General features: G+C 41.0%; 1 protein-coding gene across 1 annotated transcript; it reads left to right on the top strand.

Annotated features, from left to right (window-relative positions):
* The first annotated feature begins 43,786 nt into the window (after positions 1-43,786).
* Positions 43,787-143,926, top strand: MINDY3 (MINDY lysine 48 deubiquitinase 3). Its single transcript, XM_073334111.1, has 15 exons — positions 43,787-44,116; positions 54,005-54,084; positions 56,727-56,784; positions 57,216-57,389; positions 61,855-61,906; positions 64,125-64,239; positions 69,154-69,227; positions 69,758-69,837; positions 80,761-80,831; positions 83,242-83,322; positions 128,116-128,188; positions 129,310-129,382; positions 136,116-136,203; positions 139,728-139,799; positions 142,860-143,926. The coding sequence occupies exons 1-15, from the start codon at positions 44,020-44,022 to the stop codon at positions 143,007-143,009; spliced, it is 1,338 nt and encodes a 445-aa protein (XP_073190212.1). The 5' UTR covers positions 43,787-44,019; the 3' UTR covers positions 143,010-143,926.
* Positions 143,927-144,179: the final 253 nt, after the last annotated feature.

Raw genomic sequence — 144,179 nt, 5'->3', positions numbered from 1 at the left:
TGAAAGCAGCTATCAAATCCCCCCTCATTCTTCTCTTCTGCAGGCTAAACAATCCCAGCTCCCTCAGCCTCTCCTCATAAGTCATGTGTTCTAGACCCCTAATCATTTTTGTTGCCTTCGCTGGACTCTCTCCAATTTATCCACATCCTTCTTGTAGTGTGGGGCCCAAAACTGGACACAGTACTCCAGATGAGGCCTCACCAATGTCGAATAGAGGGGAACGATCACATCCCTCGATCTGCTCGCTATGCCCCTACTTATACATCCCAAAATGCCATTGGCCTTCTTGGCAACAAGGGCACACTGCTGACTCATATCCAGCTTCTCGTCCACTGTCACCCCTAGGTCCTTTTCCGCAGAACTGCTGCCTAGCCATTCGGTCCCTAGTCTGTAGCGGTGCATTGGATTCTTCCGTCCTAAGTGCAGGACCCTGCACTTATCCTTATTGAACCTCATCAGATTTCTTTTGGCCCAATCCTCCAATTTGTCTAGGTCCTTCTGTATCCTATCCCTCCCCTCCAGCGTATCTACCACTCCTCCCAGTTTAGTATCATCCGCAAATTTGCTGAGAGTGCAATCCACACCATCCTCCAGATCATTTTTGAAGATATTGAACAAAACCGGCCCCAGGACCGACCCTTGGGGCACTCCACTTGATACCGGCTGCCAACTAGACATGGAGCCATTGATCACTACCCGTTGAGCCCGACAATCTAGCCAGCTTTCTACCCACCTTATAGTGCATTCATCCAGCCCATACTTCCTTAACTTGCTGACAAGAATACTGTGGGAGACCGTGTCAAAAGCTTTGCTAAAGTCAAGAAACAATACATCCACTGCTTTCCCTTCATCCACAGAACCAGTAATCTCATCATAAAAGGCGATTAGATTAGTCAGGCATGACCTTCCCTTGGTGAATCCATGCTGGCTGTTCCTGATCACTTTCCTCTCATGCAAGTGCTTCAGGATTGATTCTTTGAGGACCTGCTCCATGATTTTTCCAGGGACTGAGGTGAGGCTGACTGGCCTGTAGTTCCCAGGATCCTCCTTCTTCCCTTTTTTAAAGATTGGCACTACATTAGCCTTTTTCCAGTCATCCGGGACTTCCCCGGTTCGCCACGAGTTTTCAAAGATAATGGCCAATGGCTCTGCAATCACAGCCGCCAATTCCTTCAGCACTCTCGGATGCAACTCGTCCGGCCCCATGGACTTGTGCACGTCCAGCTTTTCTAAATAGTCCCTAACCACCTCCATCTCCACAGAGGGCTGGCCATCTCTTCCCCATTTTGTGATGCCCAGCGCAGCAGTCTGGGAGCTGACCTTGTTAGTGAAAACAGAGGCAAAAAAAGCATTGAGTACATTAGCTTTTTCCACATCCTCTGTCACTAGGTTGCCTCCCTCATTCAGTAAGGGGCCCACACATTCCTTGGCTTTCTTCTTGTTGCCAACATACCTGAAGAAACCCTTCTTGTTACTCTTGACATCTCTTGCTAGCTGCAGCTCCAGGTGCGATTTGGCCCTCCTGATATCATTCCTACATGCCCGAGCAATATTTTTATACTCTTCCCTGGTCATATGTCCAACCTTCCACTTCTTGTAAGCTTCTTTTTTATGTTTAAGATCCGCTAGGATTTCACCATTAAGCCAAGCTGGTCGCCTGCCATATTTACTATTCTTTCGACTCATTGGGATGGTTTGTCCCTGTAACCTCAACAGGGATTCCTTGAAATACAGCCAGCTCTCCTGGACTCCTTTCCCCTTCAAGTTAGTCCCAGGGGATCCTGGCCATCCATTCCCTGAGGGAGTCGAAGTCTGCTTTCCTGAAGTCCAGGGTCCATATCCTGCTGCTTACCTTTCTTCCTTGCGTCAGGATCCTGAACTCAACCAACTCATGGTCACTGCCTCCCAGATTCCCGTCCACTTTTGCTTCCCCCACTAATTCTACCCAGTTTGTGAGCAGCAGGTCAAGAAAAGCGCCCCCCCTAGTTGGCTCCTCTAGCACTTGCACCAGGAATTGTCCCCTACGCTTTCCAAAAACTTCCTAGATTGTCTATGCACCGCTGTATTGCTCTCCCAGCAGATATCAGGAAAATTAAAGTCACCCATGAGAATCAGGGCATGCGATCTAGTAGCTTCCGTGAACTGCCAGAAGAAAGCCTCATCTACCTCATCCCCCTGGTCCGGTGGTCTATAGCAGACTCCCACCACTACATCACTCTTGTTGCACACACTTCTAAACTTAATCCAGAGACACTCAGGTTTTTCTACAGTTTCGTACCGGAGCTCTGAGCAGTCATACTGCTCCCTTACATACAGTGCTACTCCCCCACCTTTTCTGCCCTGCCTGTCCTTCCTGAACAGTTTATAACCATCCATGACAGTACTCCAGTCATGTGAGTTATCCCACCAAGTCTCTGTTATTCCAATCACGTCATAGTTCCTTGACATCACCAGGACCTCCAGTTCTCCCTGCTTGTTTCCAAGGCTTTGTGCATTTGTATATAAGCACTTGAGATAACCTGTTGATCGCCCCTCATTGCCAGTATGAGGCAGGAGCCCTCCCCTCACAGACATTCCTGCCTGTGCTTCCTCCCGGTATCCCGCTTTCCCACTTACCTCAGGGCTTTGGTCTCCTTCCCCCAGTGAACCTAGTTTAAAGCCCTCCTCACTAGGTTAGCCAGCCTGCTGGCAAAGATGCTCTTCCCTCTCTTTGTAAGATGGAGCCCGTCTCTGCCCAGCACTCCTCCTTCATGGAACACCATCCCATGGTCAAAGAATCCAAAGCCTTCTCTCCGACACCACCTGCGTAGCCATTCGTTGACTTCCACGATTTGACGGTCCCTACCCAGGCCTTTTCCTTCCACGGTGAGGATGGTGAGGCCCCATCCTGCAGAGACTTGGACACGTATTTAACTTCATGCACTCTGAGCAGTTCCACTGACTCCAATGGCACTCCTCTTGTGTAAAGGTTAGAATGTAAGTCTGTGCAGGATAGGGCCCTACAGTCCAAAAGTCATCCATGATTCTGACAGGAAGCTACGCACTGCAGTAATTAGTAAATAATCTCTTCAATGCATTGTGCTGTCTGTAAAGGCCTATACTCTAAGAATTTAGGTGTATTCTTATCACTTAGCTAGTTATAGAGGCATAAAAGAAAGAATCAAAATCACTGCCTGCCGGTGTAAGAGCCTTCTCTTACTGTGACAGTCTGAGGCCCTGCGCTTAGGCTAAGATCTTTGGCTAAGCAGGAAAGGCAGCCATAAGCTGGGAAGCGAACAGTCACATCCTTACATTCCAAACTACTCACATTGAAAGAAGGTGCTATTGGGCTTTTAGGAATACAGTCCTGTCCTAGCACCTCCAGAGAAAGGGACGTGCCTAGAACATGTAAAAGGAATCTTAGTTTGATAGCATCCTGTCTGGCAAGAACTCACTTATCAATAGCTGGGATGTGAAATCCTCTGTATTGTTTTGTCATTATAGTTCCCACTTTGCTATTGTTTATTTGTGTGGTCTCTGTCTGGTTCTGTGATTGTTTCTGTCTGCTGTATAATTAATTTTGCTGGGTGTAAACTAATTAAGGTGGAAGGATATAATTGGTTACATAATCATGTTACAATATGTTAGGATAGGTTAGTTAAATTTCAGTAAAATGATTGGTTAAGGTATAGCTAAGCAGAACTCAAGTTTTACTATATAGTCTGCAGTCAATCAGGAAGTGAGTGGATGGGGGGAAATGGGAATAGGGAATTGGGGTGGGGAAATTGGAATAATGTTTTGCTAAGGTGGGGGGAATGGGAACAGGGACACAGGTAAGGCTCTGTTGTGTCAGAGCTGGGAAGGGGGACGCTAGGGAAGGAAACTGGAAGTTCACCCCAATAAACATTGAATTGTTTGCATCTTTGGACTTCGGGTAATGTTGCTCCCTGTTCATGTGAGAAGGACCAGGGAAGTAAGTGGGTGAAGGAATAAGCCCCCTAACAAGCCCCCTAACGTGTGCATTCAGGAACGTTTTTCATACGCTAAGGTATTTCTTTATTCCCCCAAATAATCAGCACATGCTTTCCTTGAATTCTCAATGAAAACAGTGGTCCAGATCCTCAGTTGGTGTAAACTGGCATAGCTCCATGGACCTCAATTGAACTGTACCAATTTACACCAGCTGAAGATCGGGTTCCAGTATGTATTGTATTGCATTTACTCACGCTACAAATTAGGCCATCTGCTCTCCTAGACACTCGTAACACTCAGAAAATGCCCTGGCTGAGGTGGTGAGCACTGTCCTCGGTGGAGAGGGAAAGAGAGAATTTACCAAGACAGACAGAGAAATGGAAACAAGACTTTTAAAAAAAAGTATTTGGGTACAGATTTTAAATGCTTTCCTTGCAGTGGCTGCTGCGGACTGCTTTCTGTCCATTGTAACCTCGTGTGGCTTGCCGGCTTACTCAATCTATTTTACACTGTAGTTTTGCCAAATTATGAGGGGTTTTTATTTCAGATTCTTTTGTGATTCTATAGTTCCAAAGCTGAGTCTTAACCTTTCAATCTGCTTATTAATACCCATGTCATGGCTCTTGTTGAGAAAAAGGTGTCACTGTCCTCAATCAGTGTCCTTTCATTAAGAACCATGCTTTCCTGACAAAGGATAACAAATGGACACTGTTGGTCCCTAATGTGCTTTTTGACTACAGAGCCTATACCATGTCTGTGAAGCAGTGGCAATTATTTGTCATTTTAATGTGACTTGGCAAGGAGATCCAAAACCATAGGACCATTACTCATCAATATGTATATTTTGTGCTTGCATTCATATTAGAATATCATTATTATTATCCTGACATTGTATGGGCTAGATAAAATTACCTCTTGTAAAAAATGTATTAAACTATGTTCAGCTATATTCATATAGCAAGGCAAAAGCAATTTAAAGACCTATAACATTTCTGGGTTGAATGCTGCAATTTATTATGATTAGTGGTGGAGCACCTTTACCTTTTGTACTAATACAGTTTATATCAATATTTCTCCACCACTAATTGGAAGTAGTGTAACCATATGTTACAACCACTATGAAAAGGTACACCAGAGTTTCATCCATTCTCTTCGTTCCTACAATGTTGTGACATCTAATATTTCTATCATTCTAAAGATTAAATTAGCATGTGATAAAAAGGCAATTTTTATTAATGTTGGAGCATTACAAAATGCCATGTATCTGTAGTCTTTCTTCTGTGCAAGAATTTCTGACCTGGGCTTGCGAGTAGTACTTGGGTTCAGGGGTGCTGAAGTTGCTCATTATTCTTCTCACTGATGCATTGTGCTTATTTAGCAGGATTTAGTTTAGAAATGTGTTAAATATAGCCATGGAGGAACAGCTATTGTTCTACTACTATGTAGAGAATTGTATGAAAAATGGATGGGGAAAACTTTCCATTTCTATTTTATACCCTTTCTTTTTCACCCTTTCTTATCACTCCCTGAAAAACAACCCTAGAAAGGGTGGCAATGTAGTCTAGGGGCTACAATTCTGGAAACGGAGTCAGGAGTAATGGATTCTATTCCTGACTCTGCTACAGGGGAAGTCTTCTTTACAAAGTTAATTCAAGTTACTTCTCTTCAGTTAGCCGAGCTCAAGTGAGAGCAGCCAAATGGCGAAATAACACTTGAGCTGCTGTAGCCACATTGGTATTGCAATGATTTGTCTATAATGCTAAACGTCCTGGGACACATCCCATGGTTCTTAGCACTACAGTAAGTTGAGCTATTCTCTGAATTCTTCCCAGTGAATTGTTGGAGAACTTAACTGTCCTTTCTGGACACATGATGTGAGTTGTGGGAAGCACACTGGAGGACTAGTAGCACTCTAGTCTGCACCCACATTATGGAGCGGGTTTCTTTGCAGCTGATGCATTGTGCTGACTTGAGTTTTAGCCTGTACCCACTCTCAGGCCAGCCAGCTCAAGGTAAAAGCCCCCCCCCCCAACTTGAGTGATGGGTTTGTGTGTGTGGATGGCACTCAAGTTACAACTCAAGTTAACTCTGCAGTGAAGCCAAACAGATTTACTGTGTGAGCTTGTGACCACTTAACTTCTCTGTGCCTCAGTTTCTAACTCAGTAAACTCAGGATAACACCCACTTTGTGATCCATAGACAAAAGGAGCTGTTCAAATGCAATGTATTATTATTAAGGTTAAGATTTTGTCATGGATATTTTTAGTAACAGTCACCGACAGGTCTCCGGCAATAAAGAAAAATTAACAGAAGTCTGTGACCTATTGGAGACTGTTACTAAAAATATCCATGACAAAATGGGGAGCTCAACTGTGGGGTCCCCCACCCACCCATGGTAGCCTGGAGTTGCAGAGTCCTCCCGATGCCTGCAGCAACTTGGAGCTTGGAACTCCAGGGGCCCCCACTACCTGTGGCAGCTGGGAGCTGCTCAGCAACCAAAATAATTAAAGCTCTGGAGGAACTGATGAGGAAAAATTCAAAAGGACTACATATATCTGAGCAACATGCAGAGAGATTTGGACGTGCTGAGCATTGCTTGGTGCTCTGTATCTGCCTACAGTGTACCCACTGAGATGCACTTATAACACCCCATTGAGCTTGGGTTGCCATTCTTTGGCAGGAAGAAGGGTGTAAGAGAGAACTTTACGTATTGAGGTGTAAACAGACTCACTGTCACCTGAAACGCATCTGGAGATCATCTTCAAAGAGGGAAGAATGGTATAATAATAGACACACAAGACAAATTACCCTTCTCTCCTCCAATCCTCTCTGCTCACAGCAGCAATGACACCTGAAGACACATTGAATGTGGGGAGTGGTCCTGGCCTGGAGGCTTCCAACCAATAAACACAGTAAAGAGTATGTGGTAAGAAAACCCTTTGCTGGCTAATTGGGTATTCATTTGCTTTTTATCTTTTTATTTTTCTTTGTAACCAGTTCTGACTTTTATGCTCATTGCTTGTAATCACTTAAAATCATAGAATATCAGGGACCTTAGAAGATCATCTAGTCCAACCCCCTTGCTCAAAGCAGGACAAATCCCCAATTTTTGCCCCAGATCCCTAAATGGCCCCCTCAAGGATTGAACTCACAACCCTGGGTTTAGCAGGCCAATGCTCAAACCACTGAGCTATCCCTCCCCCCAAAATCTAATCTATCTGTCTATATTTTTGTTTTATTGTTTTACCTAAACCAGTGTGTTTGGTTTGAAGTGTTTGAGAACCTCCACCTGAGATAACAGGATTTATGCATATCATTTTCCATTGATAAAATGGTGACCTTTCTATGAACTTGCATTGTCCAGGAAGGTGCTGGGCAGTAAAAGACACATATTTCTGGGGATAAGTCGGTGACTGGGAGATTGCTGGTGTCACCTGTATATTAATTCATGAATGACTGGCCAAAGTATTCATGTAATTCATCTGGGAGTGATTTTACATGTTAGAGGCTGTGTGAGAGCAGGACCAGGATTGGTTGCTGTTACAGTGAAGCCGTGTAAAAGGCACACTAGGTTGGAGATTTGAGGGGACACAGCTGTCCATCTCTCTAGATTGTACCCTGGATAATGTTACAGATGTATAAAACAATACCTCTATAAGTCAGCTGCAAAAGAACTGAATGTGAAATGCTCATACAGATTCAAACTGATGTGATGAGATGAGACTTCTGCTTTTATGTTAAACTCTGCTCATTTATTGTTAACTTACCCCAATCGCCAAATAATAACAACTCTGTTTGCCTGTTTTGTCTCTTACATCCAGCCTGACACCTAAATTTTCAGCTCTCTGGTACAAAGGATGTCTTCTTTACTTGTTTAGTGGGACTCTGATCTTTGATTAGGGTTTCTAGGCACTACCGTAAAAGAAATAAAATGTACTATTATTATTTTGCAGTGGCATGAAAAGCTTTTTACAGCTGCAGATGATTCCATTTAAGATCATTTCTCTGTCTGGGTTTTTTTTCAAGTTGCAGTGTAAATATTTATATCTTTGGAGGTCAATGACTGGCAAAATAGAAATGGAATTTGCCACACCTGTAAAACTCAAGTACATACTGCTGCATTGAGAACATCTTCAAACTTGCTAGCCAAAGTACATTCACTGTCCTTGACCTCCACATTCCCTTAGGGAAGAGAGAGAGAATTCTGTTTTTAGCTTTTCTAAACAGCAGCAAAGTCTAATCAAACTCACTGTTACTTTATGTTATAGTGTGTGTGTTGCCTTATGATAAGGTCCGCTGTCCACTGGGAGCTTAATTTAAATCGAGGATATTTCCTATAGAATTTCTGATGGTGCTGAAATCTCAGCTCCAGCGGAAGTCCATGTCAAATAATTTTTAGCTGATCTGTGGTCCTCCAGATCTGCAAAGAAACGCAGTCACATTTCAATCTGAACAGCCTGATATTATATTATACCTTTTCAGTTGCAAAGTGATACAAGTCAACTTACTTGCCAGAATGGGAAATTTTCCAACCATAATAGGAAAGATTTTTTTAAATGGTCCTAGTATCTATTTAAACAGAGATATTGTTTATTGCATAAGAATGATCTTTATGTGCTTTCCATTGTGTAAAAAGGAGGGGGGAAAGCCCTACAGTTCTTTTGTCAGCAAAACTCCCAGTGTTTGCTCCCATTTACTTGCATCAGGACAAGTTTGGGCCTGATTTCAACACACAATTTTCTGGAGGTCTCTTAAATTATTTAGAGATGCCAGGGAGATTGCCAAAGACTGGCTGCTGGTGGTGATTATGACCAAGGATACCTTGTTTTCTCCCTGGTGGAAATCAAATAATTACAATCCACTCCACTGTTACTCTGCTATTATAATAGTTGCTTGTTGAGCTTCCCTCTTCAGTTCCAGATACTGTATTTTTAATTAATCTTACAGACTTCTAGACTGTCATCAAGGACATGAAGTTGAGTTCTAACCGGTTTGGAACCCTGTTTCCTGATGAGGAAACATCCAAACGATAGGCTTTCAATTTTCTATATTTTATTAACTAACTAAAAATTAAGCAAAACTATACAATTAGCTGGTTGACTAAATCTTATCAAATAAACCAACAGTCCCTTATAAACTCTATGTAATAATCTGAGAAGGCAGCAGTCTTGTTTAGCTATCAGCCTCAAGTCTCAATGCTAACCCTATATTTAGGTTCAGGGCCAAACAGCTGATAGAGGGAGGGTCAAATCACTTCTAGGTTGAAGCCAATGTTGAGACTACAGCTCTGATGCTAAGAAAGGTAACCTGTCCAAACTGCTGGTGACAGTGAAGCTCTTCTCTCCAAACATAGGGTTACAATGAAACCTTTCATTACAGCTCTAGATGATGGGGCTTCTTACACTTCATATTGAAATGACAAAGTTAAGTGAAAATAATAGGATCTCCAATCTCAGGATCAAACGTACAACTCCTAACCCATCAGATACATGCATATGATGCTTTAGACAGCAAGTTTGTTTAACCTATGGCTGTCTTATGTATTTGGGAAACAATTCTATAGGTTTCAGAGTGGTAGCCATGTTAGTCTGTATCAGCAAAAACAACGAGGAGTCCTTGTGGCACCTTAGAGACAAACAAATTTGTTTGGGCACAAGCTTTCGTGGGCTAGAACCCACTTCATCAGATGCATGGAGTGAAAAATACAGTAGGCAGGTATAAATATACAGCACATGAAAAGATGGGAGTTGCCTTACCAAGTGGGGGGGTCAGTGCTAACGAGGCCAGTTCAATCAGGGTGGATGTGGCCCATTCTCAACTCATTTTTTCATGTGCTGTATATTTATACCTGCCTACTTTATTTTTCACTCCATGCATCTGATGAAGTGGGTTATAGCCCACGAAAGCTTATGCCCAAATAAATTTGTTAATTCTATAGGTGCCATACTAAGATAAATTCTGTGGATTTTAGCCAAACACGGACGTGCATGCTCTCACTACCAGCCATCTGTTAAATGTTAAAAATAAGTGCAAGAATGCTGAGGTAGAGGTATCCCTGTACTAACAGAGATTGGAAAACAAAACCCTAAAGGTTGACACTTATGCAGGATAGTTATTGTGATGCTTGTGGCTTCATTCAGCTTCAGGAAGCTGGTATGTCGTTGAAAAGATAAGCCAGTGATTGGCTCTGATGTTTAACACATATTGGTTCTGTTTAACATTGCAGATTTGCTAAGTGGCTAAAGGTTACTTCCTTATAGATATCAAAGTAGAGACACATGTTGTTGGATTCCTATACCTCAGTGGCCAAGCAGGAGGGTACAGGAAGCATAGGCTTCTTTGTCAGGCATGCTGGCATTGCATAGCCAGAGACCAGCAGCCAAGGGCCATAGGAGCAGCCACTGCAGGCAAAGAAGCCAGAAGCAAGCTTCTTCCTTTCAGTTTTTGAAGATAGGAGCTTGGTTAGTTCCTCCCCTTTGGAATGCCTCTCGTGATCTTCTTGTGAAATCAGAATGGGGCTCTCCTCTTCTGAGGTCACTGGCATCACCAACTGGGGTCCGATTAGGTCACCTTTATGCAAATGAAGAACTTCGCCATCCTGGTAACTTTGGGCTCAGAAATTCCATGGATCCAACAATATACCCAATCAGCAGTTCCATAAGTATTTGGAGACATTTGCGGTCATGGATCACTTTTCCGGCATTATTCCAACCCCCTAAAAAGTCCAGATTCAAAAATAATATTAAAAATGCACAGCTAGCAAAAAGCTGGAATTGAAATCTTAAGAAAACCCCAATCTGACATTCACTCAGCTATGCCCAGAAAGGGACAGTGCCTGTTTTAGAGACGTAGGCTTATAATTTCCCCTTTATATTTGGGTACTCAGCAGCTCAACTTTGAACAGTATCTTTTGACACACACAATCTGGGAGAAAGGTTAAGACTTAAATTCAGTCACAGTAAAAAATATTTTCCTCCTGATATCACAATTTTGGGGTTCAGTTTTTATATGCAGTCCTATCTGCCTCACAGTGATAAAAGTGCCAGATCCTAAGCAGCTGATAGGGGTTAGATAGGGGTTAGATGCTAGAGTTGATAGGGATTTCAATTTTAATTTTAGAGATCAACCACTGAGTAAGGGCTGTAGTACTAGACCTAGAGGTAAGCAGCATATTTGTACTAAACTGCAAAATACAGGCAACTCAAGGGCTTTTGCATTTTATTAACTGCAATCAATACAGAACCTTTTCTAAGAAAACCCTTTCACTAAGGCATGCAAATGTTTTCAATCGGAAATAGGTCATTTTCCACTCAATTTTTCAAGCCAAAATTAGGTCATTTTAAAAGCGAGGAGGTCCATTCTTTAAGAAAAGATGCGTCTTACTTTTTCAAACATGCAAACATTCATATTTTTGGTGAAAAAAGATGAATCGAAATAACAAAGTGCAATCTGAAGGCATAAAAGCACAAAACCCAAACTGTAAATTTAACCTGCTGCCTCAGTGTACACCTCTCTGTTTAGTAGTATTAAATCAGTTTCTTAGAACTGGAGAATTCCTTTCATTAGCTCTCCTGTTTAATTGGGCAGGTGGATTAGCTATGGTGGACTGATCTAGCGGACAGCATGCAAGAACAACTTCTACTGAAGTAAGTGAAAGGGTTGTTTGTCTTACTGTAGTCAGTATTCCACATCATCTTTTCAATTCCCATTTAAAAACAATTGGTGAAATCTGGGCTCCACTGAAGTCAACAGGAGTTTGGCCATTGATTTCAATGGAGCCAGCACTTCTGAAATATCTAAATTTGTTGAACTGTTTAAATTGTGTGCTGGAAATAAAGAACTAGGAATGCAAGCATTAGTGAAATCTACCCCCAGTTTAGATTGTTTAATTAGACAAGTGTGGACTACTTCTCACTTTTTCTGTAAATAAGATCAAGATATAAACTGTTTAACACAAATCACTGAAATACATTTCAGACTTTGAAAGATGAAGGGGTGTAAACACTTCTATGAAAAAAATCTCTAACTATGACAAATTTACACATGCAAAGTCATAGTTGAAATTATTTTCAGGAATATTTTGTGCAGTTGAGGATAAAGTTTCTTTAAAAGGAATTGTCAATACTTTCTAAAATAGACCATAAAAATAACATAGACCTCCTTTTGATCCTCATGAGTATACTTTATTTGTCCTTGAAAAAATATACCCAATGTACCTTTCAAAATGATTTATTATGTGTTATTGTTACAGTGTTCAATATTGTTCAATACTGAACTATTGTACTGATTACCACTCTCCCACTCTGCTTTAGTTCTATCATGTGCTTTTATTTACCTCCTGAGGCAAAAACATTTTAATTGGTTTAGTGAAGCTTGAACTCTCTTTTGTCAATGACAGGTTTCATCAAAATGGAATTAACCCAGGAGCTGTATGTATTCTCCAAGTGTTGAAAAACAATTATTTGTTTTGGGGTTTTAAGGTTTAAAACTGAACTTTTGTAGTGTAGATTACTTAACAATCACTTAAATAACAAACAAAGAAACAAACAAACAATCTCTCTCTTTTTTTAATTTGGAGAATGCTTCTCCTAAATATAACTGGGCTAATTTATTTGTGGTTTAACTTCATTGAAGACAAATACATTTGGCAAACAGAGCATACAAATTCATACTGCAATGTGTACCAAAATTCCAGAATGCAATGCAAAATGATTTATAGTTTTGAAACTTATAAAAGGAATAAATAATTTATGCATTTTCTCCTAGTTTAATGGGTTGGGTTCTTTCCAAATTATCATTACACAAAACGTACAGAGCACTGTGATCTGATATGCAATAGTGTACTATTAATTACAATGGTAAAAACTCTTCTCACACAAAAAATTATCCTTTTAAAAGGCATCTGGTTTTCATAAGGGCTTATTTCTCAGGACTCAAGTGATTTATGAACAATAGAAACTGTCTCCAGTCCTCCTATATGATTAAAATTGTTTGGGTAGGCCTGTATGATACCTGCAGGTCCTCTTTGTGAATCTGAACTTTAGAAAAAGAAGTACAAAACAGCAAGACCTAATTCCAAAGTATGTGTATTATTGTAACATATATTTTAAATATAACATTAAAACAAGGAATTTATTCATGATCCTTATTATTCAGGTGTTTCCAACTGTGATCGTAAACCTTTTACACTGGGACCAGGTGAATATTAAAGTGTGTTAAAAAAACAAATAGAAGGTAACATTCAAACACAAAACCTACAAGGGAAGGCAACAATCTGGGTGTTGGGGAGAACAGGATTTACAGTCCCAACCTGAGGGCAGGTCAGGGGGTGGCATAGCAGCACTATTGCACTCTCTGTTTGCTCCACAGAGTCTGCAGCGCCTTCCTCAGTCCAATCCAAGCTTCCCACCTCCTCACCAGTTTAAAGTGATCCAGTGAGCAGCCCTTCTTCATCAGACAAGAGAGAGACTGCCAATATCTGTCTGAGACACCATTTGCAAATGATCTATAAAACCCCATGTGCACTATTTAAAAGTTCCCAGTCCTCAAATATGTTTTGCAATTGGTTCTTGAAAACCATTTCACTATACAGTGTTTTGTTGGCAGGTGCTGGGCTATGTAAATAAGAAAAAACATCTTTAAAATGGCTATTGTAAACCATTTAAACCTTAGGCTTTGGGCTTAACCTGACTCATAACTATTTATTATTTGTATTTGGCACATGTCCTACCATCCAGTGTTAAATACAGGAGAGGAAGATATTTTACTTATTAATGAGAACCATACTGGCAAGTAAGAGCTAATGAAATGTCTATTGGAAATGTTTAAAAATAAAAGCAGTAGCGTTTTAGTTGAAAAATGCTCAAAAACACACATGCACGTGGCTGGAAAGAATCCAGATGCAGGGAAAAGGGCCAGGTTTGCTCACACCCATTTCTGAGCTATAGCCTAGTGTGCTGGAATACACCTCTGTGGTCACACCCTACATGCTAGTGTAATAATCTTTGCACAAGGTATGCCTTCTAAGGCATCATTTGAAAACTCATAATTTGCTGGTCAGTATTGTCTGATTAAAATATGTGTGGCAACATTGAATGTGAAGTTATAATATGTTATGATGTTATTAACACGTTCCAAACCCCACAACCCTGCCCAAGTAGAAGTCAGGAAACAGCTCTGTCCCAAACAAAGGAATGTGTGCTTGCCTTAATTTGCATTTAAGTAGTAAACAGAGTCATCAAGCAGGAAGGGAAAACAAAAGAAGCTTCATCAGGTGGAAAAAACCAGTAGGGTATATCTTTCCACATACACGCTTTGTCTCATGGTTCTCAGCAGGAAATGTTTTTCAAGAGGGAGACTAAAACTATACAAAAGAGGAGCAAACACCCCAAAGTACCCCTGTCTTGCTCCCTGCCCACCTCATTCTCTGCACCTGAGAAGGCAAAAGGAAACAGCTGTTGGACTCTGGGGGAGGGGTACTGACTTGAAAGTTTAGTTAGTAATCTGCTGGAGCATGTGGTGAGAAACTTTGCTTGAATCTAATATAGTTTGTTAAGTTAAGCACTAGAAAGCATTTTATCTTTATTTTTCTTGTAGCTATGTCTGACTTTTATGCCTCATTATTTGTACTCATTTAAAATGTACATTATTATCTTTGTAGTAAATAAACTTGTTTTATCTAATCCAGTATGTTTAAATTGAAGTGTCTAGATAACTCCATTTTAGGTAATAAAGAGAGTATATTATTCCCTTAAAGGAATAATGGACTTAATATATTTGTATTTATATATGTTCTATCCAGGAGAAGACATGGAGGTACAGGACATACATTTCTGGGGGGAAATCCAGGACTGGGAGTGTGTTGTGGTCACCCTGCAGGATAACTGATGCTTGTGAGAATCAGGGTGTGACGGGCAGACTGCAGTTACACAAACACCTCTGGGAGTGACCTGCATGCTCATGGCTATCTGTGAGTAGTCCAGTTTGGAGGCTACAGCAGCAAGGCATTGCAAGGCATCCTACATTATAGGGCAAGGGTGACCCAGCCCTCCCCGCCCCCCATGCCCTCCACTGGTCTGGATTGTACCCAAGTGTGTCACACCTATGTACATCATTTCTAAATTAGATGATGATTCCAGTTTACTACTGGCCTGCTCCTGTTTCCATCAAAGTCAAAAATTTACATCAGACTCTAATTCTGTTTGGAAGTCTAGAACATTTGTTTGTAACTGGGATGATGTCAGAACTTAAGCATGTGCTTCGGTCCATCTTTCTTCAGCAAAGCATGTAAGCCTGTGTTTATGTCCCACCAAAGTCAATGGAACTTAAGCATATTAAACTTAAGCATGTTCTTAAGTGCTTTATTGAATAGAGATGGAATCATGCATGTGCTCTGCTGAATTGGGGCCTTAGAACCTAAATCAAAAATGAAGCTCAAAATAGAAAACTGTGCAAAAGAAAAAATCAATTTATTTCATGACATCTGTAACCTTTGATGCTACAGGCTAAATTTCAGTACTTTTATTGCCAAGTAACCTCCTTTCTTTAATGCCTCAAACAGATTCTACCCCAACCCTAAGTCTCTTATTATAGATAGGCACCACGATTCCTTATAAAAATAATAGCTTGCTTTGATTTCATACCACACAAAAGTGGAAGTGGAAACCAATTTAGATGTTATGATTTAAATATCTATCTAATCTAATCTATCTGTCTATATATATATTATATAAAATATTCATTTCTTGATTTATTTTTTTGAAATGGTATACTATTTCTGAAATTCTTTTCTCCTTTCTTTCTATTTGTTTATTCATTGCAATAAATTCTTATCCTTTCTCTTTTCTTAGTTTACAAGGTAAAAATTTTACTTAATGCCTTATCTTATGGGCAAAATAAATGGAAGTTGATGGAGTATATTACTGTGATTTATAGATCTTCACTCGGGACTATGCTTGTGAGTGTAGTCCCCTTGCGAGACTATAATGTTTTTTATAACTATCATTTCTTTCTGAATAAAATTATATGAAAAAAAAAATATATAACCTCGAAAAAGAGAACTCCCCAAACGGCAAAACAAGAAAGTTAAAATGCTTCTCTGCTATCTATGGAGGCAATAATCCTGTCTGGAATCAGACTTTAACATGGAGGATACATACTGAAATTTCTGTCTCAGGGCTTGCCTTCACTGTAGTGTTAGCTCAAACTATAACTCGAGTGTTCCCCCTAACGAGGCTCCTGTCCACACATACACATCTCTATTTCAAATTGAAGTGAAGTGGTGCTTTAAACTTGAGCTAGCTAGCCTGTCAGGGAGTATGGGTTGGATCTCAAGTGCTGCTGACACGCTAGCTAGTAGTAATGCAGTGGGGATGAAGCTACAAGCTTGAGTTAGCACCACTCATCAGCTGCTACCCCACTTACTCTGTGCTGCTGTTCAAATCCTGTGGTGTAGCTCCCGTGTTGTTTCATGGGGTGGTCACTCTCATTTGAGCTAGGCTAGTTCAAGTAGAATAACTCAAACTAAATGCTGCAAAGAAGACAAACTCTCAAAAAACCCTGACACCAAACTTTCTTCAGTAATGGGAATAATTAGATACCAGAGACAGCTGAATGTAGGGTAATATGCTTAGTAGTATAGGAAGACAGTCTAGGCACCAATAACAGGATTGACATAAGTTCTAAATATTGCCCCAGCAAGGCCAAACATTAAATGAGAATGATTGACATAATCCGTAACTTTTTCACACACTGGCCTACAGACATATGCGTCAGTTGAATGATTCTGCTTAGATTGTCCAAATGAGATAAGGGGCTTGAGATTAACATATAGTCGGAGTGACCCAAGAGCAGTGAGACAACAGGAAGGATTCCACATTTATCTGTATTGGAAGGTACAAAAGAGAATAAGGGTCAAAAGAAATGTCCAGCAGATAATGAGGAGGAAGAGAGGTGAACATGAGGAAGGAGCTGAACAAAACATTTTCTTATTTTGAGAGACCAGGTATTGTCCATGTGCTGACAAGTCTGTGTTCTGAGAGACTATCTAGAGCTGGTCAGAGAAACGTCAATGGAACCATATTCCACTGGAATATGCAGTTCTCTCAAAATCAAAACACTGCACAGAACTGGGTCAATTTTGCCAGAATTTCATTTAGAAAAAAAACAAACAAACAGTGGGGAGTGGGGTGGGGGGAGAGTTCCAATGATGTCAGAACATCCTATTTTGATATTTTTGGAATGAAATGTTTTGATTTTTTATTTTGAAATGACTTTTCATTTTGAATTTTACTTGTATTCTAAGTCAAAATCAAAACAAAACATTTCAAATTTGTGAAACTGTCTTGAATGGCCTGAAACAAACCATTTTTTTTTTAAATTTTCCTTCACAGAGAATTTCAAAATTTTCAGTTTTCACTCTGATATGGAACGAAGTCAAATTTCAAAATCTCAAAATTCTTCATGAACTGGAACTTCCATTCTCTGCACAGCTCTGATAATATCCATTTCCTCTCAGTCTCCTCCATTTCTCTAGATGCCATGACCTTTATATTGTAGGCTTTGAGGGCCAGATTCTCTGACCTGCTCTTTCCCTTTTGTACAGCTTCAGAAGTGCAAAGGGGGCAGTATTTAGACCTAGATGTCTCCTGCTGGGGATACTCACAGCACATGGCAGTCCCTAGCTGGGGAAGAGTTGGCTCCTACACTCCCCCTCCCCACAACCTGCAATGCAGGAGATGTGTTGATGGCAAGAAGAGGGCATGTCAAGAGTGAGCGGGAGTTGCTGGAGCACACTGCACTCTGTCCGTACTCAGCTAGCAAATAGTCTCTTGGGGATTGTTGCCAGGTAGTGCAAATTTGAGCAGTCCCCAGGGCAGAGATCTGGGAAGCCGTAACCAGTTCCTTGATGGATGCTACTGTCTGCTGAGCACAGCAGAGAATCTGGCCCTGAGTATTTATTCCCACGCACATGCCCTGTTTTTTGGGGGGAGGGCAGGGGAGCGCATGTTCCAAAAGATGCTACACAGTGCAGACATATTGCTGAACTGCAAAGGAGACTCAAAAGATTAATTTGTTTTGTCAGTATGTCATTTATGTAGCTACTACAAACACAGCACCTTAAAGATGCAAAACTTAGGGTGAATATTATAACTAATTACAATAAGAAGGATCAGGCTTGTATGATGCAGTAAACCTGGTATGTCCAAAATTTATAAACAGATATTCTTTTTATAGCACTACATGAGGAAGGAGCTATGGAGAGAGCATGCATAAGTGAGTGATATTGTAACACAAAATCATGCCCACAAGCAGCTATTGGCAGGCACTTGTTTTACCCCTACAACTAGCCTTGTTCAGAATGAAATTGTGTAGTGGGGAGAGAGGAAAGAAGGAGGATGTCACTGGAAGCTGAATTTCTTATAGATTTTGCGGCCCAACAGTGAACCGACCCTAGGCACTTTGTAAAAGGCTGATGCCACTGAAAGTATGTTAATGGAAATCAGGGCGACACCCTCGTCTCTGTTTTTGTTAGAGTTAAGGGTTAAGAGGGAGAGATAGATGGAGTTTGAAATTCATCCCTAAACTCCCCATTCTATACTAAGTGTTGTAGAATACTATTCTAGGATGCATAGGTCAAAATGCAATACAATCTCTGATGCAGTTCACTGCCACTCAGTCTCATACTATTCAATAGAAGGTATTTCAGCTCCAGCTATTTCCAGTCACCCAACGGAGTGTCTGAATGTCAGGCTCTTTCTCATCTGGTCTCCAAAGGACAGCTATCTCGGGGAAAGATTGCCATAATGTCTGAGGTTTGTCTTTTCACTCTTTTTCTTTTAGAATAGTGTTTGCAGTGGTAGCTCTGTAGTTACAGTTGAATAGATGCTTTCCTTATTAGCCTCAGTTTCCAGGTGCTTCAACAGTTCTGAAAAAAAATTACCCTTTGGGCTGAAATTTCTCATGCTTGCTCTCAAACCAATGATGATTTCATTTGGAATGTCTGGTAAAACTCTGCTTGGTTGTGACACATGGTGTTTCACATTGGAAGATCACTTTGATTCTTTAAAATAGTTGAAATGTTTCAATAAATTCTTTTCACCTTTTAATAATTAATAATAGAATAGTAGAAACTGGTTGGGGGACAGACTTTTATCCTGATTAAGAGTGAAGTATTCTGGAATTTGCTTTTATACAGTGTCCTTTATTTGAAGATGTCAGAATGTTTTTCAAACATCAATTAAGCCTCATAAAACACCAGAGTTCAGTGAAAGCGAGATGTCTGTGGATCATTTCACCCATAGGTGAAATGTACTTGCCAGTAGGGTGGAACCTGATAGTTATTTAATAGCAACACAATAACACAACAACAATGAGCAGCAGTCTGGAACAGGAGGTGAAGAGCAACATATTCAGTTGAAACTTCAGGAGAAATGCAGGTAGACTATTTTTCCATACAATGGAATTTTACACAAGACCCCTAGTTGTATTAAAAGAGCCATATGATTTTTTTATATAAATTTTCAGAGAAATGAACTTGCATTTGTGTGTCTAATTGGCAGAGTATTACTGTCCTTACTCACACAGTCAGAGTAATTGTGATGGCTGTGACTACATGTCTAAATCAGACATAAAATTGCATGCAGTTTTTGAAAGTTTCTGCCTGAATGATCACAAGTGATTAGCTTTGTCTCATTTGAAAGATGGATTTGGCAATAGAAAACACACTGGATACAAATGAGGAAACTGTAGTTTCAGGAGTCTGGGTATCCTTAGTGCTAAACTCTATTATATTGTCTTTAAAGCAAGGTATGCTGTATATTGGATACTGAATAAGGTTGGTGATATTAGAGTTACGGAAGAAAAGGAAAGAAGTTAATCACATACAGAAAATATTGAAACTAATATTCTAATTTCTTTATAAAATGCCAATATGTGTGTATTGCACTTTACAAAATACATAGCTTAGAGAGGTCCCTGCCCATAAGAAATGTACAATCTACATAGATTGTAGATAGACAGATACAATACAGACAACTAAAAGAAGAGGCATGACAATAGAAACTAACAGAATTATAGTCAATAGGTATAGAAAACTAGGCAAAAACATGAGCTAGTTGACTCATTTGAAAGAGAAGTTGTTCCATGCATAGTGGGCATCATGAGAAAAAGTCTAGGAGTCTAGTGGAAAATGGTATAGGGTACTAAGCAGTTAGGTCTGGGCAGAGCTTAGGGCCAGAGAGTAGATAAAGGAGCAATATAAGTAGGATAGCAATGTTCAGGTTGTAAATTGAAGTGTGTCCCCCTTTCATTGCAGTTCCAAGGTGTAAGCAGTGTCAGGATGAGCTCCACCCTGACATCTGGTGGTGAGGTGTGGCAAGTTGTGGAAAAGAACTTCAGGGGCCGATCTCATTTGCATAGGCACACCCACCACGCCTAGAATGAGACCATAGCTGCCCAAATGGTCACTTTGGCTGCTGTGGGATCCCCAGTGTCTCTGTTATTGGGGCAAGAAGAATAAATTGTTATTACCCTGATTATGGGAACTGTGCTTGGAACTGCACGTGGCCTTTTGTTATGATGGAGGGATTCACCATCAACTAAGTAGCACTCGCTAGGCAAGGGTCATGGGTTCCAAAACTGTGTGAATGGAGAGAGGCTGGGGACAAGTATTAATACTTCGTGGCATGGGCCCCTTGGTGAGGGCCTTACATGCTAATTGCACTTCCTCCTCTCTCCACTGTGGAATATCAGAGCTAATTTTGATTTCATTAGAAGTCTAGTTATAGGCTGCTGAGCTCACTTTGGGCTGACAGTACACCAGCACTGGGGCTCCCCTATTATAAGCTGAATTCACCTAAGAGCTGAAATCACTGAGTGTTGTGTTAAGTAGTGGGGGAGCCTGAAGATATATTGTGGAGCAGTTCGATGCGGTGCAGTGTGTGGATGGCAGGAGCTGCTTGTGGGCCGTGGAGCTGAGCGAAGGAGTTCGCGGGGCGGCTGGCGGAGCGGAGCAGAGCGCAGCTGAGCGAAGGAGTTCGTGGGGCGGCTGGCGGAGCGGAGCGCAGCTGAGCGAAGGAGTTTGTGGGGCGGCTGGCGGAGCGGAGCGCCACTATGGAGCTATGGGGCAGTCAGCTTCAGATCACGTAAGGTGCCTCTTACCCCTGTCCCATTTCCACCCAGGTTGGGAGGTAAAGCTCCGCAGATAAACTTTCGAACTCTGGGGCTGCCCTGACCAGGGACAGAGACTTTTGGGGCATTGGACTTTTGGGACTTTGGGTGATTTGGGGTTGCTGGACTCAAGAACCAAAGGGAAAAGGGCATGCCCCAATTTGCCTGGGGTGGGTTTTTTTGCTCATGGGTTGTGTTATGAATCCGGTTGGTGGTGTTTCCCCAACATAATGCCACGTTGTTTCTCTCTGTTATTAAAAGACTTTTGCTACACTCAGACTATGTGCTTGCGAGAGGGGAAGTATTGCCTCTTGGAGGCGCCCAGCGGGGGTGGTATATATTTGTCCCAGGTCACTGGGTGGGGGCTCGAGCCGGTTTGCATTGTGTTATTGGAATGGAACCCCTAGATATTGAACCCGGCCCTTGTTGCTGCCAACTCTGACGGGCAGAAGGGTTACAGTATCCTCCCCTGAAAAGCTTTTTCCCAAGAATACCTGATGCTCTGTGAAGGCCAGTGTATTTCAAATGGCAGGAGAGCAGTGGGGAGAAAGAAAATCTCTTTCAGAAGCATTTTCATGAGGCCCATGGCTATGCCATCTCTGGCAGGGATGATTTTTCTGTATTCAAAGCCGTGAACTCTATTGAAGGACACCATCACACTCCTTTTGGTCTGATGGCAGAATTTTAACAATGTTCCCCTCAAGAGACCCCTCTCCAGTACATCCTGTGAGGGGCCCCACTAACAAGGCCTGATGATAGTCTTTGGCCTGGTCTACACTACAAGTTTGTCAGATTTAGCAGCATTAAATCGAATTAACCCTGCACCTGTCCACACAACAAAGCCATTTTTTTCAACATAAAGGGCTCTTAAAACTGCTTTCTGTACTCTTCCCCAATGAGGGGATTAGCGCTGAAATCGACATCGCCATTTTGAATTAGGATTAGTGTGGACGCAATTCGAAGGTATTGGGTTCCGGGAGCTATCCCACAGTGCACCATTGTGACCGCTCTGGACAGCACTCTGAACTTGGATGCACTGGCCAGGTGTACAGGAAAAGCCCCGGGAACTTTTGAATCTCATTTCCTGTTTGGCCAGGCGAGCTCTCAGCACAGGTAACCATGCAGTCCCAGAATCGAAAAAGAGCTCCAGCATGGACCGAACGGGAGGTACTGGATCTGATCACTGTATGGGGAGAGGAATCCGTGCTATCACAACTACGTTCCAAAAGACAAAATGCCAAAACATTTCAAAAAATCTCAGAGGCCATGAGGGACAGAGGCTACAGCAGAGATGCAACACAGTGCCCCGTGAAACTTAAGGAGCTCAGACAAGCATACCAGAAACCCAAAGAATCAAACGGACGCTCCGGGACAGAGCCCCAGACATGCCGCTTCTACGCTGAGCTGCATAGAAGCTGCCGCCAGTACCCCACCCCTGTCCATGGACTCCGATGATGGGGTACTCTCCACCATGGCTGAGGACTTTGCAGATGGGGAAGATGAGGAGGAGGAGGACGAGCTTGAGGAGAGCACACAGCACACTGTTCTCCCCAACAGCCAGGATCTTTTTATTGCCCTGACTGAAATACCCTCCCAACCCAACCAAGCCAGAGAAGGGACCTGTGGTGAGCGTAACTTTTTAAATATAATACATGTTATAAAAGCAAGTGTTTTTTAATGATTAAGTAGCCCTGAGGACTTGGGATGCATTCGTGGCCAATACTGCTCCTGGAAAACTCTGTTAATGTGTCTGGGGATGGAGCGGAAATCCTCCAGGGACATCTCCATGAAGCTCTCCTGGAGGGACTCTAAAAGCCTTTGCAGAAGGTTTCTGGGGAGAGCAGCCTTATTCCATCCTCCATGGTAGGACACTACCACGCCATGCTAGTAGCAAGTAATCTGCTATCATTGCATGACAAAACCTGGCAGCGTATGGTCCCAGTGTTTGCTGGCATTCAAGCAACATCCGTTCTTTATCTCTCTGTGTTATCCTCAGGAGAGTGATATCGCTCACAGTAACCTGGCTGAAATAGGGGAATTTAATTAAGGGGACATTCAGAGGTGGCCATTCCTACTAGGCTGTTTGCCTGTGGCTGAAAAGAAATCCTCCCTGCAGTTAGCCACGCGGTGGCAGGGGGGCATTGGCGCTGAGCTGTTCGCGTTTGGCTAGCAGGGATCTTCCCTGATACCAGCCATGCGGTGGGGTGAGGGGTAAAGTGATCATCCCAGAGAATTGGATGCAGGGGGGTTAGTTTGGTTTCTGCTGCTGCGCGTTAACGGGCTTTGCTTGGTATGGGAAAGGAGGGGGCTGCTGTTATGAAGGTTGCAGAAGCCAAAGGACTATGGCCGCCTGCAAGCCGAATCCTGTTGCCCAGCTCTGCATATGTGATCTCTAACACCAAAGCCGCAGGCACTCAATATAAGATGCAAAATGCGACCTTGTACCAAAATCACATGTGCTATGTAATCGTTCACCGTGAAAGAGTATAGCCATTGTTCTGTAAAATGTATCTTTTTAAATACTTCACTCCCTTTTTTTCCTCCAGCAGCTGCAAATGTTTCAAGCCTCCCTCCTCCGTCCCAAAGGCTATCTCAGATAAGGCGGTAAAAAAATGCACGCATGATGAAGTGTTCTCTGAGCTCATGCAGTCATCTGGCACTGACAGAGCTCAGCAGAATGTGTGGAGGGACACAATAGCAGAGTACAGGAAAGCGGCTGATGAACGTGAGGAGAGGTGGCGGCAGGAAGATCAGAGGAGGCAGGATGCAACACTGAGGCTACTGCAGGATCAAAAGGACATGCTCCAGCATCTGGCGGACGTTCATAAATGACAGCAGGATCACAGACTGCCACTGCAGCCCTTGTTTAACAACCCTCCCTCCTTCCCAAGTTCCATAGCCTCTTCACCCAAAAGCCCAAGAACACGGGGTGGGGTGGGGGAAGCTCCGGGCACCCAACCACTCAACCCCAGTGGACAGCTCAAGCAACAGAAGGCTGTCATTCAACAAGTTTTGAAGTGGCTTTTTCCTTCCCTCCTACCCTCCTCCCACACCCCACCTGGGCTACCTTGTGAGTTATCTCCCTATTTTTATAATCAATTAATGAAGAATACATGTTTTTTAAATGATAGTGACTTTATTTCCTTTGCAAGCAAGCTGTGATCGAAGGGGGGGAGGGAAGGTGGCTTAGATGGAACTTAGAAGCAATGAAGGGGATGGGTTTTCATCAAGGAGAAACAAACAGAAGTGTCACACAGTACCCTGGCCAGTCATGAAACTGGTTTTCAAAGCTTCTCTGATGTGCAGCACTTCCTGCTGTGCTCTTCTAACCACTCTGGTGTCTGGCTGCATGTATTCAGTGGCCAGGTGATTTGCTTCAACCTCCCACCCCACCATAAACATCTCCCCCTTACTCTCACAGAGATTGTGGAGCAGACAGCAAGCAGCAATAACAATGGGAATATTGGTTTCGCTGAGGTCTGAGCGAGTCAGTAAACTGCTCCAGCGACCCTTTAAACGTCCAAATGCACATTCTACCACCATTCTGCATTTGCTCAGCCTATAGTTGAACAGCTCCTTACTACTTTCCAGGGTGCCTGTGTACGGCTTCATAAGCCAGGGCATTAAGGGGTTGGCTGGGTCCCCAAGGATAGCTATAGGCATTTCAACATCCCCAACAGTTATTTTCTGGTCTGGGAAGTAAATCCCTTCCTGAAGCTGTTTAAACAGACCAGGGTTCCTGAAGACGAGAGTGTCATGAACCTTTCCCGGCCATCCCACGTTGATGTTGGTGAAATGTCCCTTGTGATCCACCAGTGCTTGCAGCACCATTGAAAAGTACCCCTTGCGGTTTATGTACTGGCTGCCCTGGTGGTCCGGTCCCAAGATAGGGATATGCGTTCCGTCTATAGCCCCACCACAGTTAGGGAATCCCATTGCAGCAAAGCCATCTGGTATGACCTGCACATTTCTCAGAGTCACTACCTTTGATAACAGCAGCTCAATGACTGTGTTGGCTACTTGTATCCCAGCAACCCCCACAGTAGATTTGCCCACTCCAAATTGATTACCGACTGACCGGTAGCTGTCTGGCGTTGCAAGCTTCCACAGGGCTATTGCCATTTGCTCCAACCCCTCAGACAGAGACAAACACCTACAAGATCTCTATCAAGCATTCTTACAACTACAATACCCACCTGCTGAAGTGAAGAAACAAATTGACAGAGCCAGAAAAGTACCCAGAAGTCACCTACTACAGTGCAGGCCCAACAAAGATAATAACAGAACACCACTAGCCATCACCTTCAGCCCCCAACTAAAACCTCTCCAGCGCATCATCAAGGATCTACAACCTATCCTGAAGGACGACCCATCACTCTCACAAATCTTGGGAGACAGGCCAGTCCTTGCCTTCAGACAGCTCCCCAACCTGAAGGAAATACTCACCAGCAACCACATACCACACAACAGAACCACTATCCCAGGAACCTATCCTTGCAACAAAGCCCGTTGCCAACTGTGTCCACATATCTATTCAGGGGACACCATCATAGGGCCTAATCACATCAGCCACACTATCAGAGGCTTGTTCACCTGCACATCTACCAATGTGATATATGCCACCATGTGCCAGCAATGCCCCTCTGCCATGTACGTTGGTCAAACTGGACAGTCTCTATGTAAAAGAATAAATGGACACAAATCAGACATCAAGAATTATAACATTCAAAAACCAGTCAGAGAACACTTCAATCTCTTTGGTCACTCAATTACAGACCTAAAAGTTGCAATTCTTCAACAAAAAAACTTCAAAAACAGACTTCAACGAGAGACTGCTGAATTGGAATAAATTTGCAAACTGGATACAATTAACTTAGGCTTGAATAAAGACTGGTAGTGGATGGGTCATTACACAAAGTAAAACTATTTCCCCATGTTTATTCCCTCCCACCCCATTGTTCCTCAGATGTTGTTGTCAACTGCTGGAAATGGCCCACCTTGATTATCACTACAAAAAGTTCACCCCCCCACCCCGCGCTCCTGCTGGTAATAGCTCACCTTACCTGATCATTCTTGTTACAGTGTGTATGGTAACACCCATTGTTTCATGTTCTCTGTGTATATAAATCTCCCCACTGTATTTTCCACTGAATGCATCCAATGAAGTGAGCTGTAGCTCACGAAAGCTTATGCTCAAATAAATTTGTTAGTCTCTAAGGTGCCACAAGTACTCCTTTTCTTTTTGCGAATACAGACTAACATGGCTGCTACTCTGAAACTTGCTTGTGAACTGTGAGGGCTGCTCTCAGCTTGGTATTCTTGCAGTTCAGGGCAGGGGAAAGTAAGTCACAAAGTTCCATGAAAGTGCCCTTACACATGCAAAAGTTTCAGAGCCACTGGGAATCGTCCCAAACCCGCAACATTATGAGGTCCCACCACTCTCTGCTTGTTTCCCAGGCCCAGAATCGGCATTCTACTGCATGAGCCTGCCCCAGTAACACCATGATCTCCAAATTGCCGGGGACCGCAGTTTTCGAGAAATCTGTGTTCATGTCCTCATCACTGCGCTGCCGTCGCCTCCTCGCCTGGTTTTTCAGGTGCTGGTTCTGCATAAACTGCACGATAATGCGCGAGGTGCTTACAATGGTCATAACTGCTGCAGTGAGCTGAACGGGCTCCATGCTTGCTGTGCTATGGTGCCTGCTTGGGAAATCCAGGGAAAAGGGAGTGAAATGATTGTCTGCCATTGCTTTCACGAAGGGAGGGAGGGTTGACTGACGACATTTACCCATAACTCCCCGTGACAAATTTTTGGCCCCATCAGGCATTGGAAGCTCAGCCCAATATTCCAATGGGCAGCAGGGACTGCGGGAACTGTGGAATAGTTACCCACAGTGCACCGCTCGAAATGTCGACGCTTGCCACGGTCCTGTGGATGGATGCACACCGCCGAATTAACGTGCTTAGTGAGGATGCATGCACTCAACTTTATACAATCTGTTCCCAAAAATCGACTTCTGTAAAATTGGAGTACTTTCGTAGTGCAGACATGGCCTTTGACTTAGTCTATGCTATCAAGTTTTGCCGGCATAGAATCATAGAATCATAGAATATCAGGGTTGGAAGGGACCCCAGAAGGTCATCTAGTCCAACCCCCTGCTCAAAGCAGGACCAATTCCCAGTTAAATCATCCCAGCCAGGGCTTTGTCAAGCCTGACCTTAAAAACCTCTAAGGAAGGAGATTCTACCACCTCCCTAGGTAACGCATTCCAGTGTTTCACCACCCTCTTAGTGAAAAAGTTTTTCCTAATATCCAATCTAAACCTCCCCCACTGCAACTTTAGACCATTACTCCTCGTTCTGTCATCTGCTACCATTGAAAACAGTCTAGAGCCATCCTCTTTGGAACCCCCTTTCAGGTAGTTGAAAGCAGCTATCAAATCCCCCCTCATTCTTCTCTTCTGCAGGCTAAACAATCCCAGCTCCCTCAGCCTCTCCTCATAACTCATGTGTTCCAGTCCCCTAATCATTTTTGTTGCCCTTCGCTGGACTCTCTCCAATTTATCCACATCCTTCTTGAAGTGTGGGGCCCAAAACTGGACACAGTACTCCAGATGAGGCCTCACCAATGTCGAATAGAGGGGAACGATCACGTCCCTCGATCTGCTCGCTATGCCCCTACTTATACATCCCAAAATGCCATTGGCCTTCTTGGCAACAAGGGCACACTGCTGACTCATATCCAGCTTCTCGTCCACTGTCACCCCTAGGTCCTTTTCTGCAGAACTGCTGCCTAGCCATTCGGTCCCTAGTCTGTAGCTGTGCATTGGGTTCTTCCGTCCTAAGTGCAGGACCCTGCACTTATCCTTATTGAACCTCATCAGATTCCTTTTGGCCCAATCTTCCAATTGGTCTAGGTCCTTCTGTATCCTATCCCTCCCCTCCAGTGTATCTACCACTCCTCCCAGTTTAGTATCATCCGCAAATTTGCTGAGAGTGCAATCCACACCATCCTCCAGATCATTTATGAAGATATTGAATAAAACCGGCCCCAGGACCGACCCTTGGGGCACTCCACTTGATACCGGCTGCCAACTAGACATGGAGCCATTGATCACTACCCGTTGAGCCCGACAATTTAGCCAGCTTTCTACCCACCTTATAGTGCATTCATCCAGCCCATACTTCCTTAACTTGCTGACAAGAATACTGTGGGAGACCGTGTCAAAAGCTTTGCTAAAGTCAAGAAACAATACATCCACTGCTTTCCCTTCATCCACAGAACCAGTAATCTCATCATAAAAGGCGATTAGATTAGTCAGGCATGACCTTCCCTTGGTGAATCCATGCTGGCTGTTCCTGATCACTTTCCTCTCATGCAAGTGCTTCAGGATTGATTCTTTGAGGACCTGCTCCATGATTTTTCCAGGGACTGAGGTGAGGCTGACTGGCCTGTAGTTCCCAGGATCTTCCTTCTTCCCTTTTTTAAAGATTGGCACTACATTAGCCTTTTTCCAGTCATCCGGGACTTCCCCGGTTCGCCACGAGTTTTCAAAGATAATGGCCAGTGGCTCTGCAATCACAGCCGCCAATTCCTTCAGCACTCTCGGATGCAACTCGTCCGGCCCCATGGACTTGTGCACGTTCAGCTTTTCTAAATAGTCCCTAACCGCCTCTATCTCCACAGAGGGCTGGCCATCTCTTCCGCATTTTGTGATGCCCAGCGCAGCAGTCTGGGAGCTGACCTTGTTAGTGAAAACAGAGGCAAAAAAAGCATTGAGTACATTAGCTTTTTCCACATCCTCTGTCACTAGGTTGCCTCCCTCATTCAGTAAGGGGCCCACACATTCCTTGGCTTTCTTCTTGTTGCCAACATACCTGAAGAAACCCTTCTTGTTACTCTTGACATCTCTGGCTAGCTGCAGCTCCAGGTGCGATTTGGCCCTCCTGATAACATTCCTACATGCCCGAGCAATATTTTTATACTCTTCCCTGGTCATATGTCCAACCTTCCACTTCTTGTAAGCTTCTTTTTTATGTTTAAGATCCGCTAGGATTTCACCATTAAGCCAAGTTGGTCGCCTGCCATATTTACTATTCTTTCGACTCATCGGGATGGTTTGTCCCTGTAACCTCAACAGGGATTCCTTGAAATACAGCCAGCTCTCCTGGACTCCTTTCCCCTTCAAGTTAGTCCCCCAGGGGATCCTGGCCATCCGTTCCCTGAGGGAGTCGAAGTCTGCTTTCCTGAAGTCCAGGGTCCGTATCCTGCTGCTTACCTTTGTTCCCTGCGTCAGGATCCTGAACTCAACCAACTCATGGTCACTGCCTCCCAGATTCCCATCCACTTTTGCTTCCCCCACTAATTCTACTCGGTTTGTAAGCAGCAGGTCAAGAAAAGCACCCCCCCTAGTTGGCTCCTCTAGCACTTGCGCCAGGAAATTGTCCCCTACGCTTTCCAAAAACTTCCTGGATTGTCTATGCACCGCTGTATTGCTCTCCCAGCAGATATCAGGAAAATTAAAGTCACCCATGAGAATCAGGGCATGCGATCTAGTAGCTTCCGTGAGCTGCCGGAAGAAAGCCTCATCCACCTCATCCCCCTGGTCCGGTGGTCTATAGCAGACTCCCACCACTACATCACTCTTGTTGCACACACTTCTAAACTTAATCCAGAGACACTCAGGTTTTTCTGCAGTTTCATACCGGAGCTCTGAGCAGTCATACTGCTCCCTTACATACAGTGCTACTCCCCCACCTTTTCTGCCCTGCCTGTCCTTCCTGAACAGTTTATAACCATCCATGACAGTACTCCAGTCATGTGAGTTATCCCACCAAGTCTCTGTTATTCCGATCACGTCATAGTTCCTTGACATCACCAGGACCTCCAGTTCTCCCTGCTTGTTTCCAAGGCTTTGTGCATTTGTATATAAGCACTTGAGATAACCTGTTGATCGCCCCTCATTGCCAGTATGAGGCAGGAGCCCTCCCCTCACAGACATTCCTGCCTGTGCTTCCTCCCGGTATCCCGCTTTCCCACTTACCTCAGGATAGCATAGTTATGTTGGTTAGGAGTATGAAAAAATCACACACACCCAGCCAACATAGCTATGTCAGCAAAACCCCTGGTGGAGATGCATTGATGCCAACAAAAGAGCACTTTTGTTGGCTTAGCTAATGTCATTGGGGTGGTGGGGTAGCTATGCTGGCAGAAGAACTCCTTATCTTATCTCTGGGACTCCTTATTTTATCTTAACTATCACAATGCAACCTAGGAATAAAGGTGACTCCCTGTCTAGTCAGGGCTTTATAGATCATAACCAGAACCTTGATGCCCACAAGCAGACAGGTAGCTAATGCAGAGCACAGGAGGGAAGGAGGTTTTTATGGGGTTTTTTAAAGAAAGAAAACTAAAGACAAAAAAAACCAAAAAGTATAACGTTATAGTTGGGGAATTTAAAAGTACCAAAGTGAGGACATTCAAAGCCACTGTAGCGCAGTCACATTTTCCATGCAGTGCTACGTATATTGAAGGATAAAACTTATCAGCATATATGCAAACAGTATATGCAAAGAAACAAAGTCACAGCTGCTGTGGGAAGTCAGAACTTTGAAATTCTTTAATTTGTACATTTCAAATCAGATGCTTAGATGCTATAAATTGACGTAGCTTCCCGATCCTTAATTTCTTAGCCACCAGATTGTGTTAAGAGAGACTTTTGCCCTGAACTAAATTAAATAGTATTGTTAAGGACACCTATACTAAGAACTACAACTCCCTCTACTGGGCAGAAAATTCTGACATGAAGAGGAAAAAATTCAGCTAATTTGGATGATCTGAAGTTACTGCTAATTGCACTGTTTTCAAAATGTCAAGTTTTAAGGTGAGACAGGCAAAATTACTGTCATATAAACTATGATAATGCATCTTCATAAAATACTGTGAGTGAGTTTATTTTTCTTGTGGGGTGATGATAGTCCCCTTGGTAATTCAGCTCAGGATGGATAAAGATCAAAATGTTCTGACTGAAAAATGTCCAAAACTGAACCTTTTTTGCTTGGCAGTCCCTTAGCTATCATCTCCATCTCCACAACAGGTTCTCACTTTATGATTCCTTTTCCCAATGTTGCACAGAGGCTTCCTGTGAACCCACTCTAACTGGCTCATCATAATTAGGGCCCTACCAAATTCATGGTCCATTTTGGTCAATTTCACAGTCATGGGATTTTTAAAATAATAAATTTCATGATTTCAGCTATTTAAATCTGAAATTTCACAGTGTTGTAATTGTAGGGGTCCTGACCCAAAAATGAGTTGTGGGGGGATCGCAAGGTTATTGTGGGAGGGGATTATGGTACTGTTACCCTTACTTCTGTGCTGCTGCTGACGGCAGCGCTGCCTTCAGAGCTGGGCAGCTGGAGAACAGCGGCTGCTGGCCGGGAGCCCAGCTCTAAAGGCAGAACCACCGCCAGCAGCAGCACAGGAGTAAGGATGGCATGGTATAGTATTGCCACCCTTATTTCTGAGCTGATGCCTGCAGAGCTGGGCCCTCAGTCAGCAGCTTAAAACAAAAAAACTTCAAATCCAGACTCCAGCGAGAAACTGCTGAATTGGAATTCATTTGCAAATTGGATACTATTAATTTAGGCTTAAATAGAGACTGGGAGTGGCTAAGTCATTATGCAAGGTAGCCTGTTTCCTCTTGTTTTTTCCTACCCCCCCCCCCAGATGTTCTGGTTTAACTTGGATTTAAACTTGGAGAGTGGTCAGTTTGGATGAGCTATTACCAGCAGGAGAGTGAGTTTGTGTGTGTATGGGGGTGGGGGGATGCGAGAAAACCTGGATTTGTGCAGGAAATAGCCCAACTTGATTATCATGCACATTGTGTAAAGAGTTGTCACTTTGGATGGGCTATCACCAGCAGGAGAGTGAATTTGTGTGGGGGGGTGGAGGGTGAGAAAACCTGGATTTGTGCTGGAAATGGCCCAACCTGATGATCACTTTAGATAAGCTATTACCAGCAGGACAGTGGGGTGGGAGGAGGTATTGTTTCATATTCTCTGTGTATATATAAAGTCTGCTGCAGTTTCCACGGTATGCATCCGATGAAGTGAGCTGTAGCTCACGAAAGCTCATGCTCAAATAAATTGGTTAGTCTCTAAGGTGCCACAAGTACTCCTTTTCTTAAAGTTATAGGCTCCTGAGTCCTGGCTATTCATGCCTGCTTTTTTTCCCCTTTTGCAGACTTCCCACTCCTCTTGATCTTTCTGACAAACGCCTCCAACAGGCTCCCCAAAAACCTCCAAGGTCCTGTAGCACTTCACATGGCCTCCCTGCAATGTTCCCACAACTTGTCCTCCCTCCCTATAAGTGCCCCCAAATGATCTCAGGCCCCTGTAATACTCCCTCTATGATTTTCACACATTCCTATGACACATCCTCAATAAGTTCCCATGTTCTCCTACCTGTCCTCTAGACTTCTAGATCCCACAAAAAGAAGGGAAAGTAAAACTTTGATTACAAAAATATTCACTTCTCACTTAGCTTCAGAAGAAAACAGTACCAGAACCCCAAGAAATTTTTAATGAGTTAAACTATATTTCAGGAAGTCTCTGGTTCTATTTGTATAGTGAAGCAACAGTAATCTTGGGAGAAACCTGCTGAACATCAGTTATCACTTAGATATTCAACTTCATGCTACATAGACATTCATTTTAAAATTAAAATCAAATAAAATACTCTATATAGTACTAGTAACATTAAGATACATAGAACTGGAAGATCCATAATTCATTTCTTACAAGAGAATTTGGCATGATTGATTGTTCTTTTTATTTTTTCTTCACTGCAGAGTTACTACAGGTAATTGGTGCAATTTGCTGAAGAGTATTGCATGCACATGAAGTTATTAGTTGATTCAACGTCTCCTAGAGCTAAAACTTTGTTTAAGCCACCTGTAGTCAAAGAAGCTGAACACACAATATTAATAGTATTGCTCATACATGCATTTAATTCTTGACATTCTTAACAATCAAAATCTTTACTTTTTTGGCAGTTATATTGCCAGTTTCTTTCTCTTACCATTCACAAGAATTGCAGTCCATAACCCAGAGCAATATGCCACAGGTCACATCCGGAGTAACCATGTGAATGTATAATAAAAACTGACTCTACAATATAATTTTATTTTATGACTTTAAAACTAGATGAAGTAGCACTAAGAAACAAACCATAAGCAATCAAGGAACTGAAAACTCCATGCTTGATAACTGAAAAAAAAATGTATAAGGAAGTTTGTCCAATTTCTTGTTTTCAGTGTGATATGTTTTGCCCTTTCTAGCTAGACAATTTGTATCATTCCCTCTGGTAATCCTCAGCATACCTGCTAGATTTTCATGTAACTGCTACTGTACAAATAGGGATATTAATTCTTGTCAATGTTTCCGCAAATGATAAAACTATAGCTCGGTAGGAATCAATTTCAATCAGTGGTGCTGTAGTTTAAACGAAACCAATGTTGTGAAAATATGCAAAAAAAGGTGGCATTCCTGCTTGGTTTGAAATTAAAATTATTAACTTTAATAGAAACTGAGCTATGAATCATATGTCAACATTTAGTAGTACTTCCCCCCCTCTGTGAGAAGGATGACTACCACTAATGCTAATAGCCAATATACACATGCATCAAGGGAAATCAATAGGTTGTTTTATCTCCTTGATAGGTAACACAATTATAATTAAACTGCTGGTGTATGGCTAATTTTATACTATTTCCTATATTAAAAACAATTATTTTCACAAAAAAAGATTGCCTGTTGTGCTTTTTTGGTTTCCGCTAGACCAGCAGTTATCAAATCGTGATACACGTATAATGGTGCAATCCAGTGAAAAATTAGTGGATTTATCAATGTAAGAATCCATTGTAATTACACTGATTAAAATTATGAAGGTGATACTTCAGGTACTTTTTAGGTTTTAGATATGGTACACTAAGTTTTCAAGTGTGAGAATTGCTGATCTATGTGTAGCACAAAAAAATCTTTGCCATTATATTGAGCACTCTTATCTTGTTTTTCTTCCAGCTTCCAAAAGCGCAATCCATCTAGAAAGAGCTTGTCGTTTACCTGAAATACTATTTTTTCTTAAATGTACATTACTTAAATTTAAGAGGATGGAGAGATAAGGTCTATCTTGCAGCCAGGGAACCAAGAGAAGTGATCCGATAATTACTTGCAGTCCAAAAGAGAATTGGGATCCAAAAAATGGGAGTTGACAGCCCTCAGCAGTTCACAGGACTGGGCCATTAGATAATGCAAGCACTTTTCAGGATTAGGCTTTTAATTAGTCAGAAAAAGCAAAGGGAAAAGGGGGGAAGAGGAAAGGAGAATGAACAAGGGCACTTGTACACATTCAGAAAGTATAAATTGTTTATATTTTTCATCCATTTCTTGTTTGCTGTGAGGTAAATTTTGGTTTTTAAATGATCAGAGGTGAATGCAGGAATATAAAGTAGTACAGAGAGGTTAATGGGGGAAAAGCAGACTGAACAAAGCGAGTTTGAAGTAGAGATTTGAAGGGGGAGAGTGGTTGTTTCTGTGTCCTTCTAAGAAAACAAAACAGAATTAAAAAGCAATTAACTGTATCTTACTGGCAAAGAAAAAATAAGTTGAATAGAATTTTGTGTATTCAATAGAAAGGAAAATAGAAAAATTGTGTGTATTGAAAAGCAGTAGGTACATTGTAAATTAACAAGGCAAACAGCCACATGATGGCAGCATAGAATAAAAAAATGGGAAAGAGCTCCTATGCATTTAATATAAAAAACAGGCAAAAACAACTCAGATTATCACTATAAAGATCCATCCTTTGTTAAGAAGACTAAATGTGCACGTTAATTTGGAGATATTCAAGCAATGCTGCAGAGTAACAAAATGGCATTTATTTCCACACGTAACTGTCCTCTTCTTAAATTATATTTTCCATGCTGAGTCACACCTTTTACACAGAGCAGAGGTCAGATTCATACTATATACAGGAATGTTCTACTTGTGTGAAGCAGTACACAGTTATCATTATAACATGCAGATCAGTTGGCATATTAAAATTAAGTGAATTATTAGCTTCCCCACTGGACTTCAGAAGTGCCAATCAGTATTCAAACAGGAAAAATAAAAGTACTGGTACATTCTTAACTCCAAAACAGAGTAATAGATCCCTACTCACCTCTTAATCCCTTTGTCCACCAAGTCCAACCTCACCCCCTCCAGTAAATGTGCATGCACGCACCCCCCCCCCACTCCTCCATCTAAGTTGTAAATGTCAATGAACAACCAAGACATCATTCACTTAGCATATATTTGAATTCTTTGAACTTGGTATCAACTTTATTGCCCCACTCTATTAAAGGCAACAATACATTTTCTGAGTATCTTGACCTGTATTGCATAAAGTGGCATAAATCTTCTCAAATGCATGTGTCATTTTAGCCCCGTGTGACTATGCAAACACATAACCAAGTGTGCACACAGTCCCATAACATTTATGATGGCACTGGAATTTGTGAGTGCACACTTTTTAAGATATGAATCAGTAATCCTTAGGCAGGCTAACTCAAATTACTTAGACAGCCAAGGCCTCACCTCTTTTATTTTGTATTCTGTGCTGCTGTTAATACAACCTACTATACTGATTGCCTTTTTTCATTGTTGTTACTGATACTGTGCACTGGCCTGATGATGTTTCCACAATAATTCCCTGATGCTTTCCCTGGCCAGTGTACTGGTTGATTGTTCTATTTGGCACATATTCCCTAGATTGGTTTCTTGCTCCCAGACTAATTATTTTGTATTTGTCTACATTGAACTCTATTTGCCATATACCGGCTTCTAGCTCAGCATTCCATGCACTAAATCAGACAAACTGGGGAGCGCTCCTGTGATCATCCTTCTCTCACCCTTATGTCCAGCTTGAAACATTTCCCTCTATGCCTACTCTTTGCCCCTTCCTCCACGAACTGTTTTTAATCCTACAGTCTGTTATATTTGTTATTCCATGACCATAGGCACTTGAAAATTGTAAGGAAAGTGCATTACAATTGCAGGGAATTAACCATTTTGTGTAACATTGTAAAGCACCTTATACACTATGCATCATTGATTCAAAATGGAAAAAAATTGCAGAACAAGAAGGAAAAGACGAATTATTGTAAGAAATATGGGGTCTGATTCTGTTCTTATACTGATCTTACAACAGTTTAATTCCATTAAGCTCCCTGGAGTTACTCCTGATTTACGTTAGTATAAGCGCAAAATTAGGCCAATACTTTCAAGACGCACAATGCCATTGCAGACAGGGAATAAGCTTCAGTTAAGCACCTTATGCAGTTATTCTGCGTAGAAAGACACTGATGAAATATCTTATTAATGTACCCAAACCAGTATCAGAAGTCAATGGGAATGTGGAAATGGCACTGTACTGGAAAACTCTGACACTTCTTACTATAGCAGAAAGAAGTACAACAGTGCCACGTGCTGTTCAATCCTCAGTACTTGCACCCAAAAGAGATTAACAATTCCAGCAAGCGGCTGCTGTACTGGTATCTGCTGAACCAGAATATTGGCAGGCTTGCAAAAGACACATAGGCTAAGCACACTTAGACTATCAATAAAACATTCAGAAGTAGTACTGGGTGATGACAAATTAGACAAGTAAAATATTACAACCCCATTTTTTCTGTCATCTATAAGCAGAACTTTCATTAAAGTTTCTGTGGTAGGTCCACCCACAGAATGGTTAGAAAACTAGTCCCTTTAGTTTTAGCTTTTACAGAAGGAAGACAGCGTTATCAGAACAGTTTTGTTAGTGATGATGATTATTACCTAGGAATATAAATGATTTAGATTAACAGACTATAAAGACAGAAGATAGCATTATCTTCTACATGACACAGGCCATTGGTTTTCCCTGAATTAATTCTTGTTTGACGTAGAACATTTATTGAAAAAAAAATCTGTCTTGATTAAAAAATTTCCAGTGATGGAGACTCAACCACAAAACTAGTTTAAAACTAGATAGTTCTATTCTTTAATAAAATCAATCAGCATATTGGTATATTTAGACAATTAAAAAACGTGTCTCAGACAGAAGAGACACCGTTATTAATTTCAATAAAATCCATGTAGGTCTTTTCCTTTTCATGCACCCATAATAGTACAAAAATGGGTGCTTCCCAGCAAAAGAGTAGTTCTGGAAATATTTTCAACAGTTTATATGAATAACCTAAGAAAGACCAAAATATTTCACTAACAGTCCCTAAAATATCTGCTGCACAGACAGGTTAAGAAGCATTCCACTTTGAAATTCTGGTGCTTGAGCCCTTTAAGGTTCTAGTAGTTAGGAAGGCTTTTTGAAATTTTCCGATCAGCTAATACAGTATATATAGAGTATTCTCAAGATTATTAGAGTGTTAACTTTTTCCTTATTTCGCAATTAGTTTTCTGGTATTTGCAGGTCTAAAATTCGTAACATTCTTCGTTTCCTACTTTGTATTAACTGCTGCGTAGCTGCACCTCCTGTACCTTCAACCAAGCTTTGTGCATTCTTTGTGGGCATACTTGGATCAATACCACTTTTTTATTCCATCACAGATCCTTGTAATAGTGGACTGAAAATTGTTGGAGAGAACCCTCTCTTTAGAAGTATAGCTATCATGAAAGACTGCTTTTCTGAGTCACAACATTATCCCCAAATTAAAGCGATTGCTCCACAATTTCTGTGGAATGGTAGGTTTCTGACAAAGGGTCTGTGACAGGGTCTAGGCCCTGCTGTCTTCCAGCAAGCAGAGAGTCCACTCCCTGCTTACCCTTCACAGAGATATATAGCATAAACAAGGCATGGCTGGGGACTAAAGGTCTGATCCAAAGTCCACTGAAGCCAACAGGAGTTTTTTCATTGATTTCAGTGGGCTTTTGATCAGGCCTTAAAGCCCTAAGGCAGAGGTCCCCAAACTTTTAAGAGTTGTGCCCCCTTGCCCCTATCTGCGCCCCCCCCCGCCCCTCTTCAGAGCCAGGGCTCAGGGATGGACAGGGATAAGGGTGCCAAGGCTGCAGCTACAGCTGGGGTCGGTCTGGGTCTTGGAATGGGGCCACGGCCAGGAGCTGAGACAGGGGGTGGGAGCGGAGCCACAGCTGGGCTGTGGTGGGGGCCAGCAGCTGGGGCCGTGACCAGGTACAGCTCCACTCCCAGCCTTGGCCCCAGGCTCAACTCCGGGCCAGGAACGGAGCTGCTGCCAGTGGCCGAGGCGGGGCAAGGCATGGGGCCAGGAATGTGGCTGGGGGTGGTACAGAAGCAGATCTGAGAGCGGCGAAGGGCTGGATGGCGCTCCCTCCACAGCCCCCATGGGGGCTAGCCTGGGCCTCGCCACGCCCCCCAGATGTTCCTGTACCTCTGCCCTAAGGGAAGATGGAAACACTATAAGAACCATAGAAACGTAAGGCTGGAAGGGACCTTGAAAGGTCATCCAGTCCAGCCTCAAAGCCATACTGGTTAAAAAACTGACCTGGTTTAGAGGAGAAGTGAAGGCAGCTATAAAAAAATAATATATAACAAATGGAAGAAAGAGGTGTTGATAGTCATGAATATAAATCAAAAGTTAAGAACTGTAGAAAATTGATGAGGGAAACAAGGGACACAAAGAAATATGGCCAAAAGAGGTAAAGCTAATAAGAAGGTGTTTTAAAAGTATATTAGGAACAAAAAGAATCCTAACAATGGTATTGATATACTACTAGACGGAAATGGAAGAATTATCTATAATAATGCAGAATAGGCAAAAGTATTTAATAAATATTTCTGTTCTGTCGTTGGGTGAAAAAACAGATGATGTAGTGCTATTATATAATAATGACACCCTTTCCATTCCACTAGTATCTCTAGATGATGTTAAGCAGCAGCTATTAAAGTTAGGTAATTTTAAATCAGCAGGTCCAGAAAACTTGCATTGAAAAGAGATGGCTGGACCATAAATGTTCATTTTCAGTAAATTTTGAAACACTGGGGAAGTTCCAGATTACCAGAAGAAAGCTAATGTTGTGCCAATACTTTAAAAGGGTCAGTGGGAATGATCCAGATAATTATAGACCTGTTAGCCTCTCATTGATACCAGACAAAATAATGGAGTGGTTGATATGGGATTTTATTAATAAAGAATTCAAGGAGAGTAATATAATTAATGTCAATTAACATGGGTTTATGGAAAATAGATTCTGTGAAAGTAACCTATCTTTTCTTGATAAGATTCCAAATTTAGTTGATAAAAATAATAGTGTTGATGTCTTTACTTGGACTTGTGTAAGGCATTTGACTTGGTACCACACAACATTTAGATTAAAAAACTAGAACAGTACAAGATTAATATGGCACACATTAAATGGATTAAAAACTGGCTAACTGGTCTCAAAATGTCATTGTAAATGGAGAATCAGCATCATAAAGCAAGTTTGTTTCTAGTGGGGTCCTGCATCAGGTCATGGCCTTATTCTATTTAAGAGTTTTTTCAATAATAGGGAACAAAACATCATACCATCCCGGATAAAGTTGCTAAATGACTCAAAGATTGGGTGAGTGGTAAATAATGAAGAGGACATGTTTGCGATACCTTGTGACTAGATGTAAATGTTAAAAAAACTTTCCTAGCCACAGCTTTTATTTGATCCTGCAAAAGCATCTTGGGCTCTACCAGCAAATTACACACTCAGATAACAAATGGTGGGTACATTCCCTCAGACAGTGGTTGGTATACTATAATCTGTACCTTATCACTGGTTGCTTCCTTCAACCAAGTATCATTATGTCAGTTTTGGGTGAATTGCGTCTCAACCAGTTTACTCGCAGTCTTGCCCCAATCTCATCCACACATTGGGAAAGACGGTCATCTTCACTCTTTGGAAAACTATTCCAGAATAAATCCAGATGGGGACACTCTTAATCTGGAATAAGAGTGCCTTGTTCCAAATTATCAGAGGGATAGCCGTGTTAGTCTGGATCTGTAAAAGTGGCAAAGAGTCCTGTGGCACCTTACAGACTAACAGACGTATTGGAGCATAAGCTTTCGTGGGTGAATACCCACTTCGTTGGATGCATGTAGTGGAAATTTCCAGAGGCAGGTATAAGTATGTAAGCAAGAATCAGGCTAGGGATAACGAGGTTAGTTCAATCAGGGAGGATGGGGCCCTCTTCTAGCAGTTGAGGTATGAACACCAAGGGAGGAGAAACTGCTTTTGTAGTTGGCTAGCCATTCCCAGTCTTTGTTTAATCCTGAGCTGATGGTGTCAAATTTGCAAATGAATTGAAGCTCAGCAGTTTCTCTTTGAAGTCTGGTCCTGAAGTTTTTTTGCTGCAGAATAGCTACCTTTAAATCTACTATTGTGTGTCCAGGGAGATTGAAGTGTTCTCCTACAGGTTTTTGTATATTGCCATTCCTAATATGTGATTTGTGTCCATTTATCCTTTTATGTAGGGACTGTCCAGTTTGGCTGATGTACATAGCAGAAGGGCATTGCTGGTACATGATGGCGTATATTACATTGGTGGACGTTAATTACCGTCAGCTCAGGATTAAACATAGACTGTGAACGGCTAGCCAACTACAAAAGCAGTTTCCCCTTCCTTGGTGTTCATACCTCAACTGCTAGAAGAGGGCCCCATCCTCCCTGATTGAACTAACCTCGTTATCCCTAGCCTGATTCTTGCTTGCATACTTATACCTGCCTCTGGAAATTTCCACTACATGCATCCGACGAAGTGGGTATTCACCCATGAAAGCTTATGCTCCAATACGTCTGTTAGTCTATAAGGTGCCACAGGACTCTTTGCTGTCTTGTTCCAAATTAGTTTACTCCACTTTGAAAGTGCCTCAAGATAAACCAGAAAAAGGCACTCTTATTGTGGAATAATAGTGTTCACACAGGGAAGTATTCCAGAATACTCTGCTTTAAATTCACACCCTATCTTACTCTGGAATAACTTTTGAATGTACACAAACCCTAAGAGAAAGCAATGGGCAGCCTTTTATCTTTCTCCATCCACAGCTGCCCAACTCCTCCCATGCTCTTTCCCATAATCCCTCCAAGACAGGTCTCCAAGTCGAGGCCATGTCTGCTTTTCACTTTTATCATACCACAGTTAGCACTGAAGCCCAATTATCACAATTGGAACTGCTGTATTAACTATAGCACTGCTGATTATTTTAGTAGAAATGTCCCGCTTTTGGGGGGTGAGGTGTGGGACAAGCAAGGGCAGATTACCATCTCTTCCCTCCTTTGGCCCCAGACAGCCAGAGTACATAGACTAGTAGGCCACAAGTCGCCACAGCAACACGACCTGCATCAATAGCTCTGTGATATGGAAGCTGCTCCTACTCATCTCTGGGGTTGTTAACCAAGCCCTTTTCAAGGCATACTGTCTCCCAATCACGGCTCTTCTGCGCTGGCAGGATCCCTCTGCTCCGATGGTTGGGGAGTAAGTCCTGCCTCCTAAGGCCTGGGCAGGGACCTGGGTACCGGGAGGAACAAGGCCCCAGCCTGTCCAGTAACTACTGTTTTTATTATTATTGTAGTGTCTAGGATCCCCAGTCATGGACTAGGACACTAGGTGCTATACAAACTCAGAAAAGACAGCACCTGCCCCAAACAGATAACAAGCTAAGATAACAAGTGTAGAGAGTTGTCACTTTGGATGGGCTATTACCAGCAGGAGAGTGAGTTTGTGTGTGGGGGGCTGGAGGGTGAGAAAACCTGGATTTGTGCTGGAAATGGCCCAACTTGATGATCACTTTAGATAAGCTATTACCAGCAGGACAGTGGGGTGGGAGGAGGTATTGTTTCATGATCTCTGTGCGTATATAAAGTCTGCTGCAGTTTCCACGGTATGCATCCGATGAAATGAGCTGTAGCTCACGAAAGCTCATGCTCAAATAAATTGGTTAGTCTCTAAGGTGCCACAAGTACTCCTTTTCTTTTTGCGAATACAGACTAACACAGCTGTTACTCTGAAAGCTAAGTATGAGACAATTTAAGTATGAGACAATGGATGGATACAGACAGATAGGGGAGTACAAGGAAATCGAGCAATATTATTCAGCAAGCTAGGCTGTGGTCTCAGTATACCACAAGCCATATCGTTGTCAAATTTTTCAGAAGCATCACAGCAAAGGATAATTTTAAGAAGGGGTTTAAAGGAGGATTATGAGTTAGTTTTGTGGACACTTATGGGGAACTCCTTCCAAGTGTGAGGGGCAATATAGTAGGTGTTTGTTTGAAATTTAACAAGTGAGCAATGGAGGTGGCAGGAACTGACTTTTTGACACTAAATGAAAGATATCAGGTCTGTGAAGGGCCTTGAACATGAAGACAAATAGCTTGTTTGACATGATACAGAAGAGGGAGCCCATGAAAGGATGCAAAGAGTGGGGTGACGTGGCCAAAGTGACAAGCTAGGACAACGATCTTTGCAACGGCATTCAGAATGGACGTGGGGTGGGGGTCAATATTGTTTTTGTCAAGGCCAAAGAGAAAGATGTTGCAGTAACCAAGGCAAGAGGTGATGAGAGCCTGGCAAACTTTTAGCAGTGTGGATGCATAGGAAAGGCTGTCATGTGTAGCCGTGTTAGTCTGTATCCACAAAAACGAGGCATCCGGTGGCACCTTAAAGACTAACTGATTTATTTGGGCATACGCTTTCGTGGGTAAAAAACCCACTTCTTCAGATGCATCCATCCTGCCAGGTACTCAAGTCCACAGCGTGGACATCATCTCTGACTTGACCCTCTCTCTAGGTCCTCATATCCAGGCTAGGTCTAAATCTTGCAGATGCTTTCTGCATAGCATCTGTTGAGATACAGCCTTTCCGATGTGGGTAAAAAACCCACTTCTTCAGATAGACATAGCCTGGATATGAGGACCTGGAGAGAGGGTCAACTCAAAGATAATGCCCACGCTGTGGACTTGAGCGCCCGGCAGGATGGTGGTGGACTCTACAGTGATCAATGGAGGAGGCAAGATGTTTTGTTTTTGTTTTTTTTGGGTGGTGGTGGTGGGGTAGATGAAGAACGCTGTTCCAGACGCATCGATCTTGAGCTGGTAGCTAGACATCCACAAGGAGCTCTCAAAGAGACAGGCTGAGGAGGCAGGTCTGGCACACACAGGTAGACCTGTGAAGAATCTGTGGTGAAGATTACCCAGGGAAGGGGTAGAGGCAGGGTGATGCCCGTGCTGGGCAAGTGGCCCCACAAGGGGTTATGCCTGGGCTGCCTCAGGCTGGCCAGGAGAGGGGCTCTGCCCCGGGACCTAGATCCGCTGCATCACAACCCCTTCCTCGGCCCACAGGCGCGGGGAAGGGTTTTAGGTGTATCTTCAGCTTCGCCGGGGCCCTCGGACTACAGACTCCGCACCAGCAGCCCCGCCCCGCCCCGCCCCGCCCGCGGGGAACGAGGCGCCGCGTGGCCGAACACAACACTCCCAACGGCTGCTCCCAGCCTCGCGCTCTCGCAGCCTGCGGCACCCAGGGCGCGAGCTGGGGCCACCGCCCAGCGAGAGACAAAACCCACGGAAGGGCTGTGACTGGGCAGCGTCACGGGGTGAGCGGCGCTTCCCCTTCCGGCTCACCAGGGAGAGGAACCGGAAGCTTCTTGTGGAGGCGAGTCCGCTGAGTGAAACCTAGCAGAGCCGGCTCCTCACCCCTCCTGTGTGAGCGGCCGTTTGCTGGACCCTTCCCCCGGTCCCGGCAGCCGCTTCTGCTCCGGCCCCTTCCTATGTTCAGGGAAAGCGGGTTGGTAGCAGCCCCGTCTCGTTCTAGCGCCAGGAGCTGCCGCCTCCGCCCGGCCCGAGAGCCGCCGCCCCGTCATGTCTGAGCTGAGCCAGGAGCTCGTCCACCTGGTGTGGGGCAAAAAAGCCGGGCCCGGCGGGCTCGCTGATACCATCTTCTGCCGCTGGGCGCAAGGTACCTGCCCCTCTCCCCACGCTCTGCCCTGATTCCTCCGCCCCCATCATTTCCCCCTCTCTGCCTCTTACTCTTCTCTCACCTCCCCCTCTTCCTCCTCGCTACCCTTCACTTTGCCCCTCCCCACTCCTTGCCTCTCTCAGCTGCCCCTTACTCTCCTGTGCCCCTCCTCTTCTCCCCCCCCCGTGCCTTCCTCTTCTTCCCCACCCTCTCGCTCCACATTCTTCTTCTCCTTATTCATTTGCCCCTTCCTGCCCTCCTCCCCACCCCCTGCACTTTACTTCTCCTTGCTCTCTTCTCCTGTGCCTCACTTACCTCCTTGCTCTGTGTACCCCTTCTGTCAAGTCCACGCCCTCACTTGCCTTCTCCTCCTCCTATCAGGAACTTGTCTCCTTCTGAATGAGTTCTTTTCTCTTTAGTCTTCTGTCCCTGATTTACTTCTTCCCAATTCAGCCTCCTGGTTAGTTTTACCCAAAGCTAAATCTTCCCTTTATCAACTCTCTATTTTATCTTTTGTTGTCTTGTCAGTACCAGTCCATGGGGTTTTGTTGCTCCTAAAAGGGGGGGGGGATAAATTGGGAAACAGCATGCTTGGGGGTACCCATGAAACCAATATATACAGTAATGGTATTTATGTTGCTACTAGATCATTTGTGGCCTATGAATACATGATGAAGCAATTTCACAGCTAAAATATTTTTTGTGTTGTCTGGCAATCTCTCTTTAAGATACTGAAAGGGAATTAGAAGAGAAATGGAGGAAATTTACCTACCAAACTACATCCATACAGCAGTATATAAACGTTTTACATGGTCTAGGCTTTTGTTTCCACAATCAATTTTCCAGTGTTTGATGTTTATTCTTATGTGACTACAGAGAAGCACTGGGATCATAAGTAGTCTTACCGAAACTGGGTACGGACTCGGACCCAATCTTGTGTAGACTTTTGCACTAGCTCAGTTTCAAACTCTTATGCGAACAGGGCTGGATTAACTCTCCTGTGGGCCCAGGGCTATTAGATTTTGTGAGGCCCTGTATACAAGTCTCTTTCCTAATTTTAAAACAAAATGATCACAATTATGGCATTGAGGCTATTAACACTACTAAACTTGCCTTTTAATTAACATAAAGCCATTCTGTGATTTCATTTCATTCTTAAAACATGTAGAATATAGTTAAGTTAATTCAGAATAGCCTACTTCTTACCTTATAACATCTATTATATTAGTTTTGGGGCCTTGTCTACACTATGAAATTAGGTCGAATTTATAGAAGTTGGTTTTGTAGAAAGCATTTTTATACAGTCGATTGTGTGTGTCCCCACACAAATGCTCCGAGTGCATGTAGTCGGCGGAGTGTGTCCACAGTACCGAGACAACCATCGACTGCTGGAGCGTTGCACTGTGGGTAGCTATCCCACAGTTCCCACAGTCTCCACTGCCCATTTGAATTCTGGGTAGAAATCCCAATGCCTGATGGGGCTAAAACATTGTCGTGGGTGGTTCTGGGTACATATCGTCAGGCCCCCCTTCCTTCCCTCCGTTATAGCAATGTCAGACAATCGTTTCGCGCCTTTTTTCCTGGGTTACCCGTGCAGACGGCAAGCATGGAGCCCGCTCAGCTCACCGTCACCATATGTCTCCTGGGTGCTGGCAGACGAGGTACTGCATTGCTACACAGCAGCAGTTTATTGCCTTTTGGCAGCAGACAGTGCAGTATGACTGGTAGCCGTCATCAGCCTAGTCCAGGGTGCTTTTTTAACTGACCTCAATGAGGTCGGGGTGCCTGGGAAAACATGGGAGTGACTCAGCCAGGTCATTTCCCTTTTAAGTTTCGTCTCATGGCGATTCAGTCCTACCGGCAGCCAGCAGAAGACAAGGGCCAGCAGTCGTACTGCACCGTCTTCTGCCGAGCACCCAGGAGATGACAATGGCTAGCGTTCGTAGTGCACAGTCTGCTGCCAGCAAGATGTATAAAGATAGATGAAGTGGATCAAAACAAGAAATAGACCAGATTTATTTTGTATTCATTTTCTCCTCCCTTCCTCCGTGAAATCAATGGCCAGCTAAATGCAGTTTTGAGTTCTAGCCTTGAGGGGGCCATTCTGTTTCTCGCAAAGCTACCCCCTTCGTTGATTTTAATTCTCTGTAAGCCATGTTGTCAGTTGCTCCTCCCTCCACCAGAGCAACGGCAAACAATCGTTTGCACCCTTTTCCCTGGATTGCCCGATCAGGAGCAGACGCCATAGCACAGCAAGCATGGAGCCTGTTCACCTCACCACAGCAGTTATGACCATTGTAAACACCTCGCGCATTATCGTGCAGTGTATGCAGAACCAGCACCTGAAAAACCAGGCAAGGAGGCGACGGCAGCATGCCGATGAGGACATGAACACACTTTTCTCTAAAACCACGTTCCTCCGCAATTTGGAGATCATGGTGTTAATGGGGCAGACTCATGCCATGGAACGCCGATTCTGGGCCTGGGAAACAAGCAGAGAGTGGTGGGACTGCATAGTGTTGCAGGTCTGATGATTCCCAGTGGCTCCGAAACTTTCACATGCGTAAGGGCACTTTCATGGAACTTTGTGACTTGCTTTCCCCTGCCCTGAAGCGCAAGAATACCAAGTTGAGAGCAGCCCTCACAGTTCACAAGAGAGTGGCAATAGCCCTGTGGAAGCTTGCAACACCAGACAGCTACCAGTCAGTCGGTAATCAATTTGGAGTGGGCAAATCTACTGTGGGGGTTGCTGTGATGCAAGTAGCCAATGCAATCATTGAGCTGCTGCTATCAAAGGTAGTGACTCTGAGAAATGTGCAGATCATAGTAGATGGCTTTGCTGCAATGGGATTCCCTAATTGTGGTGGGGCTATAGATGGAACACATATCCCTATCTTGGGACCGGACCACCAGGGCAGCCAGTACATAAACCGCAAGGGGTACTTTTCAATGGTGCTGCAAGCACTAGTGGATCACAAGGGACATTTCACCAACATCAATGTGGGATGGCCGGGAAAGGTTCATGACACTCTCGTCTTCAGGAACCCTGGTCTGTTTAAACAGCTTCAGGAAGGGATTTACTTCCCAGACCAGAAAATAAGTGTTGGGGGTGTTGAAATGCCTATAGTTATCCTTGGGGACCCAGCCAACCCCTTAATGCCCTGGCTCATGAAGCCATACACAGGCACCCTGGACGGTAGTAAGGAGCTGTTCAACTATAGGCTGAGCAAATGCAGAATGGTGGTAGTGTGTGCATTTGGACGTTTAAAGGGTCGCTGGCGCAGTTTACTGACTCGCTCAGACCTCAGCGAAACCAATATTCCCATTGTTATTGCTGCTTGCTGTCTGCTCCACAATCTCTGTGAGAGTAAGGGGGAGATGTTTATGGTGGGGTGGGAGGTTGAAGCAAATCACCTGGCCACTGAATACATGCAGCCAGACACCAGAGTGGTTAGGAGAGCACAGCAGGAAGTACTGCACATCAGAGAAGCTTTGAAAACCAGTTTCATGACTGGCCAGGGTACTGTGTGACACTTCTGTTTGTTTCTCCTTGATGAAAAGCCGCCCCCTTTGTTGCCTCTAATTTCCTCTAAGCCACCCTCCCTCCTCCCTTCGATCACAGCTTGCTTGCAAAGGAAATAAAGTCACTATCGTTTAAAAAGCATGTATTCTTTATTAATTGATTATAAAAATAGGGAGATACCTTGTGAGTTAGGCCGGGTGGGGTGTGGTAGGAGGGAAGGAAAAGGCCACTTGTTGAATGCCAGCCTTCCTTTGCTTGGGCTGTCCACTGGGTTGGAGTGGTTGGGTGCCCAGAGCCTCCCACCCCGCATTCTTGGGCTTTTGGGTGAAGAGGCTGTGGAACTTGGGGAGGAGGGAGGGTGGTTAAATAGGGGCTGCAACGGGAGTCTGTGATCCTGCTGCCGTTCATGAACCTCTACCAGATGCCGGAGCATGTCTGTTTGATCCCGCAGTAGCCCCAGCGTTTCCTCATGCCTCCTCAGATCTTACTGCCACCACCTGTCCTCACGTTCATCTGCCACCATCCTGTACTCTGCTATTGTGTCCCTCCACACAGCTCTGTCAGTGCCAGACGACTGCATGAGCTCAGGAACATGTCATCGCGCGTGCGTTTTTTTCGCTGCCTTATCTGAGATCGCCTATGGGACGGAGGAGGGAGGCTTGAAACATTTGCAGCTGCTGGAGGGAAAAAAAGGGGAGTGAAGTATTTTAAAAAGATACATTTTACAGAACAATGGCTATACTCTTTTACGGTGAACAACGCTATCCACATTACATACCAAAATCTCATGTGCTACAAAGTTGCATTTTGCATCTTATATTGAGTGCCTGCGGCTTTGGTGTTAGAGATCACACACGCAGGGCCGGGCAACAGAATTCGGCTTGCAGGCGGCCATAGTCCTTTGGCTTCTGCAACCTTCATAACAGCAGCCCCCTCCTTTCCCATACCAAGCAAAGCCCGTTAACACGCAGCAGCAGAAACCAAACTAAACCCCCTGCATCCAATTCTCTGGGATGATCACTTTACCCCTCACCACACCGCATGGCTGGTATCAGGGAAGATCCCTGCTAGCCAAACGCGAACAGCTCAGCGCCAATGCCCCCCTGCCACCGCATGGCTAACTGCAGGGAGGATTTCTTTTCAGCTGCAGGCAAACAGCCTAGTAGGAATGGCCACCTCTGAATGTCCCCTTAATTAAATTCCCCTATTTCAGCCAGGTTACCGTGAACAATATCACTCTCCTGAGGATAACACAGAGAGATAAAGAACGGATGTTGCTTGAATGCCAGCAAACACTGGGACCATACGCTGCCAGGTTTTGTCATGCATTGATAGCAGATTACTTGCTACTAGCATGGTGTGGTAGTGTCCTACCATGGAGGATGGAATAAGGTTGCTCTCCCCAGAAACCTTCTGCAAAGGCTTTTAGAGACCCTCCAGGAGAGCTTCATGGAGATGTCCCTGGAGGATTTCCGCTCCATCCCCAGACACGTTAACAGAGTTTTCCAGGAGCAGTATTGGCCACGAATGCATCCCAAGTCCTCATCTTGGGGATGCGTTTGTGGTTACTTAAGGGCTACTTAATCATTAAAAAACACTTGCTTTTATAACATGTATTATATTTAAAAAGTTACACTCACCAGAGGTCCCTTCTCTGGCTTGGTTGGGTTGGGAGGGTATTTCAGTCAGGGCGATGAAAAGATCCTGGCTGTCGGGGAGAACAGTGTGCTGTGTGCTCTCCACAAGCTCGTCGTCGTCGTCCTCCTCTTCCCCATCCGCAAAATCCTCAGCCATGGCGGAGAGTACCCCATCATTGGAGTCCACGGACGGGTGGGGTACTGGCGGCAGCTTCTATGCAGCTCGGCGTAGAAGCGGCATGTCTGGGGCTCTGTCCCGGAGCGTCCGTTTGATTCTTTGGGTTTCTGGTATGCTTGTCTGAGCTCCTTAAGTTTCACGGGGTACTGTGTTGCATCCCTGCTGTAGCCTCTGTCCCTCATGGCCTCTGAGATTTTTTGAAATGTTTTGGCATTTTGTCTTTTGGAACGTAGTTGTGATCGCTGTATGGGGAGAGGAATCCGTGCTATCAGATCCAGTACCTCCCGTTCGGTCCATGCTGGAGCTCTTTTTCGATTCTGGGACTGCATGGTTACCTGTGCTGAGAGCTCGCCTGGCCAAACAGGAAATGAGATTCAAAAGTTCCCGGGGCTTTTCCTGTACACCTGGCCAGTGCATCTGAGTTCAGAGTGCTGTCCAGAGCGGTCACAATAGTGCACTGTGGGATAGCTCCTGGAGCCCAATACCTTCGAATTGTGTCCACACTAACCCTGATTCGAAATGGCAATGTCAATTTCAGTGCTAATCCCCTCGTTGGGGAGGAGTACAGAAATCGGTTTTAAGAGCCCTTTATGTTGAAAAAATGGCTTTGTTGTGTGGACGGGTGCAGGGTTAATTCGATTTAACGCTGCTAAATCCCACATAAACTCGTAGTGTAGACCAGTCCTGGGAGGGAGTTTGGGTGCAGGAGAGGGCTCCAGAAAAATATGTATAGTGGTGGCAGTGCGCGGAGCCGCCTCCCACATCTCTCCCACCAGGAGCCGCAGAGGTGTGCCAGCAGCCAGCCATTTCCGGGATTGGCATGGGGCCACGGTATGAAGGGAGCCTCCCTGAGCCCTGCTGTGCCCCGCGGGCCCCCCTTAGCCCGGGACCCTGGGCTGCAGGCTCTAAAGCCCCTTCTTTAATCAGGTAGACTTAATTGGGTCTAAACATCTGTACAGGACTGAAAGAAAAGGAGTACTTGTGGCACCTTAGAGACTAACCAATTTATTTGAGCATGAGCTTTCATGAGCTACAGCTCACTTCATCAGATGTTTACCGTGGAAACTGCAGCAGACTTTATATACACACAGAAATCATGAAACAATACCTCCTCCCACCCCACTGTCCTGCTGGTAATAGCTTATCTAAAGTGATCAACAGGTGGGCCATTTCCAGCACAAATCCAGGTTTTCTCACCCTCCACCCCCCCACACAAATTCACTCTCCTGCTGGTGCTAGCCCATCCAAAGTGACAACTCTTTACATAATCAAGTCGGGCTATTTCCTGCATAGATCAAGGTTTTCTCACATCCCCCCCACCCCCATACACACACAAACTCACTCTCCTGCTGGTAATAGCTCATCTAATAGCTCATCTGATGATAAGCTATTACCAGCAGGACAGTGGGGTGGGAGGAGGTATTGTTTCATGATTTCTGTGTGTATATAAAGTCTGCTGCAGTTTCCACGGTAAACATCTGATGAAGTGAGCTGTAGCTCACGAAAGCTCATGCTCAAATAAATTGGTTAGTCTCTAAGGTGCCACAAGTACTCCTTTTCTTTTTGCGAATACAGACTAACACGGCTGTTCCTCTGAAACCTGTACAGGACTGGTGCTTCTTCATAGGAAAACAAGTAACGATAACCATGGAATCTGAGATCTATAGTATATTAAATAAGATTCTCTATACAAAATTATTAACAAGAACTTGCACAAAATCTGCATCTTATCTGGGAACTAAAATTGTAATGTTGGACCCAGATATTTATTTGGTGAAAATAATGAATAAGGAATGAGAAGAAGTTGAAACATTTATTTGGCTTGATGACTGATATGACAAAGAGAAATGCTAATCTCACAAATAGGCAGATTTACAGGAATGTGCTCATAAATTTGGGGGGGGTGCATGTATAGAACTGAATTTTGAAAAGCATCAGACAGCTAAATCAGCAGGAGTATAGAATAATTTTTCACTACTAAAAGGAGGGGTTTTGATGAGGGTGGTGGTATTAGACTGAGCAGAATCCAGATATAAAAGACTCAAAGGAGAGAACTCGGAAGAATGGAATTTTGCTGCTCTAAAGGAATTGAATTGTAGTTAAATAGATCTGAGTGTTTTTTTCAGATAACTGGAAACAAAGGGAAATGATTAATGAGGAATGGAATTGGATTGGGAGGATGGTCATAGAACTAGGTGAGGAAAGGTGGGAAAGCGTTGGTGATTCTGCACCACTGCACACACGCATAATGTGCTGTGTATATTTTTAATTTTTTGCACAGAAAACACTTTCTGCTTGAAAGTGCTGCATTTCTGCCTTTTGCCCACCAAAGGGTGTTGTGGCAATAGAGCAGAGCAGCAGCTTCTGGAAAGCTTGGGAAATCAAAGAGCCTGCCTTCTTCACAGTGCTTGTTTGGCCAGGTCAGGAGACAGCAGCATGGGCTGCGGGGGGATCACAGACTGGCTCATAAGGGCTAGTGAGGGAGGACAGTGGAAGTGGAGGTGCAGGGCCACAGCAGGGAGGGGGGGTGCAAGGCTGTATGGGGGAAAGGGGTGGTTGAGTAGGGGCACAGAGACATATGGGACCAGGGGAGGGGGTGCAGGGACACATGGATCCAGGGGCAGATGTGCCTGACTGAATGAGAGAGTCTAGGGGTCAGTCAGGGTCTGCATGGGGGAAGCTCCCTAACAATTCTGCCCCCCTGCCCCCCCCCACCAAAAACAAACAAAAACAAAACAAAACTGTTCCATACTTTTCCCACCCAAACCCAACAACCCTCCCAAAGTTCACACCTAGGCTCCTTTCCAGAAATTACTTCCCTCTTGCTCAGCTCCTCCGTTACCCCAACTCCCCCAAACCTTTGCATTGCTTCTGAGGGGTGCAGGAAATAAGATTTCGGTATTGTAATAATTCATTTAAACTACTCAGAGTTCTGTATTAATATACCTAGTAAGGAATCTATTTGTATCAAAACATTTTCTGAATCTTTTTTGTTGTCTGTATTGTTAGACATACTTGGTGACAGGTATTTTGAAATAAATTACCAAAAATAATTGAAACTGGTGTGAATATATTGTGTTGTTTTGACAAATGTGCAGAATTTTAAAATATTGTGTGCAAAATTTGTGGTGGTGGTGGTGGTGGTTGTTGTCGCCGAATTCTCCTAGGAGTTAAATAACTTTCATGTCATTACATGTACAGTATTGATTCAGTATCGGTTCACCATGATGCTGTTAACACTCAAGATTGCCAGCAAGGCAATAATAATAATTAATAATAACAACAACAACAACAACAGAACTAAATGGCAGCAATGGCTTTAATTAAAATGATATAATTGTACTCTACCAACTTAAATAAACATTTGCCAAATATTCCTTTAGTATAGTATGTCGTCTTAGGGCAGACCAAACTAGTTTGTGCAAATCTGACCTGACATTTTTAGGTCACACGGTTGACAAATGGTATAATAGTAAACAAAAAAGATTCAAACTCTCTAGCAAACCCCTGAAGAATGTAAAACAAATGCAAGGTTTCTTGTGTATGGTGGGATGATACCCCATACTTTTTTTTTTCGTTGCAATTACTGAATCATCAACGCAACTGAATACTACCCTGTACTTTTGAGCACATTGCAATAGTTCTTTTTTTATTTTATTTTATTTTTTAAAGTTAAAGGAAAATTTTAGTCTATATTGGCTCAACCAGGTCAGAAGCTATCTCAGATTGTACATATGAATGCTAGTAGGCTATGGGGTGTTCCTAGCTCATAGCATTGGTGACAATCTATATCATCAGTCTCATTTACACCAGATGAATGAAATGACACCAATGAAACATTTGGCAGCAGGACAGAGTAATAGAGATTTTGGGTCAAATTAAGGGAGTCGAAGTAGGTATAACTTGCGTATACTGGCTCTTGGTATATAAATTATATCAATGTAGACTCAGATCATCTTGAACTAACACCCAGTTACTAACATGTCAGTTACACACTATTATACATCCACCTCTGGGTTTGGCTGACAGACTAAGTAAGATGTGATTTTAATTTCTAGTGAAGGAAGGGTCTAATTTACACAGTGAAGGGTGTCACAAATTACATACTTTTAGACTGGCCTATAAATTTAGTCCATTGTCTAAAAGATTATTAGCTGAATATGGTTCGGTGCTTGGAATACGCTAGTCCACCCTAATTTAAATGGTAGAGTGTTGGAAGTCACATTCTGATGAGACATCTTTATTATGTTCGCTGCTTTACATGTTACTATGTTAAAACTCTAGGGACTAGCCCTTTTTGGCCATGTGTCATTGCTGATATAGGTAATATTGTGGAATGTAATCTGTCCCCTTGTACTCCATACATTTTTTTATTTTCATGTGTCATAAATTAGACTTGATTGCTCTGTAAAAATGGTGTTTTCTGGTCTACAAAACTAACTTGATCTTGATGAATAAGGTGAGTGGAGTGGCATTGCTGTCAAGGAGAATATATGTAATACGTGTGCATGTTTAAGTACATCATTAACCATGGTCTTTTTCATTGTCAGGGTTTGTATATAGTGAATCTGAATCCACTGCATTAGAACAATTTGAAGGTGGCCCTTGTGCGGTGATTGCACCCGTTCAGGTAATGTGCACTGGTTACAGAAATGGTTCAAACTTAACAGGCACAACATTTCACCAGCTTTTACATAATTTATATGGTACCATAGCTGAATTAAAAAAACAAAAACAAAAAACAAAAACAAGCCAAAGATAGAGAGGGATCTCCAGCCAGTTGAATTTACAACATCTGATAACTACAACACATGAAACAACAGTCTAGGACAGGGGTGGGCAAACTTTTTGGCATGAGTGCCACATCGGGGTTCCAAAACTATGGAGGGCTGGGTAGGGAAGGCTGTGCCTCACCAAACAGCCTGGCCCCCACCCCCTATCTGTCTCCTCCCACTTCCCGCCCCCTGACTGCCCCCCTTAGAACCATCCAACCCCCACCGCCCCACTCCTTGTCCCCTGACTGCACCCTCCTGGGGTCGCACGCCCCTAACTGCCCCCCCCGGGCCCGTACTCCCCATCCAACCACCCCTGCTCCCTGTCCCTGACTGCTCCAACCCCTATCCTCATCCCTGCCTCCGATGGGCCCCCCAGGACTCCCACACCTATCCAGTCCCCCTGTCCCTTGACTGCCCCCTGGGATCCTCTGCCCCTTATCCATCATCCCTGCTTCCCGACCCCTTACCATGCCGCTCAGAGCACCATGACTGGCAGCTGTGCTGCCCAGTTGGACCCAGCCACGCCGCTGTCCTGCCTGGCAGGAGCTCGCAGTCCCACCACCCAGAGCGCGGGCGGCATGGGGAGCTGAAGCTGTGGGGGAGGGGAAAAAGTAGGGGAGGGGCCCAGGGCTAGCCTCCCCGGCTGGGAGCTCAAGGGCCGGGCAGGACAGTCCTGCAGGGCGTAGTTTGTCCACTTCTGGTCTAGGAACAAGAAGGGTCAAAAATAGTCTATCAACATAGAGACTTTGCAAAAGTGGTGATTTCCTTCTGGCAAGTAAGAGAGACGAAATTCAAGCGTAGGTAGCTTAAAAGAAGGTATTGAGCAGAGGCTGAGCGGGATAAAAGAGAGCAATTAATGTAGCAAGTGAAAAGAGAGCACAGATGAGGATGTAAGCAAGACTGCTATGAAATTGAAATTTCATAATCCTTTTTACCTCCAGTTCACCAATGCTTTTCTTAAAAGTATTGCTTTCACCACGGCAGTCACAGGCACCACTGCAATAGGTAATTCTGCTCAAAAAATGTAGAGCGTTGGAGTTTCAAGTGCTTACTGAATAAACAAGTGGAAATAATAAACTTTCATATTCCCAAATTATTGGGTCTCAAATCTGTGAAGTCAATATAATTAAGACATTAAAATTGATTATTGCCATTCTTGGGACTTTTATACTGGAAACGTTATATGAATTGCAGTACTCTTGATTGCCTGTGATGATGGTTTTCAAACTTTCATAGTGTGGGTTACATGTTAGTATTTTGTAGCCAATCCCAATGTGAATTAACATACCTGTGATAATTTAAGCAATTGTTTAAATGGCAAAGTAGTAATAGGAAAGTATTTAGTCTATTTTTTTTAGCTCTTTCTAATGTAGCTTCCATTGCAGTCTGTGGTCCACAGTTTGGGAGCCACGGGTCCATGACACAGGAATTATAATACAATTAAGTCCTCCTAATTTGGGAGAAAAGAACACAGGTCAGTCAGCTGCCTATAAATCTAAATAAATGGAAGGGGTGTACCAATGGTTCGAAATCTGTGAGACTGTTCTCATGTCAGTGTATATAGGCTCAATCCCCTTGTCCCTGAATTTGTGTTTAAAAAAAATGTATGGGTGAGTTAAATGGGTTTCAGTTGGGGAAGCTGGAAGGAAGGGATCAAACATGAGGAGTAAGGAGAGAACCTGGAGTAGCTGCTGCTAGCACTGGATGGCTAAAGAGCCCCAATAGGAGAATCTCTAGGGTAAGTGAGCCTGATGCAAGGAAAGGGAGACTATGGGAGTGCTGTAACACTCTGAAATACTATATGGTATGAATATTAATTAGAGCAGGAGCATATAAATCTATATTTACTTTTGCTTTGTAAGTGGCAAAAAGAACATTTTGCATATTTGCTTTTGAAGTTGGTAGTTTTGATATTTGATTTTTTTTTTCTTATCACAAGGATTTATAGAAAAACCTAGCAGATATGTAGAACTGCAATATGTTTTCAGACTGATATGGGGAAACATTGCCCAGGCACCCTTTTAAAGAAAAAAATGTAGCTTGCAAGCTGCTGAGCTGGTTAATTGCTGAAAATGTTAAGTTTGGTCTCTGCATGGAAGGAGGTTAGGGTAGTTTTCTATATAACTTAGGATGTAGAATTATGATATGGTGGTGTACCTTCACTTAAGCAAGAGTCCCATTGGGTAGTAGTCCTTAGTTCGGTATACAGTTTGGCATACAGGTGTGCACTCTGGTAGGCAGTATAGGTATACTTCACACTTGAGGTTTGTACTTAAAACTAGAGAAACTTATTCTGAAGTCACTGATGTAATAGGATTGAGTAGGGAAACCAGAGAACAAATGAAGTTCTGGTATGCTTTCATAGTTTGATCTCAAACATCTGACATTTCAACTGTATATTAATGCTGTCTTTTTAATATAAATATAATGTGAAATGTAGAATTGAATTGATTACTTCCTCTTGTAGTCTAATGCTTGTTGCTTTAATTACATAAAGGCATTCCTTTTGAAGAAGCTCTTCACCTGTGAGAAGTCTGCTTGGAGAGAGTGTCAAGGTAATTAGGATCTGTTTTCATATTTTTTATTGTAGTAATTTGCATTACAAAGGGGTTAAATATTTGTACATTTGCCTGTTAACTGTGCTGCCATGCTATCTTCATAGTGGGGGAAAAACTATACTTATACTTCACGTGGCACTAGTTTGTTAATTTTCATACTTTGATGCCAGTCTGCAATATTATTGATCACATTGGTGGACATCACTGATTGAAACATTCATCTTGGATTAGTTTAAATTCTTATAAATGAAACTGAAAGTGAGGAACACAAATCTTATTGAGATGTATCTTTGGAGGGCTGGTTTTAAATTTCTGTGCTTTAAGACAACTGCCAACGTTAATAAGTGGGTGCATACATCCAGTGCTAATAGCATACTTAAGACAGTGATAAATAGTAATTGAATTCATGCAGGATTCTGATCTTTCAGAGGAAGAACAGAAGAACCTCCTTTGTCATACGTTATGTGACATTTTAGAGATGGCTTGCTCTGATAATTCTGAATCCTACTCTTTGGCAACATGGATAAGAGGAAAAACAACTGAAGAGACTGCTAGTATTTCTGAGAGTCCGGTCGAGTCAAGTCATCAAGAGGAACAACCCTGTAAGATGTATTTCTCTCTAAATTTATTGTGTTAACTCCTGAGCAATAGTTCATTCTTTTAGAGGACCCTAAAAAAAAGGGGGTGGGATGGAAAAAGCTCTCCTGCCAACATAGTGTTGTCTAAACTGGCGCTTAGGTCAATGTAACTTACATCACTCAAGGGGGTGATTTTTTTACTCCCTGAGCGATGTAAGTTATATCGCATTAAAAGCTAGTGTAGACATAGCCTTAGTCTTAAAAGACATATGGTGTGAGGAAGGGTGCACCATCAAGGTAATAGTCATACATTATTTATTCCAGTTTTTGTTGCACATGCATGTACTTGTTTTTTGTAGGCAATATTGCAAGAGAGAGCTTTTAAGAACAGATAAGTCAGGTGACAGTATTGAATACAGTTTGGATCATAAGCTCGTTTTGGTAAGGGTTGTCTTTATTAGCTTCTACTAAGTGCCTCGGATGCTTTTGAATGCTCAGATAATAGTAGTTAAACATACTTGTTCCTAGAAGCTGCTTAATCAACAAAGTTCAACCTCACCATTTAGTGGTTATTAGAAAGATTATAAGTCTATCAGACAGGATCACTTATGAAATTTCTGCCCATTTTTGTCAACAAACATGTTTTTCCACTTAAGACGTAATGTTCATAAAGTTGTATTGGCAACTTATTTCTAGGGATTGGTAAATTCTTTCTTTGAAAGATTATTGTACCCAGGGCATAGTAATATCTGAGTAAAATATTTTCTGTATGGTTTCCGGTTTGTCATGAACATCTTCTTTGTGCTGTGAAATTTCTCTTGTAAGAGATTGGAGCAGATTCTGGTTGCCACAAGGCTTTTCCAAACTTACTCTCCTTGTTAAAAGAAAAGGAGGACTTGTGGCACCTTAGAGACTAACCAATTTATTAGAGCAGCTCTAATAAATTGGTTAGTCTCTAAGGTGCCACAAGTCCTCCTTTTCTTTTTGCGAATACAGACTAACACGGCTGTTACTCTGAAACCTCTCCTTGTTAAAATACTGACCTGTACTGAGGACGATGGAAACATGGAAAGTGGGCTTGCTCGCCACAAAAAGTCCTCTCCTTTCCCCTGCAGCAAGCTTGATAAAAGCAGGCCGGCCACTTAGGTTTCTCTTCACTGCACTGTCAACTCAGGCTCAAGTTTTGCCCCAACCACAACCTGTCCTTACACACAAATCTCTAGCTCAAGTTCAGTGGTACTTTAAGCTCCACCGAGCTAGTCCATAAAGGAGGGTGGTTTGGAGCTGAGTGCTGCTAAAGCTGGAGCTAGTAATGGAGAGGGGATGCAGCAATTCCACTTACAACTAATCAGCTGGTGATCCAATCATTCTCGTTCAAAATGTTCAGTAGTGTGGTCACTCTCACTACAGCTAGGCTAGTTGGAACATATGAGCTAACTGTTGTAGTGAACTAATCTGTCCCAATGTATTCCTATATATAATTTATATATATATATAAAAATATAATTTATTTATTTATTTATTTTTTTATGTTGCTGTACCAGTTTGGAAGTTGTGGTTGATTTTGTCCTTTATAAATGGAATGTGATTTCACATCCCAGCACTAGTCAAAATTTCCCTCTGTTATGAAGAACAGGAATCTTTAATGGCGAACCTCTCTCTCCACTCTTAGGCGCTGAACAGCTCATCTCTTACTTGTACTCTGGAATTTAAGAAGTATTTTGATTTTTACTTCCCTCCTGGTCTCAAGATTTTTTTTCTCCTGTCCTCATTTTCTCCTATTTTAGCTATAGCGGGCTTCCCAGTCCTTATCTGGCCAGACTGTGGACAAAGAGATGGGTTCCAAGGAACTGATGGCAGTGGAAAGTTTCACCACTGGCAGGGTTAAGACATAAATTGAAATTTTCTGCCTTTGCTGCTTTCACCAAATGAACGTTCAAACTTTGCCTTTTCATTTTTCAAGACTTTCGATGTTGCAGAGGACAGGATGGTTTCACAGATGGCAGTCAGCTTGACAGACAGGCTGCTGCTTTTGGGAGTCTAATTACATACTTCCAATGGAATAAAAACTGAAGTATATTCATAATGTTGTAAACATTTCTACTTCTGGCTTAATACATTAATACTATAAAATAATTCCAAATATTGTAAATATATAGTATTTTTTTTAAACTCAGGTTTTCTCTAATCACCTTTTTTCTTATATGGATTTTTTGTATTTCATCTGTTCTTTCCTCTCCTCTTTTTCTCACAACTAAATGTTGTTTCAGTGTGATCTCATCTGAGTTATGCGTGTCTCCACTATTTTTTTAGCACTACCTCTTCTCTTCCAGGCCTCTCATCTGTTATCTGCCTGTTTCCTGCTTTTGTTCCAAATGTTAAGTTTCTGCTATTCCACTCCAAGTATTGCAGAGTGAAATGGTCTAAAATACTATTCTTAGAACTGCCAACAAAGTGGACGCACATATAGAATGGTCACATTTGTTGAATCTGTTTTTGTGGTGTACACTAATGACTTGTTGAGTTTTCACTTTATTATAATAGTGCAAGCTCTCTGGTTCAAATGTTGATTTGTATATTTATTCTCTCTAACTTTTTTCTTTTCCTTTTTTTGGTTTTTAAAAAACTTAGTCTCTTTAGCTACAATAGCAGTTATGACGACTTCTTTAAAGTTACAATAATTTTCGTTATGAACTACTGTTCATGTGTTTTCCAAAATATGTTTTTGTGCAGGAATGTAACATGCATGATTTCTGCCCCCCCACCCCAATTTTTTTTTGACTATGTAAAGCTTTTTAGCCATTAAGTTGGAAGGATTAAATGATCATTTTCCTTTTTAAAAAAATATTCTGGGCAAGTCACTTTTTATGGGGATATCTATCTTGGTATGTGAGTGGTCCACTGACTAGAGAAAAAAGCTTGTACGTCATAAAACAAATAGCTCTGAATTTTTTTACTTATATTAAAAAGGAAATCTATTAAGACAAGGATCCACAGATAACTTAGCCATTTCAGGATTGATTTTAAGGTTCCAACTATTATCCGTCCACATTGCACATTTGTAGTATCTTCTGTTCTAGTTCAAGTATTTGACTTCATACTTCTTCAAAATGATATAGTAGGACATGAGACTTACGAAAAGGTCACATTCTTCTTATAAATATAACTTGCAATTCTTGACTACTTGTGATTTTTAAAACCATTAATATGTAGGTGACAGTGTTGAGGATACTGAAATCATGGTCCGCAAACTCCTGTAGTTCATAAATCTGACACTAGTCATTGCAAAAGTCACCTCTTGACTAGAGAGAGAGAAGCATACTGTGTATTGCAGGCAAACTAAAAAGACCCTTCAAAATAAGAATTTGATATTCAATTAAGCTATTCCTCTACAGATAAATGAGATACTTTGAGGAATGCTTAATGCTTTGTGAACCTTCATACTGGATTAGTAGTGTTGCTTATGACAGTTACACATGTAACTGATACAAGGCTCAATCATGCATCCATTGAAGCAAATGGAAGCACTGCTACTGACTTCTGTGCCTTCAGGATCAAATAGATATTCAGTTTTAATTGAAAGTGGAAGCATCTGTTATATCTATTATACACAAGGAATAAGATAAAACATTTAGGAATATTGGTGGAGTCAAAGCCTGTTAATGATGCTGCTTTTTGAGCGTCTCTTGTAATTTTAAATACTTGTTTTACACATTTTACAGGTATCAAAATAGATTTTAGAACCTACTTATTTAAAAGCAAGTGAAAGTTAAGAAAAGCTCATTTCATCTCCGTTTCAAAAGCTTTTACGAGGGACCAAAGGTCTACACTGAACCTGGGACGACACTGCATGCTGTATTTTTTTTTTTTTTTTTTTCCCCTCTAGCTGTAGATATATTTGAGGAATGTCTGAGGCTAGTTAGTTTAGAGCTATGAAATCTTGTTGCAGGAACAGTGTGCCTAAAACTGTCTGGAACCATTTTAATTTGTTTACAAAACTTAAACATTTGAAAAAAAAGTACAGCTTTCTTACATTGACACTGCTCTAAAACTATTCAAATAATTATGCTTGCTTTCCTCTAGAAAATAATACTTGCAGTTGACTTGCAAAATTATTTGTAGCATGCTTCTGCTTGGTGACTAACCATCATCATCACTTTTGCAAAATCAACAGTTTATATTTTCACAAAATTTCAAGACTACAAACTAGGGGCTCTTGATTTTTTTTGGTTTTGTTTTTTTAAAATTTAAGATACTTTTCTGTAATCTTAATAGTGGTGTATTCACTGATTTGTATGGTGAAGGACCCATATTGTTACAGTGAAGTAGATTACATCATGTAGATACAAAAATTGAAAATAAAATTGAAAATTTCCAAAGGAGGGGAAATTAAAAATATAACTGAAGCTTGAAAGTATACTAGCTTGCTGTGTGTATCTTGTGTCATTTTTTGCCATGTGTAGTGCTGAAAAGTGTCTCTTGTGTATAGCTGCCTTGGCTGCCGAAGAGCTTGGCTTTGAGCGATTTCATGCATTAATTCAGTAAGTAACATGTTGAAACATTTAAAATGCACTATTTTACAGTCTCACTAATATTCAAAATCAGATATATGGCAAAGTGTTGTAAGGGTAGGTCAAATTTGGAGTTTAAAACTTTGTTTTTATCTGTGTATTTATAATTCAAAAAGGAAGTAATAATTTGTTCCAGATTTTATCTAAAATATCTGATTAGCACATGATTATGGGCATCTCTTTGCAGTTAATTAAAAAGCATATTTAATAAATGTTGATTAAAAAGGATATGAATAATTCAATTTGTTGTGATATGGTCTTCACAGATTATGATGATTTTTAAAAAATGCTTGTTTGACTTGTACTGCAAGAAACAGTTTGCCTCACCTGATATCTTTCCATAACTTAGACAGGCCAGGAAATTTTTAAAAGAAATGTTTTGTCTTATATATAAATATAAAATTTGTAGTGACCTTTAGATTATTATATTAGTGACTTTTATTTTATCCAAAATATTCTTAAACTTCTATTACTGTTCTTGTTTTGTTCCTTACATTTTATTCCTGTAAAAGATATAACTTTTTATTTATTTATCTATCTTCAGAGACACATTCAACAGCATTTCATCCTTCAACCCGGCGTTTAGACAAAAACTAGAAAGGATAGGGGTAGAGCTAAAATAGAGGAACATGTATATCTATTTTAGCTTTAGCACTGTCCTTTCTAGTTTTTGTCTAAATGCCGGGTTGAAGGATGAAATGCTGTTGAATGTGTCTCTGAAGATAGATAAATAAATAAAAAGTTATATCTTTTACAGGAATAAAATGTAAGGAACAAAACAAGAACAGTAATAGAAGTTTAAGAATATTTTGGATAAAATAAAAGTCACTAATGTAATAATCTAAAGGTCACTACAAGTTTTTATCACCTTCAAGAGTGCTTACAATAGTCTATGCCAAGAAGTTTTTAAAACATCCTTTTGTGTGATGGAGGAGAGAGGAGGAAAAAATATAACATGTTGCCCGACCTCATAATCAACTCTTGTCTCTTCCTTGGTCCTATCCTAGGTCCCCAGATGTTTACCTAACACATTTTCTCACAAAACACCCCACTGGGAGTGGACATCCTTTCCCATGCCCTGTTGACCAAGTTGATTTGGTGGGTTAGGTTTCTGAACTTTCTGTGCCTCCTGTACCTCTTTTTCAAGGTTGCAGGATGCCTTTTGTTACCAGGAATGGCTTGGGTGAACCTTCCCCTCACAAGCAAATTTGCACCATTGCAATATACATTTCTTAACAATAAATAAGATTTATTAAAAACAGAAAATAGTGGAGTAAAAACAATGGCTTGTTTAGTATATTTAGATTTACACTTAGCCTAACCTCTAATGTATGTTATGCTTTCTCAGCTTAAGTGACAGAAAAGAAACCATGCATATGTGTTAAAAGAAATCTATGATTGTGATTCCATGCTGTCCCAAGAGAAAGCAATCACCTCCCTTATCTGCATTCAGAAATTTCTTCTACCTCTGACTTTCATTTAAGATCTGCCTGCACGTCCAGATATGCCTCCCATCATTTAGATTAGCCACCTTATTCTCCATACCAGTTTTTCCCATTACACTCACTCACACACAAGTTGAGGACTTTTTGCTTCGCTAAGGCTTTGTCTAAGAGGTGGCCCACTGAGGATATGACCTTTTAACAGCAGCCTTTCAAAGGCTTAATGATTCCTCTGAGGCTTCATTCTAAAGACCAGCTTGCCCCTCAAAGAAAGTGGTTTATAATTGTTCATTGAAGGGAAATAGTTTCACCTGGTTGGGTAGAGTTTTTCTTTAGATATAACTCTTCCCCTCTCCCTTCCTTTCATTATTAATTACTGTACCGACAGACCTATTCAGTCCACTGCAACTTCAGATTTGAAAAACTTACTAATTATTTATTCTAGCCACTTTGCACTATTTCAAGTGTACATAATTTATACTAAAATATTTGCATATCAGTAAAAATATAATACTGTAACCAGCTTCTCTAAAGAAACCATTTATTTGCTCTTCTGATAAGTAAATACTAATAGTTATGTCGCAGGTGTATTAACTGCAGAGATTGCTGTGTAACTGTCTGTGTGCAGTAACACGGATGTTACTCCTTTTACTTAAACAACTTAAATTTAGTACCTAATATCCTTTTTACTTTTTACACTATTCTAATGCTACATCTAAATTATTTCTCCTTTTTTCTGTCTTCAGCAAGCAATCATTCCAAAGCTTTCCAGAACTAAAGGATGCACTATGGGATCAGTATTCAGTGTGGACAAATAAATTTGGAGTATTGCTCTTTCTGTATTCTGTGATATTGACAAAGGTTTGTTTTTAAAAGAAAAGATTTGATTATTACCCCTTTTACTTAAAGATAAGCAGCAGGCTCAGAATTTAAAATTTGAGTTAATTCCAGATTTATAGGTAGGATGGGCTCCTCATTAATGTTGTAGTGGGGCATCCAGCACAGAAATAAACTTGTAAATTATTTTTAAGAAAATTCCTTTCTGAACGTCACAAGGTATTTTACAGGGGAGTAGGTGGAAAAGAATCTTTTTATAGAGTTAAAATGTATTTCTGTGTTGACTGCCATCCCATTCCTGCCTGTTTAGTAGGGACATTAGTCCCATAAATCTGTAGCTCCATTTTCATTTTAGTCTTCAGTTCAGCTGGTAGCAGTAAAATCCTGAGGAAGGGGGAAAGTCAGAGGATCTCCTTGCAGCGTTCCCCCACTGATTAACTGTGAGTGTAGTGATTGTTCCTTATCGCATAGACTTTAAGGTCAGAAGTGACCATCATAATCATCTAGTCTGCCCTCCTGCACATTGCAGGCCACAGAACCTCACTCATCCACTCCTATAATAGACCCTAACCTCTGGCTGAGTAAAGTCCTCAAATCATGGTTAAAAGACTTCAAGTTACAGAGAATTCACCATGTACACTAGTTTAAACCTGCAAGTGACCCATGCCCCATGATGCAGAGAAAGCTGAGAAAACCCCAGAGTCTCTGCTATATTTAGGGTCAGTTAAACCTTGAGCAGAGCATGTGGGCAAGACTTACTAACCAGACACCTGGGAAAGAATTCTCTGTAGTAACTCAGAACCATCCCCATCTAGTGTTCCATCAGCAACCATTGGTGATATTTACTGCTAGCAGTCGCAGATTAGCTACATGCCATTGTAGGCAGTCTCATCATACCACCCCTTCCATAAACTTACCCAGCCAGTTATGTTTTTTTGTCCGTCCCTCCTCCCCACAACTCCTCTTGGCAGGCTGTTCCAGAACTTCACTCCTCTGATGGTTAGAAACCTTTGCCTGATTTCAAGCCTAGACTTGTTAATGGCCTGTTTGTCTATTTGTTCTTCTGTCCACATCAGCACTTAACTTCTCTCCCTCCTGGTATTTATTTAATTTAAGTTATCCCCTAGTGATGTATAGAGAGCAATCACATCTCCCCTCAGCCTTATTTTGGTTAGGCTAAACAAGCCAATCTCTTTGAATCTCCTCTCATAAGGTAAGTTTTTCATTCCTCACATCATCCTAGGAGCTCGTCTCTGCACGTGTTCCAGTATAGTTTAATCTTTCTTAAACATGGAGACCAGAATTGTGCCCAGTATTCCAGATGAGGTCTCACCAATGCCTTGTGTAACAGTACTAACACTTCCCTCTCTCTGCTGGAAATACTGTGCCTTATGAATGCGAGGACTGCATTAGCCTTTTTTTCACAGCTGCATCCCATTGGCAGCTCATAGTCATCCTGTGATCAACGAATACGTCCTAGTCTTTCTCCTCCTCTGTTGCTTCCAACTAACATGTCCCCAGCTTATAGCAAAAATTCTTGTTAGTCCCTAAATGCATGATTTTGCACTATTAAATTTCATTCCATTTCTTCTATTCCAGTTTATAAGGTCATCCAGATCTTGTCTGGTGGTCCTCCATATTGGCAATACCTCCCAACGTTGTGTCAGCCACAAATTGTAGTAGCCCGCACACCCTTTTTTTGCCAATGTCAATAACAAAAATGTTAAATAACATTGGTGCCAAGACTAATCCCTGAAGTACTCCCTCCACGAGTAACCTCCCTCCAGCCTTAGATTTCACCTTTTTAGTATGGCCTGTTATAGTCTCTCCTTTAATCGGTTCCTTATCCATCTTGCAATTCTCATATTAATCCCCATCTTCGCTAATTTAATTAATAATTTCCCATGTGGAACTGTATGAAATGCTTTATTGAAATTCAGGTAGATTAGATCTCTACTGCATTTTCTTGACTAAAGAAATCAGTTACCTTCTCAATTAAAATTAAGTTGGTCTGGCACAATATACCTTTTGTAAAACCATGTTATATTTTATCCCAATTGTTAACCTCTAGGTCCTTAACTACTTTCTCTTTCAAAATTTGTTCTAAGACCTTGCGTGCAATTGAAGTCAAACTAACAAGCCTTTAGTTTTCAAGATTACTTTTTTCCCCCTTTGTTAAAAATAGGAACTGTATTAGCAAATCTCCAGTCATAGGGTACGACCCCCAAGTTTACAGAGGCATTAAAAAGCCTTGCTAGTGGTTTTACAATTTCATGTGCCAGTTCCTTTAATATTCTTGGATGGAGATTACCTGGGCCACTTTTAGTCCCATTAAGCTGTTTGTGTCTGACTTCACCTTGGATGTGGTCATTTCTACATCCATATCCTAATTCCCATTATTCAACCTGTCACTACCCCAAGCTCTTCATTAGCCTTATTAAAAACTGAGGCAAAGTATTTGTTTAGATGTTGGGCCATGCCTAAATAATCTAACCTCCACCCATCCTCAGTGCTTAGTGATCCCACTTTTTTTTCTTGTTTTCTTATTTATATGGCTATAGAACCTTTTACTGTTGGTTTTAATTCCCTTTGCAAGGTTCAACTCTGCTTGGCCTTTGGAAGTTCTCATTTTATCCCTACGCTTTCTGACCTCCAACAGGTAGCTTCCCTTGCTGATCCCTCCCTTCTTCCATTCCTTGTAGGCTGTCTGCTTTCTCTTAATCACCTGCTTAAGATGCTTTCTCATCCAGCTTAGTCTGCAGCCCTTCCTTATGAATTTTTTCCCCTTGCTTGGGATGCAGGCTTCAAATAGTTTCTAAAACTTTGACTAAAAGTAATTCCAAGCCTCTTCCACATTCAGATTTTTGAGTTCTTCAGTCTAGTTCACTTTCCTAACTAATTTCCCTTAATTTTTTTTAAGTTAACCATTTTGAAATCAAGGACCCTAGTTGCAGATCTATTTTTATATATCCTTCCATTAGTTATATTGAATTAGCTCATGGTCACTTGAACTAAGGTTGTCCACTGTAACCACCTCTTTTATTTGGTCCTCGCTATGTATCAATATTAGGGCTGTCCATTAATTGCAGTTAACTCATGCGATTTAACTCAAAAAATTAATTGTGAGTAATCGCAGTATTAATTGCACTGTTAAACAATAGAATACCAATTTAAATTTATTTAATATTTTGGATGTTCTTCTACATTTTCATATATATGGTATTCTGTGTTGTAATTGAAATCAAAATATATATTTTTGATTACAAATATTTGCACTGTAAAAATGATAAAAGAAATAGTAGTTTTCAATTCACCTCATACAAATACTGTAGTACAATCTTTGTCGTGAAAGCGCAACTTACAAATGTAGAATTTTTTTGTTACATATCTTCACTCAAAAACAAAACAATGTAGACCCTCAGTGCCTACAAGTCCACTCAGTCCTACTTCTTGTTCAGCCAATCGCTAAGACAAACAAGTTTGTTTACATTTATAGGAGATAATGCTGTCCTCTTCTTATTAACAATGTCACCAGAAAGTGAGAACAGGCATTTTGCATGGCACTTTTGTAGCTGACATTGCAGTGTATTTATGTGCCAGATCTGGTAAACATTTGTATGGATCTTCGTGCTTCAGCCACCATTCCAGAGGACACGCTTCCATGCTGATGACACTCATTAAAAAAAATATGTTAATTACATTTGTGACATAATTCTCCCCCCAAGGAATTCAATGTCCCCTGCTCTGTTTTACCCACATTCTGCCATATTTCATGTTATAGCAGTCTTGGATGATGTCCCAGCACATGTTGTTCATTTTAAGAACATTTTCACTGCAGATTTGACAAACCGCAAAGAAGGTACCAATGTGAAATTTCTAAAAATAGCTACGGCACTTGACCCAAGGTTTAAAAGTCTGAAGTGCCTTCCAAAATCTGAGAGGGACGGGGTGGGGAGCATGCTTTCAGAAGTCTTAAAAGAGCAACACTCAGATGCAGAAACTACGGAACCTGAACCACCAAAAAAGAAAATCTGCTGGTGGCATCTGACTCAGAGGATGAAAATGAACGTGTGTTGGTCTGCACTGCTTTGGATTATCAAACAGAACCCGTCATCAGCATGGACGCATGTTCCCTCGAATGGCATGAAAGGACATATGAATCTTTAGCTCATCTGGCATGTAAATATCTTGTGACACCAGCTACAACAGTGCCATGAGACTGCCTGTTCTCACTTTCAGGTAACATTGTAAACAAGAACCGGGCAGCATTATCTCTTGTTTGTCTGAGACATTGGCTTAACAAGAAGTAGGCCTGAGTAGACTTGTAGGCTCTAAAGTTTTACAATGTTTTATTTTTGAATGCAGGGTTTTTTACATAATTCTACATTTCTAGGTTCAACTTTCATGATAAAGAGATTACACTACGGTACTTGTATTAGTATTTTTCAGTTCACCTATTTCTTTTTCTTTACAGTGCAAATACTTGTAATCAAAAATAAATTAAGCACTGTATACTTTGTATTCTGTTTTGTAATTGAAATAAATATTTTTGAAAATGTAGAGAAACCCAAAAATATTTAAATAAATGGTATTCTATTATTATTTAACAGTGTGATTAATTACAATTAATTTTTTTAATCGCTTGACAGCCCAGGTCAATTTCAAATCTGTGGAATGAGTCATGGGGCTTCCAAGACACCAGCACAATCCATGTGGAGGCCCTGAGCTTTTGCCCTGGCTCTTAAACATCAGCATACATAGCCCTTATTGTCTCTTCTGTCAGGTATGCCACTCTGCTGCGAGGCTGCTAGGGCAGTCAACCTTGATGTTTTATTGTCTGATTGTTTTGTTTTATATCTGCTAGCTTTAAGCTTGTCTTCATTCCTTAACAGCATTTTTTTATAAATACTCCAGTGAGGGCTTCTGCTTTTTCTCTAGGGTATCGAAAACATAAAAAATGAAATTGAAGATTCCACAGAGCCATTGATAGATCCTGTTTATGGCCATGGCAGGTAAGTTATAAATAGTCATTTTAGTGAGATGTGTTTGCAACCTTTTTATATTTCACCAGAATAGCCAGATTATTCAATGGTCTCTGTAGAATGGACTAACACTTTCCCGTGTTTCTACAAGTGCTTATTCTTTTAGAAATAGTTGCTGAGCATTATTAGTCTGAAAAGAATTCAGTTGCTATTCTACAGTAAATAAAAGCAACAACTATTGCAGTAACTTTCTACTTGAATTTTTGGAACCCCTTTGTTCACACAGTTCGCTGCAATTTGGAACAAACCCTTTTAATACTGAACTTCCAGAGGAAGTATTCAGTCTCTTAAGATGGAGATAAATTGGCAATCTTGTGTTAAAAATGTTAGTTTTAAACTGTTTTGGGTGTCACTGAGATATATATTTAAACTGAATTCAAAGTGTTCAGACAGCAAATGCTTGCTAAGATATGAGTTTTCTCCTTTGTTCAGGAATAATTAGATTTGCAGAAATAAATTGCATGTCACTTTTTAATAGGCTATATCTTTCCATTACATAGCCAAAGCTTAATTAACCTCTTGTTGACGGGGCATGCAGTTTCTAATGTGTGGGACGGAGACAGAGAATGCTCAGGAATGAGTAAGTTACTTCCAATTTATAATTTTATCTGTTTTTACACAGCATAACTGTTCAGTGTTAGAAACTTGAGTTGTGCAGTGTTCCTGGCTCACTAGGTGAGATGCTATTTCACTGTCCTTAGGTTCAGTGTAGGCATCAAGGGAAAGTAATATTTAATCCTCCCTAGAATCTTTGAGGCTGGTATTGATTAATCCTCAAAATCCTTGTGAGGCTGGTGTTTAATCAGCCAATATTTATACAGCACTCAGAGATGAAAGGCTATACCTTTATAATTTTTTAAAAAATCACTTGTCTAACTCTCTTCAATTATATTTTCTATGATACATCTCTGCACCCAACTATTCCTGGGGAAGAAAATATCATCTAAAGTCCTAAGTGTATAGGAGGAAGTAAAGGGAGTGCTTGCATGTATCCCAAAACTCTTCAGATTATGTGGGGTGGATAGTTGCTTGTAATTGTGTAGTAAACATATTTTGATTGGTTACATTCCACAGCCTTAGTAAAGAAAGCGGAGTTACAGCATTGGGAAAACAACTATGCTTTTCCCTTCTACCTCGCTATCTTTGTCCTCTCTCCTTCTTGCAGTACACCTTTTTTTTCCCCTCCTTTGGTCTGTTCACTGTCTTCCTCTGCTATCTCATCACATTTCTTCTTTAGTCAGTCTCCTCAGGGTTGGCAACCGTAAAGTGGTAGCTTCCTCATGTAGAAGGCCTGCAGAAGTTAAATACAAGGACTTTGTATGGTCGAACGTGACTTTTTTTGAAGTTGACTCCATAGGTATTTTCCTACTGTGATTACTAGCCAGTTGCCTAGCAGCAGCTACCAGTGAGAGAGCTGGACAGGGTGCTCCACGTATAGCTGATATCCAATGCCTTTTGGACATCCTATGCATTTGCACAGTAGTTGAGGAATACTGGTTATTTCAACAGTTCTATTTACCGGTTGCATGTGTTTGTTGCCTGACCCTTTTAATAGGTTAATAATCATTGTGATGATTGACAATTGATATGACTGTGATAAGGTTCTTCTCCCAAAATCAGGCTACACAGAACTAATACCAGTGAGTCCAATATCTTGTTGGGAGCCTCAGGATGAATGGCAAGGACATTCACACTGAGAGCAAATTAAAACCTTAGAGACCTTTATTAAAATAACGAATAAAGCCGGAAAAGATTCAAGCCACATAAAAAGGTAGAGATAATACAGTATCAGGGTATCTGTGGTGGTATTCTTTGCATAAGCTCTTAAATTTGCATACACACACCCTTCTTTGAGGACCTGGTGGTAAGAGACAAAGGATCAGCCCTGTCTCTGGCATGACAATGAGTCCAATGATCCAGGTTCCTGAATGAGTTGAAGGCTCAAATGGGGAAAAGCAGAAAAGCCTAGAAGAAAGAACTAATGCCACATGGTGGGTTGCTCTGTTATAGGGCCTAAGCTAATATCCAACCCAGTATGGCTAAATCTAACTTCCTTACCCACATAGTGTTAAGGTGTGCTTATTCTATAGGTTAACATATATTGATATGTGTTAATACCATTTTAGCTCATTGTCATACCCATCACTTCTTGCTGAAGCAGAGTTGCAGCTGTTACTTCCAAGTTCCTTGCAGTTACCATTTACTGTTAAGTTCCAACTTCTGCCATTGAGCAAGCTTTCCTCAGTTCCCAAAATCTGAAGGTAACCATTAGGCCATTTATCTATGCCAAAGGTTACAGGCCTCCTTAACTACGCTTATGTTAACTTGTTTAAGCTAATGTCTTACAGGATACAGACCCGTAGATTCCTTACAGGAATCTTTATATAATAAAGGCAAGCCAGCCCTGTGGGCTACACGTGGTGAGATTAATCAGTGGAAGGACTACCTAAGATATGATAAATTAAATATTGAAAGCACATACTGTTTAAATTAGATACTTGCATTAGCTTCTGAATAAAAGTGCACATTTACGTTTTGCAGACATTTTAATGATCTCCGGTTCAGTTGTTTGGTATAATTTTTAAAAGGAGCTGCCTGGCCACAGACTGCTACTACTATATTTTAAAATTTGTAACCCCAGAGTACACATTAAAGGCAAGACCAAAGTACATTTTTTTTATCTCTAGAAATAATGTCTCTTGTACCAGAATTATCTACTCACAGGTCTTAAGTATGTAAGATGAAGCAGATGCAAACAATGCACATGTTAAATTTATTCCAGTCGACTGATTATCTGTCTCTTCAGCCTCTCAAATATCAGAGAAACTTAAACTTCATAGCATTTCTAATGCTCAGCTCTTCTGAACTCTTCCATTGATTCTGCCTCCTGTATTTATGTTCTAACATATCGTTGAGCCTGGATAATAAAAGCTATCCACTGCTCCTAAATTTTTTTTGTATGCAATACTGTCAAGGTGTGCTTCTTTTAAAGATTCAAAAACCTAAGGTGGTTGTGTTCTGATGTTGTTTAATATTAGTTTATTGTACACATTTACTGTGTATAAAATCAGACAAAATAAATATCTTAATAGTTGATATAATTGTGATTTGGTTTCTGATAACCTGTTTTTGACACCTGGTATCTTGATTAGTTTCAGTGGGAACAGGCGGAGGTCCTAAATCTTAACACTAGAGATTCGTTATTTTAATCAAATTCATGCTTTTGCTTGGTTATTGAAAAAGATCAAATAACAATATTCAAAACTGTTCTGCAGATGGTATACAGTACTGACTTGTGAAATTCCATAAGCATCCACGTGCCATATGGGAATATTAAGTAATTGTTTTCCTGCCCATCTCTCGCCAGTTCAGATTGCCCTTTGTTTTAAAATTGTTTGAACCAGTTCCACTTTACCTCTTTGACTTCCTATCCGCTTACTTCCCACGCTTGCTCTGTTCCTCAATTCTTCTCTCTTCCATCCTATATTCCTGCACAGTTGGAAGATGCCTTTCAGTTGTGAGTACTAAGTTTCAGATTCACAGAGTAGTTACAAAATAAACTATCTTAACTTGCTTGATTTCTTTATGAAGCATTTTAGTGGTAGACTTTACCAGTTTTCATACTGGTTCCTTTTTGTTGACTCAAATGCTGTGATATAGAAAGTAGTAATTCTTCGAGTGCTGTTCCTGTGGGTGCTCCACTTTAGGTGTTGGTGCGTCCCGGCACCACTGATGGGAGACTTTTGGTAGCAGTGCCTGGTTGGGATGCATGTGCGCAGTAGCCTCCTTGTACCATTGGCGCTTGTGCGACCCAACCCCCTCAGTTCCTTCTGAACCATCCTGGGCTGCAGACGGAGCTCCAACAGCGGTGTCTTAAAACGACTGAAATAAAACAATTTAGATAGCAATTAGAGTTTAGTTGGTTATAGTCAGTGTAGAAATAGTCTTGAACTTCAGTTTAAAACTATTTCGACTTCCAAAAAAAAAACCTCTTGAGAGATCCCTCTCCTTTATTTCTGTTTAATTAGAAAATTAGATAAAGATAGTGCCAGGCTCTCCTGGATTCAAAAGATGCACTTTTTGCAAGGATGCGATGCCTGTCTCAGCCAGCCACTCGCAGTGCGTCCGTTGCTTAGGGGAAGCGCACATTCCCCACAAATGCGCCCACTGCAACAACCTCAAAGCCAGAGCAAGGAGAGACAGGGATCTTAAGACTAAAAATTATCCTGACAGAAAAATCCCTTACTTCTCCATCGGATGCTAGAAAGCCCCCAGGAAGGTACTCTCCAGGCACCTCCTCCCTGGATAGAGCAAGTACCCTTTCCTCCAAAAAAATAGAGGAAAAGAGAAGCATCACCAATGTAGAGATAACTGTTAAACAGAAAATGGTCTCCAGCGAGATCACTACCCTCAGTGCCGATGGCCAGCAGGGTGATCATGTTCAATGCTCCGGGCACCTCTGGCACCGCCTGCACCGGGAGTATGAATGGTAAAGGCAAGGAGTCGAGTGGCAGGCATAAGACAGCCTCCTCCTCCACGGCACCTGCCACTCCCAGGAAGGACATGGTGCCCACAGAACTGAAAAAGACAATGCCACCCCCAAGACGTAAACTGCCAACATCTGCACTGACCAAAGCCCCTCACTAGAGAGCGGCACCGATGCAGGTGCCTAAACGTATCTACTCGGCACCGACGACCTCTGCTCCACACATGCCGATGACCTCCACACCAGGATCTCTGATTCTCTGCACCAATGGCTCCCCAATGCTGCTGACATCGAAAAACCAGGACTCGATGTCCGTGCCACACTTCTCAAGCAATGAGGACGACATGGAGGAGGGAGTATTTTACTGCGGACACTCTTCCCCTTCTGGTACTGAACCCCAGCCATCCCACACAGGTACCAGGGACCATCCTCACAGAGACATACCCCCATGACTGGCTAACCAATGGATGTGCCCACCCTTTCCATTCCCGATGCAATGGGCACACTGGGACCCATGGTCGGCATACAGATCACAGTTACAAAGAATTCACACATCTAAAAGAAAGCAGATACGACCCCCTACGGAGATGGCCACAGAACCCTCGGAGGCACCTGAGGACACAATAAAGGAGTTGGAAGACACCACACAGGACCTCTCATCAGAACATAACTCCTCTTCATCACTAGATGAGTCTCTTTCCCCTGCTCCCTCCCTTCCCCCCACCCACAGTAGCAGATGACTCAAAACAATTCCAAGAATTGTTTAGAAGGGTGGCACAGACCCAAAACATCACACACGAAGAGGTAACTGAAAATCAACACCAACTATTAAAGATTCTACATCCAGCATTCACAACAAAAATAGCAGTACTGGTGAATGACGCATTGATGGAACCCGCGGAAACGATATGGCAAACGCCAGCCACCATACCACCTATGAACAAAATAACTGACAGAAAATATTATGTCCTCAACAAAGGCATGGACTTTTTATTCTCCTACCCACAACCAAATTAATTGGTGGTGGACGCCATAAATCAGGGGGATAAATTTAAGAACACACCTCAAGACAAAGACGCCAAGAGATTAGATCTTTTTGGCCAAAAAGTATACTCGTCTGTAAGACTCTGCACGGCAAACTGTACCACCCTATTGGTGAAGTACAACCACGTCAGCTGCCAGAAACTCAACGAGTTCCTACCAAATATTCCGGAGGAAAAGAAAGAAGCAGTTCCAAGCCCTCTTGACAGAGGGACAACTAGCAGCCCGAACAGCACTACAAGCTTCCCTTGATACAGCACACACAGCAACCCATACAACAGCTACTGCCATAGTCATGAGGAGAGCCTCCTGGCTACAAGCCTCAGGAATCCCATGGGAACTGCAAACCGAAGTAAAGGATCTCCCATTTGACCCTGGCAGTAGTAGCAGTATACTTATGCAGACAGGGAATTGTGATATTCCCATGCTTGGATGACTGCCTGTTAAAGGGTTGCACTCGAACAGAAGCAACTAACTTTACACAGAGAACTATAATGCTCTTCCATACTCTTGGCCTACAGATAAATGAGAAGAAATTGACGCTACTTCCGGTGCAACTTCTAGAATTCATTGGAGCTTACATACTCAATACAAGAAAAAGCTTCCCTACCAACGTCCAGATTTTACACAATGACCCGTCTCATATCTATGATCACAAGCAGTTAGACGATCTCTGCACACATCTGCCTGCAACTATTATGACACATGGTTGCCTCTACTTTTGTAGTCAGACAGCGCATGTGTAGTCATGTATCTCTCCAGGGGTGGCTAAGCATGGTATACATACCAGGCAGATATAACCTAAACAAAATCCTATCGCTACCCCTGAAAGTCACACAGTCCCTACAAGGGTGGACAATCCTGAGCAATTGTCCAACAAGTCCCTGCATCCATCCTAATCACCACAGAGTCCTCACTGATAGGATGGGGTGCACACTACAACCCCCACAAAATCCAAGGGAAATGGTCTCCCGAGTCAATATTACACATCAGTCTACTTGAACTACGAGCAGTTCAAAATGTATGCAAACATTTCCTACCGATGATGAGAAACAAATTGGTAAGAATAATAACAGACAACATAGCCTTTTATGTTCTACATAAGCAGACTGGGAGGAGCGCATTCTCATTCCCTATGCACAGAAGCCATGAAACTATGGAACTAGTGCCTTACCCACAATATTACTATTGCTGTGTCTTGCCTCCCAGAACAACAGAACACGATGGCAGACACATTGAGCAGACTGTTTTCCCAGGAATACGAATGGGAGCTGAACAACAAAGTAGCACAACACACATTCCACGTGTCCCACAGTGGGGACTACCAGTCATAGACCTGTTTGCAACAACACAAACGGCAAATGCCGAAGCTTTTGCTCACGAGCAGGACTAGGACCACACACTCTCTAGAAGATGCCTTCCTCATCCAATGGAATGCTTCCCTTCTGTATGCATTCCCACCAATCCAGCTATTATCCAAAGTAATACCCAAGATACAGACCAATGGAGCCAGGATCATACTGATTGCCCCAACATGGTTCCCACACCTGAACCACCTAACATGGTGCCCACCGTACAATTTTCCCATTCAACGGGATCTCCTGTCTCAGGACGAGGGTCTAATCTTTCATCTGAATCTACCAAAACTCCACCTGATGGCCTAGCTCTTTGATGGCTCCAATGCAACAAACTAGCCTGTTCAGAAGAGGTTAAAAATGTATTCCTAAACAGCAGGAAAATCACCACACGCACTACTTACCTGCATAAATGGAAGAGGTTCACTTGGTGGTGTCATGACAAACACATACCTGCACTTACAACACCAATCCATGAGATCCTGGAGTACTTGCTATACTTGAAACACTCAGGGCTGTCCATTAGTTCACTCAAGGTACACCTCGCAGCCATAACCACCTTCTGCCATAAGAATGACTGTTTCCACAGCCTTCATGCATCCAATTACAAAGCGCTTTCTTGCAGGAATTCAGAACATGTACCCTGAAGTCTGCAACCCTACAACAGCATGGGATCTAGACTCAGTCCTCAGAGGACTAACCAGAGCCACCTTCTAACCCCTTGCTACCTGTTCACTACTACACCTATCAATGAAGGTAGCATTCCTAATTACGATCACCTCAGCACATAGAGTGGGTGTGATCGGGACCCTCATGGCCCATCTGCCTTACACTATATTCTTTGTCTTTAAAGTGACTATGCAACCACACCCTAAATTAGTACCAAAGGTACCCTCGTCATTCCATATCAGTCAACTTACACATCTCTCTGCGTTCTGCCTAAAGCCACATGGGTCTACCCAGGAATCTGTTCTCCACACACTAGATGTTAGAAGACACTAGCATTCTACCTAGAGAGAACAAAACCTTTCCGTAAGTCACTGAGACTCTTCATCGCCACCACAACTGGATGAACGAAAGGCATTGCCATTTCGAAACAGACTATCAAAATGGATTTTGACTTACATCCACCTGTGTTATCAGCAACAAAAGATAGAACACCCAACAGGGGATCAGAGCCCATTCAACAAGAGCAGTTTCTACTTCGTCTGCTTTTCTACATAATGTCCCAATCAAAGAAATATGCCAGGCTGCCACTTGGGCTTCAATATACATGTTCACAAACAACTGTGCAATAACAAAAAGCTCTGAGAATGATGCAATACTCAGCCTTATGGTATTATCATCAACTGTGCAACGTACTCCGGAACCCAACTTTCCATAACTGGGTACTGTTCTACAGTCACCTAAAGTGGAGCACCCACAGGGACAGCACTCTAAGAAGAGAAGCTTACTCACCTTGTGCAGTAACTGAGATTCTTCAAGATGTGTGTTCCTGTGAGTGCTCCACTATCCACCCTCCTCCCCTCTATGGCATTCGCTATATGAGCTTCGTGATAGAGAAGGAATTGAGGGGGTCGGGATGCATGAGCGCCAATGGTACCACAAGGCGGCTACTGCGCATGCACGTCCCGACCAGGCACTGCTACCAAAAGTCTCCAATCAGCAGTGCCAGGACGCACCAACACCTAAAGTGGAGCACCCACAAGGGGACACATCTTGAAGAACCTCAGTTAGCGCACAAGGTGGGTAACCTTCTTTTTCATCTGAATGAAACAGCTCTAAACAGAGAATACATTTTATTCATATATACAATTTTGTGCCTTGTCAAAAACAATCTGTGTAATGTCAGAATTTCTGCATTATTTCATATCAACACAAGGTGGCATTTAAGTTACATTAAGCTTGAAGTAGTATCACTAGGTATAATACAGTAAAGGCCAGAAAAAAGTGCTCTTATATAAAGGCACTAAAAACTAGTTACCCAATAAAGTAATTGCAAAAATTCTTTTAGAAAAGGACTAATTTTCTGACAAGAAGCCCCAGACAGCATAGCAGGTTATGAGAAAGCCCTCAACTATCACAGGATCTCTTCTGTTTCCTGTCTGACATAATGTCTCAAAATAATAGGCAGTTCTCTGTCCTGCACTGGACCTTTCACTCAATGCTGGTTTCAGACATTCACTTTATAAAATCAGCTTCTTTAGATACTATATTGAAGCTGGAAGGGAAAGAATCTCTGCCTGAAAAATGTAGTTACCCTTAATCACTCACTAGTAGAGAAGCAAGATACTATACTATATTGCATTTGAAAAAGCCCTCATCTGATGGACTGTTTTAAGACTGATCTCAGTGTAAATTAGATTTTTTTTCACAAAGGGAATTTGATACATGGTATTAACTGGGATTACTATATTGATATGACCTTTTGATAGGCTAGATATTCACCTCTGTTTGTTTTAAGGTCTAATTAAGCTAAAATTACTTGATGGAAGCGCTCTAGCTCTAAACAGAGGCTACACACCTTCTATTAGATTGTGAATTGGACTTGCCACTTTACCTTCTTCCCAAGGAAAGTGTGATTCTGCTCAGTATATTGCCATATATAGCAATGAGGCTGTAAGTGAAGAAGTATGTTGTCTGAACTCCAAAATGTACCAATGCATGAGCAACTTCTTTCCTGTCTGGCTGAATGACAGCCTGGAAAGAATTTTAACAGCCTGTGGTCCAAAGGTACCTCCAAAATAAAGGTTAATCAGGAAGATCCTTTAGTGATGAGCTTTTGATTCTACAAGGTGTAGAATCTTCAGAATACATTTCTTGGGCAGCTCGGAGCAAAGAAGTCTGTCTGTGGGCAACATTGGGAAAGGGAGATCATGCATAATAACCAGATTATATAAATGAAACACACATCATGCCAAACTTACCCAATATCTTCTTTTTGACTTATTGGAATGGATAGATAAAGGAAATGCATGGAAAAACTAACTTCTTTCATGCAATTCCTGTAGTAAATTTACTGCACAGGTGTTGAATTCAAGTTCTTGAAAATGCATTGCACATGCTGTCCCAAGTAAATAAGAGAGCATACAGTGCTGTCACAAAATGCAGGATTGAGTCTAATTGAAACATGAGAGAGAAAATGAACTTTTTTTTCATTCAGAATATTTCCCAGTGTTATCCCAGAACTTGGCCCGTAGGTAAATGCATCAGTTTGTAATCATGAGTTACTATTACTAACAAATATATATTTAAGAGCTACAGTTTCCCAAAATCAAAGTAGCTTCAGTGTAATTCTCTGAAAAGTGACTTTGGATAAATGTCTACACAGCAGTTAAAAACTGGCCGCTGACTCAGCCTTGTGGGGCTGTAAAATTGTAGTGCAGATGTATGGGCTAGACGGGAGCCTGGGCTTTGAGACCCTCTCCCCTTGCAGGGTTCCAGAGTTTAGGCTCCAACCTGACCCCAAATGCATACACCACAATTTTAGAGCCTTGCAGCCTGAGCCTCCCGAGCCCAAGCCAGCTGAATCAGTTCAGCTGCGGCTGTTTGTTTTCTGTGTAGATGTTACCTTAAAGACTTTACCAAAGAGATCTGCTCACTGTATGTTCAGACGTATGCTTGCTTTAGTGTCACAAATGTTTATTGCTTTTGTTCATTTTAGAGTGAAAGCTGGATTCTACTCCTTTTGATCAATAAATTTGTCTACTAAATTTTAATCAGATAGACCTGTGTAAACCTAAGGATGCTGTATTTTTGGCTGCAGAATATTTATAACTGGTAGTTAGTGAGTAGAAAAGAACTCCGCTTGACTTTCAGATCCAAGAGAATGTCCAACTCAGGCAAATAGTTTCCTATTTGTAAATTTTGCACATGTAGTGTGGTTCATTGAGACAATAAACATGGGAGTCCAGAGCCATTTTTAGTCCTTTTCAGAGTTGAACTACATTTCTAAAGATGCTGAAGTCCAAGTTTTAGTTCTACGTAGATTATACTTTTCAAAGATTCATCGGCTTCAAAGTATTTTTCATTCTTATTGTGAGGCTTTCTTTAAAAATGGTACTAATCAGCTGAAGTAGTGCTGATACTTGAGTGCTGGTACTGGTGGTTGCTCGCAGTGAAGTTCTCCAGAGAAAAATGAAATGATGAGAAATAGACATTTATTAATAAAACATTTCAAAACCAGTTGATTTTGCATTGTCCACAGTGTCAATATGATTAAAGAAAAGTATGGAAAGTTTTGCTCGTTTCATTTTCTAAAATGGCAGTTTCAGGATGTAGGGTTTTTTTTTCTTTTTCTAAAGCATACTAGAATACTTCACAAGAATTTGCTTTAGCGTTGTAAATCTAAACATTTTTTTAAAAGGACTGTCAATAGCAGACTTCTAGTAAAATGAATTATTCATTTTACTTGTATTCATTTATGGAATAAACAATTTGGAATTTGGCTAAAGTCATCCTGGAATTTTTTTTTTTTTTTAAAGCTTCCAGTTGACCTGACCTCATTGCTTTTTCAACGCTTGTTTAAGTTGTATGTCTTTGTAAAATAAGGTATCTTATGCCACATCATTTTTGAAAAAATAGAAAATTTATCCAATAAAATGTTTTTGTTTTTAAACAGAATTACTTGGTATACGTAAGCAGGCAACTGTAGGTTTTTTGACATTAATGGAATCTCTAAGATACTGTAAGGTAAGCTGCCTTTTTCCCCCATAATTTTTAAAATGATATTTCTCGTGCGAGTTGCTCCTTAGCAGTATTCCACTAAGGCATCATCCTCTTCTGAAAATATTGCATGTAGGCACTTCATCCTAAACTGTTGAAGAGTACAGTCTAAGAGTTATTAGGTTTGTAGTATTTCTAGCCTCAAAATGAAACCAAGGCTAAAAGTCTGTAATAAAATACATGTCTAACAATAAAGAGAGCGTTAAATACATGTCTTGTGATGAGTAAACATTAAGAATGAATAGTTTATTCTCCATTAATAGAATAACTAATTTATGTATGTTTTGCCCTTTTCTCAGCCAAAAGAATGTTTAAATGTGAGATTCCAACCTTGCTCAAAAATACCATGCATTTTATGAAGTCTTGAATGCTTTAGTTTGTACCAGAATTAAAAAAATAAAAAAGTAGATACTAGCTACCCCATTTGTTAAATTAAAAAAAATCCATACCTTCAGTCATATGGAAAGTAAAGACAAAAATGTAATAGCTAAAATGTGTAACTTTGTCAGGTGTAGCATTTTTAGTAGTGATTTATTTTAAAGCTACACTGGAGTGGTTCATTATTCGTGCATTGGTAGAAAGCTCTTAGATTTGCTTTTTTAGAAATTTGCTTTGCAGCAAATTTAATTTAAGTAGAAGCTGGCACTGTTTTATATTTAAAGTTAAATCCAAGGTGACTTATGACTTTGTGTATGGTAAATTTCTTGTTCCAGTCTATGCTGTGACTTCTAGATTTTTTTTTTTAATTACTTGGATATTTACTTACTATGTCTTTATGCCAAAATATTGACATCAAAGGGCTGGATACTTACTTCATGTTTGCGTCACTGCGTATATCAAAATCTACTTAAATGCAAACTCTGGCTGTTTTGATATGTGGTGATGCAGAATAGAAGTCTTCAACACTAAGATTTTATTTAAGGGGCATTAGTATGCTTTTCACTACACTTGTAATATTTTGGATGCTTTGTTAATGTTTTCTGTCTATTTAGCATGCACTCTTATTATGGTAACATTTGTCAAAGGCTGGCGTGTTTTCATACTACATTGAATCCTTTTGTTTTGATTAATGCTGTATAGAGGATTATGTAGAATTTGCATATATTTAAAAGAATATTGACTACAAACCATGAACGTCTCTTCAAAGTTTAATCACTCAAATAAAAATAGATTAAAAAGATGCAGTGGTAGACTAAGGTAAGCATAACTGCACCCCACATATTGCATGTGGTGGTATGATGCCTTAAACTCATTAATACCCCCTTGGCTTTGTACGGAGAGCTTTCACTTCTGAAGTGAGGGACCGTTATGTTAGGTTGGCTTAATGAGGATGAAGAAATGCACCTGATTGATCTGTTTTGTTTTTTGTCAGGTAACATAAATGAATTTATAATCACAGGATCCATAGCCCAGTGCATAAACCAAATGGACTTCTACCTTAAGGGCCTGAATATACAAACAAACACAAGAGTACAGTTACTTGCATGAACATGTGAAGGATTAGGCTCGAAGATTGTAAGATGAGATATTGCTGCCTTCTCCGACTGACACTTTCCCTTATTGAAATCTCCCGATGTGCCAGTAGCAGCTATATTGTTTTCCAAATTACACAGAGGAGTTTTAACATCCTGAGTATCCGATACTACTTTTTCCTGGACAGTTTGGAGTAGGGTGTTTGAGCAGTACAATCTCTGGAGGTGAAACTGCCACATCTATTAAATTGGGCCAAATTATGTGATATGTGACACATTCTTTCAGGGGACAAGGTTTAAAAACTTATTAAATATGCCACCTAAAATGTAGACTTATGATGTCTACAAACAAACTACTTTTGCATTAATCAAATTAAACACCTAACCCTTTCTTGTCATTTAATCCACCTTTTTCCAAACAAGTTGGTAATTGTAGCTTTTTTAAAAAAAATAAATAAAAAAAATAGTCCTGCTAAATAGGATCTTTTCAATATAAATAAACAGCATTCATGTTGTAAGGCGCTCTATTCAGTTGCTTTAACCCCCAAATCCCTCCTCCCTCTTTTTCCTACAAGCATAAACAGTGACTTAGGCCTCAGAGTTACAGTATACCACCAGCTCTTGACTTTGGTGGTGATTGAAGGCACTTGGCACTTCACAGTATTGGGCCTAGTGCCATTTAGTTTCCGCTGATGGTTGGATTTACATGGCTAAATCGCAGATCACCAATTATTAAATAGGGGATATGGTAATCAAAAACAGATTTAGTAAAGTTTTTAAATACTACCTTCAAATTGTGACTGAATATTAATTTTTAATATTACAAATTTTGGGGGTGGGGGAGGGTATTGGGGCTTCACTATAGCTGTAAGCTAGTTTATTTGTTTTTACTGCATCTCTTCTAGGTTGGCTCCTACTTGAAATCTCCAAAGTTCCCTATTTGGATACTTGGCAGTGAAACACATCTCACGGTCTTTTTTGCCAAGGTATGATCGCTTTGTTTTTTGTTATACAACTCCAGGCAGATAAATACCATACAAGTTCAGATCTTGCTACAGTGTGATTTTCAGCTGCCTTTAATACAAAAACTGAATCATTGAACATTTAAAATAAGTTTAACAGTTTCAGTGATATCTTTAAAGTGTCTTTAAGCTTAAGCTTGCATTTTAAAAAAAGAGGTTGTTTCAGCTACTAATATATTTTAGGCTTTTCAGTACTATAGATGTTACGTCTGAGATCTTAAATTGCTGCTGTTGTGGGAAGGATTGTTTGTTTGAATAAAATGTATGGGGTCTTTTTGCAACTCCATCTGTTTGAGAATGCTTTTACCCATTTTTAAACCATATGAGCTACAGAAATCTGTACTGTAAGCTCAAGGATACATACTAAATGTTTAGAATTAGTACATCAGGAAACACTTTAACTTTTAGGATTTAAGTTTTAACTACAAACCATTACACTTAAAGTATAAAACATTTGAGTTAACCGTTCCTAATGAACTCGTAAATCGTATGTTGAATTTTCTCTTGACACGTTGTGTTTCCATAGTTGTGGTGGAGACATTGTCCCTTGTAAGTTTAACTTTTTACCTCCTTCTCTGAAAAAATGCTTTCTGCATAAGTGAATCTTTGATTTTAGGAAATGGCTTTTAATTTGTGGAAAGCTTTTTTGCAGTTTTGCCCATTCCTAATTCAACATTTTACAGTGAAGTCTTCTTTTAGATCGTAATTCTGAAACAAAGGGCAAAGTTTAAGTGCGGAATTCTTTAGCTATTAAAAATGGTCTCTGTATTATAGTTTCCGGGAGACTTCTGCCTGCTCTCTGTTCAATCTTTGTGTTCAAATCCTCCTAAAAACTCAATTGTGATATGAAGCCTGCATGAAATGAAGGGCAGAATAGCTAACTTGTCAATAAATAAGAAGCTGGTTTATCAAGATATGTAGAAATGCCATTCTAACCAGTTAAATGATCTTTTTGCCATTTTGCCTTTGGTCTCCCTCTTTATCTGCTCCCTATTTGACCCTCACTTGTCATTACACAAGTGATTTTTGTGAGCGTAGAAACAGGGACTCTTTGCTTGTATGAGGAGTCTCATGTTGTTGGGCATTCAGAAAAGTACTACTTCTGTTAAAATGCCATAAATTTTCCTAAATTAGAATAATAAAAACAGGACTGGAAGGGACCTCAGTAGGTCATCTACTCCAGTCCCCTGCACTGAGGCAGAACTAAGTATTATCTAGACCAGGGGTTCTCAAACTTCATTTCACTGCGACCCCCTTCTGACAACAAAAAATTATTACATGACCCCAGGAGGGAGGACTGAAGCCTGAGCCCACCCTGAGTCCCACTGCCCCGGGTGGGGGCGAGACAGAGCCAAAGCCTGAGACCCACTGTCCCAGGTGGAGAAGGCGTCAAAGCCAAAGCCCAAAATCTTCAGCCAGGGGCCCTGTAACCTGAGCCCCATGGCCCTGGGCAGTGGGGCTCCGGCTTTGGCCCCGAGCCCCTGGAAGTCTAAACTAGCCCTGGCAACCCCATTAAAATGGGGTTGCAACCCACAGTTTGAGAACCACTGATCTAGACCATCCCTGAAAGGTGTTTGTCTAACCCGGTGGTTCCCAAACTTGTTCCGCCGCTTGCGCTGGGAAAGCCCCTGGCGGGCCGGGCCGGTTTGTTTACCTGCCGTGTCCGCAGGTTCGGCCGATCGCTGCTCCTAGTGGCCGTGGTTCGCTGCCCCAGGTCAATGGGAGCTGCTGGAAGTGGCGGCCAGTAGGTCCCTCGGCCCGCGCTGCTTCCAGCAGCTCCCATTGGCCTAGAGCAGCAAACCGTGGCCACTGGGAGCCATGTTTGGCCGAACCTGCGGATACGGCAGGTAAACAAACTGGTCTGGCCCAGCCCGCCGGGGCTTTCCCTGCACAAGCGATGGAACAAGTTTGGGAACCACTGGTCTAACCTGTTCTTAAAAACCTCCAATGATAGAGATTCTACAACCTCTCTAGGTAATGTTTCAGTGCTTAACTACCCTTGTAGTTAAGAAGTTTTTCCTAATGTCTAATCTAAATCTCCCATGCAGCAATTTAAGCCCATGACTACTTGTCCTGCCCCCATTTTCTCGTCTCCAAACCCAATTTTTCAATCTTCCCTCATAGTTTCTAGACCTTTAATCATTTTTGTTGCTCTTCTCTGGATTTTCTCCAATTTTCGCATCTTTCCTGAAGTGTGGTGCCCAGAACCGGACATAGTACTCTAGCTGAGGGCGTTATCAGAGCTGAGTAGAATGGAAGAATTACTTCTGGTGTCTTGCTCAAACACTCCTGCTAATACAAAAAAGAAAACATCATTCTGGAATGTAACAGTATTACATCGTTGACCCATATTTAGTTTGTGATCTGCTGTAACACTCTTCTGTAAAGCCTGTTCTGCAGTACTCCCTCCAAAGTAGTCCTTTCCCATTTTGTATTGGTGCATTGATTATTCTTTCCTAAGTGTAATACTTTGCATTTCTCCTTACTGAATTTTATCTTGTGTAATTCAGACCATTTCTCCAGTTTGTCAAGATCATTTTGAATTTTAATCCTGGCCTCCAGAGTGCTTGCATCTTCTCCCAGTTTGGTATCTCACACTGACTTGAAGTGTACTCTCCAGGCCATTATCCAAATAATTTATGAAGATATTGAATAGAACCAAACTCAGGATAGATACCTGTTGGATCTCACTCACTATACCCTTCCAGCTCAATTATGAGCCATTGATAACTACTTTGAGTGTGGCTTTCCAGGCAGTTGTACACCCAACTTATAGTAGGTTTGTCTGCTATATTTCTCTAGTTTATGAGAAGGCCATGTGAAAAAGTATCCAAAGCCTTACTAAAGTCGAGATATATGACCTCTGCTCCTTCCCCTATCCACAAGGCTTGTTTCCCTGTCAAAGAAGAGTCTGTTGGTTTCACATGATTCGTCTTGACAAATCCATGTTGACTGTTGCCTATCACCTTATTGTCTTCTAGGTGCTTGCAAATTGATCTTTTGATTATTTGCTCCATTATCTTCCTGGGTACTGAAGTTAAGCTAGCTGGTCTATAATTCCCTCGGTTGTCCTTATTTCCCTTCTTATAGATACTATATTTGCCCTTTTCCAGTACCTTTCCTCAGGTATCTCTCCCATCCTCCACAAGTTCTCAAAGATGATTGCTAATGGCTCAGAGATCTCTTCAGTCAGTTCCTTCAGGCCCTGCTGACTTGAAGACATCTAACTTGTCTGAGTAATTCTTAACATGTTGTTTTCCTATTTGAGCTTCAGATTCTACCCATTTTACACTGTTCTTCTGTTAGTTGTCTGATCACTGCTAACTTTTCTGGTGAAAACTGCAACCAAAGGCATTTAACACTTTGGGCATTGCTGCGTTTTCTGTTTTTTCTTCCTCATTGAGTAATGGGCTTACCATGTCCCTTGTCTTCCTCTTGCTTCCCTTGTATTTGTAAAATGCTTTCTTGTTAGCCATTATGTCCCTAGCTATTTTAATCTCATTTTGTGCCTTGGCCTTTCTGATTTTGTCCCTGTATGCTTATGGTGTTTTTTATATTCATCCTTTGTCATTTGGCCTAATTTTCACTTCTTGTATGACACTTTTTTCGAGTTTCAGGTGATTGAAAATCTCTTGGTTAAGCCAGGGTGGCCTGTTACCATACTTTCTCCTTTCAGGAGTGTCCCTGTGGGTGTTCCACTTTAGGTGTCTTGACACCCTGTGCTTGTAATCAGAGATTTGTGGTAGCCGTGCCCAGTTGGGCCACGCACACGCCGTAACTGTCTTGTGCTGCACCAAGTGGTTACATAGCAGTGCACAACTAACCGTCCCCCAGTTCCTTCTCTACCACCTTTTGGCTTGAGTCAGAGCGATCAGCAGCACCCTCTCTTACTTCAGATAATTTTTATAGTAGATAATTCATAGTGATAGTGTTAGCTTAGTTGTAGTTAGCTTCCCTATCCACTTGCCCTACTCTAATTTGTTTAATTTAATAAAAAATATATATATTTTTTTCCTTCTACCTCCCCTGTTTCTCTGGCAGGCATACAGCTTTAGCCTCAAACAGGGTTTACCCCTGTTTTTTCCTCTAAGAAACCAACACTCTCAGGCATGCCTGACTTGCAGACTCTCCATACCAGTTTCTGACAGCCATGCTCAGTGTGTCTGCTGCCTCAGCGAGACACACTTTACTCAAAAGTGCCCACACTGCAGAAAGCTGACAGCCAGGACAAGAAAAACCAGGGATCTTCAACCAGAGATGGAGAAATCTCTCAGGCCAGCTTCCAACCCCAAGTCCAGGCCACCCCCTGGTCAACAGTTGTCAGCAGCAGCAGCCTCTGACATGGGCTCTCCTCCAACAACAGCTGTCAAGGAGCCTACTCATAGAAAGGCTACAAAAAAGTTGTACTGGAGCAGATTTTTCAGTAGGAGATAGCTTTCTTTTGGGCTCAACGATACGATCCAAAGCCGCTGGTCCCCAGCGTAGTCCAACCTGCACATAAACTTACTGGAGCTAAGGGCAGTCCGAAATGCATGCAACTACTTTCTCCCTCTAATCAAGAACAGCGCCATCAAGATCCTCATAGACAATATAGCAGGCAAATTTTATATAAACTGCCAAGGGGGAGCACGATGATACTCCATATGTATGGAGGCAATTCCCCTTTGGAATTGGTGCATCACCAACAACATAAAGATATCAGCATCCTATCTGCCGGGATGTCAGAATTCAACAGTGGATCTACTAAGCAGGGATTTTTCACAAACCCAAAAATGGAAGATGGATCCTGGAATTTTCAAATCTATATTCATACTATGGGAATTCCCCCATCATAGATCTATTTGCAACAGCTCAGAATGTCAGACGCCCACAATATTGCTCCAGAGCAGGCTTGGGACACTTAGGCGACGCTCTCCTCATAAAATGGGAGGCGCCACTGATGTATCCATTTCCTCCAACTCCGCTCCTAAGCAGAGTCATTCACAAGATGAGGCAGGACAAGTCTAGGGTCATTCTCATTGCGCCCACATGGCCCAGACAAACATGGTTCTCATACCTACCAAAACTGCCTTGAACCCTTCCCTTAGTACCTCACCTTATCACAAGATGCAGGACCTGTCTGTCACTCCAGCCTTGGAGTACTCCACTTCAAGGCCTGGTTTCTCCATGGCTGACTGGGGTCAAGAGGGCCTGTTCTGAGGAAGTAAAAGATATATTATTGAATAGTCAGAGACTAAGCACAAGAAAGACATCTATCCATAAATGGAAGCGATTCTGTACCTGGTGCCAAGATAAACACATCTTAGCACAGTTGTCCCTCCTATGGAGGAACCTCAACTGTTTATTAGGACTTAAAATATCAGGGCAATCCACAAGCTCAATCAGAGTACACTTGGCTGCTATTACCTCCTTCCATGACAAGGTGGATGGGGTCACTATATTTGCTCACCTGGCAATTAAACGCTTCCTTTAAGGCATTGAAAACACTTATCCCACACTACACCCCTGGGGGTCCTCAACCTTGTTCTACGCGGACTCATGGGAAAACCATTTGAACCCGTTACAACTTGTTCATTGTTGCATTTATTGATGAAGGTGGCCTTCCTCAGTGCCATCATGTCCTCAAGATGAGTGGGAGATTAAGTGCCCTAATGGCACACTTACCTTATGCAACATTCTTTAAAGATAAAGTAATCCTGCAATTGCTTCCTAAATTCATACCCAAGGTTGCCTCCCCCTTCCATTTAAATCAACCTATTTACTTACCTGTATGTTTTCCGAAGCCACATATGGACGGGAGGGAGGCCTCACTCACATGTTCGTTGTTCATAGAGCATTAGTTTTCTACTTTGAAAGGAAAAAAATCATTTAGAAAATCACCTAGACTATTTGTTTCCATAACAGAATGCTCGATGGGTCAAACCATCTCAAAACAGACTATCCAAATGGATATCTGGATGTATCCATTTGTGCTAGCAAAACACCAATCTATAACCTCCACCAGGAATTCACATGCGCTCCACAAGAGCACTGGCAGCATCTGTGACCTATCACTGACCTTTGCAGAGCAGCTACCTGAGCATCAGTCCATACTTTCACTAAACATTGTGCGTTAGAAAAACAGTCCGCATCAAATGATCACTTTGGAGTTACGGTGTTATCCACAGTCAATAGACCAACTACGAAGCCCCTCCCCTCCACTAAGGGGCACTGCTCAACAGTCACCTCAAGTGGAGCATCCAAGGTGACACTTGAAAAAGAAGGTTACTCACCTTGTGCAGTAACTGAGGTTCTTCGAGATGGTTGTCCTTGTGGGTGCTCCACCACCCTACCTCCTCCCCTCTACTTTGGAGTTTCAGGTCAATTCTCTGAGGTTGAGAAGGAACAGGGGGTTGGTTGGCTGCACACTGCTATGTAACCACTTGGTGCAGTGCGAGATGGCTACAACACATGCGCGGCCCAATCAGGCACTTCTACCACAAATCTCCGATTACAAGCGCAGGGCATCATGTCCCGGTGGGTGCTTCACTTTAGGAGTCAACCACCTCAAAGAACCTCAGTTTCTGCACAAGGTGAGTAACTTCTCTTCTATCTTTCCTATACATTGGTATAGTTTTCTCTGGTTCCCCTAATAATATCTCTCTAAAAAACTGCCAGGTCTCTTGAAACTTTTTTCCTTTGACTTGTTTCCCACAGGATTTTACTTACCAATTCATTCAGTTTGCTTAAGTCTGCCTTCTTAAAGTCCTTTGGCTTAATTCTGCTGTTTTCAATCCTACTGTTCCTTAGAATCATGAACTCATCATTTCATGATCAGTTTCACTGAAACTGCTTTGCACCTTCAGATTCTAACTAGTTTCCACATGTTTGTCAGGATCAAATCCAGAATAGCCTTTTCTTTAGTTGCTTTCTCCACCTTCTGTAATTAAAAGCTGTCTCCAGTGCATTCCAAGAACTGGTTGGATAATCTGTGCCCTGCTGTTTTATTTTCCCAACAGATGTCTGGGTAATTGAAGTCCCCGGTCACCACCAAGTCCTGTATTTTGAATGATTTTGTTAGTTGTTTAAAAAAAGTCTCATTCACCTCTTCTTCCTAGTTAAGTTGTCTATAGTAGACCTCCTACCATGGCATCATTCCTGTTTTTTACCCCTTTCAACACATCTGCCTCCCACTTCTGTCTCAACCTCAGTGCAAGTTTATAAATCTTTGCTATATGAGGCAACTCCTCCTCCCTTTTTTCCCTGTTGACCTTCCATAGCAAATGTAGGTGTTATACTTATTCTAAAAATATATGTGTAGGATTCTCACTCATGAGGTCTGTTGCTAGCCCTTGTGATTTCATCATAATGTAATTTTGGCCCCTGCTGGAGCCATTCCTATGTTGAGACTAGACACTTCAGCTTTCATGTGAATTTCAGCCCCGCCAGTGGTAAAACAACTGATTGCCTTCCCCCACTTTTCTGTTTCCTGAGGAGAAAGCAGCCAGTCAAGAAGCAAGCAGTCCCTCTATTTCCCCTGCCCATGACTGAGATGAGTTTATGGTGCGGGGGAGCAGGACCAGGTTGGCTCTAGACCTTCCTGCCCTCACCACTCCTGTGACAAATGAGTCTGCTTCTCTGGGCTCCTTCCCTTCCCGCCCCCTTCATCCCTGTAACACTTGGTGTGGAAAAGGGAAAAGGTGGTGAAGACCCCCTGGATTGGGAGTGGGTTGGGTAATGAAGGATAAGGGTGTTCTCAGCTTCAAGGATTCATTCCTGTTGTCATACTCCTTGGAGAAGGAGATGAGAACCCTGCTGTAGCTGCTCCCTAGGCTTAAGGGGGTGAAGGTGATGATCCCCTGGAGCTGCAGGAGGAGCAGAGTTTCACTTTGTGGCATAGGGCAGACTTGATGTGGGGGTGGAGGGTGCATGATTAATTGATGAGCTTTAAGATAGGCAGATGTGAGCACAGAAGGAGACATAACTATTTTGGAGTTCGGGGAGAAGCTTTACTCCATCAGGCAGCCAGTGAGAGCATCTGCAGTGGGGACCAAAATCACATTATTCTATAAATTTGGCAGAGCTGGCACCGTTTACTGCTGCATGCACACTGGGGGTTGACACGGGAGTTAAATCAAGATAGACCAAACCCAAACATCTCCTAAACAAACCAAAAAAACCCCCATGATTTTTTGGGAGGTCTGATGGATGACTTTTGAACTCTGGGGTTTAGCAGTACTGGGGTCTTGACTCCTTGGTATGAGACTGGGAAAACTTGAGTAGCTCTTAAGGTTTTTTGACTCTTGAAACCACAAGCAGAAGAGTAGTGTGATCCAAGTCCCTATGCACATTTATGAAGAGCCTTGAAAGTAAGAAAAAGAATCTTGAACCTGAAGCAGTAGAAAAAGGAGTCATTGGAAGGATTTATAGACCAGGAAGATGGGAACAGAACCATAGGCAAAAACGACTATCACAGTTTCATTTTGTATTGGCTGAAGTGGGTAATATATGGATGTCTAGGAGGCTGGAAAGGAGGATCTAGGGTCTAGATGAGAGGGACAGAAGGAAAAGATCTGGTGAAAGTGTTAGGATTAAGATGCTGAGTGGATATGAGAGAAGAGACAAAAATTGGCTGATTCTTGAAATCCTAGGCCTGAGTGACAAACAAGTATGTTGAGCACTGGCAGAGAATCATGGGAGTTTTGGAGAAAGATCATGAGGAGGTTTAGCTGTTAGCAGAAGTTCTGATTACTACCAAGTTTGAATTGGATCAGACTGCTGGGGCACTTGCTGCCTCTTGCAAACTTTACAGGTCCCCTGTTTGGATCAGAAGTAGACATGGCTTCATGAGGGATCACTGTCTAGGTATATGAAGAGGAAATACAGTCTCTAGCATTCTTAAGAATCAAGATTTACAAACTTCAACACAGAGGTCATTAAACTGAACAGGTACTGCATATTTTATTAAACAATCTTTGTGGCATTTGCAGTTAGAGAATCAAGTCAGCATGGTGAAAACATTTCTAACTGGTTTCAGAAATCAAAAACAAAGCTGTTGTGAATATGTGTGTTTTCTAAGGTTGCTAACTAACCTTATCACAATGTGCACACTCTAAGTATAAATGTCTACGGTCATTGTTCATGGTTGGGTGATGTAGACCGGGATTCTCAACCTTTTTCTTTGAGGCCCCCCATAACATGCTGTAGAAACTCCAGGGCCCACCAGGGAGGTGGGCCTTGGGGCTCCACAGGGCTGGGGAGCTCAGGATGCTGGGGCTTCAGTCCTGCCAGGGCTCGGGGTGTCAGCCCTGTGGGGGGAGCCATAGAGCCCTGGTTGAAAACTGTTGATGTAGACCATGAAAATGTAACTGTATATACCCTCAGGAGAATAAGCAAATTATTTCTTTTTGCAAAAAGATTTCTTATCCATCTGTTTTCTTTTGAAGATGGATTTTAGCTGTTACATTTAAAGATCCACCTTCCTGGAAGTCCAGACCTGACTGAAGAGGTGTGTTACATATTGCCACATGGAACACATTAACACTGAATGGCGCTGGATACAACGCAGCACTTGTCAAAGAACTCGCCCATTTCGAGATCAAAATCGCTGACATCACAGGACCATCTGTCACAAAGTGATTAAGTTACTGTGGAAGGATCAACCTTTCTCCACTCCAGCGGTCAACACTGAATTCAGGGTGTGGCGCTTTGTTAGAGGTGGTCTGACCACTCTAAGCACACACAACCCCATCTCTCCTCACTTACTCTATGCTTGTCTCCAACATCGTCATAGACACTTATCAGTCATTATGGCCTTCATACAATCAGAAGATCAATTACCTGCGGAAAAGGATGCATTCTGCCACCAGCTGGCAGCAAAGCCAGTCAACTCTGCTAGTGCTAGGAGACTTCAGTGCTGTGACTGGCTGCAAATTAAATGGGTATGAAACTGTGCCAGCTCCCTTCAGTTCAGGTTCCCCAAATAACAATACCATCCACCTTTTGACATTGTGTGCCCATGAGGGCTTGTCTATCACGGGTTTCTGGTTTAGGTACCTTAACCATCACTGGCCTTGGTTTTCAAACAATGGATGTACAATGAAGGAAATTAATCACATCCTCATCAGAAACCACTCCATAGGGAAATCTCCCTAGATTTTTGGTGGCACAGAAGCACCAGCAAACTCAGACCATAGACTAGTTGTGCAGCTCACTGCGTTTTCCAACTCCTCACAAGCCAGGTGTCCACCAACAGTACAATATCCAGCATCTATCCAAGGATCCTGTTGAAGCAGCGAAATACACAAGGCCATCGAGGATGTAACCTCAGTACCCTATCAGATGATGTGGAGATCACCTGGAATTGGTTTACATAATGCTATATTACATGCCAAGGCTGGAAAAATTGGCAGATGCTTGCGCAAGAAACCTTGGCTTTCTGAAGAGGCCTCTGATATATTAGCAAAGAAGATGGGAGCATGCAAGCAAGATGATGTCCAAGAAAGTAAAAGATCGAAAGGCATTTTCTGGGCCACAGCCACATATGACCATGAGATCTACATCAACTACCTGGCTGATGAAGCAGAGGACAGCTTAAAGTACAACAATCTGCCTCCTGCTTGCAGAGCCGTTGCACATAGCTGGCAGCCATAAATAGCCTTCTGACATACCCATCCCAAAACCAGATGGCTCTCCCTGCTCATTGATGGACAAGGCCCTGGACAGAGGGAAAACACATTATGAAAGTGTGCTGACCCACACACCTGCTCACAACTGTCCAGAGCTATGTGATCTAGCAAACAGTGTGGCTGCAGACTTGGGACAAACGCTAATACTCCATAACCTGAAGTAGGCTATCCAAAAGTTATGGAATAGATGTGCTACTGGACCTGATGATATTCCATACAAGCTGTTCAAAGATGCCTTGGAATCAGTGCGCATCGCCTGCATCGGCTGCTTTTAATTTGTGGGCATGAGCCAAAATACCAGCAGAATGGAAAGACGGCATTACGGTGTCCATGTACGAAGGAAAAATCTTGCACCGAATGTAGCAACTGCAGGCTGATCTCATTGTTATCAGTTCCTGGAAAGGTTTTTGCTCATGTTCTGCTTGGTAGGATGCAGATGCTCCTTAACAAATATTATCCACAGCAATCTGATTTCATTGATGATAAGCAGTCGACAGTGAAGCTGTCCTTACCCTTTGGCTTCTTGCTGAGCTGCACTGAGAATTTAACCACACACTTCCTGTGGCATATAGCAACATCAAAGTGGTATTTGAATCAGTCTACAGGTTAGCACTTTGTCTCATGCAGAGCCGACTTTGTGCACATCTGGAATGCCATCTTCACACCAGTACCAACACAAGAGTTTGCATTGGTATATTGTGTTTCTACACAACTTCAGGTGTGTGGCAGGGATGCATTCTCACCTCAGCATTATTTTGTCAAGGTATCAGCTAGATATTAGGGTTTGCGACTCCACGTGTCCGAATCCAGGTTGCACAAGAAGTGTTCACTGACCAAGATTATGCCAACGACACTAACCTGTTTATGGAGAGGTTATAGAATTTCAGCCCTGCCAACCAGGGTCTCCAGAGTCTGCCCACGCTATCAGGTTGAACATCTCATGGCAGAAGTCAATGTCCAGAACCTTGTTGCTGGGCCACCAGAACCCCAGTGCAGATTGGCTCAGGTATGGGTTCAGGTACCATGGACTATTGACAAATTCATCTATCTACTCTGCAAGCAGAGTTCAAACAGCCTCAGCAAATTAGACATTCTTTGAGAAATAGTTCTCACCGCCTCCTGTGCTAAGTTCATGTCTTCACATTGAGACAAAATTTAGGACCTATCAAACCTGTGTGCTTCCTGTATTGCTAATAGGCATCAGAAACCTGGACACACTCTTACAGGCAGACTTGGCAGCTAGAAACGTTCCATGTCTGCTGTCAGCACCAAATCCAGTGCATAAAATGGGTTGATTTTGTGCAGAATGTCGTCATCTCAGAGATCTGACTGTCCTCCTGTCACTCATTATGGTCAAAAGTGGTGTTGCATGCATTTCAGCTTTGTTGCCAGGATGGACAAAACACACCCCAATACATACTTCTCAAACTCTCCACTGATGCTTGAAGAGGTGCATGCATTGTCCCTACCTGGTGCCACCTGTGGGGCTGCCTCAGATTTGTTGATTTGATGGATTGAGCCAGATCTGGGGATTTCACTACCCTGCTATGATACCATCAACTATGATCACTCTGGTTGGCACAAAAGTCCTCAGTAGACTGTGTTGATTTGATGACTTGAAGTGGTTAATTACAAATGAAATGAATTACATTCATTTACTTTGGGGGATGGGAGAGTATTACTTTGATTAAATCACTTGTCATGCATGTGTGCAAGTTCAAGATGCCTTTAAAGACTAAGCTTTTTGGTTTTCAACTTGGATTCCCTCTCCAAAGCTGTACATCTTAGTACAGTCACACTTAGCTAGAATAGAGATGGAATATCGCTTTTACTGTATCTTCCCACAGGCTTTCCAAGCCCAGATGAAAGTCTTGTAAATCAAGAGTCAAAATAGCCCAGATTTTTTTTCCACAGCTGTTCCCATTTGATCTTCACAGGAACAAAGTTCATTCTAAAAATTCTAATTAAAACTCTTGCTCCAGTTTGTATTTCACAAGGCCCTTTCCAAAATAAACAAACAAATAAAACACCCTTTATAGATGAAACAAGATAATTTCCCATGAGCTGCTAAACAGTCAAGTAAATATAATTAAGAGGCACTTCAGAAATTTGCCAAAGTTATAGGAAAAATGTAATTAAGTGTTTGCTGAAATGTAACCTACTATTTAATCATTTGCTTGAGAGGTTTCTTAAACATTTTTAGTCTATTTAAAATGTGGCTGGAAAAGTGATTACAATTTTTTTTTTTCAGTATGGGTGCTGTCTTCAAATTATATTCTCTACTTAACTGTTGTCATTACAAGGTCTATACAAGTGTGAATCAAAAATATGTTCTGAATTTTCTAAAGCAACAAAATAGTCATTTTCAATTTGAGTTTTTAGTGGTGATATATGAAGGAGAGCATAGTTTAATTTCAGATCAGTTAGCAGTATAGCCAGTTAAAAATACATCTTCTGACTTGTGAAATGGGCAAATCTGATATTGAAGTACATTGAGAATAAATAATGGAACGCCACAATGTAATTTATGGTCTTCTCTGACTAGAACTAAAAGATTAATTGGCACATTCTGTTCTCATTTTATGGTTTGGTGTAATTTTTAAGTTCAATAGGTTGTAGTAATAAGAAATATGTAAAACTACTTTGTCATGAAAAATTTAGCCATCATATAAAATGGAATATTTGAATAAAAATCATTGATGCCAAATTTTTAATGGAAGTTTCTGCACATTTGTAAGCAAAGCAGTATTGAATATTTATATTAATCTTTGGATTTACTACATTGGACTCATTCATAAGTCATATCTCATTCTGTGCAAAAGACATCAGAAGTAGTCAGTTGTCTTAGTAATTAATTTTAATGTAAATTTAATAAGACAACTGAGGTTTTTTTGGCAGAGAATGAGGTAAGATGATTTATGAATGAGTCCAATGTAATTTGAAGTATTTGGCGTGGCCCTCTTTTAGTGGGTGAACAGCATACAATACCTCTATATACCTGACATCTGAGATGTTGAGTTATAAAAACAAACATTTCAGCATTCTCACTTTTTTTTGTAGAATACACAGAATGGCTTGCAAGTACTGAACACATCAAATGCACTGCTAAATATACCTTTCTTACTTGTAAGTCACTGTGTACAGTATATTAGCCTACCACATAGAAGAGAAGGCCGTGAACATCATTGTATCATTCTGTATCCTTTTTTAGGTGTCAAACCAATGTTGGTTCCAGCCATGTTTGGTACAATAGAAGATATTGGGCCTGACTCATCACATGACGGGTAGATATTTTGCTTTTCAAAGTTGAAAGAATAGACATCCCAGTTGACTGAAAATTGATGGTTCTAGCTTAAAATTGATATCTATAGAAACCCAGCACACAAATGTAAATCAATTGTTTCTGCAAATTTGTGCCCCACAAGTGGAAAAGCAAAGCCACTCTTCTGCAAGGGTCCTTTCCCCAATGGTATGTCTGAGTCTTGATTATCAGTGTGGTACTTTCAGTTTAAGTGCTATGGACTTGTGGGTCTTTCTGAATATTTTACAAAACTCCATCTCGTTACTCTAACTACCATTTCAGTTTTTCTCTGTGCATGACTAAGAAAAATGGTATTTTAAAGAAAAATCTGATTTTTTTTAAATTTGACTTTGAGGGTTCATTTAGCATTCTGTTTTTAATACTTTTTTTTTTTTGTGGTTCTCCTTAGCTCTGTTAATGGCTTTCTCCACTCCTAAAAGCTTTCTTGTGCATAGGGATAAAATGATTTTTTTTTAAAGGCAAAATGAAAACTCAGTCTTTGAAAGCCACTTTGATGACTGTCTTCAGAGATGCAAATCTAAAATGGCAGCTAAGATCTCATGGGAGACTACAAAATCCTTTAGCTCAACTGTTGCCTGCTTCAGTTTCATTGTAGCCTATAGGTATTAGCTAGGCAAGGCATACATATAAATTAAAGGAGTAACACAATGAGTTTACAATCCTCAAGACCTACTGTACATAGCTTAGCTAAGCTAATCAAGGCATAAGGCCAAAGCCTTAGTGTAAGCAGCTAACCAGGAGTAACCATAGATCATAACATATCACAAGATAGGATGCTGTAATGACTAAACTGCTCACAGGTAAATACAAGATGCTAGTTTATACCAGCTTGGGATATTTTAAGTTAGGAACATCAGCAGATGTCCAACCACAAGAATAACATAGTAACTAATTGACATATAAGCTAATAAACTTTAAGTAAACAGATTAGTTTCCTATGGGATGGAAGGACACTCCAGCATTCGTAGGGTGAGCAAATAAAATTGAGAAAAGGGGATGAAACACCTACAGAATATTCATTAGGCATAATGATGTTAATGTAAGACATTATAAAAGCTGTATCCCAGTCTGTGTACCTTGGGAGAAGCCAGGGTGTCAATCACTGGTGATGGTGATGTGGAAGATGACGATTGATGAGATAATCAGTATAATTCATATACAATCAATAGATTATGCCAACATGATGTCACTGTAATCCGGTTAATCTTCAGTATTTTTTTTCTATACTTGAGATTAGCCTCCATCTGTGGGCAGCAGCTAGCATCACTGCAAACCCCCCCACAAGAAAAGGTACAAAAGCCATGACTTGCACCAGTTGAGTTTACCTAATTTCAGTGCACAAATGCAGCAACACTGATTGCAGATTACTGTATACCAAGCATAGATAAGGCCTTAGTTCTTGTAAATATTAATCTAGTTTTAAGTGAGTGGAAGGCAAGGAAGTTTTAAGAAGACAATGTAACAATCACATCTTTACCTTCTAAATTTGAGCAATGCAACATTCCATCTTTCAGAGATAGGCAGGTCTAAATGAATGTCCTCGTACTTGTGAAAAGATAAGAGGGAGAAAAGAGAAGCTGTGTTAATCTGTTTCAATGAAAAGGCTATCTCAGCAACCATTGCTAATCTTTTCTCTATTTATCATGCATCGTCTTTCAACAAGCTTTTGAAGTCTGTAGTCTGTAAACTTCATCTAGACTGAGAGTACTCATGCTGCTATATGTATAGTGATTGGTTGTGTTCGTTAGATTATTTCAAATTAGCAAAAACACATTTTAGAAGAGTAAGAATTATTCAAACATTCCCTCTCTTTTCAAGAGATTTTAGAAGTATGTCACTGTACTCCAAAATACTGTTTTTAATAAATACTGTTTTTAATATTTGCTTTATATTTAATATAATATTTAATATTTTAATATTTTAATATTTTAATATTATTATTTTAATATTTAATAATTAATAAATATTTAATATTTGCTTTATATTTAATATAAAGTAAAATGCATACACTATGGGTTCTCAAACTGTCCTAGTGTGGGGGACACCCCTTCCATTCCCAATCGCATACACCACCTCCCCTCTTATTTGCGATCCCTATGGCCACAGCAGTTGTTTACATGATAGTGTTATTAGGAGGCTTTTTACCAGTCTCTTAAAGTTATTTAACAGTTGGAAATGAAGAGAACCAACACAGTGTGACCCGCTAACTCTGCCTGGACTACTTTGAAAACTGATGGCACAACCTCTCTTTGTCTTTTCATTTAGAAAATGAGTGTTGGCTAATGAGTCTCAGTTGGAAAGTGCTGACTATCAGTAGAAGGTTGTCCGAGATTATTTTTCTTTTTTTGATTATAAAATGAAATGGGACACCTCCATCAAAGATGTCTTCACTCCACTTAGCTGCAAGTCATAAATGTAGTGTATAGTTCCAAAAATAAAAGCCTTTGGAATATAATTACTGAATGTCCATGAGTAATAATTTGAAGTGAGAATTTATTGGTTTTCAGAATAAAAAGCGTTAATCTTTAGGGTCTGTCTACACCGCAATAAAAAACGCGGTTGCACCAAGTTTCAGAGCCTAGGTCAGCAGACTTGGGCTTATGGAGTTCAGGCTGCAGGGCTAAAAATTGCAGTGCAAACATTTGGGCTTGGGCTAGAACCCAGGCTCAGTAACCCTCCAACCTGTTGCAAGTGTCTGAGTCCAAACTCCAGTCTGAGCCTGAATATCTACACTGCAATTTTTAGCACCACAGACCAAGCCCTGCAAGCCGAAGTAAGCTGACTCAGGCCAGCTGTGGCTATGCTGCAGGTCTTTTTTTTTGCAGTGTAAACATGCCCTTATGACCACTTACTGTGCCTGTGAACTTTTTCAAATGTCTGTGTACAGTTCTGATATATTTTATATCTAGCCTATTGCCTTACTTTGTCCTTTCTTTTCTTGATCTTTCCTTCTGGCAAAGGAGGGCAGTAGACTTTTTCCTGAGCAGGTCAATGTTTCTCCTTGGTTAGCTGTAGGACATAGTGTGAGGTGACATTCCTTGTTCCGAGACTGCCCTCTCTGAGGCTAAGCCTGCTATATCTGCATTACTCAAACATTTCTGGACTAGAAGCAAGAGAATAAGCTCAGAAAACTAGCTTTGACCCCCAACATGGCAGTATACAATTCAGTGGAAAATCTTTTTTAAAAATCGTAACAAAGGTAGGTTTGGGCTGAAACTTTATGCCATGCTCTGTCCCAAATCCTCTCCTAGTTATAAACTCCTAAACATGTATCCAATGGAAATGCAGAAACACTATGGACATTAGTGCAATTATATGCATAGCAAGAACCTGACAGAAATCAATTTGTCTTTTGGCTGTTGTTTGATCATGAAAACCGTAATGCATGTGACAGCTGTTAAATCCACAGAAACATTAGCAAAAACCTGTATACAGCATCCAATTTCATCCTTTACAAGTGCAGTGACTAATACCCTTGGAAATCCATTTCAGACTCTTTTGAAGTGGTGGGAAATGAGTTTTACATTCCCTTCGTTGTCCCCTTTCATGGTGATAGGGACGTTCATGTGTATAGAATAACACCTTTGACCTCTTCTGATTAAGCAGTTTCACTTTCAGGTGAGGGCACATGAGGGAACACATTGAAAGCCTGAGCTTTTTTTAAAAATTGTAAAGAAAACAGTCTTTAGTGCTGCAGGAAGCTCTTAACCCTCCCTGGGTAAATTGGCAGTGTACGCAGTGGTGTCTGTTACTGAGACCAGATTGGTATTGATGCCTTACATGGCAGATGCCTTTATTTCTTCCTTCCGAGTAACATTAGAAGTCACATTTAATCAAACACCTGGATAACATTTTTGTGTGCCTGCATATCTAAGATTATATTCCTGAATTAAAATAGCTTTTTAAAAATTTTAAATGGTAAATATGGATTTATTTTGCATGTTATACATGAAATCCGCAAACTGTTCAGTAAAAAGTTTTATCAATGACATTTTGATACCATGCATTCTATCAATACAGAAAAAATTGTTAGTAGAAAGAGTCCCTAAACTCTGCAAGCATATGTATTGGCTAATTTACAAAACACATACTCTGAATACTTTGTGTAGTTAAGATCATGAGTGTAAGATATGGATGAGCTAAATACACTTCATGGTCCAGGACTGCCAAGTGAGACAGTTAACATACTCCTGTTAATATACCCCAGAAGGATATTAGCCTTTTTTGCAACTCCATCCCATTGTTGACTCTCATTCAATTTATGATCCACTATAACCCCCCAGATCTTTTTCAGCAGTAGCACCACCTCGCAAAGTTATTTCCCATTTTTTAGTTGTGCATTTGATTTTTCCTTCCTAAATCAAGTATTTTGCACTTGTCCTTATTGCACTTCATCTTGTTGAATTCAGACCAATTTGTCAAGGTCGTGTTGAATCCTAATCCTGCCTTCCAAAGTACTTGCAACCCCTCTCTGCTTGGAGTCATCTGCATATTTTATAAGCATACTCTGCACTCCATTATCCAAGTCATTAATGAAAATATTGAATAGTACCAGACACAGGACTGACCCCTATGAGACCCCACTAGATAGGCCCTCCCAGTTTGACACGAACAATTGATAACTACTCTGAGTATGGTCTCTTAACCAGTTGTGCAATCAACTTATAATAATTTCATCTAGATCACATTTCCCTACTTTGCTTATGAGACTGTCATGTGGAACTTCTTATTTTAGTGAGGTTTTTGATAATTATATCACACCTACTGCTTCCCCCCATGCAATAGGCCAGTAACCCTGTCAAAAAAGATTTGGTCCTTTTTCCAAAAAAAATTTCATCTTTCTGGATTGAAACCAAAGCAGAGTTTTTAATTCAAAAAGATGAATTGTAAATTACGAGCAAGTGGAAAATTGGGTTATGCTGGAAGTTGAGTTGCAACCTTAAATATAACTTTCATTACCATGAAAGTTGTAATGTAACATAGGCACAGCTGGATTCAAAATGGCTTTGATTTCTGCCATATATTTTCATTTACTTTGAACTCTGCTCACACATGACGTGTTCCTGTCACATTTGTTCCACCCCCTCCTGCTTAATGCAGGCTCACAAAATAATGAACATATCCTACCCAGCATGTACTGTGTATTTGATAGTGTGTGGTCGTGTAATCAATTTTATAGGTTGAAATGGTATTAATATCCTGTTACTCTTTACATCTTCAAACCATGTGAAGGCGCTTCTACGGCATCAAAGCCACTGTTTATTCTGAGTGAAGTATCCCTCAAGTATCTGCAACCTGGGGACCAAAAAATCTGCCCAACACTCTTTCAGTTTGGCTCTTAGGACTAAGACTTATGATACCATGAAATAAAAGTGATTCTGTATGTGTGGCAGATTACAAACACATGGAAAAACAGTGTCCTCTCAGGTCAAATTTTAGGCAGAGGGGGATGCTGAATTTATCAGGTTTCAGAGTAACAGCCGTGTTAGTCTGTATTCGCAAAAAGAAAAGGAGTACTTGTGGCACCTCAGAGACTAACCAATTTATTAGAGCATAAGCTTTCGTGAGCTACAGCTCACTTCCTCAGATGCATATCATGGAAACTGCAGCAGGCTTTATATATACACAGAGAATATGAAACAATACCTACTCCCACCCCACTGTCCTGCTGGTAATAGCTTATCTAAAGTGATCATCAGGTGGGCCATTTCCAGCACAAATCCAGGTTTTCTCACCCTCTACCCCCCCACACAAATTCACTCTCCTGCTGGTGATAGCCCATCCAAAGTGACAACTCTTTACACAATGTGCATGACAATCAAGTTGGGCTATTTCCTGCACAAATCCAGGTTTTCTCACATCCCCCCACCCCCATACACACACAAACTCACTCTCCTGCTGGTAATAGCTCATCCAAACTGACCACTCTTCAAGTTAAAATCCAAGTTAAACCAGAACATCTGGGGGGGGAGGGTAGGAAAAAACAAGAGGAAACAGGCTACCTTGCATAATGACTTAGCCACTCCAAGTCTCTATTTAAGCCTAAATTAATAGTATCTAATTTGCAAATGAATTCCAATTCAGCAGTTTCTCGCTGGAGTCTGGATTTGAAGTTTTTTTGTTTTAAGATAGCGACCTTCATGTCTGTGATTGCGTGACCAGAGAGATTGAAGTGTTCTCCGACTTGTTTATGAATGTTATAATTCTTGACATCTGATTTGTGTCCATTTATTCTTTTACGTAGAGACTGTCCAGTTTGACCAATGTACATGGCAGAGGGGCATTGCTGGCACATGATGGCATATATCACATTGGTGGATGTGCAGGTGAATGAGCCTCTGATAGTGTGGCTGATGTTATTAGGCCCTGTGATGGTGTCCCCTGAATAGATATGTGGGCACAGCTGGCAACGGGCTTTGTTGCAAGGATAAGTTCCTGGGTTAGTGGTTCTGTTGTGTGGTATGTGGTTTTTGGTGAGTATTTGCTTCAGGTTGCGGGGCTGTCTGTAGGCAAGGACTGGCCTGTCTCCCAAGATTTGTGAGAGTGTTGGGTCATCCTTTAGGATAGGTTGTAGATCCTTAATAATGCGTTGGAGGGGTTTTAGTTGGGGGCTGAAGGTGACGGCTAGTGGCGTTCTGTTATTTTCTTTGTTAGGCCTGTCCTGTAGTAGGTAACTTCTGGGAACTCTTCTGGCTCTATCAATCTGTTTCTTTACTTCTGCAGGTGGGTATTGTAGTTGTAAGAAAGCTTGACAGAGATCTTGTAGGTGTTTGTCTCTGTCTGAGGGGTTGGAGCAAATGCGGTTGTATCGCAGAGCTTGGCTGTAGACGATGGATCATGTGGTGTGGTCAGGGTGAAAGCTGGAGGCATGCAGGTAGGAATAGCGGTCAGTAGGTTTCCGGTATAGGGTGGTGTTTATGTGACCATTGTTTATTAGCACTGTAGTGTCCAGGAAGTGGATCTCTTGTGTGGACTGGACCAGGCTGAGGTTGGTGGTGGGATGGAAATTGTTGAAATCATGGTGGAATTCCTCAAGGGCTTCTTTTCCATTGGTCCAGATGATGAAGATGTCATCAATATAGCGCAAGTAGAGTAGGGGCTTTAGGGGACGAGAGCTAAGGAAGCGTTGTTCTAAATCAGCCATAAAAATGTTGGCATACTGTGGGGCCATGCGGGTACCCATAGCAGTGCCGCTGATCTGAAGGTATACATTGTTCCCAAATGTGAAGTAGTTATGGGTAAGGACAAAGTCACAAAGTTCAGCCACCAGGTTAGCCGTGACATTATCGGGGATAGTGTTCTTGACGGCTTTATCAGGTAAATGAGACTACCAGGCTTGCCCCTCTTCTGCAATTCCAGCTCTTCATTTGCAAAAATTTGCTTTCAAAGTCAAAGGCTTTCCCTATGTGGATAAAGATCATCTACTTAGCTGGCAAACAAAATCTAAAACAATACAATACCCGTCCCCTACCCCACTTTCTAAAAGTCTTTTTGTAATCTGTCCTCCAAAGAAAGAAATATGGAAATGAAAAGCCATCCTTTTGACAGTCCAGGGAATGAATTGTTGCCTTTGGTATTGGTTGGATATAAAATATTAGACTACTTTAACATGGCCACATATGTTAAATGTTGATGATGTATTCATTGTAGTTTAGGTCTCTTCAAAAGTTGTGCAATCCAGTGGATATTTTGTTGGCTCTCTAGTTAAACCATCCCTCCGGAATAGCAGATGTATTGTGGTTTCTGTAATTGTGTAGAGTGTCTGTTAAGAACATTACTTCCCAGATGGATACTCGGGCATATTATTCACTGCAGATTACTTTGTTACGAAGTCTTGCTCTTTTTTTTTTTCCTCCCCCCACCCCCCCTTTTGGATCATGCATCTCCTCCTTGGGCCGGAGATGTAGGTTGTAATGGATTCTGGCTACTACTTCTGTCCTTCCTTTATTAGGACTAAAGAACTGTAGGAATGTCTTTTTGTACAATAAATCCCAGTATGAAGGGGAGGAGGATATAGTACCTTGGTGGGAGCAGTTTTAAACATGTTCGCATTTTAAATGGTACTTTATTCTGAAAATTATGTATGTAAAACAAACAGTATTTTACTCAATGGATCTGTTCCATGTTTCCATCGAGTCCTGACTGCTTGCTTTAGTCACTAAAGACCCATGTTAGCCTCTCCTCTGAAGAACCCATAGGAGCGGACAGTAGTGTTAATTTAGATGGCATATATGGACCTGAAGTCAATTATTAACATAACCTGGTCGCTGTCCAACATTAAATAGTTTAAACAAGGTTTGTGGTTTGGTATACAGAGACTTCAGCTTAGTACCATAGCAAACACATCATTCAAAATCCTTTTAACCTTTTATTAAAGATACAAAAAAGAAGGAAAACAATTAAAGCATTTGTAATGTAAAGTATTAAGTAAAGCTTTCATTTTAGCAACATAGCTTGTTCCCATTTCCTTTCCCTTTAGTTGAAAGGATTTTTTAGGAAGAAATGCCATTTGACAGTCTCTTAGATATTGTAACTGTCTCTTAGATGGTGTAATAACTATCTGATTTGGGGGGAAGAGAAGAAGGTAGTTGAAATGGGATGGAGCTGTTCTTGCTGCTGCTAAAGTCAGATTCCATTTTCTAGAAGACAAAACAAGACGTGCACAAGAAGGAAGAGAAAAGAACAGCAAAGATTAGAAAATGCAGCTTCTGTCTCTGATGTTGACTTTCATTTGCAGCTTTATGGCTGGCACAGCACGCAATCTTAGCCAGTCTGAGACCTGGCAAACTTGTACTAGTATTGGGCTGTTTAGGACACTGCTTTTAGCTGCCTCTTTTGGTCAGAGCCATACAGCAGTGTTGCAAAATATAGATTCTTGACTGTCTATTCCAGACCCTTACTAAATGGAAGGTAATAGGGGAGAAAGATAGTGAAGAGAAGAAATAATGTGAGGAAGAAAAAGGAGTGGGAGTGACAGTCTCACATCTCAGTGTTTGGGATTCAGCCAGAGCCATTAGAGGTGGCGATGTCACTGGGTCCCTCTCTATGGCCTGGTCTGGTCAGTACATTTCTCTGGATCAAGATGATGAATGTCCAGTGTCCGAGGAGATGGTGGCGGTGGCAGCCATGATGGTGAAACGGACACTTTCCCCATCTCTTGTTTTTCAGCCAGCTTCATGGTAGCAACCTTTTCCTCCCAAAATCTGTGAAGACCCCAAAAGGGAAGTGATATATGGAATAGCTTGTTCACTCAATTAGGCTTAATTTCCAATGCACCAATTTTGGTTAATTGATTTCTAGTCTCCCACTGTTCTGTTTACTAGGCATGATCTTAATACAGTCCTTGAATTATATCAGTAGGCCTTCTTGTTTGGGCTAATCCAGTCTTCCTTTTTATTTTTTTTTCACCTTTCTCACCAATAGTTGTTATAGGTTATTGTGAAATTTTGTTAACTTTCACTCACTCTTCACCGTTGAGCTCATTTTAGGCCCAATTATTACAACAGAACTTAGCAGGAGAGCCTTCATGAGGCTTCAAGAGATCCATTTCATACATGGAGCAGGGGAGATTTGGAAATCCCCCCCCACCCCCCATTTTATTAGACTATGTATCTACTCTTCCAAAGGTGGTGATCCATATAGAGGCCCTCTGCCTCTATAACTAACTCTGACATCTGATGTTCCACCCTGAGTCCCTCAACACTGGTAGTCTGTTATGGGACGAGTCAAAACTAGTAGTCTAGGGCTTGTCTACATAGAGCAGTTGCTGTGGAGTAGCTAGTGTGCTAAATTCACATCCTCGCATGCTGTGCGCTAACTTTCTCTATAGACCAGCCCTAGGATTATGCACTGCTGGGTCCATTTCTGGGAGAGCACTTTGCAGTCAGGACAGCACTAATATTAATTAGTGTAATTTCCTTATGCTTTATAAGGAACAGAATTTTGTGAATCAGAAATTCACCTCTAGGCTGAATAAATGAGACTGTAATTTGACTCCTCAATCATAATTGTAGTGGAGAGTTTTGACCTTTCTTAAGCACTAGTATAGTTAATTGCATTAAGATTTGTTTTATCCTCCTAAGGTGACTAGTTCTTGTGACTTTATTAGGAATAATAGTAACGCATGTATTTTGTAGATCTCTATTACTTGGTGGTCCTTTTGTTCAAAAGTGCTGAAATTGAATGTCATTATTAGTGTTAAGTTATAAAGAGGCACTGTTGAAGCATAGCTTTTCAGAAAGTGCTTTCAATAAGCAGCAATGCTAATCTGTCAAATACAGTGATACTGGATTGGTTTACTTGTTTGGTGTTTGCATTGTTTCACTTATTGGTTACAGAACAGATTATTTTATCGTTACAAATGTAACTTATGTTCGTGTTCAGTGAAGGTAAGAAAGATGAAAACTAATGAATTGGCTAGGAAGCCTTTGACTTTGCTAGGAGGAAGTACTAAAGCCAACCCTGTGTATGTTTCTGATCCGTTTGTACAAAGCATGAACACTTACATCTTGATATGACTATCGGATATGGATATTAGCATGTTTTGCCATATTGAAGTAGACTTGTGGAAGTCTGAACAGATGTAGAATCCCAGGATGCCACCTTAGCAACTTCTGAGTAGAACTGCATGTAAAAGGGGAACCCACACAAATTAAATGAATTATATGAATGCACTCAACTGCTCTTAACACTCTCTTTAGTTTCCCTGGTAGGTTCTTATGTTTTCTTATTTCTTAATGTGACAAAGTTCCTCCTCTACCTTGGTGGGTCTTGTGCTTATTGGTGGATTTGCTCACCTCGGAAATTCACAGCAGCCCTCAGTGTGGCCGTTTTCATGAACCCACAGTCCAGGTCAGCTCCTCCTGTGTCTAACCAGGAGTTGGGAGGTTTGGTGGGAACTTGGGCCTGCCCTCTACTCCGGGTTCCAGCCCAGGGCCCTGTGGAATGCAGCTGTCTGGAGCGCCTCTTACAACTCCCTGGGCTATTTTCCCATGGCCTCCTCCCAACACCTTTTTTATCCTCACCATTGGACCTTCCTCCTGGTGTCTGATAATGCTTGTACTCCTCAGTCCTCCAATAGTACACGTTCTCACTCTCAGCTCGTCACATGTGCACCACAAACTGAAGTGAGCTCCTATTTAAACCCAGGTGCCCTGATTAACCTGCCTGAATTGATTCTAGCAGCTTCTTGATTGGCTGCAGGTGTTCTAATCAGCCTGTCTTAATTGTTTCCAGAAGGTTCCTGATAGTTCTGGAACCTTCCCTGTTACCTTACCCAGAGAAAAGGGACCTACTCAACCCGGGGCTAATATATCTGCCTTCTATCACTCTCCTGTAGCCATCTGGCCCGACCCTGTCACATTACGTTTTGCTTATAAATTGGTTCTCCTGTGTGTACTGTGCTTAACAGTAGAACCTCAAAGTTACAAACACCTCAGGCATGGAGGTTGTTTGTATCTCTGAAATGTTGGTAACTTTGAACAAAATGTTATGGTGGTTCTTTCAAAAGTTTACAGCTGAACATTGACTTAATACAGCTTTGAAACTTTTCTACGAAGAAGAAGAATGATGCTTTCCTTTTGTTTTTAGTAGTAGTTTACATTTAACACAGTACTGTACTATATTTGTCTTTTTGTGGGGAGGGTCTCTGCTGCTGCCTGATTATGTACTTCCTGTTCCAAATGAGGTGTATTGACTGGTCAGATCGTAACTCTTGTGTTTGTAACTCTGAGGTTCTACTATATTTCCTTTGTGGCAGATGGTCTCCCCCCTTCCTTATCTTTTTCAAATAAGGACCCCCAAAATAGGCGAATATTTCACAGTATGGTACAGCTTTTTTTCCAAAGACTGATCTCTAGATTATGTTTCTGAGTCTCTCTTCTGTCCCCTCCAGAGTGCAACTTTCTCACTGGAAAATGCAACATCTCTGTAATAGTGCCTCTGCTCCTACATGGTATGTTTTCCAGTGACGACAGCAACATTTTGAAACCGGTATCACAGGCCTGTGCACTCAAACTGTGCTGTGGCATATCTGGGAAAGTGCAATTGTGTATTGTAGAGCAAGAGATTTTGTTGCTTTACAGATTGTTAACCTAGTAGAAAGTAGTGAGTAAAATGCAGGCTCCCTGCTGTCTGTGATTCCCCTTTAGAGCTCTTTCAGTAGCATACCCTTGTGTCAGACCTTGATCAAGTTACTCAACTTCCACCCTTAAGCAAAACTCATGTTCATGGGCAACAATATGGAGCAACTTTGAATTCAGTATTAAGATTGATCAAATGTGATCATTCAACTTTATTGGTCATGGAGATGTAGTTGAAACTGGGATCAGCTGTGACATGGCCCAAGGTGGAGATATTGAGTAAAATTACCAGACGTTTCTGAAGAATAAAGAACACTGTTGTTTCAGCTTACCTGTTTTTAAAATGTCTAGAATCCATATTTTTTCTGCCTGCTTTTTTGTGTGACAGTAGTATCGTAAAATACTGGCTACTGTGCTGGTGTAAAAAAGCTGCTTTGTTTTTTATTGTGTATTGATGCACATAAACTGCAGAATATCTGCAATAAAAGGTATAGCAGAAAGATCGTGGGTAGTGAATTGCTTATCTATCTAGCCAGTGAATTGAAGGCTAGTATTTTCAGTAGTTATTTAAGAGCAGCTAATGTTGCTACTTTATAAAAAGGTGTAGTGTAGGTAGCTTTTAAACTTTTATACTGATGATGGAGCTACAAGTCTTGGGCATTGAAGAGGTTTTTATTTCAGAAGTTTTAGGATTACAGGAAATTAATTATATCTGGTTTTAGTTTAAATGTGTGAATTAGTCTTTATTTGAATTTTACCAAAGCAAATTTGAAATGACATGGTTAGTCTAAAAAGTTCCCCAGTCAGTAAGAAACTTCTCTAGTTAAATTGTTTTATCAAAAAGGTTTAAGACTTGGAGACAATCAATCACTTCCTGGTGGCCTTACACTAAAGATTTAAAAAGGCAGGCTTTTAAATAAAAATCGTATAATTAAGCATATTTAATCATTACATTACTTTTTAAAATCTTGAGCAGTTGTTAAAGTATTCTGCCAACAAGTTAAAACAGTATCTTATAGAACTTATAAATCTCCCCACTGTATTTTCCACTGAATGCATCCGATGAAGTGAGCTATAGCTCATGAAAGCTTATGCTCAAATAAATTTGTTAGTCTCTAAGGTTCCATAAGTACTCCTTTTCTTTTTGTGGATACAGACTAACACGGCTGCTACTCTGAAACCTGTCATTATGGAACTGAGTGTTGCATTTGAGTTTCAAGATCTCATTACCGGAAATAAAACATAGATTTACCGTGTACACACTTTCACAAGCTAGTATCGCCTTTTTTCACTAATAAGGGTTTCTGTAGCTCCTGTTGGCATTTACAGTGAGTTGCAAACAAACCACCAATATTATTGGAAAAATAAACCTCTAAAAAACTGCCATAGCACTGCATGGAGATTACTTTCTTTATTTTTAATGGGAGAATTTCACACCAAAGCAAAATTGAAAACCGGATTATTTAACCAAAAATCCTCCTTGTTTGTGTTGCGTTTTATGCTACTAAACTTTTGTGTTTTAATAAACATTTTTCCTCTCATAGACCAGCTTCTCCTGTTTTATCCTTCTGTGAAATCACAGTCCTGTTCTTAACACTGGTCTGTTGCTATGGAAACAATTGTGCTGACATTGATTCACTGTGGGAATTGGTCCTGCTTTGAGCAGGGGGTTGGACTAGATGACCTTCTGGGGTCCCTTCCAACCCTGATATTCTATGATTCTATGATTCAGCATTGACTATAAGGTCAAATAGAAATGGGCTCAGAGCTTTAGTTAAACAGAAACAATAATATTGGCTATACACACTTTTTTTTGAAAGTGAAAAACATAAAATATGTTTGAACTACATGCTTCTCTTCGTCAAATAAGGTGTTCGTTTGAATGCTACTGATTTGTTACTGATGAACACACTTCTATATGTAATGCAAATTAACCACATAAAAATAACGTTAACTCTTATAGGTACAACTGAACTACAGCTAGTAGACAGGAATTGGCCTTAACTTCCTGTGTATTGGCAATTAGTGCCATAACTGAACTGATTACATGTAAGCTTTTCTGGCTGACCCAGTCTTTTAATGGTAGGGTAACTTGCTACCAGGTAAGGTGATCAGTTTGAGCTTCAAGGGTTTCCGAGTCGAAGCCGTGTTACTCTGTATCCGCAAAAAGAGCAGGAGTACTTGTGGCACCTTAGAGACTAACAAATTTATTAGAGCATAAGCTTTAGTGGGCTACAGCCCATTTCATCGGATGCATAGAATGGAACATATAGTAAGATAAGTTGGAAGTTACCATACAAACTGTGAGAGGCTAATTAGTTAAGATGAGCTATTATCAGCAGGAGAAAAAAACTTTAGTAGTGATAATCAAGGTGGCCCATTTAGACAATTTACAAGAAGGTGTGAGGATACTTATACTGAATCTATTTCCTTAAGTTGTGTAATGACCCAGCCACTCCCAGTCTCTATTCAAACCCAAGTTAATGGTATCTAGTTTGCATATTAGTTCAAGCTCAGCAGTTTCTCCTTGGAGTCTGTTTTTGAAGCTTTTCTGTTGCAAAATTGCCACCCTTAAATCTTTTACTGAGTGGCCACAGAGGTTGAAGTGTTCTCCTACTGGTTTTTGAATGTTCTGATTCCTGATATCAGATTTGTGTCCATTTATTCTTTTGTGTAGAGACTGTCGGGTTTGGCCAATGTACATGGCAGAGAGACATTGCTGGCACATGATGGCACATATCACATCGGTAGATGTGCAGGTGAACGAGCCCCTGATGGCGTGGCTAATGTGATTAGGTCCTATGATGGTGTCACTTGAATAAATATGTGGACAGAGTTGGCATCACGCTTTAACCCAGGAACCTATCCTTGCAACAGTGTTTTTGGTGTGTGGTTGCTGGTGAGTACTTGCTTCAGGTTGGGGGGCTGTCTGTAAGCAAGGACTGGTCTGTCTCCCAAGATCTGTGAGAGTGAAGGGACCATTTTCAGAATAGGCTGTAAATCTTTGATGATGCTCTGGAGAGGTTTTAGTTGGGGGCTGAAGGTTGCAGCTAGTGGTGTTCTGTTGTTTGTTTTGTTGGGCCTGTCCTGTAGTAGGTGAGTTCTGGGTACTCTTCTGCCTCTGTCAATTTGTTTTTTCACTTCAGCAGGTGGGTATTGTAGTTTTAAGAATGCTTGATAGAGATCTTGTAGGTGTTTTGCCTCTGTCTGAGGGATTGGAGCAAATGCGGTTGTATCTTAGAGCTTGGCTGTAGACAATGGATTGTGTGGTGTGTCCTGGATGGAAGCTGGAGGCATGTAGGTAAGTATAGCATAGGTAAGGTTTCCGGTATAGGGTGGTGTTTATGTGACCATTGCTTATTAGCACCGTAGTGTCCAGAAATGAACCGCTTGTGTGGATTGATCTGGGCTGAGGTTGATGGTAGGATGGAAATTGTTGAAATCATGGTGGAATTCCTCAAGGGCTTCTTTTCCATGGGTCCAGAAGATGATGATGTCATCAGTGTAGTGCAAGTAGAGTGGGGGTGTTAGGGGACGAGAACTAAGGAAGCGTTTTAAGTCAGCCATAAAAATGTTCGCAAAAAGAAAAGGAGGACTTGTGGCACCTTAGAGACTAACCAATTTATTAGCTCACCTTTCCACCTTAGTCTCTAAGGTGCCACAAGTCCTCCTTTTCTTTTTGCGAATACAGACTAACACGGCTGTTACTCTGAAACCTGTCATAAAAATGTTGGCATCCTGTGAGGCCATGCGGGTACCCATAGCAGTGGCGCTGACTTGAAGGTATACATTGTCCCCAAATGTGAAATAGTTGTGCGTGAGGACAAAGTCACAAAGGTCAGCCACCAGGTTTGCCATGACATTATTGGCGATACTGTTCCTGATAGCTTGTAGTCCATCTTTGTGTGGAATGTTGGTGTAGAGGGTTTCTACATCCATAGTGGCCAGGAGGGTGTTTTCTGGAAGATCACCAATGGATTGTAGTTTCCTCAGAAAGTCAGTGGTGTCTTGAAGATAGCTGGGAGTGCTGGTAGCATAGGGCCTGAGGAGAGAGTCCACATAGCCAGACAATCCTGCTGTCAGGGTGCCAATGCCTGAGATGATGAGGCATCTAGGATTCCCAGGTTTATGGATCTTGGGAAGCAGATAGAATACCCCTGGTCGGGGTTCTAGGCATGTATCTGCACAGATCTGTTCCTGTGCTTTTTCAGGGAGTTTCTTAAGCAGATGGTGTAGTTTCTTTTGGTAATCCTCAGTGGAATCAGAGGATAATGGCCTGTAGAATGTGGAGTTAGAGAGCTGCCTAGCAGCCTCTTGTTCATATTCCAACTTATTCATGATGATGACAGCACCTCCTTTGTCAGCCTTTTTGATTATGTCAGAGTTGTTCCTGAGGCTGTTGATGGTGTTGTGTTCAGCACAGCTGAGGTTATGGGGCAAGTGATGTTGCTTTTCCACAATTTCAGCCCGTGCAGTTATGGGGCTCGTTCACCTGCACATCTACCAATGTGATATGTGCCAGCAATGTCCCTCTGCCATGTACATTGGCCAAACCCGACAGTCTCTACGCAAAAGAATAAATGGACACAGATCTGACATCAGGAATCATAACATTCAAAAACCGGTAGGAAAACACTTCAACCTCTGTGGCCACTCAGTAAAAGATTTAAGGGTGGCAATTTTGCAACAGAAAAGCTTCAAAAACAGACTCCAAGGAGAAACTGCTGAGCTTGAATTAATACGCAAACTAGATACCATTAACTTGGGTTTGAACAGAGACGGGGAGTGGCTGGGTCATTACACATATTGAATCTATTTTCTTAAGTATCCTCACACCTTCTTGTCAGCTGTCTAAATGGGCCATCTTGATTATCACTACTAAAGTTTTTTTTTTCTCCTGCTGATAATAGCTCATCTTAACTAATTAGCCTCTCACAGTTTGTATGGTAACTTTCAACTTATCTGTGTGTGTGTGTCTGTCTTACTATATGTTCCATTCTATGCATCCGATGAAGTGGGCTGTAGCCCACAAAAGCTTTATGCTCTAATAAATTTGTTAGTCTCTCTAAGGTGCCACGAGTACTTCTGTTCTTTTTGAGCTTCATACTGCACTGAAAGACAGTGAAGCACCAGCAGGGATTAACAGCAATCCATCCAGCCCATTCGGTAGCGGCTTGATAGGCTTCACTGGGTATTGTCTTATTTCCCAGCCAATCATTTTAATATAGGTTTATAGCAAGTTGCTGAAAGACCGTAAGGATTTGGGAGAAGGAAAGAAATTCTTGAAATGAGAACAATCTAGAAAAAACACACTCTATTTCCTTATATACTATAGTGAAAAACAAATCACTCTTTCTTGAATAGTTGTAAAGCAAGTCTGCCTGGCTAAAGTCCTTTAAGGAAAATGCAAGCATGGTGGGAAATCCTCCCTCAAAGCCACCTTCGACCTTTAACTTGTAGTAGTTTCAACTGCCAATTTTTAATACGATCTTTAAGTTTAGACTTATCTCTGCAAGCTTTGTGGGCTCGCAGATCAACCAGGTATTTCTGTTTGGTGTTAAAACACTGTTTCTACTAAAATATACTTTGTATAGCATACCAATATTTCATGTAATTTACTTTGTATTTATACCTTGATGTATAAAAGGACACTAAACAAAAACTTAAACACAAGATCTAGATTTTCTGTGATGCAATGAGTTATATCTTTAGAGGTGAAAGGTTTAGTGCATCTAATTAAAATCATCCTTTTGGTTACACATGATGATCACTTTTAGTCTCAGTCTAGTTTGTCCGTATTGCAAAAGCACTGTATGCTTTTATCACACTTGGTATTCTATATATACTATGATGTTGCCCCGAGCTGGAGTAGCATGGTGTCACTGGTCAGTATTGTGCTGAATTGACAGAATTTTGTGTGTAAGCTTGCACTGAATGTGCTTTGCGTATTGTTCTTGATGTCATCGTGGTTTGCTGGGTATTTAGCACTCTTGAAAATTAGGCTGCTTAGGAGCCTAACCTTTTGGAATCCATTTTTTTAAAACAACCTTCACATCTGTGTCCCTCAAGTGAGAAGACTTGCTGTATTGTATCTTAGAACTAACAACTATCTATTTATTTGAGTGTAGTGAGATGAAAGTTGGTGTGAGCTACACAAAAGATGGCCTTTGTAATACTTTAGGAATGATGTAAATCTACATATTAGCTTGGAATAGTTATTAAAAAAATTACATAATCTATCAAATTTAGGCACTTCTTACATGTATTAATATTTTAATTTGAAATTAGGCAAACAATGTAGAAAAATATTTTACAAGATATTTTAATAGGAATAAAATATTAATGTAAGTCATATACTTATTGTAACAAGGAGTCCGGTGGCACCTTAAAGACTAACAGATTTATTTGAGCATAAGCTTTCATGTGTAAAAACCTCACTTCACTTGTTGTTTTTGTGGATACAGACTAACACGGCTACCCCCTGATACTTGACACCATACTTACTGTAGTATGTTTAGAACTTCTAAATATTTCATATCCAAGTGGGTTTGAACTGAAAGGGTAATAGGTCCTTCAATGAAGTGTGTTGTTAAAACCGGCATGTCAGCGCAGCTTAGTCATTTATAGCAATTCTTATGAGCTGTTTTGGATTTGCAGGACAAACTTCTGGAATGTTTTCATTAGAACTTACTAAGAATATATTTTGCCTTTAAGAATAAACATGAGATCTTAAAATAACTGGTATTATTGAAGAGAACTTTTTGAAAGTTGTAAAAATGGCTATTTGTATATCACCAGAGCCACAGGGTGAAACATAAAAAGAAAAGGAGTACTTGTGGCACCTTAGAGACTAACCAATTTATTTGAGCATGAGCTTTCGTGAGCTACAGCTCACTTCATCGGATGCATACCGTGGAAACTGCAGAAGACATTATATACACACAGAGACCATGAAGATGTCATCAATATAGCGCAAGTAGAGTAGGGGCTTTAGGGGACGAGACTTTGTCCTTACCCATAACTATTTTACATTTGGGGACAATGTATACCTTCAGATCAGCGGCACTGCTATGGGTACCCGCATGGCCCCACAGTATGCCAACATTTTTATGGCTAATTTAGAACAACGCTTCCTCAGCTCTCGTCCCCTAAAGGCCCTACTCACGCTATATTTGATGACATCTTCATCATCTGGACCCATGGAAAAGAAGCCCTTGAGGAATTCCACCATGCTTTCAACAATTTCTATCCCACCATCAACCTCAGCCTGGTCCAGTCCACACAAGAGATCCACTTCCTGGACACTACAGTGCTAATAAACAATGGTCACATAAACACCTCCCTATACCGGAAACCTACTGACCGCTATTCCTACCTACATGCCTCCAGCTTTCACCCTAACCACACCACACGATCCATCGTCTACAGCCAAGCTCTGCGATACAACCGCATTTGCTCCAACCCCTCAGACAGAGACAAACACCTACAAGATCTCTGTCAAGCTTTCTTACAACTACAATACCCACCTGCGGAAGTGAAGAAACAGATTGCTAGAGCCAGAAGAGTTCCCAGAAGTCACCTACTACAGGACAGGCCTAACAAAGAAAATAACAGAACACCACTAGCCGTCAACTTCAGCCCCCAACTAAAACCCCTCCAACGCATTATTAAGGATCTACAACCTATCCTAAAGGATGACCCAACACTCTCTCAAATCTTGGGAGACAGGCCAGTCCTTGCCTACAGACAGCCCCGCAACCTGAAGCAAATACTCACCAACAACCACATACCACACAACAGAACCACTAACCCAGGAACCTATTCTTGCAACAAAGCCCGTTGCCAGCTGTGCCCACATATCTATTCAGGGGACACCATCACAGGGCCTAATAACATCAGCCACACTATCAGAGGCTCGTTCACCTGCACATCCACCAATGTGTTATATGCCATCATGTGCCAGCAATGCCCCTCTGCCATGTACATTGGTCAAACTGGACAGTCTCTACGTAAAAGAATAAATGGACACAAATCAGATGTCAAGAATTATAACATTCATAAACCAGTCGGAGAACACTTCAATCTCTCTGGTCACGCAATCACAGACATGAAGGTCGCTATCTTACAACAAAAAAACTTCAAATCCAGACTCCAGCAAGAAACTGCTGAATTGGAATTCATTTGCAAATTGGATACTATTAATTTAGGCTTAAATAGAGACTGGGAGTGGCTAAGTCATTATGCAAGGTAGCCTATTTCCCCTTGTTTTCCTCCCCCCCCCCCCCCCCCGACGTTCTGGTTAAACTTGGATTTAAACTTGGATAGTGGTCAGTTTGGATGAGCTATTGCCAGCAGGAGAGTGAGTGAGTGTGTGTGTGTGTGTGTGTGTGTTCCCGTGGGGTGGGGGGGGGTGAGAGAGCCTGGATTTGTGCTGGAAATGGCCCACCTTGATTACCATGCACATTATAGGGAGAGTGGTCACTTTGGATGAGCTATTACCAGCAGGAGAGTGAGTTTGTGTGGGGGGTGGCGGGGGGGGGGGGGGGTGGAGGGTGAGAAAACCTGGATTTGTGCTGGAAATGGCCCAACTTGATGATCACTTTAGATAAGGTATTACCAGCAGGACAGTGGGGTGGGAGGAGGTATTGTTTCATGGTCTCTGTGTGTATACAATGTCTTCTGCAGTTTCCACGGTATGCATCCGATGAAGTGAGCTGTAGCTCACGAAAGCTCATGCTCAAATAAATTGGTTAGTCTCTAAGGTGCCACAAGTCCTCCTTTTCTTTTTGCGAATACAGACTAACACGGCTGTTACTCTGAAACCTGTCATTATGCAAGGGTGAAACATGATTTTCTTGCCTCTTGGGACATGGGATACTTTAAAAGTGTTGAATAATTGTTATGATAAACTGTTGATGAGATTTCCTTGTATGGAAGTTTCAATGTGTGGAATGTATCAAATGCAGTTCACAAGGTTGGAGCTTTGTTTTTCATATTTTGGCAGAAATGATGGAATTTCAATTTGGGCAGTTAAAGTACATTTTTGTTTGTCACATTTTTAAGCTTTACTGACTGAAGTTCATATTTTCCATTTATTTTCATTACAAAAACATGGGAGAGGGGTAGTTTATTTTTTTGTCAAGGTCCAGATTTCTTGGTCAAATGTATCGTCAAGGGCCAGCCTCCAGAGAAAATAATAATAAAAAACAAACAATAAGTAAATAAAAAGATTATGAGGTCCGTTCAAAAGTGTCTGGCGGTCCGGATTTGGCCCACATTCCACCTATTGACTATCCCTGCCATAGGGAATGCATATCATATACATATGAAGTTGTTTTAATTTGTTTTTACCTGCTATCATAGCACAATATTCCATCTGAAGTCCAAAGTTACTATGAAGTTTAGGGTTTTTTTGCACTTCTAAAAAACGTACAAGTTTATTTTCTTGACACTTCTCTGTGGTAGCTATTGGTGCTTTTCTGATCTTGCTATTTTAAACAGTGAAAACTGTAGTGTAGAATTAAAGCTTCATGTAAAGCAAATTATGTAATTTCTTTTTGAATGACTTACGTAGAACATCAAATTCCATACTTTAAAAATGTAATGCATAACAAATAGCTGTCTTTATTCCAGTTTACCATTTGGCTTAAAATTGTAGCCATTTACTGTACAAGCATACAATTTATTTCAGATGCCAATTAATGAATGGAAAGACTCATTCCTTGTGTTCTTCCATGGTCACACATATTGAAACTAGAAGACAGACCTGTACATACCCAACACAAATTATGTACGTACATGCCCAACACAAATTGTGAATATTTACATTATTGCAGTTTTGTTACCAAAGGAAGACCATTACACAAGTAATCAAGTCATATATGTGGGAATTTGCAGGGAGATATTTTGGGAATGGGGACTCTTCGGTATCCCGTGCAATTGGAAAACGTTAAACAAGTATAAGATCATATTGTGATGGGTTCAGTCACAGAGACCCCCTTGGGACTGTCACGTGATGTGCTGAAATTACCTCGGTCATAAACATACAGCTAAGGGTAGCATAAATTCCCTCCTTTACCTGTAAAGGGTTAAGAAGCTCAAATAACCTGGTTGGCACCTGACCAAAAGGACCAATAAGGGGAGAAGATGCTTTCAAATCTGTGGGGGAAGGTTTTTGTTTTGTTTTTTCTGTGTGTTCTCTCCGGGTCAGCGAGGAATTAGAGCAGGGAATATACATCCCCTAAAGCCATATCTGAACTAAGCATCTAAGATTACAAATTGTAAGTAATAGGAAGGAAATGCATTAGATTATCTTTTGTTTTAGCTTGTGAATTTTCCCTGTGCTAAGAGGGAGATTTATTCCTTTTTTTTTTTTTTTTTTTTGTAACTTTAAAGTTTTCCTAGAGGAAAATCCTGTTTTGAATCTGATTACCCTGTAAAATTACCTTCCATCCTGATTTTATAAAGATGCTGCTTTTATTTTGTTTTTATAATAAAGATCTGTTTTTAAGAACCTGATTGGGTTTTAGTGTCCTAAAAACCCAAGGGGCTGGTCTGTGCTCACCTTGTTAACCTAACCTGTTTGGTTGGTATATTATTTTCAAGCCTCCCAGGAAAGCGGGTGAAAGGGTTTGGGGGGATATTTTAGGGAAACGGGAACTCCAAGTGGTCCTTTTCCTAAATCTTTGTCTAACTCACTTGGGGGTGGCATCAGTACCCTTCCAAGAACAAAAAAGGATTTGTGCCTTGGGAAAGTTTTTAACCTAAGGTGGTAAAAATAAGCTTAGGGGGTCTTTCATGCGGGTCCCCACATCTGTACCCTAAAGTTCAGAGTGGGGAGGAAACCTTGACAATCTCTGAGCCCGTTTTCCCTGCCAGCTTGGGACTCCAGAACCCTTCCTTATTGAGCCAGACATGCTACGTCTGCTGCAACACAGACCCAGGTCTGCACCATGCCCCCAAAGCTGCAGACTTTAATCAAAAACTGCTCAGCAAGTCACCTATCTCCAGCACCCAGACATCCAGCTCCCAATGGGATGCAAACCCCAAATAAATCTGTTTTACTCTGTATAAAGCTTATACAGGGTAAACTCATAAATTGTCCACCTGCTATAACATTGATAGAGAGCTATGCACAGCTGTTTGCTCCCCCAGGTATTAATCACTTACTCTGGGTTAATTAATAAACTAAAGTGATTTTATTAAGTATAAAAAGTAGGATTTAAGTAGTGTTAAGTAATCACAGACAGAACAAAGTAATTTACCAAGCAAAATAAAACAAACATGCAAGTCTAAGCCTAATACATATAGGAAACTGAATACAGGTAAATCTCACCCTCAGATGTTCCAATAAGCTTCTTTCACAGACTAGACTCCTTCCTAGTCTGGGCCCAATCCTTTCCCCTGGTACCATTCTTATTAGTTCCAGCTCAGGTGGTAACTAGGGGATTTCTCATGACTGTAGCCCCCATTGTTCTGTTCCACCTCCTTTTATGGCTTTGGCACAAGGCAGGAATCTTTTGTCTCTCTGGGTCTCCATCCCAGAGACTAATCAATTTATTTGAGCATAAGCTTTCGTGAGCTACAGCTTACTTCATCGGATGCATGTAGCTCATGAAAGCTTATGCTCAAATAAATTGGTTAGTCTCTGAGGTGCCACAAGTCCTCCTTTTCTTTTTGTGAATACAGACTAACACGGCTGCTACTCTGAAACTCAGTAGATTATAAGCTTTGTAATGATACCTGATGAGACCTTTTGCATAAAGCATATTCCAGTTACCTTATTCACATTCCAAGCATATTTTCATAAAGCATATGGAGTACAAAGTCACACATACAATGTAACTTTGGGGGAGAGAGTGGGGCATGGCTTTATCCACAGCCACAGTTTACATCAAGTTTTAAAGTAAAATGAATGTTTATAATGTATAAATAGAAAAGATCTTTAAATTATCTTAAAAGGGGGTGTGCTATGAGTTCTACCTTAAAGTGACACTAGCTACAGTCTCCCATAACTTGCCATCATAACTAATTCCACAAATTAATTCCATAATTAAGTTGACGTCACACGCTGTGAAAGTATGAGAGAAGATCGATTAAAAGCATTTGTGTGGAATGGTTGAAATTTGGAAGGGTCTATATGGATTCATACCAGGAAGGAGCATAGTTGATGCCATATTTGCACTATTAATCCTTATGGAGTAGTTCAGAGAAAAGAGATAGCAACAGGGTATTGTCTTTATAGACTTGGAGAAGGCATACAATCGTGTACCGAGAGAACTAGTTATACCTCTTTAATACTGCAATTTAAAAAAAACAAAAAACCTTCATTCATGTATGGGTTTCAAACAGTTGCTTTAGGGTTGGTTATATTGGGTAGTCATTTATCGTGTGTGTGTGTGTGTGTGTATATATATATATATATATATATATATATATATATATATATATATATATATATATATATATATATATATATATATATATATAATGTACTGGATGAGATTTACAGGTGACTAAGTCGAACACCTTTGGTTTGAAATAGCTTTTCTTCTACTAGGGGAGCTTCCTACCAAGGCTTATAATCCCCACCAGCCCTGGCAAGACTTATTTTAAGGCAGTCTTTATTTGTCTTGACATCATATAGTGGTAGCTGTACCACCAGCTTACCGCACAGTGCCCCACTGAGAGATGTCGTCAATTGGTCTAAAACTTCTTATTGAATATTCCCAGCTGCCCTGCATATCTGCAAGGAGTTCCCCTGTTCAAGACCTGGGGGATGCATGTGATGAGATTTGGTCGCAGCTGATGCATGGAGGACAATTGGTTCAAACTTAAGTCACCTTTGCTGGAAACAAGTGAATCCACTGTTGAAAGGGATAAGAAGGGAGACTTGGGGGTGGAATACTCATGTTAAAGAATCCATTAGGGGAAAAAGTAACCTTCAAAAAATAGCAGGCCAGGGGTTTGAGGAGTGATAAGATGGCATACATGGGGGCAAAATAGAAGGCCAAAAGAAATGTGACAGCAAGAAGTATGGACTGTGATGCATATATAACTAACTAGGATTACAGGAGGGAGAGAAGACTATTTATGGACTCAAGGCAAGAGAGAAAATGATGAGAGATTTGAACAAGTTTGCTTATGTTAGAAATGAATATAGTATATTGCAAACAAAGGGTCAATCAAAATTTGGAGTGATTATTTTGAAAGAGTGATGCATGAGAACCTAAGGGGGGAATTAAGAATATGTGAGCCAAACTGGAACGCAATAGATTACCTCCAGGACAAAGTGGTTGCAGAGGCATTTAGGAATATGAAAAAAGGAGAAGTGGATGCAGTGAAATCATCGGGAAGGAAAGGCATCAAGTATCTTACAAGTTTGTTCAGTGATATTCTTAAAAAAGGGAAAATGCCAAATGAATGGCATAAAAGCTCTGTTGCCCATTTTTAAACTTTAACACAGGGTTAACATCTCCTTTATTATTGCCCAATTAAGCTGACATCACATGTTATAAAAGTAGGGGAGAAGATTACTGAAAAGCTTCTGTGTGGAATGTTTGAAATTTGGAAGAGTCAGTATGGGTTCATGCTAGGAAGGAGCACAGTTGATACCATACTTGCACTATGAATCCTCATGGGGTAATTCATAGAAAAGAAACCACAACTGGGTATTGTCTTTGTGGACCTGGAGAAGGTGTACAATTGTGTGCAACAAGAACTAGTTGGTGGAGTTTTCAGTGGAGAGGTGAGTGAGAATGATGTGTCAGTCTTTTCCAGGATACGCATGCTGCAGTGACTACCACAGCCAAAACTAAATGAAGCTACAGTAGAGAACTTTTAGTAAAAGCTAGCCTACATCAGGGCTCAGTGTCAAGCCTCATTTTGTTGCAATTGTCCTGGATACAAGTGAGAATATACAAAGGGAGCTGCCTTGGAACATGCTGTTTGCTGATGATTTAGTGATGTGTGAAAGATTGTGAGATCCTGCAAGCTAACTTTAAACAGTGGCAACATAGTTTTGAGCAGGCTGGGCTTAGGGTGACTGTTGGTAAGACCAAGACTCTGATAACTGAGGAAGGAGAACTCCCCATAAAAGGATATAGCAGGGAGAGAGCCAAGAGTGAAAGAATTTAAATTTTAAAGGCCAGTGGTTGCTGACAATAGTGCCTTCCTGACTGATGCCTGGCATCATACCAGAGCTGTATGAAGTAAATGGCCAGTGCGGATTGAAGTTCTCTGTGAATAAAAGATAATGATAAAGTTAAGGTAGCATGTATAAAACTGAAATTTGACTCCTCTTACTGTACGGAATGGAGACTTGGCCAGTTACAAGAAAGGGAATCTGTGTGCTCTTCACTGAAGAAATGAAGACATTAAGATGGTCTTGTGTTTGGACATGCCCTGATATGAAACAAGGTTTAAGCAACCTAAAAATAGCCTCTCCAATCCTGAGTCTATCATTCGCCAGGAAAGAACCCAGCAGCTCCTCAGCCCACTTGCCTTGACAAAAGTTTCTGTTAAACCGAGTGAAGAGTCTTTCAAGCCCTGTATAAAGTTAGGAAGGAGTTGTGTTTGAAAGGTTCCAGCCTGAGTGTCTTTGTGTTGTGTCCTCCACCCCCAAATACAGTTCTGTTAAACTTAATCAGAGCATTCTGGATCTTCATTATTGCTGCAATGTTTCATCTTCTTCGTACCTGACGTTCTTAAGACTGGGTTTTTTCAACTTTTTCAAATATTATTTATTTCTATACTGTAGAGCCTAGGGGCCATAGTCATAGACCAGGTACTAGGTACTTTACAAATACAGAACAAAAAGACAGCCCCTGCCTCAAGGGACTTATAACCTGACACGAAATGACAGATGGATAAATTGGTTAGTCTCTAAGGTGCCACAAGTACTCCTTTTCTTTTTGCGAATACAGACTAACACGGCTGTTCCTCTGAAACAAGTAAACAATGAAATAGTATTGGTCATGATAGGCACATGAGCAGCCTAACTATTGTAAAGTTTTTTGTAGGCATTGTGGCAAAGGAGGGATTTGAAGGTGGGTAATCAAGTACGTAGCTTTGTATACATTTATGGGGAGTGCCTTCCAAGCCTATGGGTCAGCATGGGAGAAAGCAATGAAGGTGTGTTAGAAAATTGAACAAGTGGGCAGTGGAGGCAGGCATCACAGGTCAACAGGAGATGAGTGTCAACAGCAAAATAGTGAATGAAAAATGATAGGGTGGGGATTGGCTGAAGGGCCTTGGAAGTGAATATGAGCAGCTTGTTTGATGTATAAATGGGGATCAAGTAGAGGGATTCAAAGTGGGATAATGCGATCAAAGTGATGCCCTAGGAAAATGATATTTGCAATAGTATTTTGCCTGGAAATGAGTGGGGCAAGATTGCATTTGTCAAGGCTAGAGAGAAGGGGTGGATAAAGTAAATAAGGAAGTGTTATTTACTCCTCCTTCTCATAACACAAGAACTAGGGGTCACCAAATGAAATTAATAGGCAACAGGTTTAAAATAAACAGAAGGAAGTATTTCTTCATGCACTGCTCAGTCAGACTGTGGAACTCTTTGTCAAAGGATGTTGTGAAGGTCAAGGCTATAACAGGGTTCAAAAAAGAACTAGATAAATTCATGGAGGATAGGTTGATCAATGGCTATTAGCCAGGATGGGGAGAGATGGTGTCCCTAGCCTCTGTTTTCCAGAAGCTGGGAATGGATGACGGGATGGATGAGTCGAGGAATATCTGTTCTGTTTATTCCCTCCGAAGCACCTGGCACGGGCCACTGTTGGAAGACAGGATACTGGGTTAGAATGACCTTTGGTCTGACCCAGTGTGGCCTTTCTTATGTTAAGGACGTTGCTGTAATGGTGGTGCAATATAAAGAGCTAATCTTGTTCCCTCCATTAAATTTCTGTTACAGTCTTTGATTGGAAGAATTATTTTTTTTTAATCTTATCGTTTGGTAGTGTAACATTTGGTTTTTTGCAAAATGTACAGTTGGGAAAGGGACTCAGATAAAGTAAATAAACATGAGAATGTACTGCTAAAAGTACTGAGATTCTATAACATTGTTCTAGTTATCAGACTTATTACAGTGCCTTTTTATTAGTTTTCCTTAAATAGGAATGCCATTTATTTTAAATTGTACAAATTGTTTCACATATGGGGATTCCTAATATGTCATTGTATGCCAATAAAGAAGTAAATCCTTTCCATTCAGGGAGGTATTTAAGCATATGCCAACCTTAAAAGTTAAGCATATCTTTAAATATCTTGTGCTTTTGGAGCATTTGCAATTGAGACATAATATAAGAATGAAATTCTAGTTGAATGCATTTCACTTCTGTTTTTCCCTGAGCTAGCTTTTTCTTTCCTTAGTCTAAGATGTGGGTCACTGTACTGAAATAACATACTTTATTATCTTTATGTAGATGCATGGCTTCTATTTATGTCTACTTAGTTAAATTGAACAGTAATACAGGCCTGCACAATCCAGACTAAAACCATTTGTCACATACTGAAATCTGCTGACTGAAAGTGTTGTCTTTGAGTTTCTGCTTTAAGAAAAAGAAAAAAATGTTTTGTACTCTGTGGCTCATTTTAACTGGGTAGGGTAACTTTTTTTTTTTTTTTTCACTTGTAACAAATTATTTAGGTTTAATGCAATGTAAACATTAGACTGGAAAGGACCTCCTGGGTCACTGAGTCCAGTCTCTTGCTGTTGCCGTCAACCCTGTCATATAATCCAATTGATAAATTTATTCAGATCAATCTTAAAACTATAGTTAGTTTGTTTGCCCCCACTACACCTGCTGGAAGGCTGTTCCAGAACCTCTCTCTTCTTATGATTAGAAATCTTCTAATTTTCAACCTAAATGTATTCATGGCCAATTTATGCCCATTTGTTCTTGTGCCAACATTGTCCTTTATTTTTAATAGGTCTTCTCCCTCCCTGATGTTTTACCCCTTGCCCCCCAGCGCATTTATAGAGAGCAATCTTATCCCCCCGCATCCTTCATTTTGCTAGGCTAAATAAGCCAAGATCTTTTCTCTAGTAGGATAGGCTCTTCAGTCCTCTGGTTGTCCTAATATCCCTTCTCTGCATCTGTTTCAGTTTGAATTCATCTTTCTGGTTACATGGGTAACCAGAATTATACACAATATTCCAGATGAGGTCTTATCAGTGCCTTGTGCGATGATATTAATACTTCTCTAGCTCTACTGGAAATACCTCACCAGATACATCCCTAGGATTATATTTGCCTTTTTTACAGCCACATCACATTGGTGGCTCAGTCATCCTGTAATCAGCAAATGCACCTAGGTCTGTCTTTCTCCTCTGTCATTTCCAACTGATAAACTCCAGCTTATCGCAGGTATCAGGGGGTAGCTGTGTTAGTCTCTATCCACAAAAACAACTAGGAGTCCGGTGGCACCTTAAAGACTAACAGATTTATTTGAGCATAAGCTTTCGTGGCAGAAATTCTTATATGTCTAGGAATAAGGAATGTAGGCCATACTTTCAAGGTGGAGGACTCTATTCTGGTAATCAGTGATTCTGAAAAAGATTTGGGGGTGGATAATCCCCTGAACATGAGCTTCCAGCATGCTTTGGCCAAAAGGGCTGATATGATCCTTGGGTGTATAAACAGTAATCTTGAGTAAGAGTAGAGATATTTTTATCTGTGTTTGGCACTGATGTGACTGCTACTGGAATACTGTGTCCAGTACTTGTTTCCACAGTTCAAGAAGTCCATTAACTGGAGAGAGTTCAGAGGACAGCCATGAAAACGATGGAAGGATTATAAAACATGATACTCAGTTTAGTTTAACAAAGACTTGATTAGTCTAAGTACCTACATGGGGAACAAGTGTTTGATAATGGGCTCTTCAGTCTAGCAGAGAAACGTATAACAATCTAATGGCTGGAAGGTGAAGCTAGACAAATTCAGACAGGAAATAAGGTATACATTTTTAAATGAAGGTAATTAATCATTCGAATAATTTACCAAGGGTCATGATGATTCTCCATCACTGGCAACTTTTAAATCAAGATTGGATGTTTTTCTAAAAGATCTGTTCTAGGAATTATTCCTTTTTTTTCCATTTTAACTAATCTCTGTATCAAATTCTTTACTAAAGTCCAGATTAGACCCATTGCATTTCCCTTGTCTAAAAAACTCAGTTATTTTTTCAAAGAAAGTTATTGGGTTAGTCTGGCATGATCTATCTCTGATATACCCATCTGCATTTTACCAACTTTTCTGTTTTTTTTTCCATGTCTTTAGTTATTCTTGTCTTTAAAATTTATTTTGAAGAGTAACTTTGATTTAAAGGTGTATACCTTTTTAGGTTCAAAAAGATCTAGTTGCCAGTATAAGCATCCCAATTATCGCACTCTTCGCTCTTGGAATCTGCTATTTCTATGCTAGGACATCTGCATGACAAGCTATATCCATACCAGGATAGTTGTGTGGAAAGCCATGTAAATAAACCGTAACACGCTAACACAACCTTGAAGAATACCACCAATGTGTGGAATTAACTTGAAGCTAATGCTCACCTCTGCCATTATTCTTCATTAATTTAAGGTTTGAAATGTTTCAGTATGGTCGTGTATTTCCATCGTGAAACAATATGTAGTGGTCTGAAATAATGAATCTTGTGGAACTTTCTTGTTTAGGATTTGGCCCTTGTTGCTCCTGAAGCTCCTTCGGAACAAGCCAGAAGAGTTTTTCAAACCTATGACCCAGAAGGTAAGGCTGCATTGTTTAGCTTTGGGTTGAAATCTTTATATTGAGTGGTTTTGAGTGTGAAGAATCTCTCTCGAAAAATAGGGCAACAGTTTTACAATATATGCAAAACACTGCACCTCCAATAGTACAGTCCCCTGCATTATAAGGCACATTGCTCATGATGAGGCTTAAATACTGATCACAGGGTATGTGTACACTACTGCTGGAGGGTGCAAATTCCAACTTGGGGAGACATACATCCGCACTAGCTCTGATTTAGTGAGGTAGTGTGCTATAAATCATACATGGCTGCCCTGTGTATGATCTCATTCAAGACCACAGGTATGTATTTGGCACAGCTAGCCCCTCCCATTGCTTGCACTGCCATGACTATGCTGCTATTTTTAATGAGCTAGCACAATCAGAGCTAGTTACAGGTATGTTTCCTCAGGCTGGAATTCACATCTTCCAGCTCTTGTGTAGACAGACATATCCATAGGGAAATGTGCTACCTACTGATAAAACAGCAACACTTCATGATTTGTTGGTTAATCAACCTAATAATAAAATGGACACGCCCCTTGAAAACTACAGAGCATGAGGAAGTCAAATATAGTGATAGTAGGAAGTAGGGTTCTCATTGTAAGCTTTTCAACGCTGGGGACTTTCTTTGTATGTGAGCCACCACTTTCCCTAATCTTACATTTTCAGAAATGTAAAACTTTCATACTTGATTCATCGTGATCTGATAAGTACTGAAAAATTCCTTAGTTTCATTTTAGAACTCAAAGCTGGCTGATATTCACATTTTATTTTAATTAGAAACAAGTTTAGAAACATTCTCTCACCATTTTAAGGTGGCATTTATATGTCTATTAGTAAAAAATCGTTTTAAGTTTAAAAGGTTCGCATTTACAAACGTTTTAGAAAAATGGCATTTTTAAGATGTGTAAGCCTGAAATTTTTTAATTGGGGGAAATATGTATGGAAATCATGTGTTCTAAGACCTCATCTTGTAACTTTACAGTGCACTCTCAAATTCTAAGATGTGGCTTTGATTACCAGTATTTTGGGTACAATCCATAATCTTGAAATGTTTTCAGTTTATTTTCCCCTACTGAGAAAATTTGTTCCTTTTGCAGATAATGGATTTATACCTGATACCCTTCTAGAAGATGTAATGAAGGCGTTGGACCTTGTATCAGATCCTGAATAGTAAGTATAATTTGTGTAGCTAAATTTTCATTTAACAGATTAGTTATGGGTTGGTTTTATCTTGAATTGTTAGTATATCTAATTCTGTGTAGTGTCCTAAGGATAGTGTCTCAAAATATTGAGTCAGTTGTAAAAGAAAGAAAAAAGGCCTAAAGATAAGATTCAAAATCATTTTTGATTTAGAAAGAAGAGCGTCTTTCCTAGCTCCCAGTTACTAGCTATTTGTGACTCGCGTTTCTGTAAGTGCATGTATTTGCCTATGACAACCCAATACTGCAAGGCGAATCAGTGTGCTGGAAAAAACAAGGTCTCTCAACAGCTGACCACCATGTTACAAGAAGATTTAATACCATCCTAGAGCTCAAAGTTCAAACTGCTTTTCAGATTTTGTGTTTCTGTATGGTTGCATTTTATATAGTTGTACTTTGTTTCCATCAATACCAGATATGTACAGTAACTCCTCACTTAGTCGTCCCGGTTAACATTGTTTCGTTGCTGATCAGTTAGGGAACATGCTTGTTTAAAGTTGTGCAATGTTCCCTTATAATATCGTTTGGCAGCTGCCTGCTTTGTCCACTGCTTTCAGGAAGAGCAGCCGGTTGCAGCTAGCTGGTGAGGGCTTGGAACCAGGGTGGACCAGCAGCCTCCCTATCAGTTCCCTGTGAAGCAGCCACCCAGCAGGCTATCAGTTGCCTGCAGTTCACTGTCCCTCCCCTCAATGCCATGTGCTGCTCCTGCCGTCTGCCTTGGAGTTGCTCCCCAAGCCTCCTCCCTTGTGTGTGTGTGTGTGTGTTGGGTGGGGAGGGGGGCTAATATCAGGGTGTCCCCCTCCCCCTAGCTACTGCACCCCGCTTACTCCATCTCCATAGAGAAGATGGGGGACATGACAGGGCTCAGGATGGAGGAAGCTTCCTGGCAGCAGCTGTGGTCTCAGCTTGCTGATTAACTTAACAAGGCAGTATACTAAAGAGTGGGTCAGCATACTTAAAGGGGAAATGCACATCTCTTCCCCCTCGCCCCCCCCCCCACACACACACTTTGCCATGCTGTCTCCCCTCCCTCCATTCCTGCTGCTTTGTAGAGTGTGAGGCTAGATTAACAACGAGTTAATCTCTTGAGGCCTCATCCACTTGCTAGTTCATCATTTAGCGGTAAGGCATTCCCTGGGAAATATCCCACCCTCTGACTTCACCATCTCAACCAAGCTTCACTGTATTAAATTGTTTGTTTAAAACTTATACTCTGTGTGTGTATATTATATAAAAAAATACACATCTTTTTTGTCTGGCAAAAAAAAATTCCCTGGAACCTAACCCTTACATTAATTCTTATGGGGAAATTGGATTCTCTTAACGTCGTTTCACTTGAAGTCGCATTTTTCAGGAACATAAGTACAACGTTAAGTGAGGAGTTACTGTACAGGTTTTAATAGTAGCTATTCAGATAAAACTCTCTTCACTCGGTAATTTAATTCTCATTTGGACTGGCATTGCCGGTAGTGTTTCCCAAATGCTTGGTGGTAGCAAATAACTTCTGCACCAAGGTCTGCTTATGTAGTCATATTTTGCTTCCTGAATACCCAATCCAGAGAGCAAATCTCAGTGTCTGAACTTGTTTTTCCACCTTCCAGGCTTTAACTTTGCTCATTTATAAGGCCAAATTCCATTTTATCCTAATCAAAAGAGTTGTGAACTCTTCCAAAACAAAATTAGGGATGTTAGCTCTGTGTGAAACATATTTTCTCCCTCCAGAGGAGAACAGAATTTTGCAAGTTCTAGGGAAAGAGCCTGATTTGGGAAGCTTGGAAAGGCTTCTTTTGTTCTACTGCCTCTAACAAATTTGCTTTCCCAAAGAAAAGGGAAAAATCTTCCTTCCAAATCCAGCTTTCTTTCAGAATTGGCTGCTTGGGTTTTAAGATATTTGTGGCATAATCATGACCTCTTATTGCATATGGAACATCAGGTGTTGTATGGTCAAGAATCATTCACAAGAAAGGCATACCATATTGAAAAGACTCTTTTCTGCGGATAATGCTGTGGAATTTCTCCATATCCATAGTCTGCAATATTTTCTCTCTGTTAAAGAAGTAGTATAATAGAGTAGGTTCTGACTTATGTAGGTTCACCACATTTTTCAGCTGACATCTAAGTCTCTGTATTTCGGGTTTCCAGTCCATGAAATATGGAACAAACTTAAAGAATGTAAAGAGTATTTGGATTCTTAATTCCTTATATGTCGGTTGCAAATGTGGTGTTCTTCGAAGCAAATAACATCTAAATTATGTATAGTATACATGTAGTTTCCTATAAGCTGCTACCTCAGGCTGTGATCTCTTCAGATCTCAAAACCTAACCACCCTCAGACCTGCTCAGTATTTGGGAGGTGTGCAAGGAAAACCATTTGTGGTCAGATAGTTATGCTGTTGACTCAGTAGATGGAATTATTGTATTTCAATTCTGAACTAATTCCTGCAACATGGCATTGAGGGCACTATTGCTGAAGGTGTCATTTTTAATTAGAGATGAAATGAGATTCTCAAACTCATAGATATTAAGGTCAGAAGGGACCATTATGATCATCTAGTCTGACCTCCTGCACAATGCAGGCCGCAGAATCTCGCCCACCCACTCCTGCAATAAACCGCTCACCTATGTCTGAGCTATTGAAGTCCTCAAATCATGGTTTAAAGACCTCAAGATGCAGAGAATCCTCCAGCAAGTGACCCGTGCCCCACGCTGCAGAGGAAGGCGAGAAACCCCCAGGGCCTCTTGCAATCGGCCCTGGAGGAATATTCCTTCCTGACCCCAAATATGGCGATCAGCTGAACCCTGAGCATGTGGGCAAGACTCACCAGCCAGATACCCGGGAAAGAATTTTCTGTAGTAACTCAGATCCCACCCCATCTAACATCCCATCACAGGCCATTGGGCCTATTTACCATGAATAGTTAAAGATCGGTTAATTGCCAAAATCATGTTATCCCATCAAACTATCTCCTCCATAAACTTAGAGTTTAATCTTGAAGCCAGATAGGTCTTTTGTCCCCACTGCTTCCCTTGGAAGGCTGTTCCAGAACTTCACTCCTCTGATGGTTAGAAACCTTTGTCTAATTTCAAGTCTAAACTTCCCAATGGTCAGTTTATATCCATTTGTTCTTGTGTCCACATTGGTACTGAGCTTAAATAATTCCTCTCCCTCTCCGGTATTTATCCCTCCGATATATTTATCGAGAACAATCATATCTCTCCTCAGCCTTCTTTTGGTTAGGCTAAACAAGCCAAGCTCCTTGAGTCTCCTTTCATAAGACTGGTTTTCCATTCCTCGGATCATCCTAGTAGCCCTTTTCCGTACCTGTTCCAGTTTGAATTCATCCTTCTTAAACATGGAAGACCAGAACTGCACACAGTATTCCCGGTGAGGTCTCACCCATGCCTTGTATAACGGTAATAACACTTCCTTATCTCTACTGGAAATGCCTCGCCTGATGCATCCCAAGATCGCATTAGCTTTTTTCACAGCCATATCACATTAGCGGCTCATAGTCATCCTGTGGTCAACCAATACTCCAAGGTCCTTCTCCTCCTCCGTTATTTCTAATTGATGCATCCCCAGCTTATAACTAAAATTCTTGTTGCTAATCCCTAAATGCATGATGTTACACTTCTCACTATTAAATTCCATCCTATTACTATTACTCCAGTTTACAAGGTCATCCAGATCCTCCTGTATGATATCCCAGTCCTTCTCTAAATTGGCAGTATCTCCCAGCTTTGTATCATCCGTAAACTTTATTGGCGCACACCCACTTTTTGTGCTGAGGTCAGTAATAAAAAGATTAAATAAGATTGGTCCCAAAACCGATCCCTGAGGAACTCCACTAGTAACCTCTCTCCAGTCTGACAGTGCACCTTTCAGTATGACCAGCTGTAGTCTCCCTTTTAACCAATTCCTTATGAACCTTTAAATTTTCATATTGATCCCCATCTTTTCAAATTTAACTAATTCCCCTAATTTGTGATTACTAAAGATCCTATGATACTCTTTAGAAGATCAGTGTTGTTTAGCCCTGGTTAGAATTTGATGGTTACATTTTACCTAACTTCCATCTATATTTTCAGTTAGTTAACGTTTACTTTCTACATAACAGCAGCCATACTGGAGTCAGACCAGTGGTCCATGTAGCCCAGTATCCTGTCTTCTGACAGTGGCCAATGCCAGATGCTTCAAAAGGAATTAACAGAACAGGGCAATTATCAAGTGATCCATTCCCTATCATCGAGTCCTAGCATCTAGTAGTTAGAGGCTTAGGGACACCCAGCGCATGGGGTCACATCCCTTACCATTTTAGCTAATTCTTTTTTAATCCAGTTAGTTTTGTTCTTCACAACGTCCCCTAGTAATGAGTTCCGCGGGTTGACTGCATTATGTGAAGAAGTACTTTTCTTTTGTTTGTTGCAAACCTGCTGCCTATTGATTTCATTGGGTGACTCCTAGATCTTGTTAGGTGAAGGGGTAAATAACACATTCACATTGTCCATATCATTCATGATTTTATAGACCTCAATAATATCCCCCTGTAGTAGTCTCTTTTCCAAGCTGAATAGTCCCAGTCTTTTTAATCTCTCCTCATATGGAAGCTGTTCCATACCCCTAAATATTTTTGTTGCCCTTCTCTATACCTTTTTTCATTTCTAAAATCTCTTTTGAAATGGGGTGACCAGACCTGCCCTCAGTATTTGACGTGTGGGCACACCATGGATTTATATAGTGGTATTATGATACTTATATTTTACTATATATCCCATTCCTAACATTCTAATAGCTTATTTGACTTCTTCCGCATATTGAGTGGATGTTTTCAGAGAACTATCCACAATGACTCCAAGATCTTTCTTGAGTGATAACAGCTAATTTAGATCTCAATATTTTGTTTGTACAGTTGGGATTATGTTTTCCAATGTGTATTATTTTGCATTTATCAACACTGAATTTCATCTGCCATTTTTTTCTTGCCCAGTCACCCAGTTTTGTGGGATCCCTCTAACTCTTTACAGTCAGCTTTGGACTTAATTATCTTGAGTAATTTTGTATTATTTGCAAACTTTGCCACCTCACTGTTTACCTCTTTTTGCAGATCATTTATGAATATGTTGAACAGCACAGCTCCCAGTACTGATCCTTTGGAGATGCTATTTACCTCTCTCTGTTCTGAAAACGGATCATTTATTCCTATACTTTGTTTCCTATCTTTTAACCAGTTAATAATCCATTAAAGGACTATCTTTTATCTCATGACTGCTTAAAACCAGGCTTCAAACTTAGTGTGGCTGAGAGGTTTTTAAACAGTTGCTGTATTATTTTCTAGAGATGTATTTCATTGAGTAAAGGGGTTTCTCTATATTCATTAAGTTAATTGCAGAGCATTTGAAAAGTGGTATACACTTATGGGCTTATCTACAAAGTGGAATAATGCATCTTACAGGGGTGTGATTTCTAATGCGCACTAATGTGTTGCATGTTGACAAGTCCATGTAACCTGCTGCACTTTAACATAGCTCTGTCTGAAACAGTACTATGTTAAAGTGAGCTGTGGAAACTGTAGTGTGCACCAGCAGGCTCTACATGGGCCAATTTAATGCACAATATGTTAGTGCACGTTAGAAATCACACCCTCATGCTGCACATTGCTGCTCCCTGTAAACAAGCCCTAAATATGCCTTATGTGCATTCTGTCCACTAATCCGTCATGCCTAGAACCTGTTCTAATGTTCCAAAACTGAGCAGTTTTCAGACTGCTTTAAAAAAATTAAAATGTCTAACACACCAAAGATGTGGCTTACTAGCAGAATGGTAAATATTCTGTCATGGACCAGTGACAGGTTTAAAATTAATGTTAAAATTCTGCTTGATTTACAGGAGAGCTAGTTTAGATACGGTGTGAATTCTAAAATTTCTCATTCAGAAGCCTATCCTGATAAGCTTTTAGAACTAGACTGAGAGCTAGGAAAAATATGAATACTTTTTAAAGCTCTGCTAAACAGTCTGTAAAATATATTGCATAAATAGAAATGTAAATGTTTTATTGACACTCATTTACAACAGCTGGCAAAAATCCCGCACTGCTGCCAATAAAGCTTTTATACTACTCAGTATACATACAAAAACAGAAAGAATGAGAGTATACACTATCAAAATAAATGTTAAGTGGTTTGGGCTACTTTAATATGAAAGGCATTTTGTAAATATACAATGATAAACATGGGACCTTATTTCAATGAAATTTATTCTTATCAAACTTAATTTTAAAAACCTCTGAAATGTATTCATTGGTGGCTTTTCAAATCTCCACTTAAAAGCAGGTTGTTTGGTCAGAACTCTTCAAAGAATGACTGGCTTGTGTGTTTAAGATGAGGAATGCTTGCAGCATACAGCAAAATGTCTTCTGAGTTAAAGTGTAGGTTTTAGTTTGCATGACTTTCAACTGACTTTACCTAATAAGGCAATCTTTCAAAATTATAACTACTTCCATTTTAAATAACAGATTACTTTGGTTTAAAAATAACTGCATTTTCTCAAATCTGGTGCCGTTCTGGTGCATTTGTCATTTTAAGAGTCTAAATAAAAAAAACCTCAATATATTTGGCAGTCAGAAGTGTTGTAGTACCCCATAACATAGTCATGCAAGAATAAAAATGTGCAACTCATATTTTTGTATCCAATGTTCTTGTTTTAGTGTAAATCTCATGAAGACCAAATTAGACCCAGAAGGACTAGGAATCATATTACTGGGTCCCTTTCTGCAAGAATTCTTCCCTGAGCAGGTAACATAGATGTTTTTTTTTTTTTCTCCTTCTTATGCCATAGAACACTTTGTATTTCACTAAATAGGATTCTTCAGTGATGCATTAAACATTCATACCTCGAATGTGCATTTTTGCAAAATTATTTAGTCTAATAAATGTTACATTCCTTTGATTACTTCGGGTCAGCTGGTAACTCTTAGCACTGTTCAGTTAAGTATAACTGTCCTATGTGATTTAGCAATCCAAAATGTTAAATGAAAAGCTATTCTAATTTGTAGCCTTCGCACCAAAAAGCAATCTCCACTGAAGCTGCCAAGTGTCAGATAAGTAGAGCCCTGTACGGCTGCATCCGAACTATATCCACAAAAATTATCTGTGGATATCCGCAGTTATCCGTGGATTTGCAGGGCTCTACACTGGGGACCAGGCTGAGACTCCAAGACATATTCTCTCTCACTATATAACTTGAAGCTATAGTTAGTAAACAAAATAGCCTTATTAATTTCAGCCATGTTTGAAATACAGGAAAATCAGCATTTGTCAAAGTTATGAAACTTTATTTTAAAGATTCTAAGTGTTACTAAGGAAAAGTGAAACAGCCACAACTATTTTAAAAGTATACTTGGCAATGCACCTTTTAAAGATGTAATATTGATGAGAAAAATGTACTGTAGTAAAACGATATTGCAAAGTGTAACACTAAGGTATGTCTACACACGAAATTAGGTTGATTTTATAGAATTCGGTTTTATACAGTAAATTGCGTATGTCAACACTAAGCGCATTCAGATGGCGGACTGCGTCCTCACTACTGTGGCTAGCATAGACTTACAGAGCGGTGCACTGTGGGTTGCTATCCCACAGTTCCCGCAGTCTCCGCTGCCCATTGGAATATTGAGTTAAGCTCCCAATGCCTGATGGGGCAGAAACTTTGTCGCGGGTGGTTTTGGGTACATATCGTCGGGCCCACCTCCCTCCATGAAAGCAACGGCAGACAATCGTTTCGCGCCTTTTTTCCAGGGTCCTGTCCACCGGCCCCACTCAGCCCGCTGCCTGTCTGGGTGATCGGAACCCCAGGCAGGCCATGGGCTGAGTGCTGCCAGTCTGGGGCTCCAGCCGCTGGCTCCTGCCAGCCGGAGTCCTGGCTGCTGGCCCTGCTCAGCCCACTGCCAGGCTTGCCATACCACGGCAAGCATGGAGCCCGCTCAGCTCATCATTACCGTACATCTCCTGGGTGCTGCTGGCAGACGCGGTACTGCATTGCTAAACAGCAGCAGCCCTTGCCTTCGCAGCAGATGGTACAGTAGGATTGATAGCCGTCATACATCTCCTGGGTGCTCCTGGTAGTCCTTGGTGAGGTCGATCGGGGCGCCTGGACAGACATGGCTATCCTCCTCTTAGAGCACCGAATGAGAGTGACTCCAGGTCATTCTCTTCTTTAAGTTTTGTCTCATGGAGATTCAGTCCTGCCTGGAATATCATGTGAGCTGGAGGCTTCTGCCTCAGGCTGCTCTCCCAGCGGGCAGCACTGCGTGGTCGCATCTACCCCAGCCTGCCCCTTGCTCCCATGGCTCATGGAGCCTGGACAGTAGTAAGGAGCAGTTCAACTTGTGGAATGACAAATCCAGAACGAGGATTGTACTCTATGGGCCACGTTACGATTATTTCAGAGTCCTAGATAGCATTTAGTCCTTACAGAAAGCTTCATGAAAATTTTCCCCTGCCCCTAACAAAAATGTTAATTTATCAGAGCAGCTGAAAGGGTAAGGAACCCGGGACTATAACTTAGAGAGAGCTTCCATATTATTTAACGTATAATTGATATAATTCAAAGTAACATTTCACAGCGCGGTCTGTTCTAAGACTAAAAATGCAGGAGGGGAGTCAGAAAAAGGAACAGGGACCTGTTTCGGCCCAGGTTCGAACCAGGGACTTTTCGTACGTTAGGTAAACATGATAACCACTACATTACGGAAACCCAACTTGAACGTATCCCTCGCGTGGGCCCTATTATACTTTATGTAATGTGTGGTTGTGTATTATTAGTTTGGTATGTCAGGGGGCTTCTCTTTTTTTGCCACAAACTTTGCCAAATGCACAGGAATGTTTTCTCTAGTTACAGAAGCTGCCTGATACAATGTCTATATCTATGGCCTTCCTGCTCGCAAAGCAGTCATGCCCCCGCCCAAGGCGGACACATGTGCCTGTGACACAGCAACCTGGCTCGAGCAGGAACTCTAGCAAGGCATGATACTTTGCTGTTACACAAACACAGCAGTTCTTTCCTGTCCTCTGCCACTGAATGCCTCCATGCATTAAGCTGTGCCCTATCAGTGTGGGAGGACTGCATGAGCTCGGAAAACATGTAATCGCGAGTGCGGGGGTTTTGCCTTCTAATCTGTGATAACCTCAGGGATAGAGATGATAGGGAGAGCGTAGAAACATTCTGGGGGGACTGCATGGTCACCTATTCTGCTGAGTTCGCCACACTGGCCAAACAGGAAATGAAATTCAAAAGTTCCCGGGGCTTTTCCTGTGTACCTGGCTAGTGCATCTGAGTTCAGAGTGCTGTCCGGAGCAGTCACAATGGAGCACTCCGGGATAGCTCCCAGAAGCCAATACCGTCAGATTACGTCCACACTACCCCAAATTCGACCCAGCGATGTCCATTTCAGCACTAATCCCCTCATTGGGGAGGAGTACAGAAATCAATTTTAAGAGCCCTTTAAATCGACAAAAATGGCTTCTTCGTGTGGATGGGTGCAGGGTTAAATCAATCTAATGCTGCTAAATTCGACCTAAACTCATAGTGTAGACCAGGGCTAACACTACGGTGATTCTAAAATGTAGGCTGCAACATTCATTTTCTTAAGATTGAAAGTTTCCACAGCTGTGGAACCACTAGAAAGTCTTCTGAATTAAATTTTATATCATACGAAAACTGATATGTTGCAATTATTGACAAGTCTGGAAGCAATACACCACTGACAAATTGGAATTAGTTATTTTATTACATTTAAATACCACTCTTTTTAACTCCAGACATGATTCTTCTGCACTTTTTGGTAAGTGAAGAAGGAATTCTTTTTTGGAAAATATTTATTAAATCTTTTACTGAGTACTTAAGCATTCTAACTGTATCAGACTTAACAGTTTTAAGTGGCTAGTATGTTTGGGTGTTGAACATGAGACACTTCGGGAGGCCCAATTCTCAGAGTGTATATGCTCAACTCTTTAAAAAAATAATAATAATTAATAATTCCACTTCCAGATATCCAGTTGGGCACTGAATCATTAGTCTCTTGAACATTTTGGGTTGCCTAATCTATTAACAGGTAGAGGAACTGATTGACTGGGTGTTGTATTTTTCTCCTATGAGGAGCCTGGAAAATCTTCAGTATCTTGTATCTTAACTCACTTCCTCCCCCCCCCCCCCCCCACCTGCTTACCCCTTTTTCATCAAGCAAAGTAATTGTAAAGAGAAAAAGGGTGCACGTTAAACTGGTTTTATGATATAAAATGAACTGTCTTGTTTATACTAGGACTCCAGGATTCCAGAGTCATTCACTGTATATCACTACAATGGATTGAAGCAGTCCAATTATAATGAAAAGGTATGGTGATCTGAGAGAAAATGAATTGAGACCTGCTTAGGAGAAACCAGTAATCATGACCATGTGATAGCAGTTCACTGTCTTATGTGAAATGAGTTTGTCAGTGCCATTCCTTGTGTCCATATTGCAGAACTGCCACCACATTTGACACTGAACAGCTAGCCAAGTAAAAAATTTTCGATAGAAACTTGTTTTGCACAAATTTTCTGCTTTCCACAGAAAATTGATTCTCTCCCCCTTCCCCCCCCTTCCCAAAACCAGAAGTATTTCAATTTGGAAATGCTACCTCATACTCCAGTTCTCTTCTATATACCATGCTCTCTGGTCAAACCATATTTACTGTGATACACCAGTCACTCTTTTGCAGAGAGGAGACAATGCATCATGGGAGATGTAGTTGGACCCAGAGAGGAGAATGGGGTTATGAGACAGATGAACTTAAACTCCCATAAGGCACCACAGCAGCATTCAAAATCAAAATTTCTGGTCTTGGCCCAAAAAAATTGATATTCAAATTTCTGTCAAATCAAAGATTATTCTTCAAAGGAAAAAAACATTTTTCAACCAGTTCTAATTAGCAAATTTTGCTACCAGTCTGAGTAGAGATCACAAGGAATGAATAAACAGAGACAACTACCAGTGAGGAGGTCCTTCCAGAAAATGCATTTTGATTCAATCACCATTTAATGCTGGTTGAAATCAGAATAATTTGGGATTATAAAGTCTTTAGAATTAATTGCTATGGAACTTCCAACAGTCTCATATTCCAAATGTAGGCAAAGGTACTCAGATTATTATGATTGCCTAGCAGGTTGGATTGATTTAAATCTGATTTTAATCATAGGTTGATTATTATAGGTTGTTACATTTGTTCAGATTGTTAATTGTAACATTTTTATTATGCTTCAAAATGGTGAACGAGGCAGTTCTAATTTACTAATTGACAAGCTTTTGCTTGCTTTTTTCAAGTTTCAATTTCAAATGGAAATTCAATTTAAAATGCACAAATATAGCATTAATTTTTTTATTAAATTATTTTAAATGTGCTGCTTACATACAAGAGAAGTTACCAACCTTTATTAAAACTAATTTATTAAACAAAGGAAGCATTTTCTGTAGTTAGTGAATTGACTGATTATTTCTGGTTACCATGTCCTTCAAAATTTTAGAACTAGTAGATCTCATTCTTTCACATTTTGTTTTCCTTTCCAATCTATGAATAATAACCATCTTTCCTGCTTTTTCAATACATAATTGGCTTCTTAAGTTTGAATTAGGTCATTGAACTGAATTTATTGAATGAACTGAATTGAATAAACTGAAGTGAAGAAAACATTCTTTCTGCACCTTGCAAAAGAGACTAGTGCTGTCAAAAGCTGATTTCGCATTTCCAGCAGACTCTGGTGTCAGGTGTTTGAACTGGTGGCAGTCACTGGCTAATGGTTTGACTTTCTTTAAAAATTGTCAGCAATCGTGTACTGCTTAGTATTATATTACAGTATTTAATTTTAATGGATTATAATAAGTTTGAGCCTTAACATAGGATGACAATTTCAAATTTAATTGTAAATTTTTTTAACAAATGGATATTTTTATTGAAATGAAAAGTATTTGATTTTTTTAATCTGTTTTTATCCACTCTGTTGCCTGGTTATTTTGTATACATATTTTTTAAAGTTTAACCTTACCCACCATATATTTGTAACAATGATCTTCTAGAGAATTCTGGCTATTATCTTTAAACAATATTGCTGAATTAAACTGACTACAACAAGGGCTTCATAGTATGAATCTAATTAACTCTAGTTGCCTTGAACCCAGGGAATAGGGGACTAGCTGATATTTTGAAAATAAGAGTACATTTAACTTTGGGACAGGTAAGCTGTAGCAGTAGAAGTTATTTTCCTATACCTTTTGTCTACTTACTTTAAGACCAAAATATTCAAACATGTTTTGCTAAAGTTGGGCATCTAAAGAAGTGACCTGTCTTTCAGAGGTGCTGAGCACCTGCAGCTCAAATTCAGTGCAATGTGTGGGTGCTGGTCACCTCTGAAAATCAGGCCACTTAGTTGGATGGTTAAATTTTATTCTGTGTGTGCTTATTCATGAAAGCATGAAATACGAAATATAAGATTTTGTTCATCCTCATTGTTAACCCTTATTTTCTTGTGCACATTTGTATTGGTTGTCAATTTCTTTTCATTTGTTCTGTCTACTGACACGTGTTATGTTAATTCACTCCTCCCTCTTTTCTGTTGCATTTGAATGAAAAATATCAGATTATTTATAGTAACATGTACCAATATGAGCAAATTTCAGTGCTCTAACTTCATAGTTTCAGAGTAGCAGCCGTGTTAGTCTGTATTCGCAGAAAGAAAAGGAGTACTAGTGGCACCTTAGACTAACCAATTTCTTTGAGCATAAGCTTTCATGAGCTACAGCTCACTTCATCGGATGCATTCAGTGGAAAGTACAGTGAGGAGATTGGTTAGTCTCTAAGGTACCAGTAGTACTCCTTTTCTTTTTGCATAACTTCATAGTGTTTCCATATATAGAGACGCAGACTTTGGTGCTGCAAAACTATGCTATTACTCACCTGAAAATTTGGTCAAAACATGATTTCTGACTTCCTTGTAAGACTCGTGCTCTACTATAAGGAAAGATTTGTACATGTTTTGCCTGTTGTGCTTTTTCATCTTATCTAAAGCAAATTGAGTTTGTTCAATGAATGGCCTATTGCCTCAGACTTTTTGCATCATTTAAGTTTTCAATTTTATTTTTTTTCTGCTTTGGCCTTTGTCAGTATATGAACAGCATGACTAATCTGTGACCTGAATAGAAGTTTCAGGCATCAACACCTACTAGTTAGATACTCTGGATCTCATATTTCAATAAATGTGAACCACTTGTGTAAAACTTTAATTTGATTTGAGTTTTTCCTTTTGTTATGAAAAGCATGCTTTGTGACAAGTGGCTTCCTACACTGTGAAAACAACATTCTATGTCTATCTTTAAAGGTATCTCAGGAAATATACTGAAGTAATCGTTTTATTTTGACAGGTCATGTATGTAGAAGGCACAGCAGTTATTATGGGCTTTGAAGATCCAATGCTACAGACTGATGATACTCCAATAAAGCGCTGTTTGCAAACCAAATGGCCATATATAGAATTACTCTGGACCACGGATCGATCTCCTTCATTAAATTGATGTGTTTAGAAGAAATGCTATATTACTGTCTAATGCTTTACTGGGGGATTAAGAATTGGCATTTGCTGAAAGCAGTATACTTGACTGTATGAAACTGTACACTGCTATCATTGATAAATTGTAAATAATGATTACAAACACTTTTCAGTGTTAATTGAAATATTTACTTTTTTTAATCAGATTGATTTCTCTTTACAATAGTTTGTCATTTTTTTGGCCATTGTGGTAGTATTGTGAGTTCTGTTCTTTTAAAAAAGGCCTACTTATACCATCTGAATTTGCCATCTCATAAAGATTTGAAAAATGTCTAATACTGCAGTATCTGCATGTTAGGTATCAAATTAATCTTTCAACAGTAAAGTCATTCTCTGTTTGCTTCCTCTTGAATCTTTTGGGCACGTTTTATTATTTAAATTATACTGGCTTATGTTACAGTATCAGTTTGTGGTCTGGACTGGCCTTGCACTGAATGTTTAAATGAGCTTAAACTCTCTGCAGTTTTTTTTTAAATTTGGCTCTAACTAAACAACTTTTACAAAAATGGTAAAATTGGGAATAATTTCTAGGCTCCTACTAAATATAAATCATAAAAGCCGTTTCTAGGCGGTTGTATATTGCTATGGCTTAGCTATCTGGCATGTTAAAAGTGAAGACAGTATGAGGAAAAATAAGTGTGTTAATATTTATTCAAAGTTGTATAAAGGAAATGTAAAAAATCAACAGCAGGAAGAATTTGTTCTATAATCTTTAAATTGTTCAGATATATAGTATTGCCAAATACCTCTTCTCAGTTTGTCCAAACAATGTAAGCCAGCTTTATTGTATGTGTTAAGTGCATGAGAACATCTGTTATTACATGAGTATATGCCTTTATTTATTATCTAGTTGTTAGCCCTAAATAAAAACTTTTCCCTGAACTATGACCTAGCACTTTCAAGTTTATTTTTTCAATCTGACCTGTTTACTTCCTCTTCAATTTCTTTGTATTGAAAAAATAACTGGAGAGTAGAGGAGCTAAAAATGGACAACTTTTGAAGTAGAGTGATCTCTTGTGGATATAAACACAAGTTAAAGAAACTAAAGGATCACTTTAGTGCAGTTGACCCACTTAAACTTTCTGTTCACAGACCATAAATGCATAGCGTATATTAATATCAAGAGGGCTGAGAA

This window comes from Lepidochelys kempii, chromosome 2 (genome assembly GCF_965140285.1).
Source record: "Lepidochelys kempii isolate rLepKem1 chromosome 2, rLepKem1.hap1, whole genome shotgun sequence".
Lineage (NCBI taxonomy): Eukaryota > Metazoa > Chordata > Testudines > Cheloniidae > Lepidochelys > Lepidochelys kempii.
This window is presented reverse-complemented; position numbering and strand designations above follow the sequence as displayed.

Bases quoted from the DNA above. Each gene is read 5' to 3' on its own strand.
- MINDY3 (XM_073334111.1), top strand. From the start codon at position 44,020: ATGTCTGAGCTGAGCCAGGAGCTCGTCCACCTGGTGTGGGGCAAAAAA. The intron at 83,323-128,115 runs GTATGATCGCTT...TTTCTTGTTTAG, and splicing joins TCACGGTCTTTTTTGCCAAG to GATTTGGCCCTTGTTGCTCC. The intron at 129,383-136,115 runs GTAAGTATAATT...TTCTTGTTTTAG, and splicing joins CTTGTATCAGATCCTGAATA to TGTAAATCTCATGAAGACCA.